This window comes from Vanessa tameamea, chromosome 13, assembly GCF_037043105.1.
Source record: "Vanessa tameamea isolate UH-Manoa-2023 chromosome 13, ilVanTame1 primary haplotype, whole genome shotgun sequence".
Taxonomy (NCBI): Eukaryota; Metazoa; Arthropoda; class Insecta; order Lepidoptera; family Nymphalidae; genus Vanessa; species Vanessa tameamea.
Window position 1 is genome coordinate 10,583,048 of NC_087321.1, and position 111,251 is coordinate 10,694,298.

The 111,251-nt window shown below is 31.9% G+C and overlaps 1 protein-coding gene across 2 annotated transcripts; it reads left to right on the forward strand.

The window, feature by feature from the left end:
* The first annotated feature begins 18,800 nt into the window (after nucleotides 1–18,800).
* LOC113396504 (uncharacterized protein) lies at nucleotides 18,801–86,061 on the forward strand. Of its 2 annotated transcripts, none has more exons than XR_010309328.1 (16): nucleotides 18,801–18,880; nucleotides 33,236–33,435; nucleotides 38,832–38,929; nucleotides 42,759–42,893; nucleotides 56,856–56,978; nucleotides 67,803–67,916; nucleotides 68,996–69,121; nucleotides 70,733–70,861; nucleotides 72,601–72,730; nucleotides 78,822–78,944; nucleotides 80,302–80,391; nucleotides 82,541–82,664; nucleotides 83,334–83,430; nucleotides 84,360–84,489; nucleotides 84,627–84,718; nucleotides 85,839–85,965. XR_010309328.1 is itself a non-coding variant. In XM_064216811.1 (16 exons), exons 1-16 carry the CDS (start codon nucleotides 18,877–18,879, stop codon nucleotides 85,995–85,997), a joined length of 1,866 nt encoding a protein of 621 aa, XP_064072881.1. In that variant the 5' UTR covers nucleotides 18,801–18,876; the 3' UTR covers nucleotides 85,998–86,061. The 2 variants fall into 2 exon arrangements, 1 of the variants encoding a protein (XP_064072881.1); XM_064216811.1 differs by having other exon boundaries at nucleotides 83,334–83,422; nucleotides 85,839–86,061.
* Nucleotides 86,062–111,251: the final 25,190 nt, after the last annotated feature.

Genomic DNA, 111,251 nt, shown 5'->3' on the forward strand with positions numbered 1-111,251 from the left:
CAGTGTAACTGTAAAAATAGACTCAAAGGACATAATAACTTAGTTCCAAGGTTGGTGGCGCATTGGCGAAGTAAGGGACGGTTGATATTTCTAACAGCTAATGTCTATGGGCGGTGGTGGCCACTTAACATCAGGTGGCCCATATGTCGGTCGGCCTACCTATTACATAAAAAAATGTGTTAAATGATGCCATATATGTGTTACTTCTACTTGTATGTATTTTAGTTTGAGTCTTAAACGTTCCTCAGTCATTTATTTGAGTTGAAACTTTGTACGGTATTTGAACAGATTGTTGTTGACAATTGCTTTGGCGATAACGCGAAGTATTTCAAATAATTGCTATATTATAGAAACTGGCATTACACAAGAAGAAGATTTGTTATTCTATACTAGTATAATAAATATGTAAGTAACTTTGTTTATATATCTGTCTGTCTGTCTGTTGCTCTAGCAGGACTAAGCTACTGAACTGAAGCAAACTTAAGCTCCAAGGAAGGATGATGATAATTTTTTTGATACCAAATATCAGACGATCAAACCCTGAAACGCAAACGAACCCGCAGCCGACAACTAGTTGTAATTAAATAAACTTATTCGCTTGTTTAATCCTCACAAAGTATGATTAATAAAAAATATTATGATAAAACAATTTAATTGATTCATAAATTTAAACCGAATGATTATTGAGATGAAATAAAAATAAAAAAGGTTATTTATTACTAAGTAATATATTAATAATATAAAACACTTTATTAGCCTCTTATTAGCCTCTTATATTCTATAAACAGATGTTCTTTGATAAGCAAAATCTAAATCAGATTTAAATTGACATGGAAGTTCTTGTTAAACTGGTTTTTAATATCTGATTGTTTTTTATTTAATAATGCTGCAATATTTTTACAAAGTTGTGTGCTAATTATTTTGTATTCAGACGTTTATTTAAATATATCTACTTTATTAAATAAGCATATATTAATTGATATTATATTTATATTATGTACTTAATAGAATAATTAATTATTTTTTTATTTGTTTTACATAAATTAGTTGGTTCAATTGAAGCATAATGAACGACAATTTTTCGTTCCAAAAATACCAAAGATAAATCAAAACATAATTCAATGTAATGGTTTTGAAACTGATATATAATTAAGAAATAAAAAAAAAAAAAACGTACAAAGTAATAAAACACAAACTTACTTTTTACAGGGGACACAGTATAAAATCGGCAAAGGTAACGCATAATAATTTGCAGGACATTTCCCATTATGTATTATATCACGTTTTGTCCTATTCATCACAACATTGTATACACCGGAAACAGATCGATCGTCAAACTGATCGCTCGATAAATCCGGGAAAATCGATCTCCCGTCCACTGACGAGTAAATAAAACACATGACACATAACAAGTAAACAGCCTTCATATTGACCTCTCGCTTCGTGAGTCGCGTTAACACTGAGGTGCGAGTAACGTAAGCCTCGATATATATATAATTATAAGATGAGTCACCAGCACTAAGCATTTTAGGCTTAAGATTTAGGAGCCCTTCACAAGATATTAATTAAAAAAAAATTATACATATTTTTTTCTTTTAAATCAAATCCCACTTAAATGAGTGTGATATATTCTGTGGTTCTTTAGCCTCTTTTAAAAAACAAATTCTTACATTGTAAATATTTAGCTAAGTAGTTTTCTCTCTCTTATTTTATTATTGCAGTTGTATTATTATTTTTAGTTATATATTTTTATATAAGTGCCTAGTTTAGCTTTAGTTATTTAAAATTTTGATTGTACACCACATGATACTTATATATATACGCATGCTGTGTTCATATCAAGAAAGTTTCAATCTATGTTCATGTTTATATTAAGTTTAACATTTTAAGGATTGTAAAAAGTTTTATGAACCAATAAAAAAAAAAAAAAAGAAAATCGAATTTCAGGACTTTATTCGGATAACATTACAAGAATATGACAATAATATTATATATTTAATAAACACTTAATCTTGTAAATAAATTTGTATTTATTAGAAAAAGACGAATATTCATATTGAGCAGTAAATTAATAATATTCAGATGCATCGAATACTTAAATTATTTAAATTTTAAGTGTCTTTAAGATTCTATCTTCTGAAATATTCGAATTATTCACATAAAACTACCATAACTTGTATGCAGAGAATTTTTTTTTTTTCTTATTTCATGATATAAATATAAATTTTATAGTTTGGAAATTACTTATAGTGTTTTGGAACTATATTATTTTATGTCTGCTATTATCGTTTATTTTATTAATCGATTTATGAACGAGATTTGAATTTTGTAACTGGGTAAAAAGTGTTAATTTTGGCGGGATTTTGTAAAATGAGGCGGCAAAGGAAGGCCAGTAGAATGGCGGTCGTATGATTAAGGTTCACAACCTGAAGAATTCATTATCTATTGTGACTTTATAATAGATATTAAAATAAATAAAATTAAAGTAACTGGGCTAAAAACCTTTTGACACGTTATAGTAGTCATTACTTTTAATGTATCAATTCTAAATAAGGGTACATTTTATAATCTTCATTTCCCTGATGTAAAATAATAAACTTTATTCATAAGATATTCTTCGTTCATATTTAATATCAAACATTACATACGTCTCTCGCCTTCTATTTTAAAGTATAAATTATTAAATCCCAATTTTGACTATTGCAAAAGTCAGAGTTTGGCTTTTGAGTTGAAGTTTAATAAAAAATAATCCAAACAAATATTTAGCTTATATTATGTATATATTTTTTTTCATTAAACATGAATTGGACAAGCATAGGAACATAGATATTGACACTGTAAGAAATTTTAACCATTCCTTACATCGAATACTACTATGTTACGTCTGTACCTGTAGTTACACTGGCTCACTCACCTCTGAAAGAATTGTTCTTTGACAGTAGAATATATAGTGAGTGGTCGCTATCTACCCAGAAGGGCTGGCAATTATATTGACATAATCATAGTATGTATTTGTATATACAGGCTTTGATCCGTCTGCGCTTGTAAAGTTTCAAAACTGCAACAGATCTTTCAAACGTGTACTTATATATGGAATACCGATCTCCAAATTTTCTAAACTAGATATATCTATTTTTAACTTTAAACAATACACTAACAACCAAGTAAATAATTTACGTTCCAATAGAAATTTTATTATTAAGAAAATTATTACATGATAAAACATACTAGTCTGAAGAGACTTAACTTTGCTACTGAATCATGTTATGTGGAGACGTTTTTTTTTTTTTGTGTTGAATATTAATAAAATAAATAAACATATTTGCTTATATTACTATGATGGAAAATGATTAATATGAATATATAATCGATTTCGTTCATCACGTTAGGTTGATTTTATATTTATCACTGGTAATAATTGTACATTAAAGTTATAGTAGTAACATACGGGCCTAAATCAACTGTTAATTGCTAATAGAAAGTTAATTATTTTGAAATCGATATATATTAAGAATCTATATTATTTATACAAAAAAAAAACCGAAAGCACCTAAATTTAAGTTAAGAAAAGTTCAGATCAAATCAAATCAAAATATACTTTATTCAAGTAGGCTTTTACGAGCACTTTTGAATCGTCATTTAACAAATTACTTAAAAGTAAAGCTAGCACCGTTCCGAAATGTAGATTCTACCGAGAAGAACCGGCAAGAAACTCAATAGTTACTCTTTATCAACGTCTAAAAATACAGTCATGTTAGTTAAATATAATTATATTTGTATTAACACCTAAACTTCTCTCATGAATCCCTGACGAATGATGGCGCAGGGGAACGTTTTTTGTATTATATCTATCTAGTAAGCAACATTTTATACCTATTTTGTGACTCAATTTATTATCTATTACCTGTTTCAGATAATAAATTGAAGCCGGAATATGTTTCAATGCTAAATAGACAAGGATTTGAAATTCCGAAACGCTTCTACACTTCAATCAAAGACGTATGATTGAATACTCCGTCTCACACACGCTGGTTTCCACACGATCTTTCCTTCAACGTGGATCGTGAGATGAATTCTAACACAAAGTCACATAGGAAACATTCGAATTTGCCTAGGTTTGATCCTGCGGCCTTAAGTTAAGATCCGAGTACTAGACCAATATGGTCTATGGACCAATATGGTAATATTAAAACTTATTGTTTCTAAAATCAGCTGCTCGAAGACGAGAATAACAGATTAATCAATTTGTTTTTGTATCGTTTGAATTTCGAATGTTATATAATATTTCAAAGTAAATTTTACTATAAACTTAATGGAGATATCCATATGAAAAGGTATTGAAATCTAAGTTATATATAATATTCTAGATTGAAGGACGTCATAGAGATACTTGCATAATATTCCTTCTTCTTTTAGAATTGTTCTCGCGTTCGTTACTGAAGGGAAATATCGTCAGAGAATTTAATAGATGTTCATTGTCTTCTAACCCACATTAGAGCAGAGCGAAGATTTTATTTTTTGTTGATTGTATTGCTTTTGTTGCAAATCTCCTCTCCTCCTTACGAGGAGAAAAAACATTTGCAAAGCGATATATTCAAAAACATACATGAAGACACCGTAAAAGCTGCGAGTGCGTAAAATATAGGCCAACTCTTTGCCAAAATTTTGTATAGTGTTTTACACTATTATTTAATAGTATTTTATATCTTAGCTATCACGAACACTTTAATAGCAAAGTTGTCTCGTTGGTTCCGGTTCATTTGTAGTGTGTCATTCTATTTAGATATATTAATATTCTAAAATAACACTTAACAATTACAGCATCTTTTGATCATGTCAAAAAAACACCAAGTTTCGGACTCCGCAAAGTCAATAAATAATTCTTGGGGCAAGGTATCCGCTTCTATAATAAAATTCCGCAGACATTTTTAACTTTGCCGTTTCATAGATTCAAGTCAATTGTAAAAAATACATCGGTAAAGAAGGCATATTATTCGATACATGAGTACATTGATGATAAAAAAGCGTGGAGTTAATGCTTGTTGACTTTCAGGCAGGAGCCATAACATACATATTATATAATTGTATTTAACTAACATGAGTGTATTTTTTGATATTGAAAAAGAGTAACTACTGAGTTTGTTGCCGGTTCTTATCGGTAGAATCTACATTCCGAACCGGTGGTAACTTTACTTTAAATAGTGTTTTAAATGACGATTCAAAAGTGCTTGTAAAAGCCTACTTGAATAAAGTATATTTTGATTTTGATTTTGATAATGATCAATGTCATTATAAAATGAATTTTATCACTAAAGTACACACGCATTATATAATGAGATTCGTTCAAAACAAAATTCGAATCTCGCTTCGAGACAATGATTATACAAAATATATTTTTCAAATAAAATATTGATATTTCGAATACTCGTATAACCCGTGTTCCTACAATTTACAATATTAAACAAAATTATATTTATGATGGTAACGTGAACTTAGCTTACCTTTAACGTTTCACAAAAAATTGGACATATAGTCCATAAAGAATGAAATTGTAATAAAAATGGAAGAAAGCTACTGAATCTGATTGTTTCTAAGATTAGTTCATTCAGACACAATTAAAAAAAAACTGCTATACCGACTACCAAGAAATATAATTAAACTTTTACGTACTACTTAAAATGACTCGACTAAGTGATACTAAAAAGATTTAATGGTGAAAAATATCAATATATTTTAATATAATTTAATTTATTATGATAAATAAACATTTAGAGCTTCTGAAGAAGTAATTAATACAAATTAATACAACATATAATATTTTACATATGATCATAATGATGACGTCATCATATTACGTGAAGTGATCATCACGGCGGACAATCTCTAGGGAAACCAGCCCTTTCACTCTTGTAACTCAATGGAACTGCAATTCCTATACCGGCGAAAATAATTAAGGCTCCCTGGTTTGAACCCAGGGCCACGAGGTAGTCAGCCATATATGTATCTAGTTACGAGACCTACAAGGTAGTCAATACCATATATCTATTAGTAAAATAAATGCACTTGCATATAAATTTATCTAACATAGCTTGAACTATGCGTGTCCTTTTTTGTCAGACAATAGTTTTTATATGATTACATGACTAGCTTTAGGGTAAGTTTTAGAAGGGAGTATCTGGTGCTTCGCATCATGAGCTGTGCAATTATTCACATTTCTCATTTGAGACATACGTCTATAAACTAATAAATAAATGAACATAAAAATTTAATAATTTGTTATAATGTGTTCATAATGTTTTATTGCTCTTTGCTGTTTTATTGCCAAGTATAACAAGAGTAACAAGTTTGTGTTTGTTCCTTGTACCAGTGCTATGAGTATCAGATTTTATCATAAAATAACAAATGGTTAAGCAAAAAATTGTTAAGTGTAGAATGATTATTCTTACTTAATCATAGAAAATCACGGCCCGATTATAAACAGACTATAGAGGAAGTCGATTTACAAAAACGGTTGACGGTAATAGCCTGTATATTTCCCACTACTGGGCCAAGGCGTCCTCTCCCTTTTGAGGAAAAGGCTTGGAGCATAGTCCAGAACGCTGCTCCAATGCGACTTGAGGGACGCACATGTGGCAGATTTTTTTTTTAATTAGACACATGCAGGTTTCCTTACGATGTTTTCCTTCACCGCCAAGTACTAGATTAATTATAAACACAAATTAAGCACATGAATATTCATTGGTGCTTGCCTGGGTTTTAACCCGCAATCATCGGTTAAGATGCAGGCGTTCCAACAGTAGCAGTTGAAGTCAACTAATGTTATACCAAATATCAGTTCAGTGACTCACTTTTTCTCCTTTAATTGCAACCGATTTTCTCTTTTTTCGCTTGGCAGTTATTGTGTAAGTGTTATAAAATAAAATTATGAAATAAAAATAGAAATTAAAATGCTTGAAAATGTTTTGTTTTTCTCGAACTTTCAATAATTATTGTTGTCGAATGTCACCCAATCGAAATAGTATTTACGTAACCTAAACAAAAGCTTAAGATATTTCGTCAAGAAATTGTTTATAAAGTATATTAATAGGAATTCAAAAATGTTGTAAAACATTTTAAATATCGGAATTAACGCGAAAATATCCCGTGAAAATTAATTTTCCTTCATCCATCTAACATTATTATGACTCAATTACCTATTACGGATTTTCCGAAAACATTCCCGATGTTTCATATTTATTGAATAAGAATTATTTTATGGCAATTGCTGTCTTTTAATAATGAAATCAACTTTAAGGAAATTCGTGGTCTATTGGTGTTTTAATATAAACTCATGCAGTGCGTAATTATTTTTACAAGACTGTCCTAAAAAGGAGCGTAATGTTTTTACGGTTAATGTATGTTTGAGTTTCCTCATTCTTAAAAAAGCCTGAACAATGTGTATTTTATAGGGTATATTTTGGTAAAGGAACATATGGACTTAATGGTAAGTGGTCACCACCGCCCATAGACAATGGCGCGGTAAGATATATTAACCATTCCATGCGTCACCCATGCGCCACCAACCTTGGGAACTAAGATGTTATGTCCCTTGTGCCTGTAGTTACACTGGCTCACTCACCCTTTAAACCCGTACACAACAATACTGAGTACTGTTGTTTGACGGTGGAATATCCGATGAGTGGGTGGTACCTACTTAGATGGGCTTGCACAAAGACCTACCACAAAGTTGTATCGTTGGAATTATGATTATATGCATTACTCCAATTCTTGATTGACTCTGGCTATAAATTCATGTTATGATATATAGAGTTGTGCTATACGGACAGAAATTGTATAATTTTATTATTTTTAAAGTGCAACATTGAGGGGGATATTAGTAACAATTGCAACGTTTGTCGAACGTGCAACGAAAATGAAACATTTCATTTTAACATTTCACTTGCGCTGAATTGCTCACGTTCTTTTATATCTGTTTGTCTGTAGCTTTAGTTTTTGTAATATTGTTTGATTATTATAATAAAAAAAAGTTTATTTTTTTTTATTTTTTATTTCATCACTTACAAAGTTTTTGCGTTACCTCACATGGTACCCAATTGAGTAAACAATTTTGCTTGTAGTAGAAGCTAACGATCTTCCATACACCATAATTGAAACAATTTATATAAAATATTGTTTAGGAGAAAGAGGAATCCTTCATTAGCTTATTGAAGATTTTTTAAAATTAATTCTTAACAGCAGCTCAGTGTAAGAAAATTCGCAGAGCTACACTATCATTCATTGGACACACACAGACATACACACGCACACACACACACACACATACCTGTAAACTTAAAAATTTTTGCCTCTTGCCCTCTTTGAAATTAGCCGCTGCGCCAAAATATATTTAGGAGCACAATGATAATAAATATATTAAATAATGTATGTTTTACGAGCTTCATAAAAATGTGTTTATGATGATCAGAATTCAATGTTTTTCTTAAGGTATTTGATTGTGTTAAATTACTAATCGTTAAGGCATTCATTGGAGATGACGTAATTTCGAACAGATCGAGGTATAAATATTCGATTTCCGTTATCAACATTTCTGACATTTTTATCTTCCACTAAAACCACATTGTCCTAATTTTACGTGAAACATAATAACCCTTGCTGCCTAACTTTTATTATTGTACTAGTTTTCGCACACGGCCTCGTCCGCGTCTTAGGGAGTGATAGGATTTAGGTATTAAAAAGAAGCCCATGGATATCTTTCCTAGATGTTCAAGTGTGTTTCATAACAAATTTCATCAAATTCAGTTAAGCGGTTTAGTCCTTAAAGCGTAACAGACAGCATTTATAATATCAGTATAGATATTAAAAAATCGACTGGAATATAGAAATATACAAAAAAATCGGGTACCTGGCATTTAGAGTTGCATATTTTAAATTTATTCGATTTTAGTTTGTAGTTTTAGGTATGTTATTTAGCAACAGGAAAAAGACAAATATTATAGTATAAAGATATTTAAATTTACATTATATTTATATATATATATATATATATACCTGTGTATGTGTGACCAATAGAAGTTAATATATATTTGTCTTTGTCCTTCACCATGTCATTTGTAGAATAGCTAGTGAATATCTCTTCAGCATTATAACATTCAAAATATTTCATATATTTTATGGGTTGGCAGACGAGCATATGAGACACCTGGTGGTAAGTGGTCACCACCGCCCCTATACAATGGCGCTGTAAGAAATATTAACCAATCCTCACATCGCCAATGCGCCACCAACCTTGGGAACTAAATTGTTATGTCCCTTGCGTTTGTAGTTACACTAGCTAACTCACCCTTCAAACCGGAACACAACAATATTGAGTACTGTTGTTTGGTGGTAGAATATCTGATGAGTGGGTGGTACTTACCCTGAAAGCTTGCACAAAGCCTCAGAACCAAGTAAATATATTTTAGGTGCAGTGGTTAGTTGTATTTAGTGATGTCTCCTTGAAGTATTTTAGTTACACCGCCCCTGAACGGAAATTAGTTAACTGTGATGGAGAAATTATAGTGCACTGAAATGTGTGCAAACATGATGCAATCTTATAATCCTATGCACGACACGAACGGAGAGAGTTCAGATGCAAACATTGCACCGGCAACGGCTTCAGGTGTTTTCAGAGTTTTAACTATCATTAAAATCATTAAAAAAAAATTGTACATACACCCAGTATGAAGTTGCGAAGTTCGATATCGATCCTTTAAAAGTCAAAGTCAAAAATCTTGCTTCAATGTAGAAGCAATACACTCACTTGTTGAGTGTCAAAAAACCTACCACTGGTTCACCCAGGATGGAAAGACACCCCTCAGATTTGAGAAGAACCGGCGAACGAAACTCTTGTTTTTATTTTTTATAAAAGTAAATTTTATTTACAATAATATTATTGGTATATTTTTGAAACGGCTTGAAGGCGATCGTTTAATTCTCAAGGCGTTTTATTATCTAAGTCGAATTCCGAGACAGCTGGTACAGAGAATATCTTGACAGAATTAGTATAAAAATTGTAAAATAAATCTTGTGTACATACCCTTACAAATTTGACAGATCGGCTATTCGCTTCATCGGGTAAATGTCCTCAATTCTACCTATATTACCGTAACTAAAGTGTAAGAATAATCGAGAAAGTTCGATTAAATTGGATTGGTATTAATATAGTTATATACATTTATTGATAGCTTTTTTTTTATGAAATCAGTAAGGTATACTAGCCGAACGGAACAGTGAGAAATATCAACATTCCCTTACATTATCAGAGCGCTACCAACATTGGGAACTGAAATGTTATGTCTCTTGTAACTGTAGGTTGGTTCATTCCGTCACGGTCCAAAAAGCGATCCCGTGACGCTCACCGATGAGATGGAGAGGGTACCGCTGGTTTTTTAGTGGGTATTGCGGTGTGCCGCCAACATCTTGGGCACCGTCCAGTCCCACATATCTCCCCACTTCCCGTCTAGTTCCATCACCTTACCATATTATAATCTATCGCCTTATACTTGACAGCATACAGAATTGTGTTGTGTTTCGGTTTGAGGGCCGAGCGAGCCAGTGTAACTACAGGCACAAAGGACATAATATCTTGGTTCCCAAGGCTGTTGACGCAATGGTAACACCATGAATAAATACATGATGTACCTTACACGATGTATGTTTGGTTAATATTTCTTACATCACTAATGTCTATGGGCAGCGGTGACGGCTGACCATCAGGTAATCTATGTATATCTTAAAAAATAATAATAGTTGTATGGCTGTATGAAATTGCGAACTACGACGTTCCTGTAAAAGTCAGAGTCCAAAATCTTGATTCAATGTAGAAGCATTAAACTCACTCATTGACTGTCAAAAATAAAATCTACCTCTGGTTCGGAAAGAAACATCGCAAGCCTGAGAAGAAACGGCGAACGAAACTTTTTTTTGCAACAATAAATTTTATTTACAATAATTTTTTTCATATCTATTTCAAACGGCCTTGAGGCGATCATTTCATTCTCAGGATGTGTTATCATCTATGGAGTTTTCAGCTGTTCTTCGGTCGTTTCTGATATTTTGCATCAGCTAAGGAGAGCAAGATTATTAATAATTATTAGCGTAAATACTTGTATATTATAAGATGTTATAGTCCGTATGTGGGCGTATCTCAGGCCGTTCTTGAGATTAGCCATCGTCTGGTTTTGGTGAGAACGATATAATATACAATTTAATAAATGTCCGTGTGAACATGCCTTAAATACTTCATAATATTATAAAAGCGAAACTAACTATGTCTGTATATCTGTTGCTCTTTCACGACCAAACTACTGAACCGAAATTTGATGAAATTTTGTATGAAGTAATGAACTCCAAGTAAGAACATAGACTATATATAAGTACTTTTTATGCCTTACGAAAAACCCCGACGAAGCCGCGGGCGACTACTACTTATTAATAAGGAAAATAATCTTACACTATTTTTATACTAATAATAAATAAAATAAATTAACAAAACCGTTTTAGTAGGCGATAAGAATTATAAGGGACTATTCAGACGGGTTAACAAGATGTTGTTCAATATATTCCTTAGATATTAATCAAGTTAATCAAACAATGCGAGTACATGCTTACGTTTAATCATGGCGGATGAGATATCGATGGCGCTTATATTTGTCATATTAACTCGGTTGAGGTATTTGTGAATCATTGATAAATAATAAAGAAACGTTAAATATGTCATACTTTTTCAGTCGAATGAGAAAAAATATATGTATGTCCAACTGCATACTTATATTTTTGTGTTAGGTGTGGTTTACGATTTGTCTTATTTACTAGACATCAACAGATCTTCACTGGAGTCTGAGCTCGTCGTCCTTGAAAGACGTGACCCATACTGACTGTTTTTTTTTTAAATCTTATATATTATTCTAAATATAGAAATATTTCTATATATATTTTTTCTGTACTTTAATTATTATTTTTTTCTCAAGTGGCAGATTATCAACTGCCAAAAGATTCCTTACGTTGTTTCTCTTCAGCGCCGAGCACGAGATGTATTTTAAACACAAATTAATTGAATATTCAATGGTGGTTGCCAGGGTTCCTCGAAATGCTCGTAAGATTCATATCTTCTAACAACTGGCTTTAAAATAATACAATCAATGGTTTAGTATAACATATTGTTCCATTTTACGAGATAAATTTATTTTTATTCTATTTGTAATACTACAAGATCTTTCTGGAAATGGCACTAATAAGTCAAACATTTAGAGACCGCGTTTCAATCGTGGCAGAGGTCAATCTTCGAGCTAAGTTGCGGCAAATAACCAAATATTAAAATCTAGAGCTGGTTCTGAGTGAGTTTTATTAATTTTATCGTGTTCTTGAAAATAATCACCATGACAAAAGAGTTTGTATATATTGATTACATATAAAATTAAAATTTTATATATTAATAGCGTAAGCCGATTTTCGTCCCAGTGATTATGGGACGATAACTGCTCATAAAAAATCGGATATGGTCTCATTTTAAACAGCTCCAGTTAGTAGATATGCAGAAAATTAAACAGGATTCTTGATTGTAATTTACTCAATTGTTTCAATTGTTTCAAGTTCAACAGAGAATTAATTTTAGAGAGAGGAAAAATGGTACGAAAGTCCTAAAAAATCTTTTGAATAAACGCGAAGTTTCGCGGGACATCCACTAGTATAACATTTAAAGATACAAATATAATGATGAAGAATAATATCAAAGGTTGCGAATTTACAGTATTATAAATGGTACTGTAATTTGAATCAATGACAAAATAAATGAGATTATTAAAATATTATGTTTTAAGAAAATGATAGTGATTCAACCGTCGCGTGCCAATGAATGATATTTCTTATCACAACGGATGTGGTATCAATTACGATTACAATATTGATTTTGTAACCGTCGATGAGTCACTGATAATATCGTCTTCGGAGACTGAAAAATCAATAAAAATAACTACTGAGTCAAGTGATTCAATAAGCGTGTGGATACAAAGTTAATTTAATCCAATATTTACTGAACTGGATAAATAACGTTGAACTAGCCACAAGTACATTTATTATAAAATATCCTTGAGCTATTGTCATGATACAGTTGGAAAATTAAATATAAGAATTATTTACATTGAAGAAATAAAAAGTAAATACAAAATTAATTTATACTACCTACTGTATAAAATCGGGACCGCGTGAAATAGTGGCAAGTATGCCAGCATTTCCCCAATGAATCGCAATTTCGATTCTGGGTAAAAAATTAACCAAACATTTACCAATGGACGGTATGTTGGGATAGTATGTTTTATAAATGTGTTTGAACTCATACTCTAAGGTCAATAAGGGTTATACCACTAGAAAGTCCGTTTTAATATATAATTTTACAACAAAATACATTACATTAGTCTTAACCGAATGTTAGGGATTCAAATCATAATTAGCACTACTTATTATTCATCTGCTTAATTCATCTCGTGCTCGGCTGTGAAGGAAACATGATGAGGAAACCTACATGTGTACGGTAAATCATACGGTAAATCCACCGAGCCGCATTGGAGCTGCGAGTTGCAATTAGCTACACAACCTCCACATACAGGAGAGGAGACCGAACTTCAACTGTGAAACATTAACGACTTCTACTTTGCTAAATAATATAAACATTTGAGGATACTTTTTTTTTATTCGATTGTTCTACAGTAGTATTCACTGAAAGCTCTTTAAAAGAGCTTATTCACCAAAAGCGTTCGCGCGGTATTCGTGCTATAGAATATATTGGCGTGGTATTACAATGTTCAAATTGTTCGTAAATATGTAAAATGTATGTAGGCACTTAGAAAGTATTGAGCATCCAAGCGGGTTGCAAATACAATTATTTGTTTTTGTTGATTTCGAATATTATAATACCGACGAAAATAAATTTCTATTTGAAATTTAAAGCAATTATTTTTTAATTGCAAGCATAATTAATAATAATATACTTATTAATAATAAAATCATTATTATTTATATAAGTAATATTATAAGGTAATTACTTATTATTATTAGTTACTACTTTAACACACACTCACAAATATACTGTTGACGCTGGAATATGTGGTGAGTGGGTACTCGTCGCATACTCTAGCGTCATACAGTATACTTACTATTGTCGTGTTCCGGTTTACAATGTACATGAACCAGCTTAACTAACACGCAATGGACACACAGTTCCCAAGAGTAGTGGAGCATTGGCGATATACGAAGAAGTAGGAAAAAGTGTAGTTAAGACTCGAATATTCTACAACTGAAAAATAAGATACGGTTGTTGTTTGTTATAGCGCAAACGTATAAAGACGGTCGTGACCACTTACCATCAGGTGACATTTGATATTCTGCCTACCTAAAAGCGAATACCCTATTTCAGGCTCGTTTACTGGGGACAAGATTATTGCCCAGCATTCGAAATTAAGACATAACATGGTTCTAACATAATATGACTAAACATTTGTAACTAATTCCGCTAAATCGTAATCTTTGATATGGATTTCAATATTCACATATAAAACTATGTCTAATTCATTCACTCTTGTGTTAAGGGTACATAAATATCAAAATGAAATAACAATCAAGATTAAAAAAGGCATTAAATTAAAAATGGCAGGCAATCCGTCAATTAAAAATCCCGTTTCAAAACCCCCGGGCCAATAGCACAAATTAAATACCTATCCTTATAAACAAAACTCTTAAACGATTTACTCATAACATAAGTCACGTGGTTAGGTTTAATTTGCAAGCTATTTAAAATTATATCACACAGCACGACTTGGTTCAACAATATCAATATGAGAACCTATATAAACAAAAAATGCCGTTGGAAAGTGGGTCAGTAGGGGTCACTCATCTGACATCAATTAACTTCTTAATTCGTCGTAAACAAATAGACTTAGAGAATGATTACAAAATGGATACCGTCTGACTTCCTCGTTTACTTTCGCTGGTTGATTGTGAAAACAAATCGAGTAAACACACTCTTGAATTAATGCTATATGTCTTATCCGTGCTGAAATTAGACCTTGGGAAAATTTTAATTTAGTCTTTTCGGTTAACGAAACAAAATTTCACAATAGGGCGACGAGAATGATAAAACGGACAGAAGCTGATGATTGGCAATCCATGGTGTGGGAGTTTAATTTATTCCATTTATAAAAGGAAAAATGGTTATAGTATTTCCACCTTATAATAGTCTGGAAAATTATGTGACAAAACCAGCCCTGAACTTAAGAACTTTCAACGAGTGTGCCAAAAGAGCCCAGTAATAAGAAATCATAAATCTAACCGAACATTGTGTAACTACAAACTCAGGCAAGCATCACGAAAATTTCATTGTAATATCATGATCAGAATCTAATGTTCAGTTAGCTGGAGTTGTACGAAATATTCCAACAACTTAGAAAATATATTTAGTTTGTATACGCAGTAACTTCTAAAGATTTACTATTATCAATAATTACAACATTAAATTCAACCTGACCCTAAATCGCTGTAGATAACAGTACTCTGTATTGTTGTGTTCCGGTTAGAAGGGTGAGCGAGCCAGTGTAATCACAGGCATAAGGGACATAACATCTTAGTTCCCAAGGTTGGTGGCGCATAGGTGATGTAAGGAATGGTTAATATTTCTTACAGCGCCTTTGTCTATGGGCAGCGGTGACCACTTACCATCAGGTGACCCATATGCTCGTCCGCCAACCAATGCCATAAAAAAAAAGATAATGGTGTTAGTGATGGTGTTGGTGTGAGTTTAAGCTGCTGCGTTTCATGCTGGATCTTAGTGGTAGCGTTAGTTTTAATATAGTTCTGTAAAATGATGATTCAAAAGTGCTTGTCTACTAGAACAAGTATATTTTGATTTTGATTGATTTGCTAAGGGTTTCAATGTAATAAAACACGTTTTATTTCTCGAGAGAGATATGGCTTTAAGTAATTAAAGTTAGCGAACAAAAATAAAACTAATTTAAATGTTAAAACTACGTGGATTAATTACTGATATTAATATGTTTTCAGTAATCGTTCATAAACCCACTAAATCTCATTAATCTAGTTGGCAATAAACTAATAATTTTACTGAAAGTTTTACGTTCTAGTACCCTCCCCTCCCTATTTGAAAAAGGAATATAAATGTCCCACTGGGCTAAGGCCCCGCTTCTTTTGGGCTAATTCGATCTCACAGCTCCAATGCTGGTTGGTTGGGTGTTTATGTGGCAGTATTTTTTTTTCTAGTTACTCATGCAGCGGTTTATTTGTGATATATTTCTGCGCAGACAAACACAAGATACATTATAAAAAATTAAATGGATAATACCGGGATTTGAACCGCCAATCAGTGGTTAATATTCACGTGCTCTTTTTCGTTTATATAATTTTGTTTTTATACGTTTTGAGACCAATAAATTATACCTAACAGTCAAATCCTAAGTTTGCAAAAAACAATATGAAATGTTCTTATCCTCTGCATTAGGGATATATACACTGGCGGTTTTCGAATGATTTCAAAGCTTGCAGTGAATACCCCGTTGGTGCGCAATGAGTTTGCCACAAATTATGCTATGGAGGCCATCTTATACTCTCGTACGATAATGATATCGTCGAAGGATTAGAACATTGATACAATGGATATAGATTTATTTAAAATGAGATTTCTTATTTATTTTAATTATCTATGGGATAAAACAAATAATGAATCCTCCCAAATTTGTCGTTATAACTGCTTTCATTTTCTCTGATTGATGTGACGAGGTACTAAACTAGCAGTACTGAGTTTTTGTGAAAATTCATCTCTGTTATTGACTTTTCAAAATGCGAGTCGCTCGCCGCCCACGGACGGCGAAACGTTGCGCACCCGCAGCGTATTATTTGCGCGCTTGCCACGAATTCGTAGCAAACGCACAACGATCTCTTTTCGCTTTGAACTTACTCGTAAGTCGTCAGTGTGATAACAGCCTAACCAAATATATCCAAACTCAATAAAATAATAAACTCTGCCATCAATTAGTGCACATTTTTTTAAATAGAAATAGTAAAAATCAAACGCCATCCTTAAAATTTATATCATTATATTTGATGTTAAAAATGAGTAGACAAGAAATTTTATATGAATGATATATATAGTATACTTTACTTATTAAGTCCCAAATCGTAGGTTCGCCTTTAGACATATTTATTAAAATAAAATACATGTACGATATTCTGTATGGGCAAGCATGAGCGAGGTTAATATTAAAACGGATCAAAGTCGATATTCTATTACGATCTTTCTAAACGTTTTTGTATAAGAAAACATTTTTCCTCTTTTCGGGAATCGAACTCATTGATTGTTAAGCTGCAGACGGTTATGGTGTAAAATGATGTACAGGAGATATTTGTACGTGACATTTCTCATACAACAATACACGTAACATAAGAACATAAGCTTTTGAATGTTTTTGTTTGAGTAGTAAATTATCAAATTAAATTTTATGATGATTTTACGTTACGCGACTTAAGTAAAGCGAACAACAAAACTTTAATTAGATTCAGAGTTATTGTGAATCGTTTCATTTAACGCCTCACTTGAATTTTCCAAATACATAGCCAGATTTTTTTATTTATTTATTTTGACCTTTAATACAGAAAAAAAATAAATAAACAGATTATAAATGAAAAATGTCGAGGGAGCTCTAAATATAAAAGGCATTATTAATGCTCATCTTTTGTAAATTTTCTGTACACTCAAGAAGGAATCATACGTAGGAAATATATATGACGTCATGATTAAAATCTAAATTTTAATGTACAGTGATATATATACCTTTAATATATGGGTAAAAGTAACAGCCTATAAGTGTCCTACTGCTGGGTAGAGGCGTCCTCTTCCTTGTGAGGGGGAGGTTTATTAATATACCATATTGATACTCTTTATCAAAGTTAGAGTCGAAGTCAAAAATATTTATTCAATATAAAAGCGAAACACTTGATTATTGATACTAAAAAATCTACCACCGATTTGGAAACAAACTCCTCGGACCTGAGAAGAACCGGCGAAAGAAGCCACACACAAAATAAACCCACTGAGGGTTTATTTTTCAATTCATATCTTACAATTATTCTTTGCATACAAGGAAAAAAAAAACGTTTTTTGAAACAGCCTGGAGGCGATCATATATTAATAAATAAGATTTACATTTTATTTTATTGTATAGTATAACACCTCGCCTTATTGCCTCCACTGGTGACAGGAGGACTGGTTCGTTTTTAGGCCAGAGGATCGGAATTGCGATTCAACGGGGAAATGCTGCTAGCATTCTTGCCACCATTCCACGCGGTCAAGATTTATACAGTAACTATTTTTAATTCATATTTGTATATATATTTAAGCACTTAATGTTATCAATTCTTATGTTATTTGTTTTAAATATATTTATTTGTAAAATAAAAAAAAAATACATAAGACATAGTTTATCTTACTGAATAATGACACTCTTTATTTTTGAACAATAAAAGCACTTGTTAATTTGTTTTTGACTTTTTTTTGGTAATATATTCTAAACTTTCTTTGTTTTCGATCATAATACATATATATTAAAACAATGCATTATAAAATTCACATGATTTATTAAAACTTAACAAAAAATAGCCTTAAAACTGTTGCATATTAATAATATATCGTGTATTCGGTGACAAATAAATTCCTCCCTCAATGAAGCGAAGAGTTTTCATTCAGTATTATTTCATCCCCCGTGGAGGGTGCACGGTTTCTCTTTCGGTCACACAGTAGAAAAAGTTAGCGAATATTTTTGTACACGACATTATCAAATGGGTACGTACAATATTAAATTTATTCATTTAATTATATTTTCATTCTTTTAAACACTGAAAGTTTTTTTTATACGGATGAAACTAAATTTAAAGTTAAAATATAAATATAAACCTTTACGAAATTAATTATTTAATCGATTCATTAATATTAATTTATATATTATTATACAGGCAATATAAAGCGTGTAATTATTAATTGTTTAACGAAAAGTTTAAATTAGTAGATGCCATTAGGAATTAGGTAAATGTATTTAAGTATGAAAGAGATTAAGATTTTGTTGTAGTTGATTGTTGTTGTCGTTTTAGAAATGGTTGTTATGTTTACGTATAATTAGTTTTAAGTATTTTGCAGTTACAACGATTGTACTGTACTGTATCGTATTGTACTTTTAACGAGAATCTTCATACTTAAATATAAATCATACTTTAAACGGTTTAATTGATAAGGTTTATTACACAATATGATGATAAATTATTAAAAGTATTTCTATGTAATCATTTAATTTAACGGTTAGCTCACCATTAAATTTCATCTTGAACACGACGATTCAAAAGTGCTTTTCTGAGCGTTATTGAATAAACGATATTTTGGTTTTACAACGAACATATATTAAGTGGTCGTGAAACATTTCCATATTCATATTATTATTGTTATAACATTATGAGCAATTAAGTATATTTGATTTAATTTTACTATATAATATTCTGTATGAATAAGAATACCGAACCATAATGAGTCAAATTCTGATATTGAAATGATATATTTTTTTAAATATATCTAGAGCTTATGACAAACAAATATTTAGTACAAAGGGTATTAGTAATACTTCCCACTGCTGGGTTTTTGTTTTAGAATTTAATATATATGTATTAAATATTCTAAAACAAAAACCTTATATATATAACAAAACGTTATATATATAACATTACTTTAGTGATTCGTAAATGTTTGTGTAAACTAAAATATACATATATATGGTACTTCTTTAATGTAAAAGGTAGATTATAATTTCAAACGTTTACGTCCCGAGTTGGTATGTCCCGCTATAAAATCCATTTCTTTAGCGATGGAAACGCAGAATTCAAAATAGATTCCACGTGTACATTTCTAAATTAGTCTGGGACAGTTGTTTGAACAACAGCTATAGCGACTTCAACTGCTAATGTCGTAGAGTAGACATTGAGTGATAATAAAAGCCTGTACTTCCCACTGCTGGTATAAACAGCTCCTTGCCTTATGAGGAGAGGTTTGAAACTGATTCCACTAAGCTGTTCTCAATTGTGTTCCACTAGTTCTAACAATTTTATCTTCTCTTTAAATAAAAATATATACGTACGTAACAAGTTCTTAATACATATGAATCTTCTTAATTTATTACAGTTTTAAACCAAAACTATAATTTTAATATATACATACTAAGTTTGAACGTCGAAATTTCTACAATAATTAGTTTTCCACTAATGTGTTAGTTATACTCGAACGTGCATTTTAATCGATTTCGAAAAAAAAGAGTTGTTTTTGTTTGTTAATTATTAACTGATTTAAAGTTTTGTTTTTTTTTATAGGAGACTATACTTTATTTGGCCTCATTAAAATAGAAAAAAAAAACTTAAAACTGATTTAATTTTTTGTTAAACGACAAAAATCTAAAGACTTAATGGTGGAAACACTTTTAAACAAGAAAATAATTTACATATCTTGTCAAAACTCTAACTCTAGTTTGCAATTTCCTCAACAATAAGTGTAGCGATATTATATATTTATTTCTGGTTAACATAGTAATTAAACTATATCATATATATTGTAGAATTCTATACACGCGCGTCTGTACACACACAAGTAAGATTGTAATCAACGACCGATTGTTATAATGAATACAATATTATATTACTAAATCTAATGAATCTACGACATAGTAAATAATTAGTTGACAGGATTATATGATAGTTTGAGTTTAATTGAGTTAAAAAATAATACGTCAATTTGACACTAGTAATTTTTATTTGACTTATATTTAAGGCTTTATATTTAAGGGGCAGTAGACAACGGTGCACGTACATAATACGTGCTTAAGAGCGTAAAAGCAACGTTTTGCAAAGCACTTGAAACACTGCTAATTTCCTAATAGGAAATCCCATCACAGATCCACTAATCAATAACAAAAAGATTCAATCAAAGATGTGAAAAATGTTCATTTGAAAATTGTATTTTTCTCGTGACCGATTCTAGGTCAATTTTATACAAATTCTTAGATAATCATCCCTAGATGACTATCTATATCCTAATATAGATAGGCATTGAAATTACGATTAAAGTATTCACCCAGTGGATACTATACGTGGATTATAAGTGGTTAGGCACCATTGAGTTTTCATAAACTTGACATATGTTAATAACTCATCTAGTACTAGCTGATAAAGAATACCATTGAAAGGATTAAGTTTGGCTACTATTCAGCAACCCCATTAAACGGCACCAATAGTTATACCTTCAAACCTTCTTTTTAGAATAGGAGGAGCCATTGCTTAGGAGTATGACAGTTACGGACATTATTATATATATAAAAATCAAAGAATCTCAATGCAACAAGCAGTTTTGAATCGTATTTTCCAAGAAAAACCCAAATTAGAGTTAACACTAGTTCTGAATATTGATTCGACACAAAATAAATCGACGAGAAACTTGATGAATTCTGTGTTTAATTGCACGATGCGCTTAATCGATTTATTTACTAAATGGCGTTGGAGCCCGTCCAATTATTCGACCACGCTGAAGTTACGTAGATCCAAACGATAAGTTTAGCTAATATTATAATACTAGCAAAACCCGGGAGACGTTGTTACATATAACCAGATGACCGAAAACCTACAACAGCGCGATTTTTAAGGCATTTCCAGTCTCGCACAATCACTCTGGAATTAATTTCCGCCGTTTTTCTGAACCGATACGACTTGGAAATCTTCAAGACGTACGCTCTTGGCGTACACATTTCTTGAAGGCCGGCAACGCACCTGCAAGCTCTCCGGTATTGTAGATGTTCGTGTCACTTTCTATCAGATGAACTTACTGCTCATTTGGCACCGATACAATAAAAAATGACTCTAAACATATATATATCATGTCAGGGTGATTTCTGTGTATATACGGCATAGATGTTAATTTCTGAAAAATAAATATTCCGCAAAATTATTTCGCCGGTTTCTCTCAGCTCTGGTGTGTTTCTTTCTGAACCGGTGGTAGAATTTTTATAAAGTTATTTGAATTTTAATTTTAATATGCCATAAGTTAGAGTCTTACAACATAGTGAAAAAAAAAGTTCTCAAGATAATCTTATCTGTGCATGATATAATCGGTCAAACGATGGCATAGCCCTCAATTATGAAAACCTCATCCAATTCAATATATTAAATAAAACCTTTATTCTATTACTACGAACTAAGGGTACATATGTAGCTAGCATAAGGCCAATGAACTCTCCAATAGAGAGCTCAATGTTATTGGGGGACACTATTTCGATTTTATTTACATTTACTTCAGATACGTTTTGATTCCAAAAATAAAGTTTCATGTTTCTAACTTAAAAAAATACGGACTTTCATACATACTTTCATCCCTTATTTCACCCCCTTAGGAATAGAATATGCAGAAACGTTTAAATATTTATGTACTCATTTGTAATCAGTATCCTAAAAATAAAGCATTATGTTTCCAACTTAAAAAATGACGGACTTCCATACAAACGTTCAATCCCTATAGAATCCCTTTTGGGATTAGAATTTCCAAAATTCTCTCCTTAGTGGGTGTCATGTTATGTTAGTTTATAAGTGTACAGCCTCAAATATAAGTTTTATACTTCTTGTTCTAAAATTACAATACTTTCAACAACTTACAACTTTTCATCCCCCTTTTCAACCCTTTACAGCACTTTTTCCAGCCTATGTCCTTTCTCAGGCTTTAGACTATTTGTGTACCAAATTTCATTTAAATCGGTCCAGTAGTTTTAGAAAGCGAGACAGACAGACAGAGTTACTTTCGCATTTATAATATTAGTATGGAGTATAGATTATATTTATTCTAGTATTACTAAGTACTAGTACTCCAAAGTAAGTAAGTCTTTATGTCATAAAAATTAGTTGAATCTATCAAAATATATAACAAAATAAAGTTTACGTATATATTTTATGGACCAAATGGTCCATGTACCAAACTAGTGATATAGCTTAACCTAAAAGATGTTCCGCACAATTTCACCGGCGTTTAATGTAACTGCTCTACCCCTATAGGTCGTATAAAAGATTTTTTTTTCAAATCGAACTGCAAAATTCTAAGCTAGTCTTTGTTAAAACTAAATCTTTATTTTTTTTTATTTTGTATAGATACGTGGACGGGCAAATGGGTCATCTGGTGGTAAGTGTTCACCACTGCCCAAAGAAATTGGCACCGTATATAAAAAAAATAGCCCTTAAATTTCCAATGTACCACCTACCTTCAGAACTGAGATGTTATTTAACTAACTAGCCTGAAGATTTCATCAATATATGACCTTATGACATATTTGACACACAGAACATATTTAAAAAAACGGCGTATAAACCATTGAATTTTCATTTCTTAACTTGTGTTCAGTGGTCAAAGAAAACATCGCAAGGAAACTGCTCGGGTCAAATAAAGATCTGCCACGTGTATATAGGCCCACTTTTTGAGCCTTTTGTGCAGCTGACCCAGTACCTTAAGCCTACCTACATGTATTACGTGATAACATAGCCTTTATTGCATAACGAAAAGCTGCAAGAGTTGACTTAACATACATACTTATAGTATGGACGACGTTTGGCTTAATGCCAAAAACGTACTATATTGTACGTTTCTAATCCAATTTCTTTGCATCAGATTAATATGCACGATACAAATTCACTGTGCTCGTAGTTTTTGAGCTTTGTATGAGTCCTTTGTGTTTCAATTTTTTTTTTATTTCATTTTTCTTTCGTGTTTACACATATAGGTATATTTTGTAATTTATAACAATAATCATCAAATACATCATATTAAAGTGGCTTATTGAATGAAAAATCATAGCCTGTAATAATGTAAGAGCATGCTGAATTGCTTTAAATTATAAATAAATACAATTAAACTTACCACATTCTAGAGACATTCAAACTGATCGGAAGCGATACGATTAAATCCATTTACGAAAATACAACAAAATTCGTAAATCGAATCGGACTTCCCTATGATTTTATATCAGAAAATATAATTACAAATCAAAAAAATTACTAGTTTTAATGTGATATTTACTCGGAGTTTTCGATGAGCTACGCATAAATTTCTATATAAATATAATTTTTTTACTCATTTACTTTTACAACTAGGCAATTTTGGATCAAGTTTCACTAATAATTTCCTATACTTTACATGAAAATATGAATGACAGCACAAATGTGACAAAAACGACGCGCTAATACATTAACTAAATCATTTTAAGAACGCACGATATCAGTTGCGGTTTGTGGTTTAGAAGGAAATACGAAACATTAAGAAATAATTTCATGAAATTATATATAATTTATAGAGTTATCTGTGTGGCTATAGTCATAATTTCAGGCGTATTATTTTATGGATATCTGTTTTTCATAATAATTATCATGTTGAATATTCATTGAAATACTATTACGGTATCTAACGTATTTACGGCTTGGTGGTAGGGCTTTGTACAAGTCCGTCTGGGTAGGTACCACTCATCAGATATTCCACCGCCAAACAGTAGTATTAATATGTTCCGGTTTGAAAGTTAAGTTACTATAACTACAGGTACATGGGACACAACATCTATGCTTCCAAGGTTGGCATCGTATTCGCGATGTAAAGAATGGTTAATATAAACTTCAGGTGGTCCTTTTGCTATCCTGCTATCTCTAAACCGGCTATTGTTTACCCATTATCCTTTTCTGTAACACATTGCAAACCAACAAAACACACTTCCTGATTTAAAATATTAGTTAGTTAATTAAATTACACGCTTTAAAGGAAAATATTCCTAACCGCCTCAATGTATTTCAACACTCGTATCACTGGATTTCATAACATAGCTGAAATGATTTATAGAGTATATAATTTATCGTTACACTGAAATTAAAAATGTTTTATATGAACTTTATCATGAGCAGAGTTCGCTTGATAAAGTATTACCATTTAATTCTCCGTTCATTCTTTCCATGTTATTTTATATTATAATTTTTACACTAGTGTAGCTTACTAGTGAAGTAAATGTACTAGCAGCTGGGTAAAACCTCCTCTCCCTTTTGTGGAGAATGTTAGACGCTTATTACACCACGCTGCTCCAATACGTATTGTTGGATACATCTGGCAGATTCTCATCCACTACGTTTCCTCACGACGTTTTCCTTCACTGGCTAGCACGAGATGAATTATAAATACAAATTAAGCTCATGAATTCATTGATGCTTGTCCGGCTTGAACTTAAATTCGTTGGACGAGATACACGCCTTGTAACCACTGGACTACCACAGCACGGTGCTAACCAAGCATTTTGTGAATCATTGTGTAAGATTATCTAAAATATTTCGACACAGACATTGCTCACACGACACACACGAAGGAAAAAATCTTTATGCGTCTAAAAATTTGCACTCAAAAGTTCCATATTTTACTGAAAAATTCTGACTGTTTTATGTAGTAACTAGCTTTTAAAACTAAATGTCTCAAGTCCTTATTCGAACCCCGGATCAGACCAGAAAAGTTATTGGGTTGTCAAAGATCCGGAATTTTAAAGTAAGCAGTGTTGACATTCATTGTAGAGTTATCCTAGATCCTACGATTAAACTTTCTCTGGTCAGAGTGAGGGAATAGTGAGTGCATCAGTGTTTCCGCGCCCACTAAGATATCTCCTGCAATATATGCTTTTCTCCGTTGCGAATGGTTGCCGTAACAGAAATCGTTCTGAAGGACAACCCTTTTCATTCACGTTGCATTCAAATTCGATCACTTAAAATGAGTGTTGGAAGTTAAAAACTCGCTGTATGTGCAGATATTGAAATTATATTTATTCTGCAGAAAAGAGCTATCCGAACTATTTACAATATTAGTTCTAGAAGGTCATTGCACAAAAAAATTAAAGAAATTAGTTTATAACTGCTTCACAATATATTTATGATAGTATAATGTTTATACAAAAATATTCCAGAAATAATGATATACATACTATTAATACAAGAAATAAAAATAAACTTGTAATCCCTGCTTTCCGTTTGCATGCGGTACAGAAAACGTTTTTGGGCAATGTTATAGGCATATTTAATAAATAGGATACCGGAAAATATAATCAGTTTACTATTTAGTATTTATTTAGACTAAATTAATCATTACAATAATACTTCTAAAAAAACACTTGGTATTAGGCACGGGTTCCACCTCAGGACTGATTGAACAATAATTGTGAATAACAGCACCGTAAATCTGTTTATTTAAAAAGAACAACTAAGCGAGTTTCTTGCTGTTCCTTCTCGATGGAGGCTGCTTTCCGAAACGATGGTAGTGTTTAAATATTGACGACTCCAAAACGCTTTATTGTAAAGTTTACTTAAATAAAATACATTTGATTTGATTGTTTTTTATATTGTCATATAAAACGACATGAGTTCAATGATTTATCTTACGTTATGCCTATAAAATTCAGCGTTTATTTAGCACTAAAAATAAACAAGAAGGTAGACACGGTAAGGTTCTTGTTTATTTTTAAGATTATTATTTTTAATAGTATTGTCTCTACATTGTACTTGAATTCGTTTTGTTTATTGTTTAATTGTAAGTATATAAATGGGCTCGTAGGTGTAGGCTTCGTTTCTAAAGCACAAATATTATTTATTTATCTAACATCAAAATTACAAAACAAACTTATTTCGCAATTTATTTTATGAAAACCAGAGGTAGTGGCAGATATTCAATTGTTTTATAAGAAATATATATTTTAAACATCGTGAGAATATTATTTGGGGTTGGTGAGTATCAGCATTATTTTATTTAAACTTTAACAAATGACAAAAAATTATGATTTATAAAAAACTAACAGTTCGTTTCGGCACTTTATGTTCGAGTAAAACTCCCTTTTTAAAGTTAAAATTTTCAAAAATATTTTCTAACGTTATAAAAAAAACATATGTTCTAAATTTTAGTTTTCTAGACTCAATATTTTTTTTTGTACTTTTATAGCTAGCCAGGACAAACGACTTTAAATGTATATTTATCTAGCTGTTACCGGTCCGGTTAGCTGGATGTTAAATAAAAAATCAACGAGTAAACAAAAATTAATACCCTATAATCGTCTACGAATGATACCGCGTCGATTAGTCATAATTTCATACCACGTATCGGTAGTTCAATAGGTAGTAAGAAGAAAAAACCGTATAAACGTTATATAGAATACTACTCCCCGCCCTAGAATGTCTTTATATACTACATTCACAGCCTTTTATCATTACACAATACCCTGTCCCTGGATTTTAAATCTGTAATATCTTCGAAAATATTCTTTTAAATTATATACTGTTAGGAGCATATTGATTTATATTAAATGCACAATATATTTGAGGTACTTATTGGATAAGGATCAGTGCTGTATTGCTTAAAATCGCTTCGTTAATAAGCTATATTTCTCGTAAAATTTACATAACATACATAATCATACATAATCAGCCTGTAAATTTCCCACTGCTGGGCTAAGGCCTCCTCTCCCGTTGAGGAGAAGGTATGGAGCATATTCCACCACGCTGCTCCAATGCGGGTTGGTGGAATACACATGTGGCAGAATTTCGTTGAAATTAGACACATGCAGGTTTCCTCACGATGTTTTCCTTCACAGCCGAGCACGAGATGAATTATAAACACAAATTAAGCACATGAAAATTCAGTGGTGCCTGCCTGGGTTTGAACCCGAAATCATCGGTTAAGATGCACGCGTTCTAACCACTGGGCCATCTCGGCTCTATTTCTCGTAAAATTTAAAGGACAAAAAATGGTTATTGTGGGTTATTCCTAAGAGATAGATATATACCATTGCGGATTTGTTATAGACTTTTTTAAGGTGTACAATACAGTAGGTACTACATTATTTTGATTAGAATTACTCTATCTATTAAAAAACCCGCATCAAAATATCTTGTGCAGATTTAAAGATCTAAGCATACTTAGGGACGGACAGACATCGGGAAGCGACTTTGTTTTAATAATATGTAGTGATAGCAATTTTTCATAAGTGAAAACATATTTTCATTTTATTTTATTGTCAATCAAACTTGAATTTGGAATGTATACCTTACTTTTTAAACACGTGATATAATACACTTTATCCGGTGTTGCAGTTAGCACACTCATTTGAGCTCATGTTGCAATGCGGTAGCTTACATAAGCAACTTTCCACATATTCACAGAACGACGAACTTCAATAATCAGATTTTATACTGATACATACGATCAGAACATTTATTTTCTAACAAATTATCAAATCTCTAGCCGCTGATTCATAGTCATTCACACGAGTCCTTAATGTTTCATATAAAACGGTCATTACAGCTACCACGAGTCTAGGTAGAACTAGGGTTACCTAGACTTTACTTATTATGCCACCAAGAATAAATACTGAGTATTTTTGTTGGTGGCGCATTGGCGATAACGGTTTTTTTATTGCCAATATCTAGGAGCCGTGGTGACCACTTACCAACAGGTGGCCCATTTTCCCATCTGATAATATGACATAATAATATATATGTTTAAATTTATTAAAATAAGTATGTATCAACAAACCGTATTCATATGAATACGGTTACGTTAAGTACGTGCGCTTCCACGACTGAATAGAAAGACACGTAAGAAATAATACGATGCATATAATATGTATTAGAAATTGTGAATGAAAAGAAAACAAATACTCAAAAATGTCACGTAAACAAAATCATATGGAAACAGAATGAAAAATTTAAAACCGTCTCAGATTCCTTCAAACGAGTCACCTCGCTGAGCACAGAATAAAGGAGAGCACGGGTGTCAAATTGAGGTTATTAAATGAAAAGCCTGTCGGTCCTATACTGTAAACACACATATCTATATACAGCACCTTATTACGTAGCCTTATTACATAGTATTTGAAATATATATTGGCACATCTTCGGGGCAAGACCGCCTTTATTAACGCAACGGCAAACGGCATGATGTTCTCTTATGACGTCATGCTCTATAGCCCCGCTCTCTACCCCTGTTTGTGTTCTTATGTATTATAATAATAATAAGAAAAATATATTCTTTTAATTCATATAACTTTATATTAACATTAAGCTAACGCTTGTTACGTAATTAGTTTAAAGTGGCTAAAACTAGGAGCGCGATTACTTGTAGAGTCATATTATACAACTAGCTGTTCCCGCGACTTTCATTTGAATTCAACGAAAATGTTATTGTTCATTTCGCAGATTTTTAAAATAAAATTATGACCTTATAAAAACAATTAAAAATCAACAATAACATTATATAAATTGATAATAATGAATAACATAAACTAACTAAAACAACCAACATTGAATGATTCAGATATTGCATGTCAGAAGCACCCAAACTTCGCGTCAACGAGTAAACCCAATCCTCTGCTACTGGGCAACGCTCTTTTATTATTGTATGACGCTACATTGATGCACTAGGCAGTAATATTACTAATTTCCGCCCGTACTTCGTAAAGGTGTGCGGTGAGGTAGAGGCAGACGTACCTTCCTACGTAGATACCTTCTTCTCTGTACCAATAAATACCGTATGTGTAAAATTTCATAATAGTTGCAGTATTTAAAACGTGTATACGTAATAAACTCACTGTCATAATAATAACATTAGTTAATTTTTTTTAAATATATTTAGTGATGAGGAAAAACAACTGTTTTTATGAAAATATTGTCGCTTTAGTATATAAGGAAAATACTTTAAGGGTACGCTTCAGTAAACAAACAAAAGTAAAATATTATAGTAATCATATCGTTTTCTTCAGACGATTTATTACGTAACAACGCCATTTATTTATTTATTGGAAAAGTTACATCATCAACATATCACTAAGCACTTAAAATTAATATCTGTTGGGTAACATACAAAGTGATACGTCTTTAAAGGTGTAAACAACATTGAATTCGATATGAACTGGAAACATATGATGAGATCGTCGTGACATATTTTGGGCACGGCGACCAATCAAGAGAGAGCAGCCAACGCAGATATTATAGTGCAAAGTGTGTGCGCAAACACAGAAACGCTCTATCTTTCTCTCAGGTGCAGCAAATCCGACAAGACCGCAAAGAGGCCTGGCGCAGGATCAAGGGCGTAACCTACTTTCCAAGGCACAGGAATAAACTTCCAACTTCAGGTCTCCGGAATATCTAAGAATGTTCGATGGAAAAACCTAATAATTTTACCGGCCCAGCCTGTGATTTGATTCTATACAGGACGTTAGGATCTTCGGCCGTATATCTAGCGTAGACCAAAGAGGTGTTCTAGGTAATATATATATAAGTGTATATATAATTAATTGTACCTCTCAAGTCACCAAAATTTCATTTTATTCATAAAATGCATATATAACCCCTCTCAGTATGCGGTCTTATTTCTCTACTGTTTCTATCGACAATGACCGACTTTTTGCGCTTCCAGAAATTTCTAACAAGACAATTTTACTATTTTATTTTCTTGAAAAGAATATAAAATAGTATACATATACAATATTTTATCATTTTAACTGGATTTTTCTTATAAGATTAAAATGAAATGAGTCATTGGGAATCGTACTTTATTCATAATGTCTGAATTTTATGGAAGGATTTCTGTTATGAAATAGGTGCATGGGCATTTGAGCCACCTAGTGTCAAGTGATTACCATCATCCATAAATATACGTAACAAGTTTTAAGCAATTATTATATATATAATGAGGCACCGACCTTAGAAATTTAACCAGTATAACTACAGGCACAACTATATATCCTTTGTATCTGCAGTTATACTGGCTGACTTACCCTTCAATCCGAAACTATACAAAGTATTGCGGCTAAGTAGAAAACATCATGAGTGGGTGGTACCTACCCAGATGTTCTTGCACAAAGCCCTACCAAATAAATTGGTGTTTTCTTTTAGACAAAGAAGTAAAGTAATTGTGAGGATGATGAAGCCCTTCGAATCGGTTTTTATATTCCAGATTAAATGTATTTTATTCAAGTGAAATTTACAATAAAGTTTTTGAATCGTCAATATTTAAACACTTTTGGAAAGCTAGAGGCTGCTGCAACGAGATGAAACGGCAAGAAACTTGCATAGTCGCTCTTTTCAAATAAACAGATTTACAATGTTATTTGACAGTTAATTCAGAAATTCGCTATTCTATGAATTCTTGAATTATATTTAAATCTTTTTTTAATGTGACCATAAAAAAAGGTTTTAATAATCCGTTGTGACTATACAAGGCCGGATCAACAAGACCCTTACAACGATTGATTCATTTAATAAAATAATTTTATACGTTTATGTCGGCTGCTGACCGCTCAGTGGGGTCAGTATTTATTAAAACATGATGTTTGACTACGAAACCGACTCACCTTATTTACTGTAAAATTAAATGTCAAATTTCCACAAAATTAAAATTCTACACTGGTTTTTGTTTCTGCAAATAAAACTATATTTGCTAAAAAGTTGTTTATTAATATTATAGAAGCTGTACCTAGCACATTAAACTGTTCACAAAAACAGACGTTTTTAATTTCTCTATTTAAAAAAAATACATAATTAATGCTAGCTGTTATTGAATAGCCGAGATGGCCCAGTGGTTAGGATCGTGCACCTTAACCGATGATTGCGGGTTCAAACCCAGGCAAGAACCACTGAATTCTCATGTGCTTAATTTGTGTTTATAATTCATCTCGTGCTCGGCGGTGAAGGATAACATCGTGAGGAAACCTGGATGTGTCTAATTTCAACGAAATTCTACCAAATTTGTTTCCACCAACCCGCATTTTAGCAGCATGGTGGCATATGCTTCAAATCTTCTCCTCAAAAGGAGAGGAGGATTTAGCCCAGCAGTGGGAAATTTACAGGCTGTTAATGAGAAAATGTAATATAATTAAATGTTCTTAATTATAAGTTACAAGTGTTTTAATATTTGTATTTAATGCAATATCGGAATATATTGTCGGTTAAGTTTTATTTAATTGTTTTTACTTAATTGTAATGATACCGTTGGTTTCAAAAATAAACAAAACCATCAAACCTTCGAGTAGTCGCATATGATGTAACATCTGGCATCTTACCTTAGACATATTCAAAATTAACATTAGTCCTCTCAGAAATGGGTTGGCACCAACTGACGGCCAACTCTATCAGCACACATGCTCATTGGTCAATTTAAATAGCGCGCGCTTCAAAGGCTTCCTGTTACACACTTCCGTCCCTTTTCACGACGTCAGTCTTATAGATTGCAGCAAAGCGAAAGAATAGTTTACGCATCACTAAAGACAATATCAGTTCATCCAGTTTTCACAAGTTCTACTGAATAAGTATTCGCTTACACTTTCCACCCAGGTAATCCTACCACTTACCGTTTTATCAATAGAATATTGCTCATTATTAAATAAAATCAGAGCTCCAATAAATGTAATTCATCTAAAGAATTAAAATAACTAAATTTCGTTCCTAGCGATTGTCTACACTATATAAGGAACCTACCTGCCAAATTACAAGTTTGTAGGTTTTAGTTTCTGAGATTACGTGATTAATCAGTGAGTGGTATTTCGTTTATATATATCTATATATAGATAGATAGATTATAGATTCTTAGATCTTTATTAATGACACACTAACAGACTTTTAAAATAACATTTTAAAAAATGTCAAATTTAGTACATTAAAAAAACCGTTATAATATATACAGGATGAAGAATACTTCTGAAATGTTGCTCTATTTCTTTCTACATCATATATTTCTTCTCACACGTAACAATTGATGCCTAAAAGTTATGAGTCTTTAAAATCTTACCCTAAATTCTCGACCCCACCTATTATGGAATCGGTTCTTTCACTTCAAACATAAGAAAAAAAACATAAAATTACATCTGCGAGGAGTGGTTTGTCTGTCTTACAAAGTTGTTGCCGGCTTTTATTAATTTGTCTATATTTATAACAAAAAAAAGATTGATTCCAAAATAATATTTCCAAAAAAAAGTGGGACCTTTTAAAAGATTCTAAACTATGAGCGTAATTATTAATATTGTTAATTTTCTAATATTATAACAGAGAGTATGACATCAAATTTCTTCCACAGCAACCCCAAGGCGCCTGAAACCAGTAGACAATAGAAGTTGCGGCTTTAAGGTTCGCCGTTGGTGCCGAAGCCGACGCTGTCAGCTCTGGAGGCTTCTCCTATTGCCGTTTATACCCATCCTAGCTCTGATAGTACAGACTACACTATCCTTGAGGAACAGTCTCACGAATGGAATGGAGGTTGCTGATGTTGAAGAACAGGTAAATGATCATTATCAACCATAATTTCTAAACGAATTAATTAACAGCATAATATATAATGTAATGTAATTGGGTTAATATGTACTAGTGGTTAGAAATGGTGAATTAACGGAAGATTACAAGTTCAAGCCTAAACTAGAAATAACGACATTCCATTTTCTAAATTTGAGTTAATAATAAAGCTGGTGAAACCTGGTGGTGTTCATGTTATGTTCATTGAAGCGTGTTGATATATTTTTTTTATGATAAATTTAGGCGAACTGGCAAATGAGCCACCTGATGGTATTAGTCACCACCGCCCATAGACAAGTGGGCTGTAAGATATATAAAAATATTCTTAAATCGTCAATGCGCCACTAAACCTGGGAACAAAACTCTATGTCCTGGTTACACTGGCTTCAAACCGGAACACAACAATACTGAGTACTACTGTATAGTGGTAGAATATCTAATGTGTGGGTAGTACCTAACCAGACGGGCTTGCACAGAGCCCTACCACCAAGTAAACTCCAAGCCTCAAAAAGAGAGGAGGAATTGGCACAGCAGTCCCACTTCTCCTACTAAATATATATACAGACTGTTACACGTTCATGTTTTTTTTTTTTACAAATTATAATATCATAACCTCTATCTTAGAGTGAAAGGATTCTCTGAAATGTAAAAAGACTCATCTCCATGTCCTAATTCCACGTGAAAGTCATTTCTTGCAAAATACATTTTCGTATTATTGACTGGCTTCGTAATCTATGGACGTTGAACCTTTTAAGCTAAGAGCTATTCTGCATCTCGCCTGTTTATGCTTTTATTCGCTCCACTGCTTCGTAAACAAAACGGAATTGTTAATCAATGTACTTCTATAGTTGCACATTTAAGTATAGTTTTGTAGTAGTTGACACGTTTCTGAGCGTATACGCCATTTTGTTTTCGAAACAAGATTATGAGACATGTTTACATCAACTAATCTAAGAATTTAAAACTTTAATGGAAGTTAATGGAATCTTCATTAATCATCCCTGAAAGAAAAACTCATTCCACAAACATACACTTAGTAAAAATACAGTTCACGTCGATACTGACCCTTGACAAAGTATATTATTTTGATTAAGTATGTTTTGTGTCTATCAATAATGTTTTATTTTATTAGCTAGAAAGTACTGTCGTTGCAACCATTTACTGAATATACAATTGTATTTTAAAAAGAGGTCGCTAGGTAGAACTCAAATAGCAGCATTTTTTGCAGTCCATTTTGCGCATTTTTGCTATGAAAAGAATATCCTATTGTAAGCTACATAGGTACATACATATGTCGTTAGTTTTATAAGGTGAAATATTATTAATATAAAATCCTTTTTTCTTGACATAGTATATTGATATTGATATAATTGACATAGTATATTCCCTTGACCAGTGGAATGATATGACTGTTGTTTGGTGTTTCTTCGATACTGATTTCAAAGCTAAAATGAATTATCAATTTTTAGAGATTTTTAGTAGAAAGCAACAAGAACCCTGCAGACGTATTTATTGAATTCGGTAGTTTGATGTACCTGAATGTGTGTGTTATTTTCCTATCTGCATGCAATTTTGAAAACAGATTAATTTCGATAAAACAAGATTTATCCACATTTGTTAAATAGCATCTCATACGTATATTTACTTATTTTGTTTCAAAACAAATAACAAAAGTACGTTGGCCTCCAGAGATTGATATATAATTTAAGTGACAGCGGATTTGCATTAAAATTCGCAGTATTCAAGATCAAAATAAAATGGTCGAAGTTAAACTTATTTCTTGGCTCAGAGCCAAAAACCTTTTATTGAGAAATATATTAAGAGGGAGCCAAAAATATTTATTTATTTTGTTATATTTACGTTTCACGAAAATTATTTTATTCAGAAGTTTAACGTAAGAAATATCATTTCACTGATGAACGTTCTCACCCTTCGAATCAACTTTGTTCATGTAGTTTATGAGAATTCTTAGGTAGCGTTTTGAGTTTCAGGATAACAAAATAAATAATACCAGTGCAGTCTTTAGAATATCGTTTTCTTTTTAAGGTAAGGTAATAGGTAGGTGGACGGATAAATGGACCACCTGATGGTATGTGGCTACCACCACATTGGCGCTGTAAGAAATAATAACCATGTGTAATTTCAGTAGTTCGGGATGGCAATAAAATTATGTTTTTTACAATTATGCTCCAATCTCTCTATATATCTTTTACAATCCCTCACAATCCTCCAATTGTTTTTTTCTTATGACAGCTCAATCATTTTTTATAATAAGAAATAGTGCTACATGCCAGTATTAAATGTTATCCCATAATATTAACTAAAGTTGTACAAATTATTGATCAATTAATTACAATAATAATTGTATATATTTATAATATATGATATTATTAATGATATAATTAATTATAATATCCTATGACGTAGCACCGTATGGAGTTTAGGGCTAGTCTCGTAACACATGCTTTATATCACACCAAGGCGATCTAACTTGTGAGCTAAGATGTAACGTCCCTTGTACTTGTAGTGGACACTACCCTTAGGTTGAGAGTCAAAATTTGAGTACAATTTTACTTATTTTTCTATATCTTTATTCTATTACCAATTATGTTACTGGACATTGGCAAAACCTTTATAAAACTTATAAAACCTTGTCTTACCCACTAGGACAGGTCTAGTTCATGTATTTTCTTGGAGGAAGTAAATTGTTATTCAACGTCTACTAGCAATCTATCAACCGTTTCTTGCGTTCACGTTTTGTAGAGTAACAATGATAATCTTTCATTTGAACATACTTATTAAAGCCTTCGATACGAATGTAATATTTCAAACAACTGTGTTGCATATAATTTCTCATCTAGCGATCACTTTTAATTATTTTTTTTGTTGAAAAAATATTTTAATCAATCTGTTACGAAGTCGCTAGTCATTTTATATCAATCGATGCGAGATGAGTTTCGAATTTAAAATAGTAGAGTAATACACATGTTTTTTTTTCCATTTGAGATAATCATATTTATCGTTTACACGAACTAAACTGTTCTAAAATTTTATAAAATAATTTTAAGTTAAATTTAATGTTAGTATAAATTCAAAATTGGTCAATTTAGCCACCATATTGAATTTAAGAAGGATTTGTTTTCCTTAATTTTCTACTTGCCATCAAAAATCTACGAAGATTATAAATTGATTACTAATTAAATTTCGTACAACTTCTATAACAACAATAATAATCAATCAAATTATTTAAATTTGATATAAAATGATGACAAGATATAATATTGAAATTTTACCAAATTAATCTCATAATTGACCAAAACAATATATATTAATTTTATACTTAAATCGTTGATAATTTTTTACACAGTGACATTTCTTAATGTATACTATGTTGGTTTGCATGGTTCAAATTCCATGTCGGGTACATAACATTTTATAGGGTTTTTTTTATCAAAAGGAGCAGCTGGAGTTTGGAATTTGGGAGTATATGCACTCCCGTGTATCGGAAATCATACAAAATGATCGCCTCTGCCTGAAATATTTCCAGTCGCACACGACCAGAAAAGCCTTTTGCCGTTCCATCTGGTTATGAGAGTGAGGTAATAAAGAGTGCAACTGTGTTTGCACACACAACTGTGCACTATTATATGTCCTGTATCATTGGCTAGTCTCCTTTGAGATTGATCGCGAAATTGGCTGAAATTCCTCAGGACAATACTATGATACATAATTTGCATGATGTCATGTTCGTTTATTTTGATTACGCCAAATAAAATTATATTGAGATTTTTCCAGGTAAATTGCAAAAGTAGTTTAGAGTTTGTGCGCTTCTGAAGGTGGTGAGGTGTTGGATTATCGTACTATATAATTATAAAAATGACTGTACTACAATATCCAAGTCTCCAAGAAACTCTCCAGGAATTGATCAGGTCATCATCATTATTACTGTCGTGTAATATTTCGATCCAAAATTCTAGTAACATTTATTTATAAGAAATATTTATATCATGTCTAACGTTTATCATAACCAATTTTGGATACATAGTAATACTTGAATTTACTAAAATGAAAAAAAAAAACAATCATAATCCAACAGGCTAACAACTAGCTCTTAAAATAAACAAAATTTCTATACCGTTCCCCCTACTCGTTAAAATGTGTTAATATTTTCCACTGTCGCTTCAGCGTAGAATAAAAATGTAATCATTTGGTGTCAACACCCGTGTCCACCCGACGATAGAACATCTCATAGATGAATGAAAGACCAGACAAAATGTTGTTTATTATTTTCTTGAATATAAATTTAGCTTTTTGGAATGTAATTTTAATGTTAGTGTGAAATGTTTTGAAACAAAAAAAAAATGTTTTCATTTTATACACGCTTCAATTGTTTTAGTTTATTATTTTTTTTAAACGTTTCTTAGCTCTGTATTATCCATCTTAAACAATAAATGAGACAGACGAGTATTTAATGGATCACGTGCTTGTAGAATCCTATGGGCATAACATAAAATGATAACTTGTTATTGTCCACCAAATTGCTTGAATATTTTTCGTACTGTTTCATCGCCAAGCACGGGATGAATTATAGAAATAAATTAACCACATGAATATTCAGTTGTCGTGCTCTAGGTTTGAACCATCAAATCTCTATTTGGATTCATGTGCGCGAGTCGCTAAATTTTTTATAATTTTTTACAACAAATTTTAATACTTATAATTCCGAAACAATGTCTTAACTGGAAAATGGTAATAAGTTGCACTAATAACCTTTTTTAAAACTATATACAGGGGCAACATAGAAAGCGATTAATTTCAGAAATAATATTTGTGACTGTACCGTATTAAATATCTGTAGAAGTAATCTCTGTGTCATAGGTACTCTGTACATATCACTCTTTATAAGAAAAATCTCATAAAATAAATAGATTGTAATAAAAATAACGTTTAGAATTTTTTTAGCCCTGTACTAGAGACAGGTGCGTGCGTGTGTTTTATATTGTACTGCTAAAATAAAAAGTTCCCTTGGTTATATTTTTTTATAACAAAAATTGGCGGACTATTGACCGTAATTGGTCATATAAACTTTAATTGTAAGAAATTTGAACGATTCCTTACATCTTCGATTCGCCACTAGCCTTGGAAACGAAGATGTGATGTTTCTTGTACCTATAGTTACAATGGTTAACTGAACCTTCCAACCGGAAAACAACGAATCTAAATAACCCTGCGAGGCGGTACAATATCTCATGAGTGGGTGGTACCTACCTAGACGGGTTTGAACAAAGCCCTAAGTCGATTATTGCACCACAAAGAATTTTATTTTTAATCACTGAACTAATAAAATTCTACTTAGAATTATTAACACCATCACTTTCTCTCAGGTCAGCCGAGCGACGGAGTTGGGAAAACTGGTCACCAGACTGCAGCAAGAAAGATCAGAAGTGGCTTTCTTCATATTCACCAATGGGAGTACGCTTAGGTATGTTGACAAAGTATATATTTATTTTGAATATAATGCTGAATAATCAGACTGTTTATGGACTTACTGTTATACTAGTCAATGATTTATTTTTTGCGAGATTCTTTTTCTTCCATACTTCTCTGTCCGAGGCAGGCACCACTGAATTTTCATGTGCTTAATTTGTGTTTATAATTCATCTCGTGCTCGGCGGTGAAGGGAAACATCGTGAGGAAACCTGCATGTGTCTAATTTCAACGAAATTCTACCACATGTGTATTCCACCAACCCGCATTGGAGCAGCTTGGTGGAATATGCTCCATACCTTCTCCTCAACGGGAGAGGAGGCCTTAGCCCAGCAGTGGGAAATTTACAGGCTTATTATGTTATTATGTATACTTCTCTGTCTGATGTCATCTCACAAGTAACATTATTTCCAGCCATATCGTCTTTCGTACAATATATTCATCGTTTCTTTGGCCGTCGTCTTCCTCTATATGCATCCACGTCCATGCTCAAGACCTTCCTCACAACATGGTCCTCATTCCTCATGCCCATCCCATGATTTCCACTTCCAAACTTCCTCTTATGTTCTCATTCCTTACTCCATCCATTCGCGTAACACCAGACATTCCTCTCAACATACTCACCTCCGCTACACGCAGTTGTCTTTCATTCTTCCCTTGGAATATAGACGTATATTAGGTAAACTAAACTTCCTACCTAATAATAATATCCCACTGCTAGGTTAAGGCCCCCTCTGTTTCCGTGGAGTTTTGAAGTTTATTCCATTGCTTTACTCTAATACGGGATTGTAATAAATGCTCGGATATTATTTTCATTCATAAATTGTTCATCTTTAAAGGCTATGGCTATATAAGGCTAAGAGTTTATTTTATAACGTGTTCTACTAGCTTAGTGAGTAAATAAGAGATAGAATTTCCTTTGACGTGTATCAAATTAAAGTCAGCTTTTCTCAAAATACCTTCAGTAACTGTCATACATGATATTAAATATAAACAGACTTTAAACACGTGAAGTCTTAATTGTGTTTATCTGGATTTAAATCCACATAACCTATATCTACTAGACTCCACTTAGATAGGCTACAGTTTCAGTATGAGCTAATGTCATAGTTACCAATATTTTTTTACTCGGTTTTGCGACCTATACGTGGCAAAGTTACGACAAGCTACCTAGTACCTAAGGTCGACGTTACTTCTAACAGAACATAAAGAATCAACTCCACCATTATAACCTTTAACTGAATATTATAAAATGTATAACGTAGAATTTAACATTTTGGATACCATTCGTACCGTTGAATAAAATGTAATTAAATTGTTATGCTCAAACTCCCTGAAAATAGAAATGTGAATGTCTAATGGATACTTTAATATCCATATTCCAAGTAGAACCTAATTGAAGTTATGTTAGTATTTTGTCATAAACATCCGTTTCTATAAGCGTGGGCGTCCCTTTTACAAAATTAATTATATTTATTTTTACTCCAGACGTGGTCGTCCGAGATGTAATTTCAAAATCCTGATAGCGTAATAAATTGATAATGTCAGCTATTCGGTAATTAATGAATATTCAGATTAAATATTTTTGGCTACGATTTTACGATTACTAGCTGTACCTGCGGCTTTACACGCGGAAAATTTATAAAACACTACCATCCAGACAAATTTCAAATTTGTAAGTGCTATAGTTTCTGAGATTTCTTGAGTAATCAGTGAGTGGTATTAACTTTTGTTTTCTTATTAATTTTTATTTTCTTGATGTCCTTGATCTTAATTTTAATGACTTAAGAGAGTTAACTACAATCAAACTAGTAAAATATACGATAAATATATTTAAATTGAGATTTCAGGCAACAGGTAGTAAATTTTTCACTTTTGGACAAATCCTTTCTTAAGGTTAAGTGATTTTAGAAGATCGCGTTTGCTTCCACCAAAAGTTACTTTCGCATTGCATTTAAAAAAATAGTTTAAATGCTTTTATGATACAGAAAACTTAACATTTACTGGAATTCTTGATGTTTTATGTAAGTTTTATTTTAGGAAATCGATAAACGCTGTAAGAAACTTTGTACATTAGAGTAAAATAGCAAAATTTTATAAAAATCACCAATTTTTCGACTTTGACCACTTGAGAACTCGTTTTTTTTATATTATAATAATAATTAATCGAAAAATATATCATCATACTCAATATTTATTGAATAGTTTTTTGAATCAGTTTCACTTGCTTACTAAAATAACTAAGGAAACAAAAATAATAAACTTGTATACATACATATAATAAAATTGCAATGTCTGTTTGTAATATAAAATAACCGATTTTTACTAAATTCATATGTATGTATACATACGTGTACGGTACGTATACCAATTTTTTTTATTATATTCTGGTTTGTCTGTCTGTTTGTTCCGGCTAATCTATAGAACGTCTGGACCGATTTTAATGGGACTTTCACTGGCAGATAGCTGATGAAATAAGGATGAAGGCTACAACAATATATTTTTTGTTAAATTCAAACGCGCACGAAGTCGCGGGCGGAGCTAGAATATAATATATATGTGTATATTATCCCGGATTTAAGAATGAAAGAGCAACAAATTAGGCGTCGCTAATGGAACTGTATCGGATACATCCTCCAAGGGGATCAAAACCATCTCCCTAAGGGAGATTTATATTTAAACCTTGATGGAAAAGAAAACGTAGGTCTAAGCAAGCCTGGCGGTACTTACAGCGAAAGTCACGTGCATCAAAAAAACGTGGAGTGAGGTAAAGTACGAAGACCGAGTGGAATGCAAAAATACACTGGGCACTCACCCCACCCGGAGAAAGTAAAATTAGTATCTCTTATCTCTAGATAGTATAAAACAGAATCGCTTCCCGTTATCCGTACATTTTGATCTTTTAACCCACGCAACGGATATTAAGGCGGTTTTCATCAATAAATAAAGTGATTCAAGAGAAAAGCTTATGTGTATAATACAGACATATTATTATAATAGAGAAAAACCGAGATTTTCAACTTTCCGAGACGGAAAAAAATTGGAATTTTCCTTTTTATTTTTCAATTTATCGTTGTTTATAGAACCTTACTGTTCCCATATAAAGCCCGTTTAGGTAGGAACTAAAAATATAAACTAAGTGATTTTGAAGACAAGGAAAATAAACAAATTGAAGTAGAAGATGTTATGATAAAATAATTTCAAGGCATAGAAAGATTTCTTAGGAAATTTTCCTTGACGGAAAAACTATACAAAATAAACTTTAAACGCGGCACCTGATGCGATAGTTGTATCCAACTTTTAATCCGTTATCTGTAAACTTCTCAATAAAGACTCACGGCCTTACTGATATATTTTGTATAGTGTGTATAAAAGCAACTTATTAATCTGTAGAATCTGAAATAAGTGATAGCTTGTTACCTGCTCTCTTTCTTTCACCAGTAACTCGACATTCAAATGAAGAAGACAACGATTGTCCAACTATACAATTATAAATCGTATTTTTTTTTGTTCAGTTTGGCAAACGAATATATGGACCACCTGATGTTCATCACCACCCATAGACAATGGCGCTATAAGAACATAGGGAACTAAGAGCTTATGCCCCTTGTGCCTGTAGTTACACTGGCTCAATCACCCTTCAAACCAGATCACAACAATACTGAGTACTGTTGTTTGGCGGTAGAATATCTGATGAGTGGGTGGTACCTACCCAGCCGGGCTTGCACAAAGCCCTATCACCAGGTATAATTGCTCCAGAACAACATTGATACGGCTTTTTGACTAGGGTTATTTCATTGAGTAATTTTAGATTTTCATTCAAGGTCAAATTTAACGCAACGCTTTGCCAGCACCGACAGCGCTATAGAGCAGATGGGTGACCTTCCTTTCCTAATGTTCAAAAACCGAGCAGTTCCTGTGGATGGAGAAGCATTTCTCGAAGAGCTGTCTGATTTAAGGTAGGATTTAATGCATAAAACTATTTAAATTTCTTAAGTTAAATAAAAGAACTGATACAGTCCAAATGGCTATAGTCTAATATTAACCGAACATTACGGGTTCAAGCCTGAATATTCATGTGCTTAATTTGTATGTATAATTCAACTTATGCTCGAGAATGGAAGAAAAAATCGTGAGGAAACCTACACCTGTCGTACGAAAATGTCCCAAACGTATGCAGCGTTAAAGTAAGCTCCGGTCCTTCTCCTTATAAAGAAAATAGCTGCTATTGTAATGCCTCCTGCGTTAACGTAACTCTGGGACACGCTGTTCCTTTACTTTCTGTTGCACAAATACTAGCTATTTTTTGTTGATATTAAAGAAGATTAAAGTGATTACCTCTAAGCATTAAAAGTAGCATCTTCTAGCAACTACCCAATATTAAATGCGTCTTAATAACACTTAGCTCAGTGACGGAAATATAGTGAATATAGTAATGAATATGACCGTCACGCAAGCGGATACTGTATTATGAATATAGTTCATAATTTGTTATTAATTATTTCTGTGTTATTCCAGTGTGTGAATTAGGTTTTTTACAGCCGTAGCATTTAAAAAAAACCAAAGATTTCGTAATTAATTTGAAACAATACTGAACAATGTTAAGTTCAGATATTGAATGATTTATATTAATTATGAAAAGTATATTCTGCTGATGAGGACTCGTCGATGTGGGTCGCATGTAGATCTAGCGACTCGCAGCATCAGCGATTCTTCTACAGTCGTCTCATGTAATATGTGTTTCCAGAAATATAACTAATAAATAGATGATGACGTCCAATCAAAGGTAAACTTTATATTTTCTCACTCTCAAGATCACGATGAAAAATCAAATCCGATTCAATCAAAAATATTTCAGACGCTGTACTAGCCTAACGGAGTTCAAACCAAACTCGATATGATAGTTCCTTAGAACAATGATACAATTACCACATTTGATTAAAATAGATTATATTACGTTAATTTTAGATGACAATAGCTCCCAGTTAATACTATATCAGTTAACAATCAGCTATAATTAAATTAAACTAAGAATTACAAAGCAGCTAAGCGGAAACCCAAAATTGCCCAATGGTTAGAACGTGTGCGTCTTAACCGAGGATTGCAAGTTCAAACCTAAGCATGCACCGCAGAACTTTCACGTGCTAAATTTGTGTTTGTAATTAATCTCGTGAAGAAAAGTATCGTGAGGAAACCCGCATGAGTCTTATTTCAATGTTTGGTGGAATAAACTCCAAACCTTCTCCTCTGTAAAGGAATACTGCTCAAAGAAACTCGAAACTAATTGCAGAACAAGACCGTTAAATATCAAAATGTGATATGCCAATAGACTGTACTATTATACCCTGTACAAGATAGCTTGATCGTTTTGACAGATGTAATTTTTTCTGATCGACATAACTGTGCAATGACGAACATATTATTTTCTTAATTTAATGTTTTTAAAAATTGTAAAAATATTTAAATAAATACATATAATACGAAAGTTCCTAAAGATTCAAGCGTTATCCGAAAATGTTAAGACTTTTTCTATTATATATTATTGCTTCAAAGTAAAGTTTAAATAGAAACACTGAAAATAATAGACGCTTGTACAATGTTACATCGGTCGGACGGTAGGGACGCGAATAACAGGCCGTAACTGCTACAAATATCGATTACAAAAATCCTTAAAGATCATTGTTAAGTTATTGTTACGAACGGGGGTACTTTTCGTTGGGGTCTCTGTGGCTAGGGGTCTCTTACGCCGGTATAACTCTTTTTAGAAAAATAAGTAAAAAAGAAAATTGAATTCTAATTTGAATTACGTATTCCATCGTTCCATCGACTGCTATATACATATATTATATTTTCTGTTTCTCATCACTAGCCCGTCGGTCAAAAAGATCAAGCTAACTTGAACAGGGTATAATTATAAAATTAATAAAATATGCGTATAAAAATGACGTATCGCCGTAAGTCGGTTGTTTAGATTTTACGCGTGAAATACGAAATAAATTCTTATAGAATCGCACTGCTGACCGGAAAAGAATGAAACTCAACGTACATAAATGAACACATACAAAAATATGTCCGAATTTATAAAATTCGATTTGAAATGGAGTTATAAATAAATAACAAATAAAGGTAAACATTTATTTGAATCAAAGCTGAGACCAGATCGTGATCGTCGCAATAATTTTCAATTTCTTCACAGGAGTAGCGACAGCTTCGAGTAATTAATCTCAATTTAGTACGAGTACAACGCTTCGGCTAATCTTTACAAGGTGTTGAAATACACACGTGTCTGTTTTTCACCTGACGATTGTATAGAATAATCTTTTAAAAATCTTTTTAAGACGTCTTTTTTTTGCATATAATAAAACAGTTCATAACAGTTTGTTAGACTTGTGCTTTTTCGAATTTCTATTGATCTTTTTTAATATAACGATATAAGTTTTCGAATTCTGTGCACGACAGTTCGAAGAGAAGCCTAGCTGGCTTTTCTTCGAACAACAAGCAAATATGATATTATACAGCACGAGTGCACACAGACTAACACAAGTTCAGTCTCAAATCCTACTCTCTGTTCGGATCTTTTTCTTGTTGAATCGGATTAAGAAGTTATATTTAATTTTTAAGAAATAAACAAAAACAATTTTAAAAATTAATTTAATGTTTAAGGTGAGATATGTTAAAAATTTACATTATTTAACAGAATTCATGTCCATGGTTCACAATCCGGTTAATTACTTTTGGCAGTTCTTCTAATGTTCTCCTTAATAATAATATATTTATTTGACAAATTATGGGCGATGACAAGATTACGAAACGAATTAATCTTTAAGCCCTCCATTGCTGCAGAATAGATGTCCATGGGCGGTCGTTTCCATAAGCCTATTGCTCGTTGCCAAAAAAATGTACTGATTTCTCTTACAAAATAGTTATTGTTTATTTTTATCATGTTCATGCCTCACCAAAATATAATAACAGATGTAAAATATCTTATTAATAATATTTTAATGAAAGCGTTTACAATTATTACTATTAATAAAATATGTAAAATTATAAATATGCCTAAGTATTATGAATATCATTAAAATGTTAAAATATTATACTATATTAAACTTTTAAGATTTACTTAAGAGGCCTCCTACATGAAAACAAGCCTAAGAAACTACAAGGTAGCGGTTTTCGTGCGAAAACGGAACTATATATTTCTCAATGTTGCGATTTGTCTAACTCCGAATTTATCGAAGTAATCAATTCAATTCACGTCGCATACTTTTAATGTCAATTATCTCGGCATTTAAACCGACTCGTATGCCATGACAGCAAACGGTATGACAGTCTTAATATGCCATCATATCTCCTCCCCACCGCTCTACGGGAGTCCTTTGTGTATGCGTGGCTTGTGTACAATATATTTCATTATCGATTGCCTCTTTGGTTTAGTAACAAGAGATATAAGTAGATCTCAAGTTCTTGGATTCAAACTACAGGTTAGACCGATAAAAATCTATCGGGTATTCTATAAAAAAAATCTCAGTAACAGCCTAGTGTCTGGTAATTGGAAATATATACACTCCTGTGTCTCGGAAAGCACTTAAAGTCGTTGGTCCTGAACTCTGCAGGCTTGTCTAATTTTCCGTCCCATCGGACTATAGAACTGAGGAAGTGAGGGAATAAAGAGTGCTCTTGTGTTTGAGTAAATATGTGCACTTTCATATGTCCTGCGTAGTTCGTATTCCTTGGAATTTCGTCGCCGTGACCAAAATACGATGCTATCATTTCATTACTTCTGTTATAATAATCATAATAAGAAAAATATTTTCATATATTAGTATTATTTAATTATAAATTCTTCGAATAAACATTATTAATATTACATTCAAATTATTAAATAACATAACCGATGCTCGTTTGGTATTCTATAGAGTTAGGTTCTTTCCTGTTTCTGGTAAATCAAATTTGCCGTAATACATTGTTATCCTAATGTTTGCAGGAAAAGATTTTTCATTGCTATATTTTATGTTTTAGGCACCCAGCTATAGTACTAAGTGTACTACCAGTTTGAAATACTATAAAAATAAACGTTCTCAACTATATTTATCCCATTCAAAAGTATGCAAAATTGAAGGTGTTGAAATGAGATGCAAATATAAAACAGCATGCATTTTTATTGTTCTCGAAATACACTAAACACTGATTTTGTATAAGGTGCATTACGATTCTGTAAGAACTCACTTTGTATCTCACTCGAGAAATGTTGACAATACAGTGATATGCCTTCGATTTTTATTTCTATAAAATTTGTACCTAATAAAGTCAATTTGCGTTGAGTTTTGATTCCATTTTACAGAGTACCTGTACATTTTTTTTTAATGAAGTATTTATTATAAAGTCATATTATTTTATTACTATTTCCACTATAATTGATTCTATTCAAACATAACGTAACCTAAGTATAATTAGGGTTTTATACTTTCATATATGAATGGAAACTATATAAATAATTTTCCAAATAGAGTATAGTTTTTTTAAATATATGTAAACGGAGTGTTAATATTTAGAATAAATACTTATAATATCGCAATGAATACAGACAAACTTGTAATTTATCTTGTGACTCATAGAATCAGCGAGGTTTCAGTAAATCGTTTGTGGTGTAACATAGTATAGCTTTACAATAAGATCGCAGAAATATTACAAGCAGTCGCTATAGCTAAGCTACAAAAAAACTAGACGAACGTTTATGAGTAAAAAATTGTGACTGCATATTTTCCCTTTGGGAATAAAACGACGACTTTAGTTTATATTTACTTTAACTACATTGCTACTACATATTTTCTGCCTCGCACAAATCTGTGGAACCAGCTTTAGCCGACGGTTCCGAACCGATACGACTTGGGAACCTTCAAGAAAAGAGCGCACTCACTCCTTAAAGGCCAGTAACGCACCTGCAAGTCCCCCGGTGTTGCAGATGTCAATGGGCAGTGGTAATCACTTTCAATCAGGCGAGTCTCCTGCTCGTTTGCCACCTATAATATAAAAAAAAGACATCCGTGTCAATATTTTATCTGTACTGAAGTAAATGCAACAATTTATAATATCTAACCGAAACCTACGCAACGAATATACATAAAACTTATATCAGAAAATGCAACGCGTTTTAGACAAAGATCTTAGTTTATGATTGAGATTTGCAGTTTCACCCTTCAATTTAGATTTAGACTTGGTGTGAAGCATGAATTTCATGTTCTAGTAAGTGTTGGAATCAGAATATATCGCTGAGGCGCAGGTGAATTCAACAATTTCACGCGATAAGTTCTGACAGGCATTTTAATTTGACAGCTGGCCGTTGGAGGGGTCAATGCTCTAGACCATTTGTGTATGTCCATTGCGTAACGAAAATCTATCAAGGACAATATAATTAATGCATGAAAATTATTTAGCATGTATTTTTTAATTGCATGTGGCGGAGATGAGAATGCTGAGAGGAATGTGTGGTGTTACGCGAATGGATAGAGTAAGGAATGAGTACATAAGAGGTAGTTTGAAAGTGGCACCGGTAACCGAGAAGCTATCGGGAAACCAGCTGTCTTGGTATGGGCATGTTATGCGGAGGAATGAGGACCATGTTGTGAGAAAGGTTTTAAGAATGGATGTGGATGGATATAGAGGTAGGGGACGACCCAAGAAACGATGGATGGATTGTGTGAAAGACGATATGGTTAGAAAGAATGTTACTTGTGAGATGATCTCCGACAGAGAAGTATGGAAGAAGAAGACTGCGCCGACCCCAAGTAAAATTGGGATAAGGGCAGGAGGATGATGATGTATTTTTTATGTTATTCATTCAAAAATAAACAAAATAAACTTTCCTCGTGACATCACTGTGACTCATTTTATTCTTCATGTATTAATATAGATATCGCGTTATTTGTTTTAATATTTTTTATCTCATTTAAGGCGATTGCAGTCATCATCAATCAATGTCTCGTGCTATGAAACTTTTCCAACATAATAAAAATAAACTCTGTTTGAATATTAATAATGATTAATTATTTTTAAATTACGTTGTATTTATTTTGTTTAAATTATATATTAGTCTTTTTTTTAAAGCCGAGGCGGTTGATTGTTTACGACGCTAGCAACGTAACCGATGATTGCGGGTTCAAACCCAGGCAAACATCACTGAATTTACATGTGCTTAATTTGTATTTTATATTTGATCTGTGTATCTACCGGCTCGCATTGTAGCAATATGGTGGAACCAGCTCCAAATCTTCTCAAAGGGTGAGGTCTTAGCCCAGCGGTGGGATGCTTACAGGGTGTTACTTTTATTTATTTCTATCTTTTTATTAATGTTGCTTAAATGGTGTCACGTGAGTTAGCCTGGAATTTAGTTATTTCCTTTACGCAGTTTATTAACTAATCTGTCAAAATAGTCTAGAGTAGGAAGTATTATTTTACACGATAATATAACAGTATTGTTATATTAATAGCTCTGCAGTGAACTGTAAGGCATCGTAAACGCCGTGGATTAGATTCTGACATACGGAATTAGAGAATTAAACTGTATGGGATATTAATTCTAAAACAGCATTTTTTATATACATACATATATTATGTACGAAGAAATAAATTTTTAACGCTTATGTTCGGTTCGCTGGAACGTGTAATGTCTCTATATTTCGAATACAGAGTAAGCGTTTCGAATTTTTGATAAATACTAGTCACTAAAATGATTAATGCTGTTTTTTAATAACGTTATAGCACGTGCAACACAATATATACGTAAGAAATATCTTTCCGTTACGCATGCTAACGTTACATTTACAAACGTAATATAAATCATGATTTTTTTTTATAATATAGATTGGCGGACGAGCAAATGGGCGACCTGATGGTAAGTGGACACCATCACCCATAGACAATGGCGCTGTAAGAAATATTAACCATTCCTTACATCGCCAATGCGCCACCAAACTGGGAACTAAGATGTTATGTCCCTTGTGCCTGTAGTTACACTGGCTTACTCACCCTTCAAACCGGAACACAACAATTCTGAGTACTGTTCTTTGACGGTACAATATTTGATGAGTGGGTGGTACCTACCCAGACGGGCTTACACAAAGCCCTACCACCAAGTATACTACCTCTAGCAAGGAAATTTTACCACAAAAGATAATTATTTACACCCAATACACTTCATTATTAAAGTGACGTTATGTGATGATATCAAATTGAAACGTCGAGTATATTATTTCACCCCATCCCCAAACACTTTTCCTAATGCTTTTTAACATGGTTATGGAATTTTCGTATTAACCCACAGCTCATAATCACCGGCACTCCTTACGCAAATGTTTCCATACGTCGTTACTTTCCATAACTTAGTATAATGTATTTTTAATATTATGGCATCTATTGGCCTTTGAAGTACGACAGCGGAAATTATATGTAGACTCTTTTGTATCATTGTTCGAATTGAGAATTTTGAAATTAGAATGTCTCTTAGACATTTACATACGATGTCATAATTGTTCAAAAGTACTGATCAAACTTAATTACCCAGTGGATGCTAATTAAGTACGTCAACCGTATCACACATCACGTAACTTCATGAATGTTTAAGCCCTATTTAGTAGCGTGCATGGAATATTTCACTCGAATTAAACATCTTTAAGCTACTCAAAATTAATTCATTGGTTGATTTTAAATACATAAAGATATAGTTATTTTTTAGGAAAATAGATCAGTGTAACCTTTTCCAATTTTGCGTACATTTTTATTTTTGAGTTTTGAGTAGTTAACTTTAAAAATTTTATTACTCGTTGGTGAAAATAGTTATAAGACCATATAGATCCCTGAGACCTGATTTCAAACTCATGGTTGGCCCAACTAAAACTAATTAAAAGTTATTGAGTATTTATATCCAATGAAAAAATTCCTCGTAGCCCATGAACTTAGAAGTTCTTGGTTCTGCACCTTAACTCATTCCAGGCGTGTCAAATTATCATCCCATCGGGTTATGAGAATGCGGTGTTTAAATACTTATTTTTGATAATACCATAATTAAAAAAACATCAAACCATATTATATTTTATTACATTATGAAAGAGCAAACGATGTTTATTTTAGATGTTACTATAATTAGAGTTTTAATTATTTTTTCAATGCCTTTGCTGAAATTGAATCGTTCTCAATAAATTCGTACAAAAATAACCAAAGCTCTACATAATTGAATATCCGTGAAACAGTAATCGGCTTGGTACATAAAAATAAACGAGAAAATTTGGTCGGATTTTAAAGGTTTGTTGAGCTTGTATTATGTACCGACTTTACTACAAACAGAAAATATGTAATACGAACCCTTACTTATTTTTCAATGAGCAGGATTAACTAAGTATTATAAATAAAGGATTTTCATAATTTCACAACTTTTCTTCTATTTTTAAAATGTTACTTTTAGCTGACTGTTATATGAACCTTAGCTTCTTTTTGTTTTGTGTAAATATTATGAAACAACTTTTTTTTTAAGATCCATCACATCTATTGGACAAATCAATCATTTACTATACAAACGATAACATAAATTGAACACTAAATTACATTTACGAGCATGTAATGTGTATGAGTACAATATAAAAAGTATTGTTGTTTTCCCTTTCTATAGTAAATAAAAATTAGTTGATAAAATTCTTAAGACTTTTTTTCATAGTTCACTTTGGAGGATAAGGCCTCTTCTTCTATCGAACGAAGATTTGGAGTTTGTTCATCCTATGCGGATGGCACTCGCCAATATAGATAAGCTTTGCAGAAGGAATATTTCTTGTTTAAAACAACACAGTCTAACAACCTGCTATCACACAACGTTGCTGAAATGCTAATAATGATGGAAGATCTGACTGGTACCAATCAATCCACTATATTTTAATTAATTTTTCATATATGTAAAGCCAGATGTATGAGTATATGTTTTACGAAAGTTTTCCTCAAGCTACGTCCCTTCAAACGACTTCCTTAATGTACCATCTCAGTATCCTGAATCAGTAATGCAATCTATTAGACAAAGGAACAACCTAAACATTTCTACTAATATTATTAATGTGATATTCGTTACGTAATCACACAAAAACGGATAAACTGATTTGTGTGAAATTCAGGATATTTATGATGCTTTTATGATGTAACACATGGACTAACTTTTTTTATACAGGTTGTCGGACGAGCAAATAATTCACCTAATGTTAAGTGGTCACCACGGGCCATAGACAATGGTGCTGTAAGAAATATTAACCATTCCTTATATTGCCATTGCGCCATCACTTTTAGGAAGTGTATTTTGTCCTGTGTGCCTGCAGTTACATTGACTCGCTCATCCTTCAAACCAGAACATAACATTGCTATGTATAGCTGATAAGTTGCTTGTAAATAACCAGATGGGCTTGCACACCACCCTACCGCCAAGTTAGCTAACCTACCACCTGAATCTCCAAGAAGAAGGGCGAAATTGCCTCCACTCACGTCATAACTACCGACATGACCATCATCTAATTTTGCAGAAAAAGACATAATTATGTCACCCAACACTTGTACCCCCCTTCCCTCACACGCACAAAGCTATCTCATTTTGTTGATAAATACATGTTACCTAACACCTGTATCCCACCACGTACAGAGCTGCGGGCGGAAACTAGTATATATATATATATGAAAAATACGGATATGAAATGTTACTAAAAATGTGTCACAAGACAGATAACAAAAACATTCCATATTATTGAGGACATCGTCTCATGAAAAAGTCATTATAGATTTTATTGGCAGTATATAAGCGAAATAAAAATGTCCTAAAATATACCTCCATAAGGGACAAGGCGCACCTTTAAGTAATCGATTCTTCGAAGATTAGATACCCGTTGGGAGTAGCTGTCGTGAAATGAATGTTGCATGCAATATGCTAATTTAGTCAATTTACAAAGCGTCGCTTTGTAACTCGTACAGTGTAATACACTTAATATATTGCTATAAATTGAATACTATCTATTTAATATGAATGTGGTCAACTTGTATTACAAACTATCTACTCTACAATTACAATCTGTTTTAGCAATATCTTTACTAATGTTTTTAATGCAAAGTAACTCTGTCTGTTATGCTTTCACGGGCAAACTACTGAACGAAATTTGATGAAATTTGGAAAATGCAAACTTGTTATACCTATCATTTGATGCACACACAAACACAAGCAAAGCTGCGAGTGACAACCAGTATTATTATAAAAAATAAAGCTGTAGTATAAAATTATACGATGCGTGTACAGCGTAAGTAGAAAGTCCTTGTTAGTAATGGTAGAAATATGTGTACAATAAACGTTTATATTATAATACGTGTTGTGTCGTGTATTGGTTTACGCGGCAAGAATTTTATTCCGACACCTTCTCCAACCATCGTTATATTTCAGCCAATTCACACAAGACATTCGTGAATTATATACTTTCTCATGAATTAATTCATCGATGAAAACCGTATGAAAATCTGTAAAGTATTAATAAGCTTGCCGCCTTTTTTTTATTGGTTCATAATATCTAGTGATGAATTAGAATAATTAAATAAAGAAGAAGAGACTGATTTAAATATTATCTTTTTCGAATTTTAAGTTATAAGTAACAAAAAAATATATTATAAATCTCTTTTTATTGTAAACGTGACTATGAATTGATATTTGGAGGAAATTAAGTTGATAACTAGATTACTTGTTTAGTATTGTTTTTTTCTGGTTTCAATGGTGAGTGAGCCAGTGTAATACAGGCACAAGGGACATGAAATCTTTGTTTACATGGTTGTCGGCGCGTTGGCGCTGTAAAAAATGGGGAAAGTTTCTTACGGTGCCAATTTCTATGGGTAGTGACCACTTACCATCAGGTGGCCCATTTATCCGGCCACGTAAAAATGTTATAAAAATTCTTATAAAACTATTTGACAAAATCAAAACTGCCTGATACAAACAGTTCACGTGTCATGTAATCTGTCAATGTGGATCATCAGAAACGATTAATAAAACGTTGCACGAGGAAACGTTGCATACAAATTCAAAGATTATTCCTTAGAAAACTATAAATAATTTAGCTACAACGCATTTTATAAGTAAAGAAATAAGAAAGCCCCAAATTCTTTAAGTCACCGTAACATGCGTTTGTAATGATTCATTCAATAAAAGCTTGCAATAAATCATCGGATGAGTCAGTGCGGTTATTAAATAGTTATCAAAACGTGCAAGAATTGTTATCTATGATATTGATACTATATTTAAATCTAAGTACACATTCAGAAGGTCCGTATATACAGGATAGTTTTTAAACGGATCCGTCGCTACTGGTTATTTTTGCCTGTGTGTACCGAATGGGGAATACTGTCGTGTGTTTCGCTCCAACTCGTAAAACTACATACGACATCGAAGAATAAAAATGTATCCGATACCGCATTTGTACTTTTAAACTGTCTTGCGAACTTATTCGTACGACTATATGCGCCATCACCGAAACTAAACGTATACTAAAAAACTAATTTCTGAAAGGGACCGCTCGTGTTGTGTGACTGTAGCTTAGTAATGAAAGTTAATTGACTTAGGTATATAAATACATGTCACCCTCGTGGTATCACCGTTATGTTATAATTAATTAGATAAAGATGACGATATTACTTGAGCTAAATTGCTCAGTGTTGCCCATCGTATTAAAAAAATACCCAAAAAAGTAATTAAATCGATTTCTGGCGTATTTAACTGATAATTACATGAATTTACATCGTGCACCTGGATGCTGACGTATTTTTTGTCTTGACATTATAATGTTACATTGGGACATATTTAAAAGTAAGCTATATTTCGTACAAATCAATTATGATAGCAATAATAAGGATATTAAAATTGATTTATTATTAACGTTTATAATAAAGTAAATGAGAGAATGAAGGCTGGTGGTTTTATTAATGTGAACATTTAATTTAATTTTCATTTTCAAATCGTTTATTTAAGGATAACAATCTTTCACAATATCGTCAAATTCAGAGTCAAAAATCTTTATACGATACAGAAGCGTTACACTTAGATGAAACGACGAAAGATACTCAGTGGAATATTTTCAAATGTTTATTTTACAATTATATTTAGCTTTTATACAGGAATAAAAATTGTATGTTCGTTATTTGAAATAGCCTGGAAGGCAATCATCTTATTACCAAGGATCAGTCGATTAAAAGTTTATTAGTTTTGTAATATTGTTTAGCACAAAAGCAACAATTTTAAAATTATAAATAAAAAATCTTTATTCAATTAGGCTTTTACAAGCACTTTTGAATTGTTATTGAACAAACCATATTAAGTGAAGCTACCACCGGTTCGGAATGTAGATTCTACTAAGAAGAACCGACAAGAAACTCAGTAGTTACTCTTTTCCAACATTTAAAAATACAGTCATGTTAGTTAAATACAATTATATATGTATGTAACATATCCTGCCTGGAAGTCAACATGTATTAGCTCCACGCTTTTTTATCATCTGTATAATCTTGTATTGAATAATATGCCTTATTTAATAATGTATTTTTACAAGTGATTTGAATTTATGAAACGGCAAAGTTAAAAATGACTGCCTACAAACGTATATATTATCCCACAAAACTAGCCCTGTGTAGTCGGATAATTGAAGTAATGAGTTTAATATGTTAACGAATCTTTTGTTACAGATTACACACGGTTACAGATTACACGAATAACTCTTCATTATATGAAATCAAATCCAAATATATCTTATTCAAGTAGACCCTTGCGATCACTTTTGCATTGTCATTCAACATGATTAAATTAAATTAAAAGCACCATTTCTGAATGTAGATTATACCTAGAAGAGCCACTAAGAAAATAAATATTATATTTTCAACGATATAGGTATACTGATACATCTGAAAACGTTTTTTGTCTGCTTGTTTGCAAGCGCTAATCTCAGGATATAACAGCCTAATTCAATATTTTTTTTTGTTCATTGCTTATTTATAAAATAGGGTTGTAGGTTATATTCTTTATTATAACATTGGCAGAGTTATTTAAATTTACGCATTTGCACACATTTAGGATAATATTAGAATTATTTAATACAATATACGTTTATAAAGTATTGTATGACCTATTATTGGTAAGTTTTGATTATATGACGACCTCCGTGGTCGAGTAGAGTGTACACCGGTTTTCATGGGTACGCCACTCCGAGGTCTCGATTCCGGGCCGAGTCGATGTAGAAAAAGTTCATTAGTTTTCTATGTTGTCTTGGGTCTGGGTGTTTGTGGTACCGTCGTTACTTCTGATATTCCATAACACAAGTGCTTTAGCTACTTACATTGGGATCAGAATAATGTATGTGATGTTGTCCAATATTTATTTATTATTTATTTATATGTTGTTTGAACGAGGTACGAAGTAACTGCACTACAGTACATCTTCCAAAAGTTTATAATTAATTAATTAAATATAATTGTTAACAAAAACATCTTAGTAATATTTAAGATGCGAATGTTTTGATGGATTGATGTTTATTACTCAATCGCACCAGAACCTCAGAGCATAGGTTATTATTGATACCTAATGCCTCCAACCCACTCATTACAGAGCATTGGGGTAAAGTAGAATAAATCGTGCAATTAAATTATCAAAATCTTATTAATTAATTTTATAGAATTGTATTTATTACGTTTCATCGGCATTAGAAATTTATGAATTCATTGACGAGAACTAGGTAAAAAGTGTCTAATTCGATTGGTATAGAATTTTTATGCCCCTTGTTTAGCAAAACACCTGCGTTCAGAGCCTTGGTGCTGTTAATATTCATATTTGGTTATGACATAATGTCTTATGTTTTTCCAATATGTTTTATCTTCAGGGCGAAAATCGATCTTGGTACTTCAATGACGGAAGTGGTGGAGTGGTACACGAATGCGAACGCTGCCTTGCTGACACACCTGACTAAGGAGATTAAAGATACGGATAGCAGTACAATATGGAGGTACGTATTGCGAAATCGATTCTTGGTAATTTAATTTTTGTGTGTATTTTTATTATGTAAACAGGCTGTTTTTGAATGAGGCTTAGTTTCTGTATACTAAATAATTATATTCCATAATAGTTTATCCTCAACAATACTAAACTTTCTTCAATTTCTGACCAGCGTAATTCCTACATAAAAAAATATTTTGTGCGTATTAATTTATTTTGGTAAATATTTATTCATAAAATGTCATTTATTAAATATTTACTTTTCTTAAAATTTTGTTATAGCTAATAATTAAGACCAGATCGATCAAAACAACGATATCAATACTATGTCAATACAACAGACGTATGGCGACTAATAGATTTAACTGGAAAAACTCATTGTGTACTGATAATACTGTTCTCTAATAAATACCCTACGCTCTATTCAGGATTTATAACACGAACTTGTTTGCCTTATAATTTCTATTCACACCCTTAATCTAAGTATATTATGACCTACTTGGGAAGGTTTAACGTAAACATTGCTCAATTTATAAAGTACTGACATGGCTATAGGGTGTCGGTTAAGGGTCCAAAGAAAATTGGGACGTATTGCAGTGATTTAGGGATAATGATAGATTTATGTTCTTACTTTGGGTTAAATGTCAGAGATATTTTACCCAAAGTATATAACGCAAAAGATCAAAACCTACCTACGACACAACACCGACACTTACGTCATTATTTCCTACCACCAAGTGAAGTTTACTCGTAACATGATTAAAGTATGCCCAGAAATTATCTTTACAGTTTTTACTTAATATAGTCATTTCATTTTACGAGCAATAAAGGAAGGTATAACTACTGTGCTCCACAAAGCAGTTCAAAGGTAAACTGATGAATGACTGAAAACATTGAAGAGTCATAGTGCAATCATCTGAAGAGTCAATTCTCAAAGCAGTTGGATGAGTCCACTTTACCAACTAATGAAGCATTGTCTCTGTCACACGTGAGGCCATTAAAGATAAGAAAATATGTCAAGAACTATTTGCTAAAAAATTAGAGGAAGATATATAATATAATATAGAAGATATATAATATATAAAAAAATATTTATTAGGGACATATCATCTTAGTTCCCAGGGTTAGTGGCATATTGGCGAAGTAGCGAAGGTTAATACTTATCGCACGCTCAGACACGTACGATCTATGACCGTCAGTAACAAATTATCATCAGGTAGCTCATTTATTAGGAAACATATTAATATCAGCAGCTGCTACGGATGCTATTCCAGTTTTAATTGGGCATCGTGAAGACTTAAAAAATAAAGTTCCAAATGTGTTCCGAAAACCAATACACTTTGAGCGAGAATCACTTTAAATCAAAGAATGATACTGCGTACTTGACATATATACATAGTTTGTTTACTGAACGCGATGGCTTACATTTATATGAAAAACTTATTAAAATTCACCTTAGATTAATTTAAAAATTTAAATTGAAATATTGTTTTATAAACTTGAATAAAAGTTTTGACTGTAGTTCATATATCCGATTGATCTGATTTTTTGTAAGGATTTGTGTTTGATTGGAGACTAAATATCTACGAATTTCAATTTCAAGGCAAAAATAAAAAAATATATGTACTTTTTTAAGTATTTTCAAACCATCGTAAAATCATTTAAAATCCGATCAGTTATAGATGTCACTTCAAATCAATTTCAAACATATATTTTCCGTGTACTACATTATTTGTCAAGTGTTCCATCGAAGCCAAGTCTTATGTAAAGTCATCGATATGACCAATAAAAAAATAACGAGATCATTTCATTCTCTTTACGAGACAATAAAAATCTGATGTAAATTTTACGTCTACATATTAAGGTGGAGCATTTATTGAGAACGAAATAAAAATAATTATGCGATGCTCGAAGTGAGACTAAAACATTCGAACGAAATACTAAAATTAATATAAGTACATACTTTAGATTTTTGTTCGTGTTTGGTCCCAGTTTTTTCACAGTTCCCATTCCATTGACAAACCGCAGTGCTATTATGTGAGTAAAATATGTTCTCACACTATATTTCACTAATGAAATGTTGAAAACGGACTTCCGGGTAAACGCTTTTATGGCGTAGTTGTGTATTGTATACTATTAATAAATAGTGTAGCACGTCACTTTCTGATTGTGTGTGTGTATGTGTGTGTGTGTGTGCTGCAGTGAGTGTGGAGTTTGTTCTTACAGAGAATTTCAACGTATTGAAGACTGATTATAACTGAAATATCACCGCTACTACGGAATCTAGAGTAAAAAATTCAGCAAATACTTACGAAAACCGTTATATTTGTAGTAACAACCTTTATGGTTTTATTGATGTGATAACAAAGTAGTAGTAACATTCTCCATAAAAAATGGCATATTTTCATCTAATTTAGACAAAATTTTGCCACATTTGTTTTCGCCAACCGGCATCGGAGAAAAAGGCCCACTGGCCTGAAAACCCCACTGGGCTTACAGGCCGTTTCTTATACTTTTATAACTTCAAGTCTCCAAATTATCCTCGTCTAGTAATTATATTATTAAAAACGATTACTTGACCCGACTGGGGAATTGACAAATAGCATAGTTGATTCGCTAGTGCAATTGTGTTATTTAAATAGTCATTAGCAACTTAACGTCATAGCTTCTATGACGTACATTTGCTCTGTAGGTTTTTTTTTTTTAATTATTGCGTAATATTCAAATTAATTAAAAAATCATCGTAATGTCGTAGAGAAAGTAATAAAATTGAGACTTAACTGCCAATTTCCAATATTCAGGCTAGTGTCGAGAACTTATCGAGCACAAAAATCTTTTGAACTTGAACACAAACAAATTGCCTGATCCGAGCTTTGAATATTTGACCTTGAGATCTATTAGACTAGACAACAAACTGGGATGTATGCAATTATCCTAGAAATAGCTTAAACGATTGTGAAAACCTTCCTTATCCGGTATATATATAGACCTTGCTATCCTCTTAGAATGTTCGCAATGATCCTACAAAAATTTATAGACAGGCTAGGCGAGTGAGAATTTGTACAGCAACAAGATTTTCTTTGATAAAAATAATAATTTATCATGGAAAAAATATGCGTGAAAACGCTGCTCCAATCAACGTGTAATTAACAAATATTATTAAGAGGATAATAACTTGATTAAACTAGCAAATTAAAGGCGGAGAGGCGGATGACTGTTGATAGCTCTTTGTCTGGTTTCAATGCTACGTCATAATACTATAACTAGGGATGAAGCTGAGGCGCATGATGCCTAATCTACTTAACCTAAATATTAGATCGCTTGGAAATTCTTAGAGAAAATTAAACACCATAAATCGATTTTTTAATTATAAAGAACATGACTTCGTACGAGGAATTCGTTTGTTATGACAACATCGTTTGTCTCAGAGTCCGTATATTCTGTTATGAATAAATAATTAAACTGAGATCGCGTATATGTTAGAACTTATGGATCTTTAACGAAGACCTGGGTTCGAATCCGGAGAAGCACCACTGATTTTGATCATTTCAGTACTTAAGTATTATTTATAATAAACTAATTCAAAAGCTACTGTTATTTTTTATAATTATTTTGTATGGTTATTTAGAAATCCAACATTTTCCATTAGGACGCATTATCGGAAAATCAGGAAACGGCCCTGAAATGAAACACTAATGAATTAACAGACGTTTTTTTAAAAAAAAAGATACGTCCCATTTTTAAATAACTAAAAACATTTACATATTTACGAATAGTTCACGTGTTACTTACTAAAATTGATCTACCTATTTATACATATATATTACATATAAATATATATAAATGAGGCCTTTTTTATATTGCCTAACTCAACAACAATTAGTGTTAAACTTAATATTATGCATTGTACTTTGCAAGATTTTTTTTCTTCCAATATATTTATTGGTACCTAGTAATATTAATTAGGGTACTTTTCCTAATCTACTCGTATATGATGGAGTGTTTGACAGGTTTAAGGATTAAATGACAATTGTAGATTTGTTGCTAAAAGACTATTATCTTATGAAGTTTTTAATGGTTTTTGATGTTTTTGATAGTATTATCCACCTTGTAAAAAATGTACTATGTACTTGTTTCAAGCATATTTCTGTTAGTATTAAATAATGGCATCCCCTGAGGTTCCATTTTGGGACCAATATAACTATTGCAATATAATCAGTATTTGTTTGATTAGATTATTTAAATGAACAAAATCCTAATCACACTACGAAAGCCGCAAAGGTTAGCATTGAAAGTCATCGTTAAATTTTCGATCACAACTTTTCTGTGCGAGTTCTCTCTTCAACGGTTTTCTTATTAGAGATATATAACGGTAGTAGAAATATAAATATCATTATATTATAATTTCTTTTTAATGTGTTTGTTAGGCTTTGGTTGTAAATAATTTCGTGTTATGGATAACGTTATTATGAAATTAATTTCTTGAAAAGTAAAAAAAAAATGTGCATCCTTAGAAATTCAGTTTTGTAAATCGATACTGTTACGTAGAATAAAGCATGGTGGAAATATATATCTTACATATTTAAAGAAAAAATGACTCCATTTTAATATGTCCTTCACTTAGTACTTTCGCTTCAATTTCGTTATTCCTATGGATACGGCCATGATTAATTACCTCAAATAAAAGAAAATCAAGGTCAAGCGATACTCGGTTCTAGCCAGTACATTTATCAAGCGGTATTCGCTTCCAGCTATTACGTTCGTCAAGCGATATTCCCTTCTAACCATAGTCACACAGCTTTAAATGAGTCTTAAATTTTCCCGAGCACCAGGTAAGCTTGGTGGCATTTGGCAAGTTTCCACTGCTCGTAACTGCCATCTGGTTTCCGTTCACCATTAATTGAAGTATTCTGTCAGTTAGGGTATATGTAACTTGGAATGTACTAAATTCTTTGTAAATGACTATGAGTTCATTGAAACTTTTATTGTTCACTTTAATTATAATTTGTTAATTAAATGAACGATTTATGTTTTCGCTGCTTCATGTTATTACAATTTCCTTTCTTTTTCTAGCGAGTCGTACGCGTAGCTTGATTTTATAGTTTATAATCCTCTCAAACAAATAGGCTATTTATCGTATAATTATTTTCAAATATTGCTGGTAGATCGTGACTTTAGCATAGTCCAACCAAACTAAAAAACTTTTCAACTTTATTTATTTGTAAACTAAAATCATATAATATGAATTAAATTATCTGTTTAAGAAAACAATTGCAAAAAAACTTTACAAATATCCTTTTTCTTAACCTGGAATTATGTTAAAGATAAAGAAACAGCGTGTATATCCATTGGTGTATTCCCATTGGTGGGCTAAGGTGTATTCTTCTGCTGCATCAAGGGTTGGTTACACACGTGACAGATTTTTATCCACACACACACACATACTCTCACACAAACACATAAAGATTTACTCATGATGCTTTTGATAAATTAGACGTTTCTGATTGTAGGATAAACGTGAGTCAGAGTAAAGCACAGTAAATCCCTAGGTTAATGCCGCATTGGTGGCGTAAGGAATGGTTACTACACCTACAGTGTGATTGTCTGTGCAGTGGTGACCACTTATGATCAGATATTTGCATATCCACCTATAATCAATAATCCGCCTATAATCATAAGAAAGATAAACATATATATGGGGATTGAATAGAAGTCATACTCCTACAGCGCCATCTAGTGGCGAGTTACAGCGAAGTGAATAGCATAAAAAAATTCTCCGTGAAAAATACATATACATATCTGCCAACTCCAGTCTATTGATCTCAAATACATCCCTATACGATGTATTTATATTAATTTAGACAGATACATCGATTGCTTCCTCCATAAATCTTCGAGGCTCAAGAACCGTTAAATGCATTTGTCCCAATGATCTTGACAGCACCACACGCTATCAAACGAAGATAAAAAATGTGAGATTTGTCCTCATAGTGAAGACTGGATAAATATAGAATGTGATTGAATGACACAGTCGGCATTTCCTTATAATTGTTTTATATAAATATACCATAATATATGCCATGAATTTTCTTAATACATAAAACTTTTTTGAGCTTCAAGATTGGCATCTTATTATTGATGGATGGATTTATATTGGCAAAAAAAAACCCATCACTTTCTTGACAGTGACTACGACAGCTGGTTCTCGTTATTATATAATTATGGAATAATGAGTGATATTATTCAATGGTATATATTTTTAAACATTCAGTTCGTCAGAAAAGCAATTCAAAAGTTATTTCGACAGCATAATTTGTTTTTGTCGGCCGTATGAAAAATCCACCAGCAATCCAATGATCAGCTTGCTAATGTATATGTTTGCAAAATAAATAGTTATAATACATAATTATTAAATGGTCTCAATTATAAAATCGGTTGGCATAGAAATAAGCTGGCTTCGATTTTCATTTGATGAACAAAATTAAATATTCAGCTTACTCGCGGACTATTTACTAAAATTAAATTATCTATGAATTCAATTTTAAGGTTGCCCAATATTACATTACTTGCTGTTCAATTAAATTATTTTTGCCGCTTTATTAAAACAGTTCAGCAGTTCAGTTCAATGTATTCTTTAAGCAAACGGAGTAACCGTTTGCTTAAAGAATACATTTTGAAATTTAACAAAACCGCTTAAATTAACTGATCAATTGATTTACGAAAAATGAAGAAAAAGCATATTGCTTCGAATCGCTGAATTCACGCGATTATTTCATAATTATTTGTTAATTATGAAATAATTTAGCTACTTACATTGGGATCAGAGTAATGTATGTGATGTTGTCCAATATTTATTATTATTATTTATTATTATTATGAAACATTTATTCATACGTAAGTTATGCAATACTTGTTAGTAATATATAAAATAAACAATTTGTACTTTTGACTGTCAAAATACATTTTCGACGTAAATGGTTTTTGGGTCTGAGCCAAGAAATGTTGTCGTCGTTGTCCGTTTCATTTTCATCATTTGTCAAAACAAAATTTAAAGCGACTATTAAAGTTTTTTCGCTATGCTTGTTTTCGTAACTTACACTTTTAGATAATTAATTAAATACTTAAGTTTTTCATATATCTTATAATTCGATATTCTTGATTGACTGCGACATATAAGATGGCTTAAATTTTAAAGGATGATAGGATGTTATTTTTATGACCAAGAAACATTGTATTAGAACTTTTCATACATTAACGTTTGAAAAGAATAATTATGACTATATACACGTTTAGTATGTAGTACGCTGAAAATACTTTACTTCTGCAATAAATTACCTACACGAATGAAGAGATGGGCTTTATAAAAATAGTCTAGGTATTATTCGATCTACTATCGATATACATTTGTTATTTGTCGTACATGAATCCGGAAAATGTTGCATTTAAATAGTAGTGTCTACTGGGCGATGACATACTGTACTGTAGTATTAAGAATATGACACATCTAAAATCTATAAAACTGGCTATCCTGGAACCAACGGGTACCAAAACTATGACTCATGACCGGGTCTCAAGAAATTCATATGTGACTCATGTCGTCAGTGTACGAATAAATTATCGCACAGGAAAGATGCTATTTATATTTTACGACAAGTTTTATTTTTTTCGGTAATAAAAATAATCAAAAATATACTTTCCTCTTTACTGACAATTTTGCAGAACTTAATACTTTAACTTTAACAGAATATTATACTTTTCAAACTTATTCACAATTCTTATACTTTTGTCCTTCCTCAAGTCTTTGTACAAGTCCATCTGCGGTACAATTCACTCATCACAGATTGGACCGCCAAATATTAATACTTAAAACCGGAACATAATACGTTCCGGTTTGAAGGGTGAGCCGGCCAGTTAGTACAGGCACAAGAGACATAAAATCTTAGCCCAAGGTTGATGGTACATTTACGATGAACCACCCATTAAACACAAGTGAACCCTTATTTGCATAACCAATAGTATGTTAACACTTGTCATAACTCTTAGGAGATTAGGCGCTGGACCGACGTATTTAATTGCTTTCCAAGGCCGGCGATTGTAGCGCTGCCAAGTTCCAAATTCCGAGCTGTTACGGAGAATATAATTCGAAAGAAAAACATTATAACCTGTAATTTGTCTACCTAGAATTTATATTCAGCCTTTCTGTAGCTAGAAAAAATATTTCTATACCAAAACTATGAAAAACATGGGTACTTTTATTTATTTATATTTTAAAATCAACAGATAAACAATTATGAAATACATTCTATTTAATTTGACAAATTCAAATAAGGCATCTATGTCTGAACTATTTAAATTAAAATCTTTATTTCAGACATCTATCTTTGTGATTAGTCAAAATTAAAATATACTTATTTGAAGAGGACTCTTACAACCGCCTTTGAATCCTCATTTTACAAGATTAAATTATATAATTCAGAGATAAAGAGTACTAAAATTTAGAGACGAATTCGGTTGATTTGGGATGTCAATTCTTCCGGGATGAACCGACAAAAAAGTCAATATTTACTCGTTACAATCAATCAATATTAATTAAATAAATTTAAATAATTGTATTGTAAACGGCATTCAATTAACAATTACAAACTCCTCGCGATTTAAATTAATTAACTGGTAAAAATATCTATCTATTTTTTTTTAATTATAGAAGCAAATAATTCCTTATCAAAAGGAAGAACTCTATTCACTTTGCGGAGATTAAATCTTGGTTTATCAAGTTTATCGTTAATTTAATTTCTAACTGCATCTAAATTTCATTGATTCATTTTTCTATGATTTTTAATTTTGATATTTTGAGTATTATATAAAAAATCTTGAATAGTCTAAAATATAACAACCGTCTTTCATAGATATAAAAATTTGTAATATTTTTCTTGGTTTGTTAGATTTTTGTCTTCCATTCTTATCAATCTGAAGAATTATTGTAAATAATCAGCAATAATTTTTAATTCTAGATAGAAGTATTATATATTTTAGTTCATATAGTGGCACCCTGTGTATCTGATGATGATGATGATCGATGGACAGAGACAGAAATAGAGAGAAAAGAGAGAGAGATCAACTCAAAGTATTTTACTTACTTTGACAGACGGACAGTTTTTCTATAAATTGTTAATGAATTGTTAATTAATGTGATTTAAATGTCACAGTCAAATATCATTAAATCTCAAGAAAAAAAAAAAAACTTTATTCAATCCACAGTCATATCCAATAATAGTCGTGTCGTAGCCGGGTCGTGCAATGTAATATATGTTCAGTCATTGTTTGATTTAGTTACGAATGATGATAGAAAATTTGTCACAAATTTTTAATTGTTAACGCGTTTTAATTGGTTAATAAAAAGCATGACTTGTTTCTTACGTAGATTATACATCATAGTAATATTTTATAATGCAAATCGTATTTGATTATGACTCCGATAAACTATACTCTAATCACAATTTTTTTATCTTGTTATTTGTTTCCCACTGCTGGGCTAAAGGCCTCCTCTCCCTTTGAGGAGAAGGTTTGGAGCATATTCCACCACGCTGCTCCAATGCGGGTTGGCGGAATACACATGTGGCTAAATTTCGTTGAAATTAGACACATGCAGGTTTCCTCACGATGTTTTCCTTCACCGCCGAGCACGAGATGAATTATAAACACAAATTAAGCACATGAAAATTCAGTGGTGCCTGCCTGGGTTTGAACCCGAAATCATCGGTTAAGATGCACGCGTTCTAACCACTGGGCCCTCTCGACCTCAGATTAGTATATCTACATAGTATTAAATAATGTCCCTTTCTGCCGTTTGTATGTTTAGATCTTTTACGCAGCGAATTTTAATACGATTTTCATCAAAAACTGAGTAATTCAAGAGTAAGGTGACACAAGTGTATTTACAATCAGGTGTCCTATTTGCCTGTCCGCCTACCTATATTTAAAAAAAAGCCATATAGTTGATAAAAATGCGTGGAGTTGATGAAGCAACAACTGCTTTCAATTTAGCATAACATGTATGTACAACTTTAATTGGATGTATAATACATGCAAATTATAGTGGATACGAGCCAGCAAGGAACTTAAGACGAATTTTCGTAATGAAATTATCTTTCTTAAATTTATATGTCCCATATAAAAATATCAATCTACACGAACCACGCATTTCGATCATTTTCTTTTAAAGTGTATTCTAAACCGTATATATTGATGTCTTTTTTATCATAAGATCTCTTTTAATAATATTCTATTTATAATTTTTGTGTTCGTGAATTTTAATTGCTTCCCAGGCTGTGTCTGACTTTGAAATCTTACACTATTTTCGGTTAAGATGCAGGTTTTCTATCCACTAAATCATTCTTGGAGCAAGGTATATAACAAACTACAGCAGATATTTTTAACTTTGCCGATTTATAAATACAAATAATTTATTAATAAAATATTATTAAATAAGGCGTATTATTTAACTCGATATTGTATAATATGTAAATGTTAAAAAGCGTGGAGCTAATACTTGTTGAATTTCATTTTTATTAAACAAACATAACTTTGTATTTAAATGATGGTAATGAGTCGTGGTTCTTGTAAATATATACAGTCTGTAAAATGACGTTTTAAAATGCTCGTAAAAGCCTTCCTCAATAAAGTATATTTTGATTTTTGATTTTGACTGAACCATCTTCCGCAAGTGCTTCCATCTCAACACACGATTGAATCCAAATATTTGCACTCATTATAACCGTTTTATTAATTACCGTCATGACTATTTTTATATAATATGTTTTTTATTTTAATCCAGGTATCTCGTTGGATTCAAAAATCTTCTACGCAGCATAGAATGTAAGGGAATTGCATCTGTACTCGGCATAAATTATTTCGCACGCGGTTATCTTCAACCAAGAGCTCATATAAGGTAGAAGTTTGCTTACATTTTTACAGTTAAACTTTTATCATGGGAATCAAATTTATTAATCTTTTTTTTTCTCACATGATGTGAATTTTTAGTTCATAAATCTACACGCTGTATTACTCTGAATGTATTTAATATTATCGCTGTAATCAACATGGATGTATGTATTACGGCAACTTAAGTATTATGTTTGAGATCTTCTTTTTTAGAGTCGATAAAAGATTTATGTAAATGGATGCCTTCATATGTAAACATGAATGTACTTCTAAGTATGGCATAAAGATAATATATGGCATAATAGCGCAAAGCATTACCTCTTTCCATAGACATTAAAAAAGAATGAATTTAAATTTTAAAAAAAGAATGTCATTTTTTTTAAGTACTATAAATAAAATTTAGTATATTGAATTGTATATTTACCATCACTAAAATTGTGTACTGTGTGTATATAAATTAAAAAAAAATCTGCTTTAATAAAACTAATATATTATATTTTATTCTAACTTAAACTTGGTGTTAATGCTTCTTGCAAACACCTCTGAGTAGGTACCAACCACTTAAAAGATATTTTGCCATTACACAACAATTTTTAGTAATTTTGTGTTCAGGCTTGAAGGGTCAATGACCTAGTGTAACTACAAACAGGCACAAGTAACATTACAAATCGATTCCCAAAATTGGCGGTGCATTGGCGATGTAAGGAATGATTAGTATTTCTTAAAGCGCCAATGTCTATGGGCATGTATATGGTGTCCTTCGGTATAATCATCAATTTTATTGAATGTGTAGGTTTCACTACTGAGCGATAAAGCCTGCTGTACATATTATTGGCATATTTTAACTTTGGTAATGTCGTGTATGATAGCGAGTTAAATTAATACTATTACATATAATTTGAGACGAAGAGAAACTTCTTAGTTTTTTGATGAGTACTCTCGATATAATCTTTTTTCTAGCTGTAATTTTACATACAATAGAATCATGTAAAACTACGATTTAAAAATACTTACATAAGTAATGTATATTTTATAAATATAATAATTATCTCATGCTCCACATATGTAATATATATTTCATTAAAGGTACATAAGCCATATGGTGCTGGGTCGAGATCTTCTGGACAATACCCTAAATCTGGTACCATCACTGATACCACTGCACATGGACATCAAGGAGGATAGTCCAGAATACCAAGTTTTGGAGAAGAAGTGAGTAAAAAATTCAAGCAATTACACTAAGTTTTTATTACTAACGGTCTTACTGATAAATATTTCACTACAGAGGCATAAACAAGCTTATATTCATCTCTCTCTGTCAGTAGTACTTTCACAATCGAAGGAATAAGACAGGCATTGTGTGCATCAACATGCAACATTAATTATTAAACGTAATAGATAAAAATGTCCCAATGCTGAAGGTTTAGAGCTTTCTACACCACGTTGCTAGAAATCGGTCTTGGTATATCTCATGCAGGTTTTATCACGTTCTTTACCGCTGAGCACGAGACAAATTATAAGCTAACATTAAGCTCATGAATATTATACGTATTCTAACAATATGGCTAACACGGCTTACATAATCAGCCTGTAAATTTCCTACTGCTGGGCTAAGGCCTCCTCTCCCGTTGAGGAGAAAGTATGGAGCATATTCCACCACGCTGCTCCAATGCGGGTTGGTGGAATACACATGTGGCAGAATTTCGTTGAAATTAGACACATGCAGGTTTCCTCACGATATTTTCCTTCACCGCCGAGCATGAGATGAATTATAAACACAAATTAAGCACATGAAAATTCAGTGGTGCCTGCCTGGGATTGAACCCGAAATCATCGGTTAAGATGCACGCGTTCTAACCACTGGGCCATCTCGGCTTAGAGGATACAATTTCATATACATTATTAATTGCCCATTAAAATTCCTAAATAATATCATTATATAATAATAAACTTAATATCATATTAAACGTATTTAATATGTATTATTAAATAATTAAACCGGAAAAGTTTTTACATTTAAATAACACAAGATAACTCTTTTTCTATGTAAGCGTAGGTAAACGTTAACTGTTAAAAAATTACATAAAAATAATCACACTAGTTTATAAAACTACTAACAGTTAGTAATTTACCAATACAATGTAGTACTCGTAATCGTATTTTCTCACACGTGGAAATGGAACAAACAAACACATTAATTCAAAGCATGGACCAATTTCTGACTATAAATAACCGGATTGAATTCGTTAGCTGCGAGAAATGTAAACTAAACTCGAAGAAATGAACAGTTAAATGTTTTATTGGATAGTTTTGATATTAGAATTGCATTTTGTATATAAAAATCACAAATTAAATACATTGATAATTGACGTCGATATACGTCAACGGGATAGCGTAATTAATTTGCACAGAATTAAATGTTGTGATTGCATTTTAATAATTATATTGCTTTGTCTCTCGTATATCTAAAAGCGTCTTTCAATAATTACATATGCTATGGTCTCCCGCGAAAGTTTGCGTTTATTCAAAAAAATAACGTAAACAAACGTAAACAAAATTAAAGGAAACTCCAATGTTAACTGAACATTTTAATATCAAATATACTATTTGATATTAAAATTTTCATTTAAAAGAGGTTTCAACATGTTGGCATCAAATGCAGATGAGTGACTTACAATGAAATTAACTCAAAACAAAACATGTCAGAAGTTTCGAAAGTCCTAATTAATATTTTGAATAAACGCGATGTTTCGCGGTTGACCTACTAGTATTTTTTAATAACACTAAGGAAAAAAATTAATAATTACCCGTAACCGTTGCTAGGAACCAGCAGATAGTGGATAATAAGCAACAAGGGGGCAGCGTTAGCGAGGCGATAGAATATTTCGACCAGACCGCAACACTTCTAGGGAAGCTGAGAGCTGTCCAGAAACAGCTGCGAGAATATATAAGGTAGTATATTCCAAGCTCATCTAATTCTAAGTCATGCAACATAAGGAGGCATGATATTATGAATGAAATGAATGAAATATACTTTATTGTATATCACAAACAGAAATAAAGAAATACACAGGAAAAAAAGTAAAACAAAGTTAGTAAAATACAAAAACGAAATATAAACAATAATGTTGATTAAGAGTGTTGTACAATGGGCGGACTTATGGCTAATTAGCCATCTCTTCCAGACAACCCAATCTGAGAGAGATTTTTTAAAACCATCAGCGTAGGCGGTGCAGTCATAAACTTACATACAAATACTTATACTTACTACATATATAATATATATCTCTTATTTTATATGATATCAGGACCAGTAACATATCTCACTGAATTTCAATAGGTAATTTGAAAATATATTCGATATTTTTATTTAATAAACAATGATAGTTTGAAACAAGATACTTTAAAGTCTTATTAAATAAAAATATCATATTCATTTTTAATATTATTAAAACTCAGTAGTATAATTATGTTACTTATCCTGAGAATACAGAATTAACTGAGTAAATGTATTAAAATCAACACTTTCTCTCATAGTATACGCCTACAGACGTCGTAAAATTACTCAGGCATTATCTAGTCTCATTGTAAGTGTTAAATAAGATATATTTTATTGATTAAAATCTTTCCTTTGAATTCCTTCTCATTGAATTTCTTCGCAATCGGTTGGAAGTAAACAGTGAGAGTTTTATTCGATACGTGACTGAGCTGGCTCGGCTTTAGCTAATACATCTAGATTAAAGATTATTTAAGTTAGATGTTTTAGATTAAAATATATTTTTTTATATAAATTAAATTAGTTTTTTTTATTCAAACTTTTCGTATTCAGTAACAGCCTGTAAATTTCCCACTGCTGGGCTAAGGCCTCCTCTCCCTTTGAGGAGAAGATTTTGGAGCATATTCCACCACGCTGTTAGAATGCGGATGGTTGGAATACACATGTGGCAGAAATTCATTGAAATTAGACACATGCAGGTTTCCTCACGATCTTTTCCTTTAGCGCCGAGCACGAAATGAATTATAAACACAAATTAAGATCATGAAAATTCAGTGATGCTTGCCTGGGTTTGAACCCGTAATCATAGGTTAAGATGCACACGTTCTAACCACTGGGCCATCTCGTCCATCTCGCCTGTCCTTTTTGCATGTCCAGAACTCATTGTCGATTTGAAAATTGATTAGATAATATTTTTGTTACTCATAATAATATATGTATGTATGGGGTTTGTTATGGAAATTCGTATATATTTTTTTTTCAATCACTGCGACGCCTATTTTTTGAAACGATTAATAATTATTACAAACACATTACGCCAGTAAAAATTCATTGGTGCTCGCCCGGGTATGAAAAATAATTTCCGGTTAAGATTTACGTGCGTGTTTCAACCGCTGGTTAACATTGACACACTTACAATTTTATAATCATCATTTATTTTGTAATCAAGTGACGTCAAAATACGTCACAAATACGTATTATATATTCATTATTACAAAATGAAATTCCATGCTAAAAATTAATAACATTTCACGTGTTAAGTGTCTATTCTACCGTCCAGAATAAAAAGAATAATAATACCACCATTTACCGTTTATACAAAATTGTTATTATTTTCTTTGTTACAATTAAAATTAATTCGACATCTATTTCAAACGTGCTAAAATTAAACAACAGTAATATATTATATTTATAGAGAGGGCGTAACGGAGAGCCTTCGAGAGGCCCGAAGGAGTGAGGCGGTGTGCGCTGGCATCCTGGTTCTAGTCTGCGTAGTCTCACCCATCATCATTGCATTGGTGCGGAATGCGGTTAACACAATTCAGGTAAAAAAACCCCGCTATGTCATAGTTTTACTTCATAAATTCGCTAACGTGTTCAACGTATTATATGACGAACCTTTCCTTTTAATGCAAAACTTATTAAAACCTTATGAAACATAGACCGCAACGGTACGTAACCTAAATAAAGATGTGCGTTTAAAAAAATATATTATAACTATTCCATATTTAAATACATTATTTTCAACAAGCTGTTTGTCCTGAATGCGTACGGATAAAATATTATTTTATTTCGACAATTTTTTAAGGTAAATAAAGATTTATAAGTCATAAAGATATGAAATAAATAAAATATTGAAAGGTTTAAGAATATTAAGGAAATATTAACCAGCAATTGTGTAATTTTTTAATAAAGAAAATGATATTATAATTAAAATGTATAGACTATAACCTAGAAATAATGTAGCTTTCAACAGTGATTTTCCAAGTGAGTACCCCATACGTGTAAAAAACAAATTTTGATCTTTAATAAATTAAGTACAGATTATAAATAATTTTATATAAGATGTACAAAATACTATATTAGTATATTGGATGACTTTTTTTGTTTCGTCTAACAAAAAAAACTAAACCAAGGTACATAGAACTTATACCAGATAATGCCCATAATGGTCAAACAGGAAAACGTCTACCAATTTATGATATACATATAATTGGGTTCAACTATAGCTAAGAAATCATCGAGGCGACACAATAAGTACATTTTTTTTACTAATAACAGCTAAGTCCTTTAAAGACAATAAACACACACACACACAAACATAAACCCACACACACACACGCCAGATTTTTAGACATTATAAAGATTATTAACATCATCTTTGCTAAAGTATTTATAGTATACGTACGTATATATAGTATACGTTTAAATCCGGTCCTGATATGATCACTTGTTTCTCGGTCTTCCCTAACGACACTGAACTCATCCAAAGGTTGCACTTTCTCTTAATTCAGATCCGGTGTCCTTATCTCTGCGAAGGTTACTTGACGATGCATAATTTTGGAAATATCCGCGTAAGTATTAAACAACCACGACCTTAAAGGTTGCATACCAATATGTTATTCAGTATCTCTATAAACACCCAATTAGGACTCAATTTGGAGATGTCGTATTACTCTTTGTAAGAGGCTGGCTTTGAATAGCACTCGGAACTGTGGCGGTTTATATGCATTGATAAAAGTACTAATCTCTGGAAATTATAAGGTTTATAGATAATATTATAGTAAATACTGTAATACTATAACTGAGACCAACCATCCCTGTTTTACCCCAAAAGGGGGTTGATTTCTAAAGATACATTATCAGTACATCTCCACATCACATACAGAGCATACATTTTAAATTTCAAGTCTCTTACTTAAAAAACATAGGACTTTCATACAAACTTCCAAACCGTTTCACTCACATAGGAGTAGAGTTTCGTAAAATTCTCAGCGGATGTCCACACCCTATAAAGAACCGACCTGCCAAATTTCAAGTTAGTAGATGTTATAGTTTCTGAGATTTCGTGTTTAATCAATGAGTGGTATTTCGCTTTTATATATACATGTAGATATAAGTTTATAAAAAAGGTCTTTATAGGATATATTAAGCGCTAGAATAATTTAATATAATATATATATATATATATATATATGTTTTTCTAGTATCACGATTTTTGAAGATGTCAGAAAACATCATGCCGACTGAGAGTTTTACTGGCGTGCTTCGCGTATACCAATAAAGTTATTTGTATTACGATAAAAATGTTTTATGTAGACCTGCGTTTCACTAAACGGCTTAACATACTTTTTGAGGCACGGGACTGCGTACACTCCCGAATCTGGAAGTTCGAAGCTTTCAGAATCCACGCTATTACTAAAAAGATTTCCACAGACCGAATATTTTTTTTCGGCTCGAACCGAACCCAGAACCTCTGGGCCTTATTAACCACTAGACCAACAAGTCAGTCATCATATACTATCGATGAATCTTCATTACATTTTGTAATTGAACTCAGCAGATGTAATGTTTTATTTCTAAAGTTAAAATTTTTTTTATCGTTCCATCAAAGTTGCATCGTTGGAATGGTTTCTTAAAATCAAACACGAATTTCATTTTCATCAAACACCAATTTTTCAATTCAACTTTGATTTATATGTTTAACTTAGCTTTTCACTCTTGACTATAAAGAGAATTCTTGGAATATTTCGTGCAATAATTATCTTAACAGCTTGCAAAATTGTAAACAAACCTGGAGTATAAAATAGTGCAGAGTAACTCCTTAATCATTTATGTTACAATAACTCGTCTCATGGTGATAAATGAAAACATCGTAAATAAACACGTACGTGGTGGATGAGAATCTTCATGTATCCACAAACCGCATTGAAGCCATGGTGCAATAAACTCAAAACCTTCTCAAACGGTAAAATAAAGAGGTGCAAAATATTTTTGCCTTTTTGCCGTCAGTGGAAACCAACCTAAAAACAATACCTCAACAATATTTATTTTCAACTATTATAACACGTCATGAAACGACTGTCCAATAATAACAGTATATACAAAACAACTATACTACACAACAACAACAATAAATATTATGACTACGTTAATTCCAATTTTATAAATAACTGCCGTCCGTGACATAGCACGGGTAAATTTTAACAAGGTACAACTCTCATTTCTCCTTAAATTTCAAACAACCAAAACTCACAAAAAGGAACTAACTATTTTTAATTTCAAATCAATTATACTTATAATTTCGGAGATCTCGTGACGCTTTTATATGCAAAGATTAAATAAAACAAAATATAATTAGAGATCATAAATTGTCCACTGCATTTGATGAATTTGAGTAAATATTATATAGATTTGTGCACGTATTTATGTTTATAATTCAACTAATGTGTGGTGATTAAACAATGCGAAGAAATCTACATTCGGATATAATTCGCTCCCAATAGCCGCACGGTTGAATATGCAAATTGATATACCGTGGAAGATAATGTCTTTGCTTTAATAATTCATCAAAACATAAACATGGATTTATTTGTTTTCATTATAGTTTATAATCATAAATATTATATATTTGAACATGTATGAATCTACCAAGTTGATAATAATCAGTACTTCGAATAGCTGTGATTTTTATGTTTTATTCGGTCTAAATTTGTGAATAGTTTAAATAATGGAAACTTATGGCTTATTTGTTTTTTCTCTCTGGAAAAACGCTTAACGGAGTATGTGGCACTCGCCGGTGCCCAGGACGACCCGAGTACACCGGAATACCCACTAAAAACCGTCTCCCTCTTTTCGGCGAGCACCTCAAGATTACAGTCACGTGCCACCGTGACGACGGTTTAATATCTAATTTTACCTATTATTGTTATTCATGGGATGATTAGTAAAAGCGAGCGCTAAGCCGTTTTCTGGTATTCCATATTTTTCGATTCGAATACTACTTAGAGAAACCGATCATCTGTCAGTCGATCAGCTTACGTTCGAATAAATTTCGATTTTGATTAAAATGCGTAAAAATCGTCCAACTTTGATGAAATATTTTGTGTCGTTAATTGGACCCCAGGATGATTTATGTTATATCAAGTAGTCGGCGCTACGGGGTCCAGATTTTTTTTAATTAAAAAAAAAAACTAAATAATATTCTTATAACACTGACGGGACGGGTTACAAATACTGTCATCTCTTAAGATTTAAGCGAAAATTTTATCTAAAATATTCTAAACGAACCCTCGAATTCTGAGAACCAATTTAACGTTTATAATCTAAATTAAAGTCACGATTCTGTATCCAGGAAATCTCTAACGAAAAAAAAATTAAATTCAACAATTTAATTATTTGTAATTCATCTCGTTTTCTCGCATCGGAAATCATCCTTAAAAGTAACAGTATTTACTATCTGTTAAACATTGTATTCATTTAAGCCAAGCAAGCCTATATAGCGAAATGTCTAATGATGTATTTGGTAGAAAGTGACCACAGACCATACATATATACATATATGCAATTCTTACATTGCATGGATGCATGCATGTATGGTCTGATTCTTAGATTCTCTAGATCTATGAACTATGGACTATGGACTCTCCAATGAGCCGTCAACCTCGGGAATTAATAAATCAAGATGGTGTGCCTTGTTACACTGTCTCACTCACCCTTCAAACCGAAAGGACAATATTCATTTGTTACACCATCAATGCACCACTAATCTTGGTAACTAAGTTACGTTCCTTATGCTTGTAATATTCTCTGTGAATTAAATAAGCAATTCAAATTGCAGTTTGTATAACCAGTTTCAGTTTAAATTCCAATAGAGTGAAAACCATTCGGGGAATCAATTCAAATTTGAAAAAAAAACTTAATAATAATTTTATTGTAGTTCGATTAGATCTTAATTGAACTTTTAATTGTAAACAATGCTACTAAAATAATAAAATAAATGTGAAAACAATACATGTTGTAACGGTATAAGTTTTATTGTTGTGTTCCGGTTAGAAAGGTGAGTGAGCCAGTGTAATCACAGGCACAAGGGACATAACATCTTAGTTCCCAAGGTTGGTGGCGCATAGGTCATGTAAGGAATGGTTAATATTTCTTACAGCGCCTTTGTCTATGGGCGGTGGTGACCACTTATCAAGTGGCCCATATGCTCGTCCGCCAACCAACGCCATAAAAAAAAAGGAATAAAATATTTACATTGCTATGTTCGGTTTGAACCGTGAGTGAGTCAGTATAATAATAATAAAAATAATTTGTTTAGTCAATTAATAAACTGAATAACAGTATAATTATATAAAATATATAAATACAGAGATCAAATAAGTACAAACTAGAGTTACCTGTGACAAGAACATAACTAATTTTAAAACGATTGCAAATGGTTTGGTGAGTAATGTATTTTAAAAAAACAGTTTAACAAATCATTTGCTCATAAATTGACTTATGTACTTTCAAATATGACAAACTTCCTCACTAACTTTTATCCGAACTTCAACACTTGTTTTTGACTTATTAACATAACCTTAAAACATATTTCCATATAACTAACATCAGAAATTACGAAACTTACACACTTTCATCAGCAGCAGAATAGCAGTCGAATAAGTTAAAAATAACAAAAAACAACGATCCTCTAGAAATCTTCTTATAAACATTATATCATGAATAGCACGTGGTCTACCGTTATGCGTAAATTCAAGGTCGGCGCAGAGCGATGACATTACGATATTGTGATTTACACGTCATGAATACCTTATACGAGCTCATCATGACTCAATCGTAAGGAAGGTCATGGCTGTTATCATTTTGCTAACATAATTATATAACTGCAATATAAACAATACCTACAAACGATTCTAGCATACATTTTGCTATCAATGTATAATTATTATGTGTGAACGTTAATGGGTGTGTGTGCGTTAGTGTGCGTACGTGATGACCTTGAAATTTTTAGAATCTTCGTCTTTTTTCTGTTCAGAATGTACACATTTTTTATTTTACGAAGCTTGGTGGCGCATTAGCAATGTAAGGAATATATAACATTTCTCACAGCACCATAGTCTATGGGCGGTGGTGACCACTTACCATTAGGTTGCCCATATCCGCCTACCTATATAAGAAATATATATACATACATATATTCCTATACAACATTCTATGAAACAGGGTGTTATTTTGTATTTATAACAAAATCTTAACGATTAACTAACTGTTTTATCACAGTCTATTCGATTTTATTTTATTTATCATTTATTTCAAACTCTAAATGTAAACATATATATCAAAAACAATGTTAACAACATATTAAAGACATAATATTTATATGCGTAGCTAAGATTACGTAAGTTATGTTTATAACATTTATGTAATTTGACCATCAATAAGCAACGTAATCCTTACATCGTCTAAAGGCTATCAACTTCGGGAACTAAACTGTTACGTTCCTAAAATACTAGTTTAAGCTTCTCGCGTGACCATATGCTTGTAATAACCAGTATGAACTCATTGTAACTTGTGTAATAAACAGTATAAACTCATCATACCAGATCGGCTAAAAGATTATTTTTTTAATTTCAGGTGTACGCCCGTAATCTATCCGAAAAGGCAAGGGAACTGGAGTACGAAAAGGAATTGAGCGATTCGTTGCTTTACCAAATGTTACCGGCAAGCGTTGCAAAGCAATTAAAACAAACTCAACAGGTAAGTTATAACAATCTAGAACTACACAAACATTAGAGTCGAGATGACACAGTAGTTAGAACTCGTACATCTTAACGGATAATTGAGGACTTATTAAATTTGTGTCTCGTGCTCGGCGGTGAAAGAAAACATCGGTTACTTTAATGCCTAACATAAATATTAATTCACCAAAAACAATTTAAATCAACTATAAAAATTATAACTATACTCAATAAATACATGATTGTTTTTGATCTTCGCCAAACTCAAAAGTATCAAAATTGTCAAGTCAACGTATTTTTTATTACTGTTTAATTTTCTGTTAAGTTTAGTCTTTCAAAACTTTCAGTCATCAATCTTAAGTTGAACTCAGAAACTTTGAACGCTTTCCTTTGTCCAATTATTATGGTTTGATTTTCTTTGAAGAAATAAAACATAATACGAAACAAACAAGTAACGTTCAACTTTGTGCAAAATGATTAAATATCAAAGATAATATAGCAAGTTCGACTATTGTTGAAAGTTGAAACGAATTTATCATCAAGCTTGGGAATATTGCTTAGAATTGTAAGGCGAATGGAACTGTGAAAATACAGATTATAAAAAAATATATCAGTTATTCCAGAATAAGAGAATGTATAGAGACTTTAAGCTCTATGTTTTTATACATAGAGCATAAATTTAATTGTTAATGTCATTCAAACTTTTCAATAAATTCCTTTTAATTTGTGAAAATAAGTATGAACTGAAATTAATGTGGGCTCTTCTTATAAGAATATGAATCTATATTCTGAACGGGTATTAGAGTTTAATTGAAGAGATATTTCAATTTTAATTTTATAGCGGTAATACCTTCACCCTTAATACTTCAATATCGTTATTATTTTACAAGATTAAATTAAATTAAAGTAATTCTTATTTTATTATACACTAGCTGTTGCCCGCGGTTTTGCTGGCGTGGAAGTTGAATAGATTTACAGATTAACTTAAAATATTACATTAATTTGAGACCTCTTTTTAATATAACATTGGTGTGTATTTCACCCCTTAGGGTAGAATATCTAGAAACGCTTAAATCTCATTTTTAATTAGTAAAGTTTCATGTTTGTAACTTAAATAATTACGGACTTTCATACAAACTTTCAACCTATATTTTACCCCCCTTAGGGGTAGAATTTCCAACTTCCCTTCCTTAGTAGGGGTCCATTCAATAAAACGATCATACTCACCAAATTTCATGGCCCCAACTCTAATAGTTTGCGTTCGGCGATGATGAATCAGTCAGTCAGGATATGTTATTTTATAAATGAAGATTGTGCATACATATATAATAAATAATATTTTTTCGGAAATGACTTTTAGAAATTGTATTGTTTAGGTACCGGCTGAGTTCTTCGCCTCGGTGACTGTCTACTTCAGTGACATCGTCGGGTTTACGGCCATCGCGGCTGTTTCCACGCCATATCAGGTAAACATAGTTTGTGACTCCATGAATCGAGTATATGTATGTCCAAACAAAAATTATTAATATATAAATTATACATTAATTGAAAATATTTGATTGGTATATTAGTCGTTTTAAGCCGGCGTGAAATAAGAAACGATTATATTTTTGAATTGGTTGAATTAATTGCTCGGGGTTTTTGTTGTAATAATTTATTATCGTTTCTAAATACATACGTAAGTAACTCGTTTTATAATATTGCGTGGTTGTGGTAAAAGCCAAAACATGTGTTAAAGTTATTGCTATTATTATTATTACAGCTTTATTTAATTCCACACGAAATTTTAATACAACACAAAAATGAAAAAAAAAACATAACAATCAGCTTAACCAAAAAAACAATTGGATTTAATTATTAAACAATTCGAGTGCTATTGTGTTGTTGTATGGACCCCCTGTGGGTAAAAGCCTCCTCCAAGGAATTCCACCTTTCTCTATCCCTGGCAGCAACCATCCATTCCTGACCTGCCACCGTCGCTAGCTCGTCTGAGATCAAAGTTACTCCGGGTTTTAAATATAAGTTTAGTTTATTTATGTAAATACCTTTCGATATATGGCTGTATTCAAAGACGAAAATTTAAAAGAGAAAATTAGTAAAAGTAATGGGAGCATAATATATTGAACTTAAGTATATTATGTGCTTGTTTTTTTTTATGAAATAGGTAGACGGACAAATGGGCCACCTGATGGTAAGTGGTCACCACCACACGTAGACTTTGGCACCGTAAGAAATTTTTATCATTCTTTACATAGCCGAGGCACCATCAACATTGGGAACTAAGTTATTATATCCCTTGTAGTTAGACGGGCTCAAAACCCTTCAAACCGGTACACAAAAAATGCAAAGTATTCCTGCTTGTTGATAGAATATATGATGAGTGGGTGGTACCTACCCAGACGGGTCACCACTCATCAGATATTCTATCGCGAAACAACAGTACTCAGTATTGTTGTGTTCCAGTTTGAAGGGTGAGTGAGCCAATTTAACTACAGGCACAAGGGACATAAAATCTTAGTTCCCAAGTTCGGTGTCGCATTTATAATGTAAGGAATGGTTAACATTTCTTACAGCGCCATTGTCACTGGGCAACGGTGACCACTTGCCAACAGGCCCATATGCTCGTCCGCCAAATACCATAAAAAAAGATATAAAACCTTAACGAATACAGTTTAATAGTACACAGTAAATGACCCACGGCTGGGCGTAGGCCTCTTCTTTGATAAGGAAAATGTTAGGAGCACCTACAGCTTTACAGTGAGTTAAGTAACACGAAGCAAAATCCCAATCGTCACATGCAGTTTTCCCACGAAGATTTCCTTCATCACCGAGGACATGTTGAATTATTTAAATTTATTCATACGGATTTGAACGTGGTGTGATGTGATTTATGATAAGATTTTAAAACTTACGCACACGATCTAACTTGTTTTTTATTTTTATTATATATATAATTATATAAAACAACTATAATTATATAATTTCTGCATATAACGTGAGGTTAGTTCTAGAACCTTATCCAGACAAATTATTAGATAAGTGTCAATTAACCTCTTGATGTTAACTTAAATATTATTTATATAAATGTATTTTAGTTCACGTTTACTTCTGAATATATATACAGGGTTATTGGTAATTCGACGTATTCCCGTCAGGAGGTGATAGGGGTGATTATTTGCGATAATTTTAATATATATATGTATGATGCAAAAGTAAACCATTTTTGAGTTATCACGTTTTTTAGATTTTTTCAAAATAAGTCAAAAATGCAACTACAAATTTTACGTCGAATTACCAATAACCCTGTATATATATAGAGAAGAACAACATTGTTTAACCGATCATCCCACCAAACAATGTGTACATAGAATCGAAAATGAATAAAATACATAAAACGTAAATAAAGCCACGTGACGGGTTGTATTTTAAATGTCTTACATATTTCAAAAAATCCTATAGCATTCTAAACTTGCTTTCAGAGATACAAAGTTTTTCTATTATAATATACTAGTATACTAGTAACGACTACTCATCGAACACCTATGACATAAAAAACAATAATAATATAAACAATAAAATAAATAATAAATAAAACAATAATAATAATAATTCTAGGTGATTAGCTTCTTGAACTCCGTGTACAAACTGTTTGATGAACGAATTGAATGCTACGACGTTTACAAGATTGAAACAATTGGAGACTCCTACATGGTGGCCTCAGGATTGCCTGTCAGAAATGGTTGGTTCACGCCTACTTTAGTTTCAGGTGATGAAAACCCGTGGTAAACTAAATTAGTCTTAATTCTGACCCCACTTAGGACTGCTTTCCTATAAGATGGCTACGTGGAAAGTTTTAGTAGAAGGCACTAACTTCTGAACTTCAAAAACTACATCACGAAATTTTAGGTTAAATCTTCAATTTCATTTATTTTAATGATTAACTGGTATTCTACAAAAAAAAAACAAAATTGCTAGGTGTATTAATTAAATTAAGTAAATTTAATCACGATTCTATATTTGACAGTAAAATTAGTCAGGGCTTAGCCTGTAACATTATGTTGAAAATTGTAATATCTTATTAATGACTCAAATGAACGCTATCTTTAAATAATATACATATGCAAAATTGAGGATAATTAATAAAAACCAGAAAATAGACGTTAAATCATTTATATACAGCCTAGATAGACTACCTAATTTAAATTTTGTTTTAAATATTGAAGCTCTTCATATTTTTTAAATAATTCTAAATTTAAAATTTATACAAGACAAGGTATGGACGAGGTTTACACAATAAATATAATATCAATTGTAATATCGCTAATATTTTTTAAAGAAGCTTTTTAATTCCAGTATATACTGAACATATAATATAATATAACCCAAATAATATAACGCTATGTTGCAGGTAACAAACACGCGACAGAAATTGCAAGTATGGCACTTGAATTACTGGAAGCTACGTCAATGTGCCGACTGCCGCACCGGCCCGATCAGGTACTTAGGTAATATTCGTCTCAGTGTCTTTGCTTAGTGCCTAGCTTATATAATACGATAAAATATAAATGAATTATCGCTCAATGTACATACATGTAAACGCATTGCTTTAAAAATGTCAACTTTACAATAGTGGAAAAAGTACGCACTCCATTACTGGATAAAGACCTTCTCTCTTCTAAAAGGGGTTGGATCTTTATGCGACGCTTAAAATTTTCCTCCCTATGATATAATTCCTTTGATGAAGATATTACTTAAAATGATAAATAATGATTCACGTGTTCTAGATAATGAACCTTCTACATAAATCGAATCAAAATATACTTTATTCAAGTAGGCTTTTACAAGCATTTATGAATCGTCATTTAACAAACTATATTTAAGTGAAGCTACCACCGGTTCGGAATGTAGATTCTACCGAGAAGAACCGGCAAGAAACTCAGTAGTTACTCTTTTTCAACATCTAAAAATACAGTCATGTTCGTTAAATACAGTTATATATACTCGTATATGTAATATATCCTGTCTGTCTGCATTAACTCCACGCTTTTTTACCATCTATATAATCTTGTATCGAATAATATGCCTTCTTTAACAATATATTTTTAACAAGTTCTTCGATTTTATGAAACGGAAAAGTTAAAAATATCTGCCATAATACCAAATAAACTGTAATCGAGAGCATTACTCTCCAAGTGACATAATTCGTTGAAGTTTTGTCTGATTAACAACATATACGTACCACATCACGACATAAATGACAAACAATCGTATACTGAAATACGAATATTTCTGTATTTATTTTATTTTTATTGTAAATTGCATGTGCTAATTTATGTAAGATTTGCTTTAAATTGCTTTAACCATGAACTCTATACGCACAACATATAATATTAAATTTATATTAAAATCCACTCTCTTCTTTCTTTGATCTTAGACACTCTGTATGCGAAGTGGTATCCACACCGGTCCATGTGTAGCTGGCATCGTTGGTACCAAGATGCCACGATACTGCCTCTTCGGAGACACAATCAACACTGCCAGCAGGATGGAGAGCACGGGAGAACGTTATAAATTTTATATATTTTAATATACTACGAACTTCTTATAAAATATAGAAATATTTTCTAATATTTCCAAGGAGTACAAATTATGAAATATATTTAAAAAATGTCGTTGTAATTGTACACATTGTCTTTTTCAGCGATGAGGATTCAAATATCAGAAGACGTAAAGCGAGCTCTAGACAAGACTGGACTTTTTATTACGGCGCCAAGAGGGGTAGTTGATGTCAAGGTATGGCCTTCGATCGTGTCACAAGAACCTAACCTAAGTTCTTGATGACTTCATTAAAAATACTTCCAAGTGAAGAGAAAATTTTCCGAAATTTCCATTTTTTATAGTATATTTATGGCGGACGAGCATATGGGTCACCTGATGGTAAGTGGTCACCAACGCCCATAGACAATGACATTGAAAGAAATATTAACCATTCCTTACATTGCCAATGCGCCACCATGTAAGATGTTATGTCCCTTGTGCCAGTACTTATACTGGCTCAAACACCCGGACTACAACGATACTGAGTTATTGTTGTTTGGCGGTAGAATGTCTTATGAGTGGGTGGTACCTACCCAGACGTGCTTGCAAAGCTCTATCACCAAGTAAACTTAGTTCTTGTTTAAATTCAGAACTGATGATAATTGTGAGAGATGACCGTTAATAATGCAGAAGATAAAATATCGCAACAAGATTACGTTTTAGTCTCGAAGCTTGGTCACAATACAATGCGTGTTTTGGTGTGAACGTCCATGCTCTAGATAGGTGGTCAAATGACTTGAATAGTTTATTTATTTCACGTATATTCCGGTCAATGTAGACATTCGGTGACACATAAACTTACAACAAGCTGATATTTGGTAAAATTGTTAAAAATATAATTATTAATAAAATATATTTATATATTAGATAATTTTATTACCTACAATTTTTGTCGAAGGTATTTTTATGATAAAACTTACCATTTTGCTGAAAAGATATATTCTATATTACTATTCTATACAACCTTTATATAGAATTTATCTGGAAAATCCGATATAAAACCACTACGTGTAGTGGTTGTTATATCTAAAAACAGCGTAAAAACCAAACTCACGTTTGTTTTTAAACGCAGCGAAAGATAGTTTCGAGATTGTGAGCTGGTATTAAAAATCTAAACAAAACTTGTGTGTAAAACGAATAAATGAATAAATAAATAAAATTACCCTCAAATGCCATAACGATATTCAAATAATAGTAGGCATATTAAAATAAAATAACAGTATAAATATGTATAAAATCACTTTTTTTTTTAAGTAAATTGTGTATGAAATGTTGTAAGATCTGTTGATTTCAATCAAGATAATTTTTAATCCAGGGAAAAGGCGAAATGACGACTTTTTGGCTGGAAGGTCGGAACGGACCATCGCCGGTGAGACCGACTGCCTCCCTGGACTGCACGCCCAGCTTCCTCACCAGGATCCACTCCAAGGGCCGGAATTCCCCACGATACCAGGCCGACATAAAAAATCACTGAATTGCTTAATTTTTAAAAATAAACGTACTAAATTAAACGGAGAAAAATTCTTGAATTATTTTCCTTTTTTAAATTAGGAACGAACGAAAACACAATTAACCATTATAGGCGCCAGTATGATAAATTACTTAAATCGTCATCGGATCCTTCGTCGCCATTTCGATAAACAGATACCTGTGTCTTATTAATAATAATTAACACTTATTTAAAATATAACCTGTTATTATAAAATATAAGAATCGTATAAAAATAATTAATATCGACGAATCACTTGATATACTGTTCTTAATGATCATAAAATTTACAAAAATAAAAAAAGGTTTGTAAAAAAAGATTTACTAGAAAAATTGGATAATTATCATATATATTTTGATACACAATTAAAATATTATAAGAAATAATCGTAATTAATAAGGTTTTTGTTTAAAATATAGTTTGTAATAAATAAATGACAGATCAAATGATCCTCTTTTGTCTTTCCGTTTTTGTCTTTTAATAATGATTTGTAACGGCCTAACCAATATATCAAAACAAATTTCAATCGGCAATACTATATTGTGTACGTTGCTTACAAAACAACTTTTATCAATATTTGCTTGCTCGTGATTATATTCTTGGATATGTTTTGAACTATACAATATAAGTTATAGTCATTTTGTTAAGTTTAAATGAAAATGTACTAAACTTTTTTACTTTGCTTTTTTAGCTTCGTGCAAACCCGTCTGGGTAAGTACCAGTCATCAGATATTCTGCCGTCAAGCACCAATACTTAGTATTGTTGTGTTCCGGTTTGAACGGTGAGTGAGCCAGTGTAACTACAGGCATATGGCACATAACATCTTAGTTCCCAAGGTTGGTGGCGCATTGGCGAAGTAACAGGATGGTTAATATTTCGAAGAGCGCCATGTCTATGGGCGGTGGTCCGCCTACCTATTACATAGAAAAATACTTTGATGAAATAGTGTTGCATTAATTATTTGAACAACTATTTTTGACGTAAATGATATTTAAGATTCGTTTTGGATTACCATTTTAGTCTGTTTCTGTTGGAGTTTCAGTAAATCAATATCGGGTTGATTCCCAAAACTGGACTCAAAATGAGAAGGCCTGTAATTGATTCATTGCAGTATTCTGTTTTTAATGATTTTAGTTTACTTGTAGTGTGTGGTGTGTTTAGTTTTCAATTAGTGTGTGTGATAGATAATCAAAAACGTCATTACGTAATAAAATTTGGTGGTTTTCTGAATAAACTTTCCTGTGGGATATTCCTATGATTATAAAAGATACTATTCATGTAGGATACTATCGTATTTCCCATCATCTACCGCAAGTTTAACCACAATTCACAGACTTCAATAAGATTAAATTGAATTAAAAAAAATAAAACTTAAGCTCAGTTTCTCTTTTCGAATTATTCTCAGATCAGAGTCCATGTCATAGATAGTTTTTAAAGGTACTTTTACTATTCAATGTAGTGTAATGTTTTTATATTGAATTACAGAAATTTAATTACGAATTTAGATTATGTTATTACAGTGTGCTGCCTCGTTGGTCTATTGGCTAGCTTAGAAGAGTGATCCCGAGATCCTAGGTGCAGGTAACATTCGATAGTCTCTAAAAAAATCTCTTTAGCCTAGAATTTGGAATATTCTTCAAGCACATACAGTGTTAGTTTCTATAAATAGATTTTTTCAACAAAATACACAGATATATAAAACATATTTTTATTGACTTTTTAAGCAACAGAGATAAGAAGATATACTAAACATTACAGATCAAACAGTACAGTATAAATAAAAAATAATATGATAGAAGTTAATTGTATTTTCTAGTCTAGTAATAACAGTTATATTAATATATTTACAAACAATAAGTTATACGAGCAGCTTAAGCCACCTAGACTAGACATCTTAAAATCTAAACATTCAAAACTCAATAATATTTTCCAATATATAATTGTATTATCATTTTTAATTTAATAAAATCTCTACTAATAGTTTAAGTGTATACTTCTATTCTATTCAGTCTTATCCCCTGTGTATACAAAATACTATCAACTATTGAATGGCTGTACTTCAAATAACCAAAGGCTCCATAATGAGCTTAGTTAGCAATAAATAAATTATAAATAAATGTTGAAAAACATCACATACATTACTCTGATCCCAATGTAAGTAGCTAAAGCACTTGTGTTATGGAATATCAGAAGTAACGATGGTATCACAAACACCCAGACCCAAGACAACATAGAAAACTAATGAACTTTTTCTACATCGACTCGGTCGGGAATCGAACCTCGGAGAAAACCGCTCCGAGGTTCGAAATTTTTTTTATCCGCAGAACACTTTACCCTCCCCTTGTCATCCCCTTCGTTTAAAATTCCGCGTTTTGATCTCATCCCATTTTCACCAATCACAAGCGAATCTTGATCGAAGGGCAAAATATAACGAATACTTTTAGGATTGAACGAACCGATCGTTCGACAGTCAACACATTCTCTCATCGCGGTGAGCGCAACACACACAGCATACAAGAGGATAATTGACTTCATTTCACGTGACCCTGTGTCCAGCGACTGATGATTTTGCCGAAGTATTCAAATATTTTATACAGCACGTTGTCGACTCATAGGGTGATTCATAGAAATGATGTTTGGTGGTTTCAAACTTTAAACCCAATCCAGTTTACAAAAACCTAAACTATACGAGTAAAAAGGTTACCTTATAAGGAGTACCGATTGAAAAATGTAGCCATATTGAATAATTTAAATTTTTTTAATTAATCAAACCATTTTTTTTGTATATGTATCAAACTGACACGAAGCTCATCTAATGTAAAGTGACAACCAAAATTATAAAAATACATTATCAAATAGGCTATTTGATTTTAGACGTGGTAATCAAATTTTCATACTCTGACTAATTTGATGTCTTCTAACTTAGACCATGGTAAAATTTTAGTTCCCAGACATCTAACTTAGGCCGTCAGTAAGATCTCGTTTAACATACTTTTAAATCAATTTGAAAACGACGGTAGCAAAGGCACTCAACTAAAACTATTTGAAAACTAATTTTCAAACAGATACCAATAATAGTACTAATGATAGTACCAGCAATCCACGGCATACTACAAGGAGGTATACTCAGGCCAACATAATTTCTTATATATATATAAGGCAATAAATTTAAATCTCAAAACATCGGCTCAGATTGCTGCACTTAAGTGCAGTACATAAACCAAAATATATTTTTAAAAACATCAATCACACCTTAATTTTGTTAAGTAATTAATTCAAACGGCCTTAAATAATCTGATGTCGGTAATTCTAACGACTATATGGACTATTTACCTTCCACTCTGTAGATAGACAGACACATGCGAGGTTCTCTGTTTTATCATATTATGTAATAATATTCAAATGTCTTACATACGGTACATTACCCAATGATGTAGCATTTCCCATGACGTCACTAATCAGTTTAAGTAATCTTATGAAATCAAGGATTATGCAAATTACATTGACGTGATTCAACATACATGAATTTCCTTTTTCTATCTTTGATTTGTAATCAAGGCTATTAAGCTATTTTAATACATATTTCGATTGATTGATTTCATAAAAGAATGCAAAAAAAAAACCTTTAATCTTGACTTTCTCGTTCAATGTCGCAACAAAGATTGAATTGTTAATTACTTACATGTCAAGTCAGAGAGGCAAATTATCAAAAAAAAAAAAACATTTTTTACCTTTTTTCTAGACTAAAAAAAATGATCCAGAATCTCAACTTTTCCAAAACCCCTAAAATTTTATCTAAAATCCAGCTTACTCAGTGCACCTGTGTATTGAAATGCTTGTTATGACTGGTCTACACGACATTCTATCAAATCGGCGCCTCTGTGTAATTATTTTAATTATCTTGTCTATTATTATAGTCTATTAATCTACTAAATGGTAGGTTTTATATTGAAATCAAACATATTACCTTGTTTATTAATCGACGCCACCGCAAAAGTATATATATTCCATAATGATAACTAGTAGCCTTTACATATCCCACTGCTGGGCTAAGCCATCTGATCCTTTAGAGGAAAAGTAGCTAATTCCACCAAACGCCCCCAATGCGTATTGGTAAATACACATGTGATAGAATCTCATTGAAATTAGATTTAGTTCGTCGATCACGTTTCAAATTATAAACATCACATTGAGATTATTTCATAATTGACTACAAAGGAGTTCTCATTGAGTCAAAATCCCAATATAGAAAGGGCAATATGACATGTTAAAACTGAGTAAAAAAGTATCACTCTTCTCTAAGTGAAAAGCAGCCTAGTTTGCCTTGGATCTCACGAGGAGAGCTCTGCTTAGTGCTCGGAGTACACAGCGCGATATGGATAGAAAATGCGTATTATCAAAACTTTCAATACAAGAAGAATTACTTTCATTTTTTGGTTGTCAAAAATCTACCATCGGTTCAGAGGGAAATTTCAGACTTGAAACGACAAAATAAACTTACGGAGAATTTGTGTCTGTCTTTATTTTATGCATTGCAGTAGTAGTTATGTTATACGTTACGTAATTGTATTAAAAGATGTTTAGCCAAAAACCTTCTGAAAAATGCTTAATACTATGATAAAAATTGCTCAAGTCAAAATATTCACCAGTATTTGGATGATGCGTGTTAAAAACATTAGATCTACTTATTGATAAAGATATACAATAAGCGATCGTTTCATTCCCAGTATGTGTTATCATATAATTATATAGTCGTCAGTTTTATAATACAAATAGTATCATATAAAAATAAATTGAGATCTAACTCACATTTTTCTAGCACTTCCAGGTCATATGGAGAACACGGCACGGGATGTTCAGCGTGTTTTCCAAACCAACTCAAGGAGAGTCATCGAAGGTTTTTAAAAGATAAAACCCCTACGGTCGAACCACGTTATTGTTTGTTAACCAATTATCAACAATAGCCAGGTGTTAAGAAATTGTTAAAGTCCCGTGAATTAGGAACTACGTGAAGCCGTTAGTCCTGCACCTGTTCTCTCTTCTCTTATGTTGAGAGATTGCACAAATTTCTGATTGATTTCCATGGTCAGAATTAAGTCAGTACTACTGTTTACTTACCAACTTTGGCTTTACCAAATTTATAGAATTATCTTCATTTCACATATAATTTTCTTCGTATAATAACAAAAGAAATTTAAATTATTTATTTATATAAAAATCCACATAAAAGCTCGCCAGGTTGATGTTCTAGTTTGTAAGGAAAAAATATATTATACTAAATAATAATATCTAATATGCAAGTTAATAAATTTTAAATTTACATAAAATTTATAGTCATTTCATATAGTGTTTTTTTTTTTATAAATAATTCATTCATTCATTCGTTTTTCTAATACTTCAAACTTTAATAATTTTTAAGATATTAAATCCATAAAATTCAATGACATAACAGTTCAACGCGCGGTGCGATCAGAAAGTGAGTTCCAAATAATAATTTCGTGGAGGGGTAGGTAGTCTCGATGGAAACTAATCCATAATAAATTATAGATCCTTAAAAATAAAAATACGGATTCTTTGATATTTCGTGAAATAAAATCACATTACACAACAATAAAGAACCTTCATAAAATGACTCTTATTAATAAAACCTGAATGATGAAAAAAAAGCGTGGAGTTAATACTTGTTGACTTCCAGGCAGGATATATCACATACATATATACTACAATTGTATTTAACTAACATGACTGTATTTTTAAATGTTTGAAAAAGAGTAACTACTGAGTTTCTTACCAGTTCTTCTCGGTAGAATCTACATTCCGAACCGGTGGTAGCTTCACTTAATATAGTTTGTTAAATGACGATTCAAAAGTGCTTGTAAAAGCCTACTTGAATAAAGTATATTTCGATTTTGATTTTGAAATAAACTGATTTAAATTCATATCCAAAGTAGTTATATAATTACGGAATTACATGTCCTTATTAATACTGTATAAACTATTTATTAAACATTACCAACAGTCAATGTGTGTATGTTGTATGTGTTCGGGTAGCAGCTAGTATGAACTATGACGGGCCACTGTGTGTTGAGAGTGTCAAGAAACGAAAAAAAGTAATAATAACATTTTTGACAGCAACATTCGGAATAGTGCGGTTGGACGTTTCTTCACTTTGACGCAACTTCAGGCTCTTTTGTGTGATGAATTTGCATTTCGCGTAAGCAAGACGTGCCTGGTGGAGCGTCGTTACCCTATTATAATATCAAAAGTGCTGATTGTATTACTGTTATATTGTAAAACCTTCAAACACGTGGTTTTAATTCTCCTCGCCCGCCTACCCACGATCGCTCGGCAGCCACAGATGGATACAGAAAATAATGAATAATGGCAATGTTTCGTTAAATATATAGATTTACATTTCGCCTTTTTTTACTTTAAGATTACTTTCTTTAAAGATATTAAACGTTACGTATAAAATAAATCGCACACGTGACCTTGAAACACACATCACGCCCAAAGAAATTTCATTCAAAGGAACTGTCTGAGATAAATGACGTGTCCAGTTGGTAAGCAGTTTGTTGTTCATATGCAATGAAAATTATTACGTCAGTGTATTACCGTGATATGTAATAATTTACACATTAATTAATTATATTGAAACTGACAGACTGTTTTGTTATTTGTTAAAAAAGCAATGGACAATTATAGTCTATCATTAATATATCCGACATTAATATAATAACAGTCAAACTAACTACATTTGACATTGAGTTGGAGCGATATCATTGGACGAGAGGTTGAATCTATACTAATATAATAATAATGTTATAATGAGGAAAACTTTGTTTGTTCACTTTATTCTTTCACCATTCGAAAGCTACATTATCTACGAATAAAATAGGCTAAATTTTATTTTGGAAAAAATAGGGTTCCGTAAAATATTTGGGTTTTTCGGACACAAGGTGTAAAAAATCAATCAAAAAAAGTTACTTATTTTGCGTACGCTGACTAAATTATAAAAGATAGAACCATAAAATGTTCAAATTAATTGTAGATCTTATAAATATGTACAAAAAAGTCCGCGACACAATATACCTATCTATGTCGAGTGAACTTTAACATCCACATAAAGACAATCTATGCAGCCTGCGGATAATGACTGCGTCGTCAATGTTAGTGTCGGTGTCTGTGAATTGACCTGGGAATCATTTTGCTGACCGTGTCTTTCCTGGGTAAGCTTTTTGCAGCGGTAACCGACATCCACGCGGGCGGAGCCGCGGGCGACCGCTATTAAACATATAAAAATAGAATAAGCTTTGAATTTTCAAAAAATATTCAATGTACACCTACAGATTCGGTCGATTTACTCCTTAATTATATGTATAGAAAAAAAATGTCGGCAAATAAGTTTACAAAATTAAAAATCAAGTCATAATATAATTATTTACATCACATGATCTGTAAAGTGGTATAAAGTTTTCATAATTTTCGCAAAGTTTAAAAATTTCATCTTCTTACCTCTACTTATTTAAAAAAATAAATGGTATCTCTATGGGTTATTTTGATTTCCGTTTGAGATACGCAATCCTGTCACAAATCCGAAATCTACGCGGACGAAGTCGCGGGCAGAAGCTAGTCTATAATAACAATAATCTTCCATCCCGTATACGACGTTCTCCCCTCCCTCATAAAGTTTCCTATTAATGTTGAATGTTTGTTAATGTTTGTGGTCAGTCCACATTGTAAATTTTTATGTAAGTAATATTTTTGTGATTGTTCTTATACGTTGTCTTAATAATAATTTGTTTATCTAATTATTTGTTATTGTATTGTTTTAGTTTATGGGTTAACAAAGAGTCTACTACTATTATGGTTTCAAAATTAAACGAAGCCTGTAATCTCGACCGCACCGTTCAATCTCCATCGTGTCTTCTCCATCGCACGTGACATTGGCGAAATAATCTATGCCCTCTCGGCACAAATAAAAGCTAAAATAATAATAATCTTCGACATAATTGTTGATTGGGAAAAATGTCGTTTCGAACGTCGACGAAGCTGCAATCGGAACTTTGGAAGTAAAATTAAACTGGATATAAGTTTTTAAGTCAAATAATATTATTTATCGAATAAATTCTCGAAAATTTTCGGGATTTCAACAGGACATGATTTGACTTGTAGGTACCACCTATCACATATTCTAAGACTCCTTAGTATTGATGCATTCCTGTTTGAAGGGTGAGTGAGCTGATGTAAATACAGGCACAAGGGACATAACTTCTTAGTCCTCCATGCACTACGCGTTGGCGATCTAATATTTCTTACAGAGTCACCATCATTTTGCCTGTAATGACAACTTACCCTCACTTTGATGGCACATTTCGCCTATTTATCATAAATAAGAATAAATAAATAAAATATAACATAAAACGTATCAATGACTCTATAGTACCGTAGTAGATACCGCAATGATGTCTGAAATTGTTTATCTTTCATTTTTCTTTATTATAAATATTAAAATTATAATTACACTCTAATCGAATTCTATATATTTATTCGTCATTGTACGTAATTATATCGTAAGCGTTAATATACCATCGATCCGAAATGTATATTCTACCAAACGAACCAGCACGAAAAACAGTAGTCTTTTTCAACCACACACAACGTCCGTTAGATTGATATAATATATTCGACGTGAAAATCATCGAGTATTAAGAGCACTTATTCGAATTGCCGTTTCTCATTTTATGTAATTTATGTGCATGTAACTGTATGTCTGTGTGCGTGTATATACAAAACTATTATAGTTAAGCCAATCGATACAAACTATCGTGATGCTATTACATTATTTATACCGTATATGTATTTATATTGGGTTTATTTTCAATTGTATAGAATAGCCGAGATGGCCCAGTGGTTAGAACGCGTGCATCTTAACCGATGATTTCTGGTTCAAACCCAGGCAGGCACCACTGAATTTACATGTGCTTAATTTGTTTATAATTCATCTCGTGCTCGGCGGTGAAGAAAAACATCGTGAGGAAACCTGCATGTGTCTAATTTCAACGAAATTCTGCCACATGTGTATTCCACCAACCCGCATTGGAGCAGCGTGGTGGAATATGCTCCATACCTTCTCCTCAATGGGAGAGGAGGCCTTAGCCCAGCAGTGGGAAATTTACAGGCTGATTATGTTATGTTATGTTTATGTAGAAAATAAAATGACATACGAATCATAATAAATGACTGAAAACTGTTTTTGATTTGTGTTCTTGATTAAATAAATGTTCTTTGTGCAGTTTGCGCAGGATCACACTAATTCTTATTAATATGTTGTAAATATATAATATAAAAAAATCGAAGCAATCAAGTTAAACGAACGTGTCAGAATGAGTAATAAATTATTAAATAATTAGAGGATTACAAAAACGCTTATATTATTTATTGAATGTTTTAATCAATTCTGTAATAATAATAATTTAATTTAAGTTATTTTTTAATTGTATTGATAAGATTGATATTAAATAAGAGGGTACTTTGACTTTTCTGTTCAATATTGTGAGTCACGTGATTTGTAGTGAGGCTTATATAAGTGATGGAAGCTCCGTACAGAAGTACTTTAGACTTTACTCTTTCTGGAGCAGCAAGGTGCTAACATTTAAGTTACGATATAATATTTGTGATATAGTATAATTGTTATGGCTTGTTAAATTATTGATAATGGAAATAATTGATACAATATTACGATTACTACAGCTATTATAATGGTTAAATAAATATTTGTGTTTCATATACCTATAATTTTTTATTGTCCTTTAACCTTAAAATATAATAAAGTAATAAAGAAATAGAAATTATCTTAAAATATCCTGACATAATGTATTGAGTCTCTATGAAAAATCTAACAAGCGCACGAATGCTTAGTCTGTAGAGACGTTTGCAATGTAAGCGCACAAAATGTGTTAATTTACGACATCATTTCAGAAACCTCTAAATTATTAGTGTTTCTCTACATAGAGCATGTATTACATTTTATCTTGAATGAATCTATCTATTAAAAAAAACGCATCAAAATCCGTTTTGTAATTTTAAAGGTCTAAGCATACATAGGGACAGACAGCGGTAAGCGACTTTGTTTTATATTGATAATGTTTTATACTAATATATGTAATATTGGGTGGACGAGCTAACAAATGAAAAACCCGATAGTAACCGGTTACCAACACCCAAAGTATTTCAATCCTTGCATCGGTAACGCACCACCAACCTTAGGAACTAAGATGTCATGTTCCTTGTGCCTGAACTTACCCTAGCGTACTCACTTTTTAAGTCGGAACTCTACTACGCATTGCTGTTTGGCGGTACAATGTTTCCCGACGGAATTACATAACTGTAACACCGGTGTTTGTTTGATTATAAAAATAATTTTCAAAAATCGAAATATACAATAATTAAGTAGGCTTTTACAAGTGCGTTTGAACAGTTATTGTACAAGATTTAGATTAAATATTAACTTTCGGTTCGGAATGTGTGTATATCGGGATGTATTATTATTATATATATTATTCCTTTTTATTTAATTATATGTTGATGATGATGACATGTTACCTAATAACAATAATATACAGACTTGAATAAATGAAATATCAAAACATATATTATTAAATTAGAAAACTCGCTAACAAAATTTTACGTGTTCGTAATTTTTTAAATCTAATAAATTAATTGATTGTTCCTTATAAGGTAATAGACTTATGTTTATTTTAGGTTTTTTATAACGTCAATTGGATTTTAACAATTGAAACAGGCTCGTTCATGATTCACTCTATGAGTCGCCAGAGCGTCGTATAAAATATGTGAACACTTCGGCAAAATCATCAGTCGCTGGACATTGAGACACGCGAAATGAAGTCAATTATCCTCTTGTGTGTTGTGTGTGTTGCGTTCACCGCGATGAGAGAATGTGTTGAATGTCGAACGATCGGTTCGTTCGATTCAAAACTCATTCGTTCAATGTTACCAATCGATCGTGATTCTCGTGTGATCGGTGAAAATGTGTTGAGAACAAAACGTGAAATTACACGTGTGCATTTATGCTCTGGATCGAATAATCGAATCGGTCCGCTATGCGTCCCTGAGAAAAAGTAAGTTAATATATAATTTTGTCTATCTGAATTTAAGTGAAAAATCAAACATATTAATACGATGTCTTTATAATGATATAGTAAATACTATTTGGAAGTCATAACGTATTATTTTTATATAATATGAAAAGTGTTTTTATAGAACTGAATTAAGTTGCATCGTAACATATATCGCGGAGATCAACAAAAACTCGTTTCTGATAATGATCATTGCTCAAGTTTATGATTACCTGTTATGATTGAATTTGAGCACGAACGACTTTGAATATCAACAAAAGACATATTTATATATATTATATAATATGACATAATGTTAGAGAACATTGTTGCCAAATATTTAAATGAAGATTTTCGTAAAACTACTTCATTATATATGACAAGTTAAATAATGTACAAACCAAATCGAAGATATTTATTATTATTTTATTTCAAACGAACTAAATGTTAATTCGTGTGCGTGCACACACAATAAAACAACTATGTGACGTTTGAAAAGTCATAAATTTAAATTTAAATGAACACTAGATTCCCATAGAAAAATTAAAAGGAAATTGGATGTACTTTGTGATCAAAATGTTCACATAAATACAAAAATATTAAGACATTCCTGTTAACAGTAATTGATTAAATACGGCTGGCTACATTACATTCCGCTTCGTTGTAGAGATCTTTATTTAAAAAAATACTATATAATAATATGTACATATGTTATGCAATGAATCTTCAACGGTATATGTCTCTAGCGAAGTAACCAAACTGGTGCAATCTATAATTTCATTTACTTTTAAGAAATATATTATGTAATCAAAACTTTTTATTAAAAATTAACTAAAATTATTTATCTCTTGTTCACAGAAGGAAATTCAATCGAAACAACAAGCGTCATCAAAAAAATTAAATCAATATAGAACCTCTACAGGCGACATCTTGACAGATCGCAGCTAGTGATGAAATGAATGGGATGGAAAGGGTATGAACGTGGCAAAGCCTCTTCCGTCGTCGACTTGACGTGTCACGCCGGCATGACGGTTCAGTTCCTAGACTCCTCCTGACGAGTGCTACATCAGAATTAATATAAACAGACGCACTAGAAGAAAAAAAGTATTGTTTTTTAAAAACAAATAGACCAGTTAATATTATAAGTCGATTCTTAAGCTTTGATATATATGATTTTACATGGTGGTAGGTTTTTGTGCAAGCCGTCTGGGTAGGTACCACCCACTCATCATATATTCTACCACCAAGCAGCGATACTTAGTATTGTTGTGCTGCGATTTGAAGGGTGATTGACCCAGTGTAACTACAGGCACAAAGGACATAACATCTTAGCTCCTAAGGTTGCTGGCGTATTGGTGATGTAAGTTATGTTTAGTATTTCTTATAGCACTATTGTCTATGGGCAGTGGTGATCGCTTACCATCAGTCCGCCTACACATATCTTTAAAAAAAAAACATATAAATAGCACTTAATGTGTGAAGTAGTATTAAACACTTGAAGACTCTATCGTCTATAATTTGACATCGAACATAAGACTGAAAAATATATGAGTATAAATGTAATTTAGATATCAATTTTATACCTCAATAGCCTTATACCTGATTTATTAAGCTATGAGATTATTTATATTACTAGCCATGTAATTATTTCATAGTTATTGTAATGTTAAGAGCAAGGTTTTTTATTTATATCGTAAACTAGCTCTATCGAATGGCAGTACATAATATATTTAATATATCTTTACCTGGTTTTAAGATGCTATTTATAAATATTTATATGTGTGATATATTTCATAAGTAGTTTCTAGTAAATAGATTAAGGTATTTTTTATAAAGTTAAGTTTTATCGCAGCAAATTACTTGGTAGGGTTATGTGCAAGCCTGTCTGGGTAGGTACCACCCACTCATCAGATATTCTACCGCCAAATAACAGTACTCAGTATTGTTGTTCCAGTTTGCAGGGTGAGTGAGCCAGTGTTACTACAAGCACAAGGGACATAACATCATAGTTCCCAATAAAGTTATTATATCTTACAAAGCCAATGTTTAAAAGTGACTCAGTGGAACCTTGCCAGTGTAATAAAAAAGTCAAAATATTTTTTTGTCTATATCATAGCGGGATTAACTCCAAGTATGTTAGAGTGAGATCGGTGTGTTTATATACGTATATTCATCGTACGTTCATAGCTTGTGTCAGAAGAAGCAGACCGATTTAAATATAATATATTTATATAAATGTATTTCCCGTGAATACACGTCACATAATTACGACAGTGATGCATTTCTCATTAATATTAAATCAAACTTTGTATTGTATAATAAAATAAACGCTGTGACGGTGATTAAAACCTCATAAGGACGTAATTGAAAAATTATTGTTAATTTTAATTTAATACAATTATTATTATTGTGCACTTTCACTATCAATTATTATTATGCACTTTCACTAATTATGTCGAGCCGAGATGGCACAGCGGTTAGAACGCGTACATCTTAACCAATGATTTTGGGGTTCAAGCCCAGCCAAGCACCACTGAATTTTCATGTGCTTAATTTGTGTTTATAATTCATCACGTGCTCGGCGATGAAGAAAATATCGTGAGGTAATCTGCATGTGGCTAATTTCAACGAAATTATGCCACATGCAGATTACCTCACCAACCACCAACCGTAGTATTCCACCAACTCGCAATGGAGCAGCGCGAAATGGAATATGCTCCAAACCTTTTCCTCAAAGGGAGAGGAGGCCTTAGCCCAGCAGTGGGAAATTTACAGATTGTTAATGTAATGTAAAAATCTAATTATGTCAGTATATTAACAAGTGATCTTTATTAAGAAGTCAAACTAATATTCTATAATTTGTTTCGTATTTTTAATACGATTACAACCTGCTATATATTCAGTGCTTGTTGTATTGCATATGTGTGAGTAAAGGTTATAAATAAATAATTTAATTTTATGTGTGTGTGACAGTTGAGATTTATAAGAAGTTTTTAAAATTTTTACAAGTGATATAGATCGGCTGTTATTTGTATAATTAATTCGCTTTAAGAATTTATCTTTTTTAATTGTTAAGCTAATATTTATTTGTAATATTTATATTGATATTAATTGTTCAATTAATATTTTATTATTCCTTGAAGACTGATTGCTTTTTAATTTGAAATAAAGATGTATTTTCTACACTTGTGTTTTTGTTCGACAAAATTGTTCCTTTTTATCTCATATAAATTTAAAAATAGAATTACGGCAAATATTGTTTAAATAATCGCAATTTTTAAGAATTATATTAACATCTAATCTCTTACTTCTTAAATTAAATATGAGAAGAGTTTTAGACACTCAAAAGTTTTCTTTCATCGTGTCTCTCAGATTGAAAAACGTTACTCTTTACAACTTAACTAAGCTTTATAACTAGCTTTAACTAAGCTTTATTTGACTTTACAACCTTCACCTTTTCAACTTTTAAACTGCTCTAGTTATAAAGATCATCGGGATATAAAAATTGAATTTAAAATTTAAAATTTACTTTGCTTATTAAGCTTAAAGCTCTCGTATGTTGGTACAAACTGTACAAAGATAAAAATATCATGATATATCATATTTTTGATATACTAAATATACTAACTGCCCTATTTATGATATATTTGGTAATCCAAAAGCTTACAATCATAGCTAATATAAGTATTATATTACTCGAAACCAAAACCAAAATACAATAATTATTGTCTTGGTTACGATATGTGTTTTTCTCAGCCGAGAGCTGGTATTTTTGTAAACCATTTACGGGCATGGCCAAGTAAATGATCTTATTTATGTAGTCAATATGTTTTATGTAGGTTCATCCTGAAGAAAACGACGTACAATACGGCATGTATTTAGGATGGCAGCTTTTTGCATGGTGACAATAATAATAATTATTAAACTATGAATAATAATTATTATTATAATAATAATTATAAGCCTACAGCTTAATATTTTTCTATAAAACGAAACATGGAATATTTGTGCACGCCCTCTTGATTTAAATTAGGATAATTTTCAAGTATTTAATAATATTCTCTATAAATGGGCTGCGTTTTACTGCGCATGATTTTTTTGGTTGCATGTAATTTGAAATCTGTGTTATGATCTTAATTATTAATCAAGTGATATCGTGTAAAAAAACTAATTTAAATCTAAATGAAATTCCCAAGTTAATTTATATATATATATAATAAATGAGGATAAATAATGAATTGGAAAAAATTACTACGTAAATAACGTTTGGTTTTTACTAATCTGTGAGAAATAAAAAAAAATATCATAAGTGTACCTTAATATAACCTTAGGAGATAAACACATGCTGTTGCTACCTATTCAATAGATCTTTTTACGAACTACAAGTTTCTAGTACTATGTAAACGAATGGAAACATTTTTTAAGATAGAACTCCAATATATATTTATAAATCTTAACTAATATTATGAAGCTGAAAAGTTTGTTGGGTTGAACGCGCTAATCTCGGAAACTACTGGTACTGTTTGAAAAATGATTCCAGTATTTGATAGTATATTTATAAAGGAATGCTTTCGGCTAGATTGCTTCACGCTACCATTAATAGGAGCGATGAGTCAATGAAAAGTATTGCAAAAACAGAGGAAAATCCTTCCTTTTGAGGGTTTCCGTCGTGTACGCAGCGTTAACGGGTAAAGTTTCAAAAATTATGTAAAATTATAAATTATATATATAACATAATTGTTTCTCTTTAAAAGTTATAAACAAAAGTCTCTAACAGCATATGTCTCTTTTATAAGATTACCTCACTATAACCTTTTTTATGGTAATCAAATTTGTTCTAGAGCAGTAGTTCCCAAACTTATTTATCTCGTGGACCACCTTTTGGCATGTGTCCGTAACCACAGTTTGAGAGAAACACTAAAATATGAACTAAATTTAAATTTGTTTAATATTGGTGCTTTTAATTCTATCCTTAGTAGCCCTACGAGTATTTCAGCAATTAAAATCTATGATTTTGTTAGTGATTCTCTCAAACTGATGACGAAAAAAAAAGGTACCTTTGGCATCAAGTATTTATAGTGGTGATCAAGTTCATGTCTGAACAAGCATTAAGCATTGACGGGCGGATAGCGCTTTACAAGTCTGTACACGAAATTGTACGTAATATCGAATACGCAAGTTTGGACAAGTAACAATGTAGGTAGGCCCTTATAAAAACTATGCTTACATTTTTGCTCTTTACTATCAAAAGCAGATACATTTTCGTGGACCCCCATTAACATCTTATGGACCCTCATTTTTTATTCACGCCTACGTAGACCCCCAGCAACTCTCCCGTGGACCCCTGGGGTCCATCTGGACCACTTTGGGAATCACTGTTCTAGAGTAATGTATTATTTGTGATGTTGCTTTATGAACATAATATCAATCCTTATCCAAATAAATACAATATGCATAAAATGTATCTTTACATCATTTGATATCAATAAATATCTTAGAAAATATTAAAGTTTTAAAATTATCAATAAATAATCAAATACGACTAAATTAAAGTTACCCACATAATAAGGTTATAGGTTTTACTTTAGAACGTTTTCGTTTACGTTACGTTTTCTAAAGTTCCACACTTACTGATAATAGTGTGAGATTTTAGAAATATTTTCAACTTTTACGCGAACGAAGTCGCGGGGAAAAGGTATATATAACTAAATATATATAAACATTCCTCGTTTATTGCTATTTCTTGTGAAATACCGTATTTAAATGACTAATTAAGGAAAAGTAAGGGGAGGTACAGACGGAGGCGCTCGACAACTTAGTAGTATACTATTTATAAATAGTGAATTACTTAGTCGCGTGCCGTTATGTTATAAAATATGCATCAACACGTCGTAATATCTCCAAGGCTTTAAAGGATAATGATAAACACTGTCTGGGTTTTTACGTAGCCTTTAAACTGGTTTAGCACGCCCTACCTTTACAACTACCAGTGTGAATAGTTTTTCTGGGGTTTTCTGATAAAACCCGTTTACATATTTCTGATTTTATAATGAGTTACGATTGGGTTTCTGTCTATTTTTTCTACTGTGTAAGATTTAATTTCTATTGAATTATAATACAATTTTATTGTGGCGCTTGTAATTATTTTATTTATGTTAGGTATCGATATGTGTCTATTCATGTGACGGAATTAAAATATTTTTGATTGCTTTGAACGGTTTTATCATGGTGATCACTGTCAAGAGATCGATACTAAAACTATAAACACAAATATACAATTTGTGCATTAATTATAGTTCAGACATATAATTAAACATTATAACAGAACTTCGTGTAGTGTTGACCGTCAAGTAGTCATCTCGAGAGTCAATTATGGATGTTGGATCGGGTCATGATCACCATAAAAATACATGTCAAACGAATCGAACCAACATGTAAAATATATAATCATCTATGTATTCAAATTGCAAGATTCGATAAAAAAAAACATTGCAAATCAAATAAAGGCTTTTAAAAACGTTATAAAAACTTTCGGATCCTATGCAGTCCTTAAATTTATAATTTAGTACCTAAAAGTAAAATATCAAGAAATCATTACATAATTTATATCAATGATAAAAACTTTTTTAAAGATAACAAAAAAATTACCTACATTTTGAAGCAAAATTGTATAGAATTATAGTATACCGCGAAAGGATATTTAATTTGGGCATAATAGTATTTTTTTATAACAATAGTTTCTTATAGGATTGATTACTTGAACTTCCTTCCTATAATTTGTTATTCTAAAAATATAAAATTAGAAACAAATTACGAACATAGATATAATTGAACTCATGTGTTATGCTTCGTGTTTTAAACGGTTCGAAATATAGGTTACAAGCTACCGGTATCGGCTTCACACAGGTAGAATTAGGGTATACATTAAAACGTATATTTACTCGGCGCACACTAGTAAAGCTCCCAGTGTGTATATTTTTTCCCGATATCTGTAGTAATAATCGTATATTTCATTATATCTAAGGATTGGTTAATTACAGCGGCAATGTCTGTGATCAATGGTGAAAACTTACCATTGGAGGGCCCATTTGCTCATCCGCTTATTTAAGCGGCTTTTTTTATAGTATATATGTATACGTACTGTGAAAAAACACACACACATTTGATAAAAAGTCAAAAAAAATTATTCAGTATTACACTTGCTTGTTGATAGTCAAATATCTACCACCGTTTCGGAAAAATAACCTCAGACGTCAAAGAATCTCAGCAGAATATATTTTTTAATATCATATTTTACTATTTTTTTTTTAATACAATAACAATAAATATATAAATATATTTTCGTTATTTGAAACAGTCTGGCGGCGTTTATCTCATTTCCAATTAGTTTTATAATATCCTTTAGCACACAAATGCTCTTTAACGATTCTATTAAATTTTACAGTTGAATATTTTTGGACGTTTTCTGGGGTTTGTAAAAACGTATACGTCACCCAACAAAATATATTATGTATTCAATAAATATAATATTAGAAATATTAATATTAATATTAGCAAGAATATTAAAAATAGATTGTAATAATTTTAGCGCCATACGCGCAATTTCTTTTGGGTGCTCGTTTCATTAAAAAAGATTCAGTTATTCAAAACTGATGATTCTGTGTCGAGGATATTTGGCAAAACCAGTTTTCACCGGTTTATGATACCTAACCTCTACTGTATTTAATCTTCTTAGGCAGCATGTATTGAGTCACCAATGAGTCAAATAGAACACAGACTTCCCACGACATACGGGAAAATATAACGCAAAATAATGTAAAAAATATTATGTTTAAAATCATATGCTATATTGTTTAATATACATTTTCGTCTCAAAAAATTTGAAATTGTGGTTTTATAAAATTTTCACGAAAATAAAACGACACGCAAAAATCTTGATTACTTAATTCGAATACTATTGTCTGGATTTGTCTTTTAAATAATTATTTAATTAGCCCTTGGGACATTGCATGCGTTGACCTCGTGTCATATAAGGATAAAAATGTTACACGCCGGAATAGCAGCGGAAATTCTAAAGCGAAGAACGATGCAAATATCCATCCCTAATTTCAAATGATATCCTAGTACTGTCTGTAGTTCAACTGAACCTTCAAGAAACAATTTAAAACCATTTACAACATCACCCCGTTTTATTGCCTCCTTTTTTTGCTGGAAAAACGCCTGTACCCTTTTGCCTCCGTTGATGTGGAGCTCACCGGTGCTGAATCTACCGGAATACCCACTTAAAACCAGCAGTAGCCACTCCATTTTTTCGGAAAACGCCACCAGAACGGTTATGCATACTATCGTGAGTTTCATCCTCCTTTGGCGACGGGAGTGCTGGATCCTAATTCTACAAAAATTAACAGTTTATCGCAATCGAATCGAAATATAATCATTGCCATTCCGTCGTGCACCGAATCTTCAAACGCAATCCATTTGGGGTTCAGTCAAAGTTAGATCGGAATAAAATGGGGATCGTATCGTAACCGATAATAGTCGATGTTGGATTGTAATTGAATCGGAAACGTATCATTACTGATATAAGTCTGTAGAATTCATCCTAGTTCATTTTTAGTTTTTAGATTCGGAATGGCGATTCCATGAGGAAATGTTACTACCATTTTGGGCATTACTGCACGTGGATGAATTATAAGATAGCTATGAGGCATTACGAAGACGTAATGCCTCATTTCTCATATAAATTAGCAAGCTTTTTTGTAACAGATATCTAAATATTGATACCAATACTTTATATATTTGTGTGTGGCTTTTTTGTGTTTTAGAACGGCACCATGGATGGCATAGTTGGGATTCGGGTGGGTTGGCTGCGATCGTGATAAAATACTACTTTAAAAAAAGAAATTAAAAAATCTATTTATAGCCGTTAGTTAGGAATGCGATACATGACATTTTTTTATTGTTAAGGCAAAGGACTAATAATTAAAATAAGTCTTAAAATAATAAATAGGACTTATTATTAATTAAATGAGTACTTTTTAGAAAAAAACGCCTGGATTAAGGCTCGGGTTCCATCACAGGACACTATTTTTTGTAAAAAAAACAGCATTGTAAATCTGTTTATTTGAAAATAGCAACTATGCGAGTTTCTTGCCGTTTCTTCTCGCTGGAGGCTGCTCTCCGAAACGGTGGTAGTTTTTTATAATATCGACGATTCAAAAACGCTTCGTTGTGAAGTTTACTTGAATAAAATTAATTTGATTTGATTTTAATTATCACCCGTATAATCACTTTAATTACACTTCCAAATAGGAGGAGGTTCTAAATTAGGATGTATTTATTTGTGTATGTTCGGGCACAACTCTAATTATTTGTTCGAAAGAAGGTTGTATTGTTGTGTTCCGGTTTGAAGGGTGAGTGAGCCAGTGTAACTACAGGCACAAGGTACGTAACATCTTAGTTCCCAAGGTTGGTGGCGCAATGGTGATGTAAGGAATGGTTAATATATCTTACAACGCCATTGTTTCTGGGCGGTGGTGACCACTTACGATGGTAAGTGGTCACCACCGCCCAGAAATGACCTGAATGAACCTGATGAGGTTGCCCATTTGCTCATACGCCTACCGATATAATAAAAAAAAATGTTAATCCAAAATGGTCTCGCTTAAATTTAATAAAAATATTTGATGATGAGTATCAAATACCGTTAGCGGAACTCTTCGATAAATGCCAGCAAATCAACTGCGATTGCCGCTATAATACATACTATTAAAGTCGTATTTTTAATGTAAAAATATTTTATACCCGTAAAGAGTCAGAAATTGTTATTTTATAATACCGTAATAGTTATTTAATAAAAACGTAATTATGATTACATGTTTATTTACAAACTTATTTCTCATAAATATTTTTGTTTTGGATGGTTTCATGGGAACCGTGAGTAATCGTAAAATTAACCAATCAAATGAAAGCATTTTGTTTACACGTTGACACTTAATAATATTTGTTAAGTTGTTTTATTATTTGCTGTTTTATATTGTTTTTTTTTATAATATGTTAAAAAATACGTAATAAATTGCAAATTATTTGTATATAAATTATATTAGTTTACAATTAAAATAGAAGAGCATTTTCTTACCTAGAGATTTAAGAGTTTATTATTATAAGTTCGTGTTAAAATTATGTCATCGGGTGCTCATAATAAAATTCCCCGCAACAGGGAACAGTTACGCATTACGCTTGACGTGTTTAAGGGCTTATTCATGAATCAGGCTGAGTCTATCTATGATATAGGACGGTCATACTCTCAACTAATATTACAAATGTGACAATGAGTTTATTTATTACTCTCCAGCATAAGTACTCAACCGATATTTTTAATTTGGCAACATACACAAAAATATTTTTTTTTTTTATTCCATTATTTGGCACCAGTTATAATTTTATGGATTGTGACTAATTTAATTAAATTTATATTATGAAATTCTAATCACGGGTATTTTACCGTTCAATGTAAATATACTGATCTAAAGTCTGGTTCGCACTGTAGTATGAAGGCGCCAGAATACCTAATAAAAGAACAGCGGTACAATTATGTATTTTTGTAATAAATTATATAAAATAACGGTACATAACCTGCAACGCGTGAGTCATAATCGTACAAGTTCGGCGTGAGACTTTAAAATAATTATTATTTAGTATTCGCATATAATTTTACATACATTTTACATTAACAGCCTATAAATTTCCCACTGCTGGGCGAAGGCCTCCTCTGCCTTTGAGGAGAAGGTTTGGAGCATATTCCTCCAAGCTGCTCCAATGCGGATTGTTGGAATACACATGTGGCAGAATTTCGTTGAAATTAGACACATGCAGGTTTCCTCACGATGCTTTCCTTCACCGCCGAGCACGAGATGAATTATAAACACAAATTAAGCACATGAAAATTCAGTGGTGCCTGCCTGGGGTTGAACACGAAATGATCGGTTAAGATGCACGCGTTCTAACCACTGGGCCATCTCGGCTCTCGCATATAATAAATAACATATTAATATTATTTAAATATTTTTTTAGGTTCACGCCATAATTATAAAGTCTTATAAAGCTAAACACAGGGTCAACATTAAATCTCACCGACTACAACGACAATACAACGTACTACGTAAGGAAATTGGACAAGACTACCGGATGAAGCGTGAAGTGGGCAGGTGGAAGGTCTTACCTGAGCTCGTGTAGTTCCGTATTGGAATACAGTTAGCTCACATAGCTTATTTCGCAGTCTGCACACAAGTTTGAGCAACTACGACAGCTATGCAACCCGCTGTATAACCTCATGATGCTTTCCTCCTTTATTAAATATTTTTAATAGATTCACGTGTTCTAAATATTGGATCATCACAAAGCTGGCGGTAACGGCTCTAATTATTCTAAATCTTTCCTATTTCCAGATAGAATTATAAAATATACTTCATATTATAATACGGTACCAGTTAATCATTAAATCCATTTCATTATCAAGTATTAATATTAATACATATTTCTTAACTTCCTTGCATTTTTTGTTAGTCTGCTAATAACCCTTTAATGCATTTCGTTGCGAATAAATCAAATCAATTTTATTCAAGTAAACTTCACAATGAAGCCTTTTTGAATCGTCAATATTTAAATACTGCCATCGTTTCATCATTTCATCGGAAAGCAGCCTCCAGCGAGAAGAAACGCCAAGAAACTCGTTCCGTTATTTGTTTTCCAATAAACAGATTTACAATGCTGTTTTTTTATAATAATTAATGTACTGTGATGGAACCCGAGCCTAGATCTAGACGTTTTTTTTCTAAAACTACATTCTTTTAATGAATAATAACACGACAACATGTCAAACCTAGTTATTATAACCTTAACCCTAAGTTCTGTTGCGTGCAAATAATATGCAAATCGTTAAGCGACAGACGCAATTTACCAAATTATTATCTTGGAATTTAGAACAAAAAAATAAGGATAATCTGTTTTAATGATTTCAACAATTTAGAGGTTTTCATTCCTGGAACTTCGAAAAATAACAATAATTTGATTCAGAGGTTTGAGATATATAGTATATGTCAGCGGGAAACCACGTATTTAAGAAAAACACGTGTCTGGAAATGATTACTTTAATTATTTTAATGATTGAAAATTTAATAATATTTAGTTAATTCTGAGATGTTAAATTAGTCTGAAATATTTTGCGTCCCTAAATAGGTGTTATATAGAGTAAATAGTACCCCACCAAATTTTGTTATAAAAGGCCGGGTGCTCGCCAGTATCGGGAGACCTGTTCGAACCGTCGAAACGATCGGAACTCCTCAGCTTGGAACATATCAAAGAAGAATATTACCTGCGTTTAATTTCATACCTTCGAGGATGGATAGAAATCCCAACCCTGACATTCGTGACCTCAGCTACGCTGTCGTCATGTTTTTTTAAAAACAAGCTGGGACAAGCTACTTCGTAATATATATATTAAGCGCTAAATACGAGTACGAGGCGAAATGGATGAGTGGTTTGAACGCGTGCATCTCGTAACCTACATGTTTCCAATTGGGCAAAGGGAAAAGAAGCCTTAACCGTGGTCAGTTGTAAATCAGTGGTACATTTATAAGCTGTTACTTTACTTTTAACCACTAAATAGTGTTATTAGTTTAATTTATTTCCCTCATACTTACTTGTAAGTACGAGGGAATTACTGCATATTATTATGAAAATCAAAAATTGTAACGAAACTACGTTTTTTTTAATACTTTATTGCACAACACATGAGTACATAAGAGAAACAAAAAATATTTGACAAATACTGTGCAAAGGCGGTCTTAGCGCTTGTAGCGATCTCTCACAGACAAATTTTGGTGATATGACCTTAGGACGAAAACGTGTAAGTATATAACAGGTAAGGCATATACAGATAGAGAGAGGAGACTAAACTACATAATATTTTTATTTATTTTATTCCGTGCTTTTTTTTTCAATTGTCATCAACTTCGATGTGTCATAGATTTGCCTGATGTCCCGTGATGGCCACCTTTTTTGTGACTTTTGTAAAACTTAGGGTTAAACTACTGGGCATACTCCCGTTAAAGCTATGACGTCACGGCTGCTCAAATCATACCCTCAATAAGCCATTGACTTTATGAGTCAGCGGGATTTTACTGGCAGAAACTAGGTTATGAGGTTAGCCGATAAATATTCACAAAAAAAGAATGATTGCCACATATTGCTGTAAAAATTACATTATTTTTTTTTCATATAATACCTGATTTTCGTCAAAAATTATAAATCAGTCGCCGTTAATTTTATACGTCTTAACATCGGCTACAAAAAGGTTACAATCAAACAATTTAAAAACCGATTTGTAATGTTTAAATCATAGTTGAATTAACTTGCGTTAACTAAAGTGACCGGAGCCACGACCTTTCCTTACGATTGAGTCATGATATGATGCTTGTGTAAGGAATTCGTGACGTGCCATTATGTCATAATGTCATCGCTCCGTGTTGACCTTGAACTTACGCACGACTGTTCAGCACGTGCTATATAGTATATTGTTTATATCTTGCTAGGGGGAAACTTCGCCTTAATTCAAATATTTTTTTAGGAATTTCGAAACCCATTCCAGCTATTTTTTATTTAATTTCATTGAAAACTACAAGTCACTCATCTAAATTTGGCGCCAAAATGATGAAACATTTTTTAAATGAAATTGTTAATGTCAAATAGAATAAATAGAATAAATAAAATAAATACATTAATTCTAGTCAAAATTTTTGTTTCCGTTTTTCATTTTTTTTTTCTTATACAGCCGTAGTACCGCTGTCTAAGCGGCCAGTAATTTTTTTTCGCTCTCTAAAATTAATTCTTTGTTAGTCATAACAATTGCAGTAATTATCACTAAATTGTAATCAATTATCCTCTTTATCATTTTGCACATCTATGACTGGAGCTCTTCTAAATGAGATCATAACCGATTTTTTATATGCTGCTATCGTCCCATAATCACTGGGACATAAATCGGTTTACGCTATTAATACGATAATATAAGATTATTGAAAAAGTAAGTTTTGTTTCTTT

Excerpts from the sequence above, each read along its gene's own strand:
- LOC113396504 (XM_064216811.1), top strand. Across the intron at positions 42,894-56,855 it reads GAAGAGCTGTCTGATTTAAG|GGCGAAAATCGATCTTGGTA; the intron begins GTAGGATTTAAT and ends TTTTATCTTCAG. Across the intron at positions 80,392-82,540 it reads CTGTTTCCACGCCATATCAG|GTGATTAGCTTCTTGAACTC; the intron begins GTAAACATAGTT and ends TAATAATTCTAG.